Source organism: Thermobia domestica, chromosome 3 (genome assembly GCF_964235325.1).
Source record: "Thermobia domestica chromosome 3, izTheDome1.hap1.1, whole genome shotgun sequence".
In the NCBI taxonomy this organism is placed as follows: Eukaryota; Metazoa; Arthropoda; class Insecta; order Zygentoma; family Lepismatidae; genus Thermobia; species Thermobia domestica.
The window spans coordinates 75,125,496-75,269,674 of NC_137456.1; the positions used below are offsets into that span (position 1 = coordinate 75,125,496).

At 34.8% G+C, this 144,179-nt stretch overlaps 1 protein-coding gene across 1 annotated transcript; it reads right to left on the reverse strand.

Moving 5' to 3' along the window:
* Positions 1 to 9,091: 9,091 nt before the first annotated feature.
* On the reverse strand, positions 9,092 to 107,809 carry LOC145681458 (uncharacterized). The gene is made up of 2 exons (XM_081753099.1): positions 107,402 to 107,809; positions 9,092 to 11,638 (listed from the first exon to the last, which is right to left on the reverse strand). The coding sequence occupies exon 2, from the start codon at positions 11,538 to 11,540 to the stop codon at positions 10,428 to 10,430; it is 1,113 nt and encodes a 370-aa protein (XP_081609225.1). The 5' UTR covers positions 11,541 to 11,638; positions 107,402 to 107,809; the 3' UTR covers positions 9,092 to 10,427.
* Between the last annotated feature and the right edge of the window lie 36,370 nt (positions 107,810 to 144,179).

Consider the following 144,179-nt stretch of genomic DNA (forward strand, 5'->3'; position numbering starts at 1 on the left):
TGAAAGCAGTAATGCCAATTAAATGATCACTGAAGTTATAATTCGTGCGGATAACGCAATAGAATGCGATGTTGCTTGAGTGCAACACTGCGCAATAAAGAGTTAAATAATTCTAAAATTTCCCTAATTATTAACTTCGGCGGTACTCCAAATTGATTAGATATTAAGACAACAATTATTAGTGAATAAACATTTATTAGATTCATTATTATTTTGTTTTACTAATTCATGGTGTTTAACAAAACTTACAAATATTGACTTTTGGGGAATTTGTTTTCTTATTAAAGATCATAATTGACTAACTTTCAGGGAAATGAAATAAAAACAAAACTTTCCCGGTGTCGTGAATAATTGTTCTCTAGCAATCAGCCAGGTGAATTCTAGAACGTCCAACGTTTCGAGAACCGACGACATTGTTCTCGAAATGTTGGACGACGTAGAATTCACCTGACTGATTGTTAGAGAACAATTATATTTCAGGAAAATATTTGAAATAACTGTCAATTTGACAAACAAAGTTTTCAGTATAATGATAGTAATAGATTTCTCAGCAGAAATATTTTGTTCTTTCGCATTTGTATGAAAATGAAAAGCACAATGTACCAATTTTTCTTTAAATGCTAATTTAAATTTATATTTGACTACATTATAATCTTTGCTATAAATACGCTGTACAGAAGTGCAGTAGTTAAAAAAAAAAAAAAAAAAACTATGTCTTATCTATTTTGTACTGATATTTGTTAAAAACATTGAGATTTCTTCGGTATTTACGTGTTTGTGAAATAAAATAATGTAATATTTTATTGATCTGATGGATCAAAGTTCGTACTTTCGGAAACAAAAAAATGCTTATGGTGCAATTTGTGGAAAGCAATGTTAAGCACCAGCGTTAAATGACTGATCTTATTTATTTATTTATTTATTTATTATCACTCAGCTCAAAACTATTTCCAAGAAGAAACTTCTCTTCGAAACTTTAATTCATTCAATGCACAACCTACAACATTTTTTTTTTGCCACTTTCTATTTTTCATACATTGGAAAATATTTACAAACAAAAACAACTATTCAAAAAAAAAAAAAAAAAAAAAAAAGAGGGAAGGGAATACTTCGTCGGAATACCTGACCTATTTAGTATTTGAATTTCTTATCATAAACTATTACCAAAGAGAATATTGGATCAATTTTCTATCATAGAAATATTTAGAAGTACTTACGAGAATTAGACGTTTCTTTAGTTGGTGTTTGATGTATAAGAACAATAAAATTAATTGAAGCCGTGACTTCCATAACCGTACAAGCCCAGTTGAAGTGATATTGAGAAACTTAATAAAAACTGAACATTTGTTGAAAATGTAATCTTGGAAATCAGACATTTTTCATACTTACGTTTTGCTGAATAACAAATGTCACTAAGTATGGAAAAAAGTCTGATTTTCAAGTTCACATTTCCAACAAATATTCAGTTTTTATTGAGTTTCTCAATATCTCTTCAGCTGGATTTGTGCGGTTAAGGGGGCAGACTGCTAAATATTTTTCAAAAGCTAACAATTTTTCTTTTGCCAGTTTTTCGTAAATAAAAAGAGATAATGAAATGTAACTTACCTCAATAATAGATAATGTTATTCTACACCTGAAAATATCAATCGGAAGAATTTTCAGTGTTGCCACCCATAGAAATTACAGTGTGACCAGAATTTGAATTACCCAAAAATCCTGGCTAAGGCAACGACTAGAAAAATGAACTCAACGGTGATTGATGACTTATCATGCTGTCTGTGTTCCTTGTTAACTACGTTTTAAATAATATTTGTATTTATTCTATAATAATTTACATAGGTTTTTACAAAATAAATGCAAATACTATTTAAAAGTAGTTAACAAGGAACACAGACAGCATGATAAGTCATCAATTTTCGTTGAGTTCATTTTTCTAGACGTTGCCTTAATTTAGATTTTTGGGTATTCAAATTCTTGTCACACTGTAATTTCTATGGATGGCAACACTGAAAATTCTTCCGATTTTTATTTTCGGGTGTAGAATAACATTATCTATTATTGAGGTAAGTTAAATTTCATTATCTCTTTTCATTTACGAAAAACTGGCAAAAAAAGTTAGCTTTTGAAAAATATTTAGTAGTCTCTCCCTTAAGGAAGTCATGGCTTTAATTACTTTCAAGAACTTCCAGCCTGAAAATACCAGGCGGAAGCAAGTAAAAGGAAAATTAAAGTATTTGTATAGTGGATTATTAAGAACTTTGCAGTATTACTTTTTGTTTGTTGGTTTCTTGTGAACCATTTTAAGTAATTATGTTTAAAATACAAAAGCGTATAAATTCAATTCATATAGTTTAATAATAGATCTTATAAAATTGAACCTTTCTCATTGCTTAATATTAAATAAATTCTGACATGGGCTAGACTTAGATAAATTCATTTTTAGAAACCCAATTGTGTGTTCGAAACCTAGTCTTTCTTAACTGGTTTCTTCACAATTTTGTCTTTATGGAGCAAAAATTTCAAGAGAATCCTTCTAAATATAGGTGATGTTTTGTATTAAGTTTACATTTCCATTAATACCAATACTATTGAATATACATTTTCAAGAAAACATTAACTTGCTTCATAAATATCTAATATATTGTAACAAGAATATTAACAGGGTCTTCTTTATGTGAGAGTCGTTGTAGTAGAATTGTAAATTCGATAATAATTTTCTCAAACAAATAATTTAAACTGTGGAAAATAATAGATATCAATAGACCTTTTTAAAACCAATATTACAATCTAGTGACATTTATCACAAAACACTCCTTGCTATATTATTATCATCATCATAATCCAAAATAATATATAATTTCTTATTAAATTTAGTCTGTTGCAAATTTGTTCAAATAATGAAATTTGGATAATACAAGTTAAATGATGTTTCGGAAGGAAAATGTATCTTCAACTCACGCATATCATAAAAATATATGTCTAGATACTCTATAAATATTTTAGATTATATTTACCTATTTCAATGAATTATTCTCATAGCTATTCTCTTTTTTCCCTTATTGCCTGAAATACAACTTCTTATTTCCACACTCACTTACTGCCAAAAAGACTGAATTTAGCTTTAAATTATAGATCCGAAATGCATACTATAAAATTTTCTTCCTTACTATCCAGACATTAAAAAAAAAATAGATTTTCGTGTATGTTCTTTAAATATTTTAAATAACAAACTCTATCATTCTTGTTATGTTCTTATTTTCATTATTACGATTCAATATTGTAAATAGCTTCTACATCATTATAAATCAATCAGTAGACTCGTTTTTCCTTCATTTTTAAGATCTATTATTCTGGGTAAGTATTTATTCATAAGTACAGCTTCAGTTATAGTACATGTACAATTGTGATTAACTTTCAATTGATGTGATACATTTGCGTTTATATTCTTAACGAAATTGTATTAGTCGGAAGTGTCGAGTACTAATTCTGGATTTCCATTTAATCTCCAAACTTTATTACGACAACGATAATAAAACATTTCTCACCGAAAATGAAACGTAACAAAGGAACTCCATGGAAGTATTCCGACCTCTCGAATATATATTTAAATATATACAAAGCATCATATTACACATAAGTTTGCTCTACAGTATTGACAAGGATATGTACTGTATTATGGCATATGTATATACCATGCGATAACAACGAACATTAAAAAGTATGAAAAGTCAACATCCCAAAGTGAATATATATATATGTATATGATATTGATATTGTAAACGTATATAAGGGATGCTGATTAAATATTTCTTACTCCATCAAGTAATATATATATATAGATGTACCAAAACCAGAAAGTCATAAGAAATAGCCCGTATATATACAATATATATAGACATCATTATAATATCTTAATATTTCACATACATACATACATATATATCCTATTTACAAGAATTTAAGTGCAGACATGCATAAATAACATGTGATTATATAATATATGAGAAGAGATTAAACATGTAAAACTTGGAAAAAATGCTGTAACAATAGTGCATATTTATAGAATAAAATTGGACTATATACAATGTTTATGATGCAGAAGGCCTTTAAAAATATGTTTTGTGCTCTGAGATTGACTTGAGTTGACCATACATACTATATACATCCATATATATATATACACACACACACACAAATTTCATACATAAATAATATTTTCATTTATATGAGACACACACACACACACACAAAGAAAAAAGTAGTAAAACAGTCATGTTTTTATGAATTTACAACTACTTTATACATGTTTATTCACAGTTAGAGAAACAAAGTTTTTTTTTTTATTAAGAAATAATTTTACTTCATTTTCATTTATTAAAATGTTATTGTATTAGGTTAGGCTTTAGTCACAAATATATAGAATAAACCAGCAATCTTTTCTTCTCTACTGTAGTTTGTGTTGAACCTATTCAGGATTGAATTAGGAAACAGCAAATAGGAGTTCATTGAAATGTACGAGGGTAAGTCAAAAATTATCCGCAATGTAGCTATAACTTTTCTTACATTGTTCGTAATGACCTCTGTCTTCGTTTGTTTTATTGTTATGCTGTTGTGATCATGCTATGAAAGCTTGATTCTAATTCCTCCATTTGTCTTCCTTTTGTTGCAAACAGATCATGACCGCTCCATTAGAAGTTTGTACCAAAGAGGAACAACGAGCAGTGATTCGGTTTTTGTAGTCGGCAGGTGTATCAGGAATCATGACTAATTTCCAGACGATGTACCACTTCACTAATAGTCACTCGTCTGTCTAACAGAACTATGTCACGTGCACACTCAATGTTGTTATCATTTGTGGCCGTAGATGGTCGTCCGGCTCCACCCTCGTGCGTAACACTTTTGAATGTTTTAATCCATTCGTAGACACTACTTTGTGGCAAGATACTGTTCCCGTATTGTGCCGAAAGTCTTGATTAGATTGCGGCCACTAATACACCTTCCGACCACAAAAATCGGATCACTGCTCGTTGTTTCTCTTTGGTGGAAACTTTTAATGGAGCGGCTATGATCTATCTGCAACAAAAGGAAGACAAATGGAAGAATTTGGATCAAGCTCTCATAGCATGACCACAACAGCATAATAATAAAATAAACGAGGGACGAACAATGTAAGAAAAGTTGTAGCTACATTGTGGATAATTTTTGATTTATCCTCGTCAATTCGTCAAACTGTTTCATTTTAAGTATCTTTACGTATGAAACTTCAAACATAATCGAATAGGTTAAACAATATTAATATGCTTATTTAATACTAGTGTTGTATTATTGTCATTACTTGGTTCAAAACCAATACAATTCTGTGTTGTAAATACTTGCATAATACATTCTTTAGATGCCACTGCATTTTGTGGGTAAGATATAAACTTCCTGCTTCATTTATAGTGTCTTCATTTGCTAGTCTATTCTTTATATTCTTTACTTTCTTATATTGCATATTACCTTAGTTATATTATGTTACTAGTAATAAGATAAATAAGACAATATGAAATAGTAATAAAACATTTTGTTACTTGCTTTTCGAAAGTTATTTACTACAAAGTGTATGTTGTATCTATATTACCAGCAAAGCAATCCAGACAATGAAGAAATGATTCATTGAAGGGAAAAATATTTTGAGTGAGAAATCCAGATGACTCTACATAATGATTTACGCGTACTACATCGTACTGCATTAAATTCAGCCTATAACGATGAAATTGAAATGGTAACAACTGTAATAATATTTAAGATGTATTTTTGTATAACAAAGAGATGCTTCCTTTTGATTTATCTTTGCAACTATAATGAAGTTCTAAGTTCAGTATAAAAAACCTTATTTCCACTGATTCTATGAGCCTCCAAGAATAATAAATATAGAATGATTTAAATTAGAAGTTACGATTCAAGCTATTACTTTAAGTATTGAGTTATACATCTTAGAAATTCGATTTCCTTTTAAAGGCAGGATTATATAAGATATTTTTCGAGAAATCAAAGTTCAGTTCAAATGGCTACTAAACAGGGTTAGAGCCTGTCTATTTCAAATGTGCCCCTCCTGGCGCTACTATCGATGTGTATTTTCCCGTACCTCCCTCGAAAGAGGTGGAACAAGGTGCTGCGGCCGAGATCTTTCAATTGTTGGATGCTGAAGGGTTGCCACAATGAATTATTTCACGGACTTCGCTGTGCTCTGTCTTGTTAGCCACTTTAAGTAGCCTACGATCTTCACTCGTCAAGACCAAACGACTGAATGACAAAGTGGCAACACAGCGGAGGTCATTCACTTCTTTTCCCTACGCAAAAGGAGGGTTTCATCCGTCAGAGATTGGCGGGGGTGGGGCTGAAGTATAGTTCGCATAGTTTCCGAGGGCACAGGTGAAATAGACAAGCTCTAACAAAGAACGTGTTCCAATAAACGTGTTCATTTTAAAGGAACGGAGAAACGAAATGCATTTTTATTTTTTGTTTAAATAATTGTGAAACAAAACATGAACTACGTACATTTTCTAATGAAACATATACGAAAATATTTCGTTCCGTTTACAATTACTCTTTGATTTCAAAAGTGCGACGCTGCAAAGGAGCGAAATTAGAACGTTCAAAGCACGAGGAATCAAAATGTGTTATGTTTTCAAGGGAATGAACTATGAACGGAGCGATTTCTTTGAAAATTGAACTTTTTAACACTATGGTAGTATGGAGCTTAGATAAATTTATGGTGAACACTACATTTCATAGCAATTAACTTTAGATGTATTAGTTAGTTTGTTTTTTACCTGACGAAAGTGAATTTCTGAGAGGTGTATATATTTGTTTATTTGACTTGTTCAGAAATCCTTGAGTGGAATTTCTTCAACGTTATCTGCAATATAATGTTTAGAGGATGGTGAAGGAGTGTAAGTGAATTAAGTCATACAAGATGTGTGGTAGAAAAGTATACTGTATATCAGCGCAGAAATACAAAATTAATGGAATACAATAAACCACCTTATGCTGTAATTTTCCTTTGGAACTCATTCTTGCTTCGATGGTAGGAAATTTTAATTATACATTATGTACACATGTAGCATTTTGAAATGCTAAATGGAAAGAAAATGTAATGAATGATAATGACACACAATGAATATATAAAACAGCAAACAATATTTAGGTAATTGCATTGCATCTAAAATTTGTTTAAAAGTTTAAGCATTGGCCAAGTTTGATTAAAGCGTTGTTGAAGTGCAAAATTAAGTAAAATCTAAATTGTTCAATAATTTGCTGGAAAATAAGTAGAACAATAGAATGTTGAAGGACAATATACATCCTCTGAAAAAAATCATAGTTGATTTTGAAGTTGATTTAATACTTTTAGTACTTCCAAATGGCGAGTTATTTAGCATCCATCTTTTCTAAATGAAATTGATTTGAGGAATAAAAACATTTTGTCTTTCTAAAATAGACGAGGAAGTAACACCAATGAGAGCCTATATGCTGACTACATAGCACCTAACTGAAAATGTCTTGTTGTACTCCTTGATAAACTGTAACCCCGGGAAGTTTAGCTTAATTGTAACAAGTAAAAATTTTCGTAAAGTTTCATTCTATCTTGCACAATACCATATCTACGGAAATTGTTAGAATAGAGAACAATAACCTAGGAAGAAGGGGATATAAATTTGATCTTTCATTGTACGCTAAATTTGTGCTTTCAACTGTTAACTGAAGCGTATGGTACAGAGTTGACAGACTATATTTATGAATATAGATACTTTTTCTATGTATCTAATTTTACGTGCTTCTCAATAATGTTTGTTTTTTTATCAAAAGCTACCATCTCATGTCTAAATACCTTATTCTACGCTAAAGTTCGGCTTCTTAATTTTAATATCTACAAAGGATGGACTTGAAAGTATAAAAACTACAACCACGTAAACAGAAGTATTTATTCATGAACGTGGTCTGCCAACTTTTCCTCACCACGCTTCAGCTGACAGGTGAATGTATGGATTTTCATACAGTGGAAATACTCAAATCTATATTTTCTTAATTCTAAACTAGAGTTAACTTTTCAATTCGCATGTTTTAACCTCAAACGATTCGTTTCGATAATCGATTTTAGAAGATTTCTATCTGTCTATTTGGCTTCTTTCATATTTTTGGAAACTGAAAAGGTAAGTAAATTACTTTAAAAAAATATTTCCGTGCATACTAAAATTCGTTCTGTAATTTGAGGACGTTCAGTTAATCTTTTTTCTAATTATTTATAGATCTTGATGACTGTTTCGCTACTATTATCACTGGCTTCATCAAAGATTTCCAACCAGTCATAAATCAATAAATATATATATATAAAAGAGAAACATGATATAAATCCCAAATTTAGTTTTAGTTATTAGAAGCAAAATGTTATCTATTTTGTTAAAAAAAAAGCATTAAACCTCCATTGATTTCAAATATGTACATAATTTTCTTTTTGAAAATCCTGTGCAATGTTGCAAATTACCTTCCTAGATATTAATTAGAACAACATATTTGCATATAACTTCTTCAATACTTTTTCATTGTTGATGTAAATATCAACAATTATGTATGCAATATCAAGTAGTACGCATACTATATTTAACAAGAGGTGTATTACATTAAATGCTAATCATAAATAATACAAATAAACATACAGGGCTAGTCATTCCTTTTCAAAAAACTATATCTTCAAAAGTATTACATGTACAAACACGAGAGATTTATGAAAATAACCAGAAACTTATGAAGTTTTCTGCTTTGTTTACATGGCAGTTTTTTCCGTGCTCACTTCTGAAAGCGCGTTACACTGCAATAACAGACAAACATCTCGTGTATTCTAACACACAAAAACTTTTTTCTTGCTTTACCTCCATTTTGAACAGGTACTAAATTTGTGCTGCCAGCTGGTGCCATCTGGGATTCACAATACAAACTTGGTGAGTTTATGGTTATCTTCAGATATATATATATATATCTTTAATGTCCTACATGTAATACTTTTGAAGCTATAGCCTTTCGAAATAAATGAATCACTTATCCTAGCCCTGTATAATCCTATTTTACATTATTTTGATCGTTGAAGTGTATTGTACAATATATTAATTACGAACTAGCGAAATCTATATCCTTTAAATGGGTACCAATACATAAACAAATAAATAAAATAGATATGTAGATTTACTATAATAAAATGATTCACAATACAGACTTACTAACAATGATGGTTCACATGTAAATGATACTATACTTCTTTACTTTAATAATACCAAGTAATTAAATATTGAGCTTACTTTTTCTTATTTATATTTTTCATTCCACGTACAGAAACGCCTCTGATTGATTGGTAGGCAATATTAGGCCATTTTGGAAAGTACATAGAATAAGTTTCTGTTTTCCTTTGTATGTGTAGTTTACTTTTTATCTTCTTGAAAACAATTGCATTTCTTTCATAGCGACGGAGTTAGGTATCACAAACTGACAGTAAAAAAGGGGAAGAAAAAGATAATGATTCATTTATCTGGTTGTTAAACTTGGAAGAGAAACATTTCTTCTTCTTTTTTTAATGCAAAAGTAGGGATTTGCTAAATTAGGCCTAACAAACATTTTTGAACTCTCTCACCTTTTTTTAAAGCTTCTATTAATGAAAAGAATGATTAGCACTCAGACATCTAGTTATACACATTATATCGATTTAAGAAATTCGTTTTATATATACTTGGTTCCTTCATATATATATATGGTCTCTTAAACTATGCAACAACTATCTTTGCAGTACATAAAATTCACCAACTTTTTTTAAAATATAGAGTTTATTTTAAATAGCAAAATTCTTGACAAAACTAAAGATAAAAAGGAAAAAACGAACAAATATTAGTCTTTCAAGTTATGCACCAACATTGAGCTTTTTAATTAAATATAGAATATTTTTCTCTTAACAATATAAATGCAGTAACAAGCTGTTATCGATATTGAAGCTTCTGTCTTTGACACCTATAAAAATTGATTTAGTAGTCCGTAATACTTTTACGTTACTTAAAATCTTTATGCGCTTATAGGCAAGGAAAACTTAAAATCAAAATTGTTCATTACATGAATAGAATGGTATGAAAGGCAGTTTTGTATTCAAATATTGGAGAAAGTAATTGTGGAAGAGTGCAAATACAGTCTTTTCTGTAAATAACAGAAAAATCACTTTTTAAAGAAAAAATCACTGTTTGAAGGAAGTGCTTCCCTATGGCAAGGAAGAATATATTTAATTTAACGACGAAAGAGGTGCGAGCAGTGATCCCTGTGGTATCCCACACACCTGACTTTTTAATGCAGTCCTCAACAAATTACATATAAACACAGAAGATATACTTAAACAAACACAGATAAAAGTTATTTTAACTTGTCGCTTTCTCATAAGATGGTGGTGGAGTTTCTGTACTCTCTTGTCTGGGCAGTATTATGTGAAGAGACGGTTGAGGAAGAAGGACTGCAATGTGGTATGGTGGAGGGTCACTTGCATGGTCTGAGACAGGAGAAAGTGGCGCGGCCCAAGCTTCTGTAGGGCTAGAGAGATACAATGTGTGTTGAGAAGACTGTGAACGTGGAATTCCTCCTGGCTGCATGACTTCTTGAATATTTGGCTGACTTTGTGACACTCGAACCTGACGGTAATCATTATTACGTTGCTCATTCGATTCATTGTTTCTTGCAGAACCTGAATCGTTATTTTCGTCATCACAAGATGTCCTTGCTATAAGATAGTCCGGAGTTTTTCGCCTACAAAGTGATACACAGCATCCCAGTGTGAAGAAACTAAGGACTATTACGGCTAATATTGAGTAACCATATCCAAGTTCAGGTCCTCCTGCAACACCTGTTTGCTGATCATATAAAATTTTGAGTCCTATCACAAACATGGCTGCAAGCGCGAAACCTGCCCACATATTACACTTGAGTCGCCCAAGAGGTACACGAGGCGGAGCTTCTGTCCCGTTGTTAAACAACATAGTCCTCGACGCACAAGCAGTGCCATTAATTGCACTTTCATTTGTGGATAAATCCAAGAAAGTATTGGCATTTCCATTACTAAGTTCAACATGAGCACCACCACGCGCCGAATGCACTACAGAACCATTAAATGACGGCCCGGATAAGAACGCACTGTTATTACAGGTCGAGACATTAGGATCTGCGTTAATAGGGCTTGGATCCCTTGAATTTTGTTGATTTCTAATATTAAGATTTGTGTTAAGTGTATTGAGCTGAGTCTCTGCTTCTCTATGTCGATCTCTGGCTTGTCTTCGTAAAAACTCTGCCGAATGGTCACGCCGCCTTCTGGAATTTCGCCGACAGCTCTGCTCTCGAATTGATTCGATAGGCTGAAAGCGATGAACGGGAGTCACCATCGAGCCGGCGAGGTACTTTCGTCGCCGGGCAAGGGATGGGGGAACTCTGGGCCTACCACTAAAAGCACAGTTCTGACTACGTTTGTCTATCCAGAAATGCATAGCACTAAGCTTCTTCGACTCAGCGGTCTATTTAAACCGCTGTTCACACTAGTTGTAAATGCACTGAATCTTCTATGATGTATTTCTCAAATGCAAACCTGGAAGTAAACGAAACAAAACAAAGTTACTTAAGATTTAGATATATCTGTAACATGCATGAATCTACAATGCTGTCAAATAAAAAATAATAATTAATAGAATATGCATAATATAGTATTGATAATATTTATATATAGAAAGAACAACAAAGTTTTCAAAATAAACCACCAGCACTTTATTCCTTGTTTCGCCATTAGGAGGCTGTAGTAGCAAAATGGCTCTGATCCTATGTATTAGAATCAAGGATGTCATAAAATGGAGGATTTGCCTATACAACAAAATCGTGAAGCCAAAATCGTCACAGTTTCGCCACGTCCACTCCACCCACTTAGATCGCACTATTTTGAGCCAACCTTCATAGTGAAACGAGAGTAGCCAATCAGACGTGCCGATGCGTGGTTATTTATTTTTTTTATATTTTTTTTGGCTTCATTGAGTTAATAGGATGAAGATACATAGGCAGTTCCTCTATTTTATAACATCCTTGGTTAGAGTACTCAAACTTTGTGTCTTATCACATTGAACCAATTATTTCAAGCAGAATTCCGGAAGTACCAACACATGCACAATCACATGAGAGAATCTCGAATATTTCTGTTCAATAATTCTTGTTCAGAGAGTTTCTACAGTGTTGTCAAGAAATTCTGAATTGTGTTAGACCATATCAGAAGACGAGTGTACTTCCAATTGTACACAACTGACTGATGCCTAGCTTAATGAACATAGATGGTCAAATCTCGTATTAATAACAGAGATTTAATCCTATGTAGTGTTTTCTTGTAAGGTTTTGTGAAGCATACTGCATTTTTAGGGCCGGATTAACCCATCTGAAGATCCAGGGCTAGAAAAAAAACATGTTTCCTCTGCTGATTTGGCCTAACACATTTCTGTGAAAGTACAGAAGGAACGTTAAGGGAATATGTTTCATAGTTTTGGTCATATCTTATGATGATTGTATCTTGTGTCATCCTACAGGCCTATCTCGTTACTCTCAAACATATCCAACGTCTGCGACAAAATTATCAAAGACAGAATTTTTAAATACACCTCTCCCTATATTAGCACAGCCCAACATGGTTTCGTGTCAAATAGCTCTTGCCTCACTAACCTTAGTAACCTGCTTTATTACGCTATAAATAGTATTTCCAACAATACACAACTTGACACCATCTATGTCGATTTATCTAATGCCTTCGATTCCATTAACCATTCTTATCTAATTTACAAAATCTCCAATAGATTCGGTGTTCATGGGTCGCTCTTATCTTTGTTGAATAGCTACTTGCAAGGTCGAACCCAGAGAGTTGTCTTGGCGGGATCGATTTCTAACCCTCTACCTGTAACTTTCGGAGTAGCACAAGGAAGTGTACTTGGACCACTCCTATTCATATTGTACGTGGATGACCTGACTAGTTGCTTCAACTCAAATTTCCAGCAGAATCCTATTATTTGCAGATGACTGCAAAATCTTCAGAGAAGTGAACAGCATAGAAGATTCTAACAACATAGATAATTTTTCCTCCTGGTGTAACATATGGCTCCTAAAAGTTAATCCCGATAAGAGTAAATTCATGACAATCTCCCTAAAGAAAAATATCGTACACACTTCATACAATATAAATGGTTTGCCCATTACGAGAGTAAATGGTCATAAGGATCTCGAAGTTACTTTTGACACAAAACTAACTTTCGCAGAATATATAAAAAACTATCACTAAGCACTCGATGCTTCTTCTAGGACTTCTGTACAGATTAACAGGAATACGGAACATATCTTCATTAAGAACTTTCTACAAGACAATAATCTCTCTTAAATTGGAATATTATTCACCTATCTGGACAATGGCAGCTCCTGCAAACCTATCCCGGCTAAACTCAGTTCTAAACTTCTTCCTTGCAATAGTACGCCTTAGAGTACCTCGCACACGTATGATGACAAAATATGAACTGTTACAAACACTAAATATTCAACTACTTGACACTCGTCATAAAATCAGTGACCTCAAATATATATATATATATATATATATATATATATATATATATATATATATATATATATATATATATATATATATATATATATATATATATAAACTTACACATGGTCAAATCAGGTCCGAAATGCTACTCTCAGAATTGTATTTCCGAATTCCCTTCACGCAACACGTATCTTTTTCATACAGTACGACCTATACTTTCAATAGTTCAACGTTCTCTGTTCTACAGGTTTTCTAAAATGTACAACCAAATGTTACATACATCTATAGATTTATTAATTCTGAGGCTGTATATACCGTAACTCTGTACTACGACGCCATTTTCGTGGATAAACTTTAGTCAGCTATTGTCAATCTTTTTGTTATCACTTACATATTGTTATTTTGTTGTTTTCCTATTATTATTATTATTATTATTATTATTATTATTATTATTATTATTATTATTATTATTATTATTATTATTATTATTATTATTATTATTATTATTATTATATTATTATGTTTTATCTATTAGATTTGTTAGATATTCCAGTATAAACTGACATTCAGCTGTATTTGGAATTGTGTTCGTAAATAAATCTTGTATAATTCTTTTTAGGCAGCCAGTTGAGATCTTGATCAGAGTGGAGGCCCCCATCCACCTAGAGGCCCCGCGCTACAGCCCCTCCTTAATCCCGCCCTGTGCTCTATACTCAGTTAATCATTAGTAAGGCAACCCAAAAGCATTAAAAGCATAACAGCAATTTACACATATGGTTGGTACCTTCAACATGGTTCTGGTTGTCTAAGGGTCCAGAAGCAACTAAGTTTAAAAGCATATTAAAGCATAATTTTAGAAAATAAAGCATAATTTAAAATATATAGCACATTTTTTTTTTTTTTGGAAAATTCTGTTTAACTGGAAGTTTAACATACTGCATTAATATTTTTTAAAACCAATATTTACAATGCAAAATCATTGAGAACATAACAATGCGACAATGAAAAGCTTACTTTTATTTCTGTAAATTTTTCGTTGTAATCCTTTCAAGTGGAGAAAAGAAAAAAGGAAAAGAAGAAAAAACTCTTCGTCATCAATGAATAAACAATAGTTTTCTTCTAAGTGTAACTGGGGAGTTCTGTGAGAAAAAGTTGAAGTAACGTTTAAAGATTTTATATTAAATTTGAAAGTAACTGGTTTTTATAAAATATTAATAAATAAATCAAGATATTTAGAATATTTAACGTATAGTACATTAAAAATAATAAAGCATAATTAAACAAAATATGAAGCATAATGTAGGTTGCTCTAATCATTAGTCTCGAAGAATTTTGTAGTCATATTATTAAAACTGCAACACTACTCGACGTGTTTTTGAGTCGGATTTCAGAAGAATAATCTACTGTGTAAAACCGAGTTTCGACCTTCTCAATATTTACACATCAATTATTTGTACAGTGAGATCTGTCTATGTTGGCCAATCGGTTCCAGTTTCTATAGATACCTTTTGAAAAATAGCGAATCACTTATTAATAACAACTTTATTCATGGTGGTTCATTCTAAACGTATTTGTTTTATTCTTTCTGACACATATGCATTCTAATTTTGTAGTTAACTACCTTTTGTTAACGAGCTACAAGTGTTTCCCTCGGAGCAAAAGATGTTTTCAGAAAATCGTAAGGAAATTCATATCTCAAAACCTCCGCTACCTCTCGACAAGCCACCACGTGCCAATAGTTGACAATTGAAATGGTTAGCTTTAACTTGAAATTTTCCGGAATTACTATATCTCCCCACTGACGAAAGAAGCCGATATAGAGGGTTAACAAATACGTACAACCATTTCTTGAATTTGTGTACGTGCTTTTTCTTATTCACATCTTCCTTCATCACCCCTTTATCAGGGTAGTGTTCTGGCCATTGACATCCAAGTACAAGTCTTGGGAATCCATGATTGATAACATGAATTTTTATACCAAAATTTGCGATATCGCAAATTTATCGCAAATTTTCGAATAAAATTTCATGTTATCAATTATGTGCAAATTCTCATTGCTTATCATTAATTAACCTAAAAGACATCTGTTGCAGTAATTTTACGGCAACAGTGTTGCCAGGGGCCGCGTTTCTGTCAAAAACACACATTCTACGGAATTGCATTAAATAGCCTTTTTATATGGCAACACTGCATCAACCTTGTCACAGTTTTGCACCAATAGATAAATGTTGGTGCATACTGTACATATATACAGGAATTCACCCACAGGAGATCAGTTTTCTGCAACTGAATATTGATTTTTTTCATTTTGCACATTTTTTATTTTACACTTACACTAATTTCTTTCGTTACTACACAAAAATGTTACAAGTTCCAGCATTGATCATGACCTCGAAAGTATATAAATAGAATATGCTTACATTTGTTTCAAGTCTCAGATCTTTATCATTCTTAGATCAAAAGATAAACGCAATCAAACTTTAGGACACACTGTATTAGTAAATATGAAATTCACTGGGAAATATGTAAACAAAGAATCGATGTTTTAATTGTCATCATTAAATACAGTTAACGCTTTCTTTTTTAAATGACGACTTAAATACAGCACAAATTTAAAACAAAGAAAGAAATCAAATATTTGATTCATGCTATGAGACGTTACAAAAGGTGTTCCTCAAAATCTATCATAGGGCTACTTTCATTTCAATTTCTTACTAGCCTTCCGCTATTTGTTGATTTTGCTTCCAGACGCTCCCTACGTTTGCTCGGTCGACGCGAGATCTTTTTTTTGTACCAGTTCTTTTTCTTTTCTTTTTTTTAAAAAAAGAGATTTTTTTTTTCATTTTTACTTTGCGCACAACAGTAAGGGAGATATGGATGTTTTAAATTTTAAAACGGCCGTCATTTTAAAACAAGATGGCATATCAAAACAATAAACGAAACAAGAGTCATAGAGATCCTTACGAGGACTAAGAAACATTTTCGTTTTCTTTCAAGCTTCAATATTAAGGAAGTTACGGATATTTTATATTTTGAAACGACCGCCATTTTGAGTCAAAATGGCGGGTGTAGCTGACATCATATGACATGTGTCATCTTGCGATCAAAATTTCGAACGCTGTATTGGTGTATGTACTAAATTCGTTATATATATATATATATATATATATATATATATATATATATATATATATATATATATATACAGGGAGTGGCCCATTTTAATCTTTCCACGAAAATATCTCAAAAACGGTTAAACATAAATGAACCAAACAAAAACTAAAATAGGAAATACAATGGAGCAAATCGAGTGGTAGTGTTGCGGAGCGCTCCAGAGCCGCCCTTCATGGAGGCCCGGAGCCCAACTTTAAAATTTTTAAATAGAAACATGGATCGAGTGATACCTCGTTCGAAGGATATTTAAAATCTAAAAAGCGTTAAAGCAAAAGATTTTTCATATCGGACACCGTATTCAAAATGACCGCCAAGATATGTTGCCAGTTTCACATAAAAATCCAGTATCACTAATATGAAAACGGTTGAACATAAATGAACCAAACAAAATTTAAAACAGGAAATACCATGGGACAAATTGAATGGTGTTGTCGCGATACCCTCCAGGGCCGCCCTTTAAGGGGGCCCAGGGCCCAACTTTAAAATTTTAAATAGAAACATGGATCAAGTGATACCTCGTTCGATAGATCTTTAAAATCTAAAAACGTTAAAGCAAAAGATTTTTCATATCGGACACCGTATTCAAAATGGCCTCCAAGACATGGTACCTATATCAGATAAAACGTTCAGTACCATTAATATGAAAACGGTTAAAGATAAATGAACAGAACGAAACTTCGAATAGGAAATCACAGAGGAACAAGTAGGAAAGTTACAAAGAATTGAAAATTGAATTTTTTTGAAAGGATTTTGTTTCGAAAAAATGTTTAGATAAACATCACCTCGAATTATGTACATTATTTTCAATAGACATTCAGATTATAATACAGTTTATAGCATTTTGAAATCTTAAACCATTTGGTAGACATGAAAAAAAAAATGGTAAGATTTGTTATATTGCTGAAAATAGTGTAATTAAGGGAACTTTTTAAAACGATCTTTGATTTACTTTGCTTCTGAAACATTACAATAATATTTTTGATATATGTAATTAATTACAATAAGTTCTTGAAATTACATAATTTTAAACAGTGTGCAAGCTTTTTAATATCTTTTTGCCGTATCTCCAGAACAGTTTGAGATATGAAATTGCTGTAGACTTTGTTGTGATCTTCAGATCTATTGAAAACAATCTATGCAATTGGATGAGGTACTTACCTAAACAATTCATTGAAGTAATGGCTTTTGAAAAATCATATTTTTAATTCTTTGTAACTTTGTTCATATTTATTCAAAATCTATTATATCATGATCATAGTGTTGGATGTGCATTTCCCCGTCTATCTCATTTCCGGTTATTACTGCTGTAAAGGCCACCAAAATCTGCATGTTTGTGATGCCGTTGGTCCTTAGTTTGCAATACTGAATAATAAGTGTAACATTGTAGGTTTTCGTTTAACATGTAGATTTCAAATATGTAATAACATGACATAGTACTACAGGGTGTCCAATTATCTTAGGTTAGATGCAACCGGGAGTATAATGCAACCGGGAGTTTGGGGTAGTAGAACCTGAAGTGATACACGAATAATGGTTATACCAAAATGAAGCCTTGTTCATGCATATATTTTTAAACTAGGAAGCAACGATTGAAGTACACTAGGAACCACACAGTGTTCCAAACACGAAAATGCTTAAAGTTTGCTTTGTTCTTCAGAAATAATGCAATACAATAGCATTAGCGTGTAATACAACAGTATTAGCGTGTAATACAATAGCATTAGGGTGTAATACAATAGCATTAGCGTGTAATACAATAGCATTAGCGTGTAATACAATAGTATTAGCGCGTAATACAATAGCATTATCGTGTAATAAATAGCATTAGCGTGTAATACAATAGCATTAGCGTGTAATACAATAGCATTAGCGTGTGTATATATGTGTGTGTGTTCCAAGTAGCATAATTTGCACCCGTTGTTGGCTGGGTGTATTTGTGAGTATTTTTTGTAAAAAAAAGGAAAAGAACAAGAAAGAAAGAAAAAGAAAGGAAAGAAAAGTAATAAAACACAAAAGAATAAAACAAATGTGGTTGATGACTAAATTAATCTTATCAAATAATTTCTGTCAGGAATTGGACACTCAGCAAACTAGGAAAAATTTGATAAGGAAAGAAGAAAATAAAAAAAAAATGAAATCTTTAAGTTTTACGTACCATGCTTATGCGGGCTAGGCTAAAGGAGTCGGTGATGGCGAGAAATGAATGAAATGGTGGAATGAAGAAAGTAGAAGGAAACGGGAGAACCCCGAGAAAACCTATGCACACGGTGTTTGTCCACCACAAAGTTTACTTAGAGCGAGCTGGATCGAACCAGGGACCCCCATATACCAGAGGTGAACGCTCTACCATTGAGCTACTGTGGTCCCAAAAAAAGGGAATTTTTATGCAAGTTGAGGGAAATTTTCATCAGGAAACCTAAGAACACTGGTAGAGGTAAGATTCAGTCCCCTTTCCGCAATACTAGTGTATTTCGTTTATACTCTTCTGTAACTGTAAACAACACAAAATTCGAACATGCTTTGTTTGGTATTTTTCAACGAACTTGAAAACTCCGTCACTTAATTCTCTGTGTTTGTCTGTCTGTTTGTCCATCTGTCTTTTATTAGCGATTTTTTCAATCTTGAGCCCTCCATTCGATACAGCATCAAAAACTATCTGCGAAAGAATTGGAATTTTTCGCGTCACTCTTACTGTTCCCGAGATATTGGCCAAAAAGTGGCCGATTTTCGGAGATTTAAGAAGCCATGTCTCTGGAACCATAAGTCATAGGGAGATCATATTGGTTTTGATCAACACTTAAGAGGATGGTAAATATTTTGGTACCAAAGAATAACCGGTGGCCACTGGTTTGGCCAGTGGCCACCAATTAAGGTTAGTGTAAAGGGACAAGTTTTGTCGATAGATGGCAGTACAATCCTCGTATCTCTTCCATGTATTTTTTACCTTTCACGAAAATTTACAATTTCTTTTACAAATTTCAACGTAGAGACTTCAAATTTTTAGAGAAGGAACTTCATAACCTATTAACGGGAACAATCCGTGCCGATTTTTGATTTAGAATTTTCTTCATTGTTGAAACAGTTCCATTGTTAAAGGTTTGGATATCCATTTTAACAATCAAGCCATTCCAACAATGAAGAAAATTCTAAATCAAAAATCGGCACGGATTGTTCCCTTTAATAGGTTATGAAGTTCCTTCTCTAAAAATTTGAAGTCTCTACGTTGAAATTTGTAAAAGAAATTGTAAGTTTTCGTGATAGGTAAAAAATACATGGAAGAGATACGAAGATTGTACTGCCATCTATCGACAAAACTTGTCCCTTTAAACCAACCTTAATATCGGTATCAACTGTTTACAATTATCTTAGGTATTGATCAACACCAATATAATATCTCTATGACTTACCATTCTCGTGATATTGACCAAAAATGGCCGATTTCTAGATATGTAAGGAGTCATATCTCGGGAACCATAAGTTATAGAGAGTTGATGTTGATCAATACCTAAGAAGACGGTGAACATTTTGGTACCAAATAGTAACCGGTAGCCACTGGACAACTGGGTACTGGCCAACTGGCTACCCCTCCCCAGATATTGGCCAAAATGTTCGAATTTCGGGAGATTTAAGTAGCCATGTCTCGGGACCCGTAAGTCATAGAGAGATGATATTTTGCGAATTTTTGCAAGAAACAGAAGGTGCGGTCAAAAAGATTTACTTTTACATGTAGGAACAATCACAGTTATCTTTCCCGCTCAATGTCTCCATTCTTTCTAAGTTCGTTCTGGCAATGCTCTTGGAGCATTCTCAACTCTTTTTTACTAAAATATATTCTGCTTCATCGTAATTTGAGATTATCAGGTTCCAAAACCTCTATTTTTTTTAACACCTGAAGGTAAACATGTAGTTTTCACATAGATACACTTTCTTGCTATTACGGAGGTTAATGTATAATTTAGTGACAAAATAATTTTAAAAAATAAATAATAATACCCAACATTTCTACTGAAAATAAACGAAAGAGACTGCTTAATTTAGTAGAAAGAGATCAAATGTAATGTCTTGAGATATTTTTCTTCTCTAACTTCTAGCTGTAGAAGAGACTATTAGTATCTTCTTTGCACAGTATCTAGATATTCATTGAGTTCTGCTGCAAAACGTTTTTTTTTTAACCCTCTTGTGAAATTCTTTACCTTGTGGTGGAATAATAATAATAAAATGTAATTGCTTTCTTCCTCAGCGACTTGAGACGTTTTTCACTTCTTTTGGTTCGAGAAGAGGGGGGGGGGGGAGGAAGCACTTGAGATGGAGAAACAAGATAGATCTCGGTGTAGATATTCTAACTTTGTTGTCAAGGCAACAACCCAATTGTTCTTAAATCAACACACACACAGAAAAACTGACGTCACTGATCTAATTTCGTATCACAAAATCTGTCAAAGGAAAGATGTTGTCAGTGGAAATGTCTCTTTGTGTAGGTACAAGGCTCCAGATAATGGCAAAAGGAAAAGGCTGTTCAGCGGTAGGCCACTTAGTTGGTTGGTCTTCTGGGGATTCAATCAGTCAGGGCGACTTCCCACTTGGCGACTAATAGAACGTAGTTGAAAAAAGGCAAGCTCTTTTTTTTTTTTTTTTTTTTTTTTTTTGGTTGGAGTGTTAAAGTAGATATATTTGGAAGAAGTATACGTGTGAGAATATTTAATGAGCTATATGATGCAAAAGTTTTGATAAGAGACCAGAAAGGACGAAACTCAAGGAAGACCCCACATCAAATAAAACTTTGAAGCACTTCCATGCATCATGCAATAGAAATTCCTGTTGCGAAAAGTCATGTTTTCCTTTTATTTTGACTCAAATTACTTCCTTGTTGTTGGCCAGAGCTGAGTCAACTCATGTGGCACAATGCGCAACTCTAGATGCAGAGATGGCGTGGGTAAATTAAAACTTGACCCATGACCCACTGACACACATGATCCATGACCTATGACATCATGATTCACAACCTACTGGACCCATCACACATGACCCACTCTGATCCACGACCAGCATGACTCACCCACTACCCAGCAAAACCTATCGTCATTAACTCTGAGCCATGATCCACGTCATCCTCTCCCCCGAATAAAGAATTTATACTTGCAATAAAACAAGGTTGTGAAATTATCACTAATCGGAGTTTGAATTTATACGATCAATCGCTCAAGCACCATTCTGTTACAATACCGGTGGATCTGACCTTTAGGATATGAAGTGGTAAAGTATTTGTCATGGGTCATATTACAATGAATTTCAACTTAATTATCATACATAATCATTTCCTTGTTGAATTACATATACAGTATTTTTCAGTGGAAAATAGGATGAAATTTGGAAGTCTCAAATCAAGTAGGCCAACGTAATCGCAAGGAGAAAACTGTAGAATTCGATTGTGTCTCGGAAACGAAGTAATAAGTCCTATTGCTATTATTACAATTACAAATATCGATATCCAAAAGTGCCTGAAGTTCTTTTTTTTATTATTTAGATATACTCATCTCAGGTAAGTAAATTGAAACAAATGAAAAAGGAAGAGAAATGAAGGTCTTGAGGGTAAAATGTAGACAAATTCACAAGTGTTCAGAAGATGCCATCTCTAATGCAGCAGAGTGGGTCGGTGGGTCGTAGTAGGTCACGTCTTGTTGACTCACTATCCACTGACCCACTCACCAAATCTTGACTCACTGACCCACTTAATCTCGGTCTAGATGGTGTTCCCGGATTCGTGAAGGTAATGCTCTACATTGTACTGGGACATGTTGAGTTGGGTTGACTATCGTCGTGTGCTGGTGGATGGATTTTCCTCAGGGCGTGTCGTATGACTTCAACCTGTTGTCCAGGGACGACCGGAACTTGGGCTGATCTTCAACACTTTTACAACTTGCAGCGTTCAGAAATACTGAATCTGTGATGAAAAAGAAACCACCTGGTCTTTCCCGTTCAGTTCGAACTCCGGAAAACGTAGACAGACTGAAAAGGGCATTTCTTGCTATACATATACCACATTGACTTGATCCCTAGTCTTCCGTTACAAGCGCTGCTATCGGCTGAAGGAACTCCATCACATTCTCTCGCTTAGCAACAGCTCAACCCTTATTGGCTCAACACGAGGGTGTGAGTTTTAGTTCACATTTTTGCCACGGCTCAAGACATTTTGGCAGAACAATAGTCCTAAACGATCCGCTAGGCGACAGGCTGCATCGCTGGGTATGTCACGTCCTTCACTTCATCACATCTTACATGATCTTAAATTTCACTTGTAGAAAATAACGATTGTCCAACAGCTAAGTGAAACAGATTTTGTGGTATAATGGACGCTATTCTTACAGAAGATGCGGATGTCCCAGTATTCATGAGTAATGAAGCCGATTTTCATCTAGATGGTTATGTTAATGTACAGAACTGCTCTACGCTCCAACGCTCAATAGTGACTGAAACTGCATTGTCTTAGCTGTCTGCCAACGGTCGCTCGAAATCAATACCCCATACTCGTCGCCGAGTACTAGCGGTTTAAAAAGCATGCGTTTCCTCTGCTTCACCCTGTATTAGCTTTCATAATGTTAATAATTATATTAGTTCTTATAATGCCGTTGATTGTGTTACGTTTTGTATTATCTATGTAGCCCAGTAAATAAAGGACCAAAAAGGGTGTCGAGCTGAAATAATTTAGAAAAAGCTGAAAATTTCAGGATTTGTTTTTCATGTGATCTTAAATGAAATATCAAAAGTCCCCTAAAATCCCGTGTGCGCTTCATCCTCAAAATGGCGGCCAAAGATGGCGACCGTCCGGAATGCGCATGTCTGCCGATTTTAGCTTGTAACTCTGAGACTATTTAAGATATTCCAATTCTGTAAAAACACTTTTGTTCTAGAAGCTCTAATCTATAACTTTTCTTAATACTTCTTTCTCGTAAAGTTTGACACAAAGCCACCATTTTCCATTAAAGTATAAAGTGATACATTTTGAAAGTCCTGTTCTTGGATTGGTTGTAGAAAATCTCCAAAACCGTTAGGAATTCGCAAACAATGCTCGGAATAGTTTAGATTGAACATTTAATTAGCTTTGTTTTAAAAAAAGAATCACCTAAATCCGAATACAATTAGTCGAGAAATTCGATGTTTTAAATTAAATGTAGTTGGATAAAAATTAATCGCTATTAATCCAGCACCTAAAGTTTCGAAATTCATAGTTGTGCTGGATTTATGGCATTCATGCCTTGGATTCCAAACTGAAATTTCAAAACTGTCATAAAACCTATGTGAATTTCATACCAAAATGGCGATCAAAGAGGACACTTGTCCGATATTCCCCCCAAAAAATGGATTATTATATTTTAATTCTGTAAAAAAACACTTTTATTATGAAAAATAAAAGCCCTATTCTGTAAATTTTGTTGAGAGTAATATAATTTTAAGTACATTGAAAACAGTGGCGGATAGTTGTTATGCAACCGGTGGTGCACACGGAATAACTAAGTTTGATTGTATATTCATAAGGATACCAAATGGTCAATTTGCATTGAGTCTACTTGTAGACACACAACCCAACTTACAGTTATGTAGTGTGCCTCACTGATTACATACCAACGAGCCACCATTGTTGAAAATTAAGTATCCGTTTTTACATCTTATTTGAACTCCCTTGTAAAGTAGATTCTTCATTGTAAATAGTCAAAAAGGGAGTAAAAAAGTTTTAAAAGTATGTATTACACCTACCTTCTTTAATACATGAAAATTTCATGGTCTTCAGAGTCTTCAGGAATTAACATATTTGAACAAATATTTTCCCGACAATTGAAAGAGAGTTTGGAACAAGTCAGTCCTGCCTTTCTAGATTCACATTTGCTGTCACAGTCTTTCTGTGTTCTTATCTTACATGGGCAAGATACAAGGTTCAGCAGATTGTTAGGAGCAGCTTTCAATTTTATTGCACTGGAAGCAATTTACCTTCTATTAATTGCCACTAGAAACAGTTTACCTTCTATTAATTGCCCCCCCCATTTTGTTGGGTTCAAATAATTCCCCAATCATTGGTGTACTTGAAGGTAAACACATACACTGTGTTGAGAGGCAGCAGCACTTGTAAGAGGGAAATTTGCCAAATTGAATTTTGAGGAAAGTTTTCTAGTCATTATCCTGTTGTAGGCTTATATCGAAGTTCGTCTAAAGAAATTTGATTGTGTTCTCCATACAACCACGTAACCAATTTTTCTCCTATTTTAATGACTGTTTGGGGATCTAAATTGGATTGATGGAAGACTGTGACCGCTTTAGATAGTTCTTGCTACTTCTGAAGAATTTTGATGGCAGCCTTTGTTGAAAAAAGATGATGATGTGTTACACCCTGTGATAGCATGAAGACACCCTGTGAAAGATGTCCTTCAGTGACTCTAGTTTCCTTTGGATGTTGCCAATGTGGAAGCATTTCTATTCAATTTTGTTTGTTTTCGGCCTCACAAAGTACACTGTAGTGTCTGGAATTGTTCGAGCAATTAAGATGGCCGTCAGAGTCAGTTCCTACTACTACAGCAACAAAAGTGTTTTATTTACTTAGATTAATAGCTGTGCTGACAATCAGAGCATCTGCATCTCTTTCAACTTCGTACACTGTAATGCTTGAAGAGTTAAAGTGGGTTTTGAAGAAATCAATCAAACGTCTTTTATTTTCAGAGTTCAGTAAAAAGGGTGCTTGCTCAAGTTTTTTGATGTCTTGATCATCTGTCTCCTGACCGAAAGGTCTAGTTTCTACATGCTGTTCAGACACTGACGACCATTTTTCACAGAAACTTTCTAAGGTTTCACCCACTTCCATTGTAATTGGAAAAGATAAGACCGAGCCAGCCAATATCCCGCCCATAGCTCAATCCTCCGGAAGCTTTCATTGCCCTTATCAAACTCTGTTCAATTACCATATCTGTTGCACTTCCACTCCAAAAGCAATCCTTCCTTCGCACATCAAAGTATCTTTCAAGTTCTGCTGGTTTCAGTGTAATTCCCAATTCTTCCATCTGTTGCAGATAAAACTGTGTAGATTTCGCATAGTTCAAATGTCCTGCTGCGTAAAAGTTTGGAATCATGCATTTCACCGTATAAATATGAAAGTCCCAGTCTCCAGGACGCTCCGCTCGAATATAAAGTATTATTAATCTTACTTGTTCCAAACTTTGAAGCCACAGTTCAGCTTTGACTCGGCTAGATAGATCATAAGTATTTTAATGCCTGGATTATCCTTTAAGTCGTTTACGGTTTTTGTACCTATGGTCAACTCAGATACTGAAACATATATTACTCTCTTCAAGGTTCCTAACTAAACTGCAAATCTGTTGATGGTGCTACATAAGTCAAAAAGTGCTTAGTGATCTCAGTGCTCTTGCATATGTAGTTCCATTTAACATGTGTACCACAGTATTTTGCGCATACAACAAACCCCAAAGTTCTTCAATTAAAGTACCAGATAATATGTCCAACGACACCTAAGTATGACATTAGAAGGTGAAATCCCCCCTATCTGACAACTAATTTAGCTAAATCACTATCTTGTTGAGCAGATGTTTTATTTCCATTGCCTTCCAATGCAGAAGCTGTTCAAAAGTAACGATACAAGAATCCCATCCCGCCTTCTTGCTTTCGTCACAAGTAAATAGAAAGGAAGTGTAAATTGTACAGAAATTTTATGATTTCCAGTTGAGAAAAGGAACTGCAGTTATGCTGCTCATTTCAAACTGCCAGGGTCATAGTGATAGTGAGCATGAAACCATTCCACCCTGGCTTAGGTGAATCTTTTATGAGATGCATGAGAAGTCAAACTTCATCTGTGAAAATTAGCATATCGGAGATTTTGTACTATCATATTTTCTGCCGGTATCAAACTCTATTTCAATATTTAAAAATTCATTGTTTGTTGGTTTGTTATAAAATTTAATATTCTTTCTAGTAAGAGCGGATACCATAACTGCTGAAGGCAGTGCAGCACGTTCTATACGTAAATCTTGTCTATTTATTTTAGGTGTGCATATTTTAATCCCACCCATACTGTGGAAAGTACCGTGACCATCTAATGTTCTCGCTGCATTATCAAGAACAAACTGAATCAAATTTTGAGAATGATCGGTTTGGATTGGAATAATAGAACACATTCTAGAATATTCATATCTTCTTACTTCAGCGCTGATATTCCAAAACTACCGTATGCAAGTATATCTATCTATATATTGACGAAATCCATAGTATCGCAAACAGTAAACTCCAATTGCTAGATGGATTGGTGATATAAACGTACGAGGCCGACACATTGAAATAATTGAATGGCAGATCATGATATGCATCCGAGATAACATATTTGAATCACCTTTCTTACTTCTAGTTATATTTTCAACAAAAAAATTAATAATTGTGGATCCTCGGGAGTAACTTTTCCCAATGAAGGAATTGTTTCTTTCTAGGTAGACGCGATACGAATGAATTGTTGATGCTTCTATTTTTAGACATGATCTGCTTTTCTTTTCTTGTTTGCTTCATTCTTTGAGATAAGAAGGCAGGGGTTTGCTGTTTACTTTCATACCACTATGAACCACATTAGCTTAAAATTTATGTATGTTTAGAATATAATAATATATAGACTACCAGCTGTTACGCCAATGATGTTAAGGGTGAGTCTACTGAATATATATATATATATATATATATATATATATATATATATATATATATATATATATAATTTCTGCTACTAAAAAGAAAAAAAAAAGAGATTTAAAGGAACACAATATGGACAATTGGGTGACAACAAAGCAGCTCTGTCCACCTATATTTTTCAAAAAAGTCGAATTTCTCATCTAATTATATTCCGATTTGGATGATTCTTTTTTTAAAACAAAGCTAATTAAATGTTCAATCTAAACTATTCCGAGCATTGTTTGCGAGTTCCTAACGGTTTTGGAGATTTTCTACAACCAGTCCAAGACCAGGACTTTCAAAATGTATCACTTTATACTTTAATGGAAAATGGTGGCTTTGTGTCAAACTTTACGAGAAAGAAGTATTACGAAAAGTTATAGATTAAAGCTTCTAGAACAAAAGTGTTTTTACAGAATTGGAATATCTTAAATAGTCTCAGAGTTACAGGCTAAAATCGGGAGACATGCGCATTCCGGACGGCCGCCATCTTTGGCCGCCATTTTGAGGATGAAGCGCACACGGGATTTTAGGGGACTTTTGATATTTCATTTAAGATCACATGAAAAACAAATCCTGAAATTTTCAGCTTTTTCTAAATTATTTCAGCTCGCGGTCCTTTATTTACTGGGCTAATTATTATATTAGCAAAAAGTAATAACGTTACATTAAATGTCACCCTATTTTTAGAAACTGAATCAGATAGTATCTGTAAAATAATATTAAAGAAACGAATAGTTTTTTCCCCGGACCTTTTGTATAGTTAAGAAACTTGAGTGCCCAACGATCACGTCATAAACTGCACATGTAAATTTCTAGTCTATAAGAAAAGGGTTGGAAAGAGTTATTGTTTCATTCAATAAGATTTTGTACTGTACATACTATCCGACTATCAATCTAAGTTTTTAATACAGTATTCTTTATTGTCTTTAAGTTATTCGATAAAATTTAAAGAAATTAAGGGAAGCCTAGTATATACCCTTAACTTTCACTGAAAGATCATTATGTCAATTTTTCGTACTATCCATTACCTAAGTATATATTAACTTCAATTAAAAGATCATTACTGTATGTTAACTTTCATTTTATCAATTATTTTTAAGTTTCAAATCAAGCATTACATTACCTTTAATAATATGGATCATTATTAACACTTTCATAATATTCATATTATCTTAACTTTCGTAATAAAATCATTGTACCAACTTTGATAATATTCATAATATAACTTTCATAATAAGGTTTTTCTTATGTTAAAACACTAATGATATTAAATTTCACATCTAACATTACATTAGAATTATTCACATTGATCATTATATTCATTTCCATAATATAAGTCATAACATTACAACAAAATTTATTATATCGATCACTAATATATATTTTTTAAAATTAATTAATTTCCATAAAATAGACTGCATTATATTGTCTTTATTATTTCACTTTCATAATACAGATCATCATGCTAATTTTTGTATCATCTTGTACAACAGTAATCATTATATTAAATCTAGGGGACTTCGTTGTCTAGGGGGCTAGAGCTCTGGACTCACGTCTGCATGGTTCCAGGTTCGATCCCCGGGCGGTCCATATAGCGTCGTGAGGCAAACTGTGGAGTCATGTCAACAAAGATATGACTTCTTCCACTAGATCCAGAAAGCCCTTGGCACGTACTCGTTGCTAAACTGGATGTAGTTCTGCCGGTCGCTAACAGATGGAGTTGGAACAGGCTCAGGCCCTCGAAAGACCTGTAACGCAAGTGTTTTTTAAAATAATTATTTTATTAAATTCCATTAAACCAATAATTGTTGTAATTTTCATAGAGGTCAATCAATATGTTAAATGATACATAGATCAATATGTTAAATTTCATAATACACTTCCATTAACCCATAATATCCTATGCATTTATTTTCATAATATAGAGTATTATTAGTTGTGAATGTCACGATTTTTTCTTAGCATTGATTTCCAGTAAATTATCTTTTTACAGCACATATTTACTGAATTCTAATCTCTCTGTAACTAGTAGTCATCATCTGAATCATTTCGTATATTCAGCAAATAAAAAGGTTTGGATGTCTCTTTCGTAGGAGTATATTTATGGACAAGGAAAATAAAAGAGACCCTCAGGGCGCTTTTTAGGCTATTCTATTTCTTGTATAGACTATGTTCTATAGTATTTGTCTTGATTTTATCTAGATAATGACTGACACATGGCTAGGTACCCTAAAACAGTAATCATCCCGATCAAGATATGAACTTGGTCATCATCACTAAATGCAAATTCTTATATTTAATTCACTCTATAATTTCTACAAATTAATGTCATGAATATATGTCAGGATAACTGTCTACTTCAACAAACAATATCAAGTTACCGAAGGCAGTATTATGTTTATGTTATTACTTAAGATTAACTTAAGACTTTCCTTATGAGATCAACAACTTGGAAGAAAGCGTCGGCACACAATATTAATATTTTCGTCCAAAACTCACCAAACTCTTAAATAAAGACCTCAATGGTTATTAAGGATCTTGGTTTACCAAAACTCCTTTATATTTAATATATTTTTCGTGTTTGTCCGTGTGTCGATCTGTCTGGGAGACAAAACCCATGTCTGTCCATCAGGGGCGGATCCAGGACGGGCTCCTGGGGGGTGGGGTGGTGGGTTCTAATACTGCTACTTAGAACTACTTTTAAGAGCTCCAAACTCTGGGATGAGTTTTATTTATATATAAAATAAAAAACTTTTCCCTTTTAGGGGGGCGATTTCTCCGACGCCCCCTGGATCCGCCACTGCTGTCCATATGTATGGAAGATAAAGAATATTAAGAGTTATTTGATGGATCACCATCAATTTTGGCCAGGATATAGAGGTTCAAAACTTAGGAGTTGAGTTCGTTTGTGGAGCCGGTATTCAAATCGGAAGTGGTAGAAATTAACCATTTCCGGTTTTAACATTGATCACTATAGAGCAAAAACGGTAATAGGTAGCGAGAAGTAGTTCCCTGCAATCGATTAAGTGCCCCCAAGAATACGGCCTACATTTCAACATTTCATCTCCATCCTTGACACTATAACAAAACTGAAAGTTATAGAAATCTACTACCACTTCCGGTTCCAATATTAATTGAGACAATATCACTCCAACCAAACCAAACTCTTTCACGTGGTTTACGCGCAACACTGCTACTTGCTTTAAAATTTTAACTAAACAATGAATTTGTCTCTGTATATATGTTTCCATTATACCGGTATACACGAGAAGTGACATTACATTATGAAGAAAAGATTCTTCAATTCAGAAAGCACAACACTGTGATCAAAAACTTGCTCTGCAGTAGATATCGGTAACTGTTATTGTAAATAATAAATAAATAAATAAATAAATGAAACATTAACTTTTCCCCTTGTATATGTGTATGCTATGTTATGCAAATGTCTGACAGAGACAGGAACGAAAACTAGAATTTAACTAACGTCTACATTAGGATATCCCTTATTTTTCGATTTCCGAGTTTATTTGAGACACATCCTCTAAAATGGTACCGCATTAAACCGAAGTAATTTATGAGAAATATGAGCTTAATTAAATAATATTAAATGGTGTCCGAAGTCACTTTAAGTTTTTAGTGTATTTACAACATACAATGAGGCAAGAGTGTCTTGTAAGTTTGAAATGACAACTCTTCATTTAACGAACAGATATTATGAAGGTAGAACCTTTCTATTTTAAGTATGCCTCTGGTGGCGCTGCTGTCGTGTGGGATTTACCGTATCTCCCTCGAAAGAGGAGGAGGGACAAATTCAAGGATATTATAAAATAAAGGATCTGCCTATACAACAAAATCGTAAAGCTATACGTCATACTTTCATCACTCTCACTCCGCCCAATAAGATCGCAGTGTTTTGAGCCAACATTAATGGCGGAAACGAGAGTAGCCAATCAGACGTGCCGATGCTCGGTTGTGTCTTGGCTTATTGAGTTAGTAGGATGAAGACACATAATGGTCAGATTCTCTATTTTATAATATCCTTGAACAAGTTGCTGTAACCGAGATTTTTCAATTGTTGGATGCGGACAGGATTGTCCAATCGAATTATTTCACGGGTTTCGCTATGTACTTAAAAGGACAAAATCGACTCACCAACCTCAGGATCATATCCATAGAGCGTAAGTTAGCTTCAAAGCTAAATTTTGAGGACACCATAAAAACTTTTACAGCCAAAAGAGCCCGCAAAGCTAAATTTTAGTTCTAACTTTTTGTGTTTTCATTTAACTTACATCGTTTTAATAGATTTGTAAAATGTCCGAGTATAATACTTGAGACAACAGCTTGATTGTTTATCATAATTAAATATTATATTCTAAAACAACAAACCGTTGATTCATTCTACACACACATCCCGATATAATTCCAAAAACCATTGTAATTTGCAGTTATTATGATAATATTATAAGAATATGTGAAGCATGCTACTCTCAGATTATTTAGCAATTAAATACTAGTTAGCTTAGGACAATTGCAAGGACTGTGTAATGACAATATCAGGTGTAATCGGGGAGCATTTTGGTTTGGTTGGTCAGGGAGGGGAGGGCGGTAAGGGGAGTTCTTATCCCAGGCAGAAACTAACCTAGTTTCATCGCTGACGGTGTGTCATCAGTCCTTTACCCGTTACAAATACACGCCGTTACCCTAATCTCATATCATATACTGTAAATGCACTGAAAGTTGAGGTCGTTTGAGGCAACATTTATTATTATTTAATTGAGTTCTTTTTTCTCATGGGTTACTTTGGTATGAAACAATTTTAGAAATTTTAGGGGGTGAGACTTAAAAGAAAAAAAACTTGGAAGTAGAAAAATAAGGACTATCCTAATGTTTGTGTGTTTGTGTGTAAAGTTTGCAAGTGAGGGGAGCACACTTTCAAACAAACTGGAAGAAAATGAACAAATAATAAAATAACAGATACGTAAAGACAGCAAGAGAAAATAAACTGGAAGAGTTATAACAACCAAAAACAGTATAGAAAAGAGATAAAGAAACAGATCTGCAGTTGACACACTGTGATAAATTATTGTGTTACAGAAACTGGAAGAAAATTACAAAAGAAAAATGATTTTTATGTTGCTTTTTTTCCTTTCAGTTGAACAGCTTCTCATAAATTTCACTCTGTATATTCTGTGAGGATCGGAAAAGATTAGTATCTACATTTGTTTTCCATCTGTTACGTTTCTATGAATATATTATTCGGAAACACAAATACGAGATATATCAAACATGTTTGTTCCACTTTTCAAATAAAGTAACGGAATATATATATATATATATATATATATATATATATATATATATATATATATATGCATGCACAATAATTTTTCCAGGAGAATTTGAGTTACGAGCATTCACACATTTTGTGTTGTAGAGTACATTATGTGCAAAGGACAATGAGGAATTATTTTATACTTGTCCGCTTGGTTCTCGAGTGCGATTATATTTTAAAAAAGAGGGCATGCATAGAAACACAGACCAAAGAGAAGTAACAGTAAAGAAAAAGAAAAGGAAAAGTATGAAAACTAAGATGTTGTAAAAAGAAATAAGGAAGAACTACGGATTGTTTTATTCTCCTTGCTAGTTTGCTTGGAAGAAGTGAAAAAATATGACGCTGGCGAAGTAGTCGCGACTTCCTGTTCCAAGCCAACTGAAGCAAAATGTTTGTTCGCACACGTTGTTGAACAATGCGCATTTTAAAATAGCTCGCGTCGAGGAGAAAGAATGTGTATTTTCATTTCAGTTGGCCGGTTGCTCCTTTTTTGTTTCATTTTTTTAAACTCTTCAGTTGTACTCCAAACATTCTAAGGAACGCTACTGCTATATGGAACATATTAAGTACGTACTCAGCCAAGAATGGCGGGAGCAAGTTTATTTGTTTCATTTCCTTTTCTGCTAATGGGAGCCTGAAAGTAAAGAAAATAACAGCAAAGTGCTCGTAATGCTTGAGGCATACATTTCACAATTTTTTGTGAAATGTAAACTTCTAAGAAAGTGTAATCTTATATTCACGCAATGCCCAGCACTCTAATAAAATTATCAAGTGCAATTTAAATCATGCTGGCTTAGTAGAACAAAACAACTATTCTTTGGAGCATAAGTTTATCTACTAATAAAGTACTAGCACGTCAGATGACAAAGAAATATACTGAGAATTCCCTTTCATTTCACTTTATTGTTTCAGATTTCATTAATTTATATTTTAAACCATCAGTATTTGCATTTGTTATTGAATATCTCTAATCTAAGCATAACTTAACCTCTTCGGACGCCGAGTGTCATATACGAGACACAAAATTAGAATTATTTGTCCTGATAGAGCGACAACATGGCACATACGACAAGCGTATTTTGCTTCTCTTTCCTGTTGCCAGAGTAGGCGCTGCATTTGATACAGGTGTGACAATTGAAGAATGCTTTCCCTTGGCCCTAGGTAGTGTTTTTGGAAGGAAGAAAATATCGCAAAGCCCGAAAAATGACATGATTACGCTAAGTATTCTACTTCTCTTTCTTTAACGCGTTATTTTCTGTAATGCCCGTTGATTTACTTTGTTAAAGCTTTGGGGATAAATATGCAGTTGATTATTTTGTTCTTCTGTTGTTTGGGAGAAAATACAGACCTTTTGTTTTATCATATGTCGTATGCGACACTATGAAACCAACTGTTACAAAAGATGATTATTCATAATTTAGAGATATTTCACGTTTTCAGCCTCTTCGCTTGGATTTTATGAATATGTGACCGTGTTTTAGGTATTGGAAATTGTTGTATTGCATAGATGTACTAAGTATGTAATACACATAGGCGTACGTAGAGGGGAGGCAAAGGGGACAGACCACTACCAGAACATACTTTCTAACTTTTTATTGGTTGAGTTCCAATGTGTCCTATATGACACATATGATTCTCACTACTCTGCGAAAAATATTATAATTTCTCTTACTCTTTGCATGTATGGAACGAATGCATTACGTAAATATAAATTTACAAGACAAAACTATTTTGTTCTACTAGTGACATTGAAAAGGTTAAGATCTTCCGAATTTAAGTCAGTGATGCCAACCTGAAACCTTACAAAATCCCATTTCGAAAGACACAAATTCCCATTTTGCTCTCAAATTTCCCAAGCGCTATACTAATAATAAATTGTTTTCAAAATTTATGAAATATGAAAATTGAAACTCGTCTATGTCACTTATTTCTTTTCAATATTTGAGGGAATTATTCGTAAATTTTGTTTTTCTAAATTTCTAATGAATGTTTTCATTAATTAAAAGAAACTATTGAAATTTTTGATAAAAGCAAGTACATTTTGTTAGAACTTACGTTAGTATTTCTATCACATTTCTGTGCCTCTATCACTTCTCAATGTAATGAAAGTAGATAAACTTCATTCTCCAGTAATTTTGTATAGGACCTTTTAGAAATTGACTGTTTGTAGTTTGAAAATTTACTTTTCTCTGTTCATGATATTTTTAAAACTTAACAATACAATTTACGTTTCTTGTTACTTGTTTTTTTTGAGATGCACAAGTTCCTGCGTAAATCACTTTCACACTAACATACATTTTCCAATGAGAAAATGTGACAATTGGCACTTATTTAACCTTTATTCAATTGTCTCACTTTTCGTTTATAGAGAATTTTGTTGACGTCGATGAAACAAATATATGAAAAATCCCATATATGCTGCCAATTTTGACGAAAATTCCCTTTATCCTAATTCGAAAGATTAATGTAAAAAATCCCACAAAATGGGATTTTCCCCAAAGGTTGACATTACTGATTTAAGTAGCAATTATGGTTTTTCCAGAGCAATGGCGAATCCAGAAGGTAAAAACTAGGAGGGGAGGTAGCTAGAACCCAGACTATGATATATATATATATATATATATATATATATCATGAGCTTGCAATTTTTCATGGGTCCTGCAGAAGTTTCCAACTTAATTCTCTCTCGATGGATATTATGACTAGGTTGAACTTTGACATTGTGGACCTTAAGTGTTATTTTACACATTGCATAACAAAAAAGCTGTAATTCAAACTGTATCTAATGTTTCAAAAATTTTCCAATAAAGAATAAAAAGCAACGCTAAATATAAACTTTAAAAAATATATAAACAATAGTTTCAATTATAATTTTTGTCACTCAAGAAACTGGGGAGGTCTAGGTTCCCCCAGCCCCGGGTTAGATCCGCCACTGCCCCAGAGGATGTTGAAACTGAAGAGACAAGTTTGTACAAAATGCAATGAAATAAAATGAACTCTTCAGCTTACATTTCGTCGTTATGGAACATCAAGTTTATGAGGAACCGGACTGACCTACTATTAATCCGAACCTACGACCAGGACTTCAATTAGGTGAATTTGGCAGTGCAAGATCATATTTCAATATCAATTCTCACTGTAGAGGTTTTTCCCCACCTCATTATCTCGCCTCAACCAAACTGAATTACAGGTCCACACCAACAACTTTGAAACGCCTCACTGCCATTCTTTTAAGATTTAATAAGGTATGTACAATGAACTTTTAGAATGTGAAATCTATTGAGATTCTCGGAAGTTGGTTGCCTATTAAAAACGCGGAGAAAGATAGCCTTGGACCACCATTGAACTCGTCATTATGAACTCTTACCTTCTTACTCTGGCATGGAACCACAGGCAGCACTGATAACAGTCTGTTCAAATAGCTGTACAGCCACACATACGGGAAACACATTAGAAGAATGAAACTCGTCTACTCCCTAATGTTGATCAATCAGTACTCTTCAAACTGAAACATAAAAAAATAGATTGACAATAGGGAGTAAATGATCACTACCACACAGAGATCTGGCCGCACTCAGCATGTCAAGGAAACCACAATGGAATCATTACACAGGCACAGGTTAATATATGTACCGAGGCCTGTAGAAAAGTGAGAAAGCGTAATGTCACTAAGAATGACTATCTCTCTCTCTTCAAGGAATTTTCGTTACACAACAGTCGTGATCGTGGATTTGCATGTAGCCTCACAAGCAATGGTACAGATTCAGATCAACAACCAACACCTATGGGTCGAGTTGATTATAAATCTGAAGTGGGTTGGCTGGTGAAAAGTTTTCAGAGCGACGAATACCTAACGAACAAATGGTAAGCAAGAGAAGGAAACAACTCGCACAACAAATAATTCCAATCGGAAAACTGTTGAGAATGAGGAGCACCGAATACACTAACGGCTATGCTGCCAGAAGCTCGATATCACGGGGCTTATTACACTCGTAGCGGGGTAGAACGCAGAAGATGATCGGTTTATACCCGTTCGATTTGGCGATTGCTGTCATCTGGTAATTTACCCAGAACTATGAAACCTGTGTCATCAGTGTAGTCAGCTTGCAGCTATTGGAGTAACGTGTTTGTTGGTATGAAAAGCATAATCAATAATTACCGTTCAATGTAAATTTTAAAGGGTGTTTCTAAACAAAATTTTCACACCTGTCTTACTAGGCACTAGTGAAGTGAAATATATCATATACTGTAATTTATGAAATATATTTTATTAATTAACTACATATTGTTATCAAACTAATACGAACACTTGAAAAGAGTGCAACTTACTAGATTATTATGACGTTCGCCCTCACAATAGCTTTCATGCGACATGCAATGAAGTCATACATGTCCTGAATGATAGCAAGTGGAAGATTACACCATTCCGTGTGGAGTGCGTAACTTAATACGGTGAAAGAGGATAGAAGTGGGAATCTAGGCTGGATCCTATGACTCTAAAATAATCACAGGTGTTCAATTACGTTCCGGTCCGTGAATTGGGATAGCCAGGAGAAGTGTTCAACTTCATCCCAATGATCCTAAAACCATAGTTTAAGTCTTTCCAGTCTTAGAAAAAAGTAGTTGTAAACAAACCCACCTGACTACCAGTGGGTTGTGACCAGTGATTGGCTGTTGGTCACACCACACTAATATCCTACCGCAATGTAATCCCTACTAAAATAATAATTTCAAACAAAGATATCTGAACTTATTCTGCATTTTGTGATAGTAAACGTAATACGTATATATTTAACAACAGACGTAGCTTTATTTCAACCTCACCCATACTAAGACATATACTGCGTATGCGTTCGCATGCCGACCTCCACTCATTTGAAATTGTAGAATGCAGAGTTTCATGGTGACGATGATTTACAATCCATCTTTGTCTCGTGTTATAAAACACAAAAGAAGACAACCGCTTAAAAGTGCCGCGAAAATCGCTTATATAACGCCGTTGTTGCGAAGGGTATATCGTGGATCTTTTGCACGTACAATCGAATACTAAAACAGTGTCCGCAAGATGGTTTAACCATTAAAGGGACCAAAGTTAAACATATCGTAGCCACACAAACACAAGTGGAACTAATGCAGAAACATTTGATAACAAAACGAACCCATTGGAGGTTATAAGCGAAAGTGATACTTGAGTAGAGCTATCAAGTTCCTAGACTAAAAAGACTGCACTGCCCCAGCTAAATCGAGACATCTGGGAACTCTATCCCTAAGAGAATTCGTGTAATTCGTCATCTACCATCCTATAATCGCCTGGTATCGGGTCACTGTTCGGGTACCATTTACTTATATAACTGCTTTCCGGGGTCTGTCTTCCGTGGTCCAGCCAATGAGTATGTTCCGGATACCTGGACATATCTGGGTAAGGAGCTGAAGAACATCTCCTAAAAGGATTACAAAATTATCTTTAAATTGCCTGCTGGTCTCAATAATGAAATGGGTATTAGGCGCCGAGAGGTTCGGATGTCTTGTCTCGAAAACCTCTCGGACGATCAGACGGTCATTCAGACCACAACGCACACAGACGTCACTTATACGTACAACAAAAACACACTGAATTAAACGACACTATGCTTATTTATTAAAATACTATTTAAAGAAAAAATAACGGGTCAGAAAAATAATCACAACACTCAGCACTGCATATGTATAATTATTTCCTTTAATAAAATCACACTTTACTTTCTCACTATACTTTAGCCCTTTGTCACTTTAGATATTAGGATTGAAGATTAAAATAATGATTCTACTAGATATACTTTTCTCAAACCACTAATGCACTTGGGGGATTAGCACTGAGGAAGAGGCGCCGGGATAATCCCACGAAGTAATATAGTTGCTGTTCCAAACAATTCTCAAATGTTGACGTTAATCTTCAGTAAAAATTGGAAGACGATCACCAAAACGGAATAATAATGTTGGAGGGCGCGTTTATAACTTATACACACAAGGTATGTGAAGCTAGGACTTACTGATTGGGGCTAGCCACGATTAAGTCATTGACTGGTGACTAATAACGTATACCCCTTAGCACAACATTATACTTGATGCTCGACGTGACGTGCATGGTTGCTGCCTCGAAACATGGAGTAATACTCCTCGAACTTAGAGATTCGAGATACGAATCGCATTGATCGAAGAATCAATGTTGGCAGTTCATTCTCAAAAGCACTCAGGTTAAATCACCTGTATGGAAATGTAAATAGAATATAAAAAAGAGTTGACGTTAATTTTAGTCCACTGGCCACGACACACAAGACATTGCAATAACTTGACTGTGGAAACATTTAAATAACGGGCTACTAAAGCGATGTGGCTGGCGTCTCCTTGGTCGTTCCTGCACCTAGTGTGCTACGAATCGCAGTATTTCCATAAGTGATTGGAGAATACACTTAATTCAGTTGCAAATGGCTATAGAACATAGATTTTGCATATTAATATGTCAGGGACAAACACTGAGAAGCTTCATCGCTCACTGAAATGTTCTTACCACAAAGCAACGTTATATATATATATATATATATATATATATATATATATATATATATATATATATATATATATATATATATATACATATATATATATATATATATATATATATATATATATATATATATATGTGTGTGTGTGTGTGTGAAAAACGATGAAAGACTTCTTTGTCTTGTTGCGTGGGGAGGAAGCAATTCCCACCGAAGTAAGAACTTATCTTCGTCGCAGAAAAAGTATAAATCGAAAAAAATAATTACTGTCTTTACGAAACACACAGAACGTCCACAAAAATTTTTCTATAATCTGGTGACGGTTATAGATTGGTGTCCGACGAAAGGACCGACTTGTCGAGTGCATACGTAGACAGGTTGAGAACTCCTGGCCGTTTTATGAGATTGGAATAAGGTTGGGTTTCTCACCAAAAATTTAAAATCAGTTATTTGGGAACACTGTGATATGGTGTGAGAGTTACGTGTATAAACTTTCAATGGTTTTCACCTGAAAAAGGGCTATTTAAAATAGTTAAATAACTAGTTGTTCACTCACTGCAACATGATGAGGTTCCTGCATGAGCAATATCGAGTCCAAGTGTTTCATAAAGTAATAAGATCCTCTTGAATGACTGGTATAGTGGGGTTTCCTTATCTCCTGTCTCTTCAGATCTTGAAATCCATGGTATGTTCCTGTGATGAACGTCCCACGTTGTCTTCCGACGATGAGTTGATGAGGAGAGAAAGGAGTGTTTTTTTAATACACTGGTGTGAGAAATAAGGTATGGGTTAAACACCTTATAAGGTATGATAACTTCTTTTTTAACTGAAAATGCGCTGAAAGCGTTCATAGGGCTTTTAATTGTTACTTATTTTTCTTTTTTTGAAAATACTTTTCGTAAAATGTTTTGAAGTGTTCCGTTTCGATCACTTTATATTGTATAATATGAGGTAAATATATTTACACTCAATAGCTATTCATGAAAATATCGACCGAAAGAATTATCAAACATCTCAATAAAAGTTAGTAAATTTCTCCTTTAGAATATACTTATATATGTACCTAAAACATTAAAATGTGAATAAGTAGGCAAATAGCAAAAATCTAAAATGTATTAAAATATTAAAATTATTGTCAGTTTCAATATTACTGTAATATATTTAAAAATATGAAAATCATTGAAGAAGTGAAATGAATGAAAACATAAACACAAGATAAACTGATAATATACAAACAAAATAAGGTTTTCACATGTATGTCCATTTTCTAATAGTGCTTTGTGTTGTTTAAAGAATAGGAACCAAAAATCCTTTTTTCAAGAATAAAAAAAACTTAAGTGTCAAAACTGACGTTCATAGTGGTTCCAATAAACAAGTGTAAATCTGCATATTAAGAAAAAAGATTGTGATTTCGCTGACATGTATGAAGAAAATTCAGTACGCCATAAGATCAAAAAGACATCTGCTCGCCATCGAGAGTTTAGTACGATAATGCTCAATATAACAAACGATTTCATTCTGAAACAAAGTTATTATTAGCTTAGGCCTAGAATAGTAGTTGTTATTCACTTCCATAAACGTAAATATTGCAGGGTTACCAGGACGTGTGGGTATTATCTGCAAAAGAAAATCTCATTAATAAGATGTTGAAAAATATACAGTGTGGATGTAAGTTTTTCGAAGGTCTGAATCAAGAAGTTGATTCACTAGTCCAAACATTCCTGAAAATAAACGATCATTACGCCATGAATTGACTAAAACCATAGGTAGAAAAATGCGTATTACTACACGTACTTACACATAAAATATGCGATCGTTTTCTACAACGAAAAACTAGAAACGTGAAAAGGTCTGCGGCCATAGGTAGTTACAAAAATGTTGCTATACATAACTGAAATATCACCACTTTAATATTCAGTAAAATACATGTATGTTCCTTGGAACATACCGTATCGACTTCGGTCTTCCACCCAAAAAAAGATGTGTAAATACACAACATACAAATGCTCTCGTAGCATCGTAAAAGTATGTCTCTGCAAGATAAAATATATGAGACCTATTAAAATAAAAAAACAGGATACAAACAAAAATATAGTCAACGACATTACAATTTTCTGGTCGGTGTAAAACATCAAAACTAAATTCCCTACAAAACAGTTATGTCATTCCAAGAAAGTTAAACTTTCTTAGGCATCTTCGCTACAAAATATTCAAAACGGTCTTATTAACACATTAAAATTCAATATCATCGAGCATATGAAATAATTGACAGAAAGTAATTTTCATAAAACGTTATGGCTTCATGCTGTTGGAAAGAAAGAAAATAAGTTTATTTTTCGGGATCTATATCGAATTCAAATAGTTTCTAGGACATACTGTAACAAATACAATTTTCTCAAAATTAGTATGAATAGCATTACAACATATTACCATACAAATATACATAATATAATTACGTTTCATAAACACTAAAATATTTACCAGGATATTACTAGACAATAAAATATATGAACTATTTAACACAAAATATACATACTTAGTCACGAATTACTGTGAAAGAAAAACTATATTTTGCGATTGATGGCAAAAATACAGTTAGATATCGAATATCCAATGGATTAGTCAAGCCCATTTTGCAATAGAGCTGTAATTCCAGAAAATATTACCTCCCTGTAAAAATATATTTGTCCCCATGAAATATCCTACCCGGAGAAGTTTCCCTACGGTCGCCAAGATGTCTGTAGGAGACTAAAAGAACGTTAATCATTACAAGAAAATATAGAAGGTGAACATATTTCCATACACATATTAATATGGGAGAAAGACGGCCGTTCATCATCATGATGTCTGTTAATATAACTCCTTCTAAAATAAAAAGATTACTACTTTAGTTCGGCGAATATGCTATACACTTGACATTTCTACATATACTACTAACCAACAAGGAAATGCCTGTTATCACTCGTATAAGGCTTGGCCTACTTTCCTTTCTAAGCTTTTCTCTTCGAACGAAATATATCATGTAACATCCTGGAAAATCATGTTGGATATTAGGTCAAAATAAGGAATTGACGTAAATGAGATTTAACAAAATTATAATAAACACTACAAAATGAAAACCACAATCTAAGATTACACTAAAAAGAAATTTGAGATTGACTATAGTTTTAAAATTTCATATTCTACGCATGAGATTACATACTGAATTTTAATTACAAATATACAAATGTATGTATAATTAACAACTAAAAATTTTCTTATCCTGGGCATCTCGATACATTTTTTAAAGATTCTAAAAAGAAAATGAAAAATAATTGTAATTCACATATAGTAACATATTTAAGAATTTAGAAAGTTGAAAGGAATTCTAAAAGGAATTTAAAAATTTAAAACAATAAAAGATTCTATTATAAGACCCAAAATATCTTCCCACCAGCTGGGGATGCAGAGCTACGCCACTAGCTCAAATTGCTTTTGGATAAATGCAATTTCACTACGCATATAAGATGCGGGTTAATATTTACTAAAAGTCTGAAATTTAAACATCTGAAATAAAAAAAACAATGACTGAAGTAAAAGTACATGTAAGTTATTAATAGGGTTTGCAACATTAATACTCAACTGTGTGAGGCGCGACACTGAGTAAAGCAAATGGAAGAAGGAAAGATCCGTTATGCGCAAACATTAACACAGGTGTTCGAAAATCCAGCGACTGTCTTATAAAAAAAGTGATAGCTATTTTTCGCTGAACGTAGTAGTCTGAAGGCAAAAGGAAAGGAAAATGGATACATGTTTATCACCTAACAGTTGAAAGAAAGATTAAAAGAAATGCGTATTTTTTTAAACGCCGAAAATAAAGTGAACTTCACTTAACATCTATCTTAATTTTTTATCTCTGCATAACTTCTTCGCAGTCGTAGTCCAACGGTAAGGTTGGGTGCAATCAATGGAACACATGTAGGTTCCCAATATGGTGAATTGAAGTAATAATGTAACCAAGGATCTCCTAAATAGAGATAACAAACGGGTGGTTTATAAGTTGTTGACCAGTAAAAGATTTGAATTATTCTTATCACACTTGTTTTCGGGTTTAGACAAACGGATTTCTCCACTAGGGCAAAAGGAAATTGGTTCTTGAGTTTCGTTAATGGGTGACAAATTAAGGTCATGCAAAAGATCTTCTGGTAGTTGGCGACGTGCCAAGGCAATCCAAATTTCACGGGTTTCTGGTGTAGGTTCCCATAATTTAGTCCTGTCTGCCGAATGAAGTCCTAAACATTCACCTGTAGAGGGGTCAACAAGTTCAACAACACGGCCATTGATAACTTGAACACATAAAAGGGGTCCTTGGTACAAATCAAAAATAATTGAGATTTCACCTTTTAACATACTACTATGTTACACTGTTTTAAAAAATTAAACTTCCTTTTTTTATACGTCGTCGTTGTTGCTGGTTGTTCCACGTTTTCCTGTTTTGAGAAGCTGAAAAAGAGGTTGAATTTTTTCTGAGAATTGAGGAATAAAATTTTGTGACCAATTAAAGAGACCAATTACAGATTGTAAAGATTTAATATTGATGGGCGTGGGTAAGTTACGAACCGCTTCTATGGTTTTTGGATCTTTTTGATGCCTTCGGGAGTAATAAAGAAACCTAAAAAGATATTGAATTAGTACAAAACAAGCATTTTTCAATGTTAAGAGTAAGGTTGTGTTTTCTAAACTTTTCAATGATTTGTCTCAGCAATGCAAGGTGTTCTTCGAAGGTATCCGTAAAGCAAGCCAAATCGTCGATATATCGTAAGATCTTAGCATGTAACTCTGGTTCCAATACTTTTTGAAGCATACTGTAATACACTGCTACCATTCTTGTAGCCAAAACATGTGACTCGATATTGGTAATGCTGACTTTCGAAATTGAATGCTGAATATTCCTGAGATTTAGGGGTAAGCAAAGGGGTGTATACTTCTATAACCTGGTGACGGTTATAATCCCAAGAGAATCCACCAGATCAAGTGACATGGCTCAGAGATTAATCTGAGGCAGTTCACTCTCAGCCACGTCGCACATTAGAATATTTGCCCTCAAAACGCGGACAAAAGTACCAAACACGAAGTGTCCCAAAAAGCAGAGTAATATACGGGTTTGGTCAGCTAAAGGTGCATGACGCCATGTAGTGGCAACAGGAGTCACATTGTGCCCGAACCTGATTTGCAGTAGCAGTTCAGTTACCTGTTTCGTGTGCTGCCGTGGTTGTTCACGCCGCGGTCAGTCAACACCGGAACTTGGAATGAGGCTTTGTGTGTTTGAAGTGGAGTTGGAAGACAAGCGTGGTGGCTGTGAAAGCGGAAGATATATAGCTGAATATAAACAATGTAATGCCATTGGTGACTACAATAGAAGGAGGTTGATGACTGCCGTGAGGCCTGTATAAAATAATGTGCAAAGAAGATGTCAAATCTGAAAAATACAGGTGTTGTTTTTGATGTTCCTGGCCTTATCGGGTAGAAGTGTGTGTGTGAGCAGTATCTGTAGATGTTCTTGAGACGGTTCCCAAAGAAATATTTTCTGCATGTTTCCTCTTGCTCGTATGACAGGTTTGAAGTTCGTGCACATGCACACCGTCAGAAGCCCTTTCACTTCTAGTAGGGCTGATCTCATGCGGAAACAATACGAATTGATTCATGCGGTTAATAAGGCTAATTTACCCTTGATATTCACGTGTATAAGAAGCCAAAAAGGCATGTTACCCTTTGACGATGCTATTACTGTCACAGAATCATGTGCGGAAATCAAGCTACTAAACGTTCTGGATTACACTGCTTCAAGATTGTTTCAGTACTTGGAGGACGTATTGAGTGGTCTCACAGATGAAGAACGCTTGAAGTTAGAGCTTATCTCCAAATGGGGCTGTGATTGATCACAACAGTGTCAATTTAAACAGAAGTTTCAAAACCACGCATATTCGGATGCAAACATTTTCAAAGCTCATTTGTTCCTGTCAAACTGTTATGCACGAATGGAGACCAAACAAAAACCACATGGCAAAACCCAGTGCCATCACCACCCAGGCTCTGTAGGCCAATATGTGTACGTTTTGTGTGAGACAAAGGACATCACAAATGCAGAAATTGAGTACATTGAACATCAGGTGATCAGTTAAACAAGAATACAATGTCTGCAAAGAGAGGTGGAGTACAAATCAAACATACTTTGGTTCTGGCTATTGTTAATGCAAAGTGTGTAATGGTGCAACGAACATACTGTTTACTATGCGGTGTTACACATGTGGACAAAAAGCAAAAGACTTCAACAAATTGCAGACGTCACCAACTGTGAATCCTGGGTCTCTCAGGTTTGGCCTGTCAATCCTACATACAAGGACCAGAGTTTTGAAGTAACTGCTGCATTTGTCCTACAAGATACCGATCAAAAAGTGGCACATGAGTAATGCAAAAGACAAGGCAATTGTGATTCTTGACCCCAACCCAATGACCCCAACACTGCATCTCGAATCACAGGTGTGCACCTCACTCTGGTGAAACGGTTCAAGGTCATTTTGGAGACACTTGCGAGTGGACACAAAATCGACGCAGACAAATTCGCGGCATACGCAGAAGAAACTGCATGCATTTACTTCCAGCTGTATGGGTGGTGCCCAATGTCGCCTATAGTCCACAAGATATTGATGAATTAGGCCAAAGTTATCCGCCAAGCTCTCTTACCAATCGGGTAATTGTCGAAGGAGACAGCAGAAACCAGAAACAAACAGTTCTTCAAGAGCACCAGGATTTTTCACGGAAGTTGTTGCTCGAGCAATGTCTGCGAGACGTGCTGAGCAGCTATTCCTTACTTCTGACCACTTCTTAAGCTGCTGTAGAATCAAGACGACAGCGAAGAAGAAGCCTTACTCGAGCAAAACTTTGCAACTACTGCTCCCAGAGACACTGACCACTGGTGTGTTTGCAGGAGACGAAGACGAGAGCAACGAGGACGATCAATCGGAAATGGACAACATGGACATAGCTAGTGATGTCAACAAAGGTAAAATTGTTCTCATTTTCTATCTATTTTTTGCATTATTTGCGTAACATATCTCACGCAAACAATTATCATTGTGTTGTATTGGTTTACCAGTTCATCAAACATTACAGATAATTTTGTCCGCATTTTCAAGCAATTTACTCCACTGCAGTGTTGGGCAAAATAGGTAAGCAAACCTATTAAAAATGCAAAATACTAAATAGTATCACAAAATGTACTTAAAATACAAAATAGGTTTCAAAAGTTTATTTAAAATATAAAATACAAAATAGTATTTCAAATGCATTTGCAAAATACAAAATAGGTATCATTAATTTTATGCATAGTTTGCAAAATACTTGAATTAACTATGGTTCATATAATAGTTTAGACATCAAACACACCCTTTTTCTTTGCACTAACCAACATTAAACACTTCCCTTAGTCATATATCAAATGCGAAGGAAATACTTATTCGCTTTTCGAACATTTTCCACTCATACCCATTCTGTAGGATCTCATAATGAGGCCCCAAATGAGAAAAGTCGCTCAACAGTTGCTGAACTTGGCACACATGTATTGAACTTTTTAAGAACTAGCGGGTACTTCTCCAGTACACACAGTAAAATATCGAAATCCTCAAGGTACTGTAACTGACTAACATTAGTGGACACATAGATATTCTCCTCGTGATCGCTGGTGTCCGATTCGAACAGATAATATTGTTCATCATTAAGATCATCTGCTTTCTCATTTGATGGTAGAGTCTTGTCAGTTGAATGTTCATGGTGAATCTCTTCCATAAATGTATGTTTCACAAATGATATGTTTTCCTTGGGAACACATGTAATTAAAAAAGAGAAAACGGGTAAGTGACAGAAGCAAGGATAGCATCATTTACTGATGAATCCAAGGTTAAATATTCATGGATTTCTTTTTGTCCATGTCCTTTAACAATATACCTTCACTAGCAGATTACAGTATTTTAATGAACGGAGTACCAGTTTTTTTCCAGAACTTGCTTCATTCGAATAAGTTCTGGGATGAGCTCGCCATAAAAGTTTCAGAAGATTGGAATCGATTAAACCCTTGTGCGAGGGGGCTCCATACAATTCAAGTATTCGTCGAGAAATTCCAACTCATTATCTTTTAAAAGTGGGAATTTCCAGTGCAAGGCATGCATCATTTAACTCTTAAGAGATCCGGGGTTTTTGGGCTATTTTTTAGACTTTCAGTCAAGCAGCTACTGCATCGTCACTATTTATCCTAGGATCATGGTTCATACCTCATTCTCTTCAGAATGGAGCTGGCTTTCAAATGATACCACTTGCATGCCGTATACCAGGAGCGGGAAAAATGATGTCAAAGGGAAAATTTCGGAGGGAAATTTTTTTCTCGCACTTTGGGCCCCCCTGGAGCGACCTTGTGTGAACGTAGCCATCTAAAAAAAATCTGATAAATAGTACTTGCTATACTGAATGTGTGTGCCAAATTTCAAGTTTCTATCTTGAATACCAAGGGCGAGAGAAATTTTATCAGGAATTCCCACCATGCCCCAAATTACCGTAAAACACCATGATCTCAGGTAAAAAATTTCCTGAGACATCCCTAATTACCCTAGGGTCATGTTTCACCCATCATTCTCTTCAGAATAGAACTGCCTTTAAGGCGGTACCATTCACTTGTCTCCATCATGTACCTAAGGCGGGAAAATGAGGGAAAACGGGATTTTTGGGTAAAAATATCCCTTTTTTCAACTTTTTGACCCTCTGGATCCCCCCTGTTTTAACGCAGAAATCTGAAAAAAAATCTGGTAAATACTACTCGGTGGATTTCATGTTTGTGCAAAATTTCAATCTTCTACGTGCAAAAATAAGAAAGCCAAAAATACTTTACATAACCCCCCAAAAGTATTACACGAAAATATAAATTTTAGACTTATGACGTCATCACCTCCTATGTCTCGACACAGGAAGGTGTGAAACCATTCGTAATGTCTTCTGCAATGCCTCTGGACTTGAAAAAAAAAAAACGGACGAAGAAGCTCAAATAGGAGAGTTATAACGCAATGTACCATGAAACACCCCGTATGGTACAAATTGTACCATGGGATCCCCAAAGAGTTAACTTACTTTTTACGTTTTGAAGCTTCATTAAACTATTAAAATAATAATTCCCCCTTGCACGACAAGGTATTGTGGGAGACACATCAACAATATCTTTGAAAAATTCGTATGATTTCGGGGATTTCGACTGCAAGTTCTGCAACAGCAGGCAATCTACTATGGTGCCGCGATGTAATGTTTATAAATGTTAGTTTCTAGTATACTGTGTGCATGTTCGCAAACTGCCTAATTTTTATTGCGAAGATCAGACCTATTTTGTATTTTGCATATTATGCAAAATACAAAATACCATTTTGTATTTCAAATGTAAAATACAAAATAGTTTTCGAAAAGGTATTTAAAATATAAAATACAAAATGGTATTTTGTATCTTAAATAGGTTTCTGGAATACATTCATTTGAAATAGGTTCCAGCACTCCTCCACTGTGCGCCGTTCGACACAGTCTCGGTAAATACATAAGGGTCAGTTTTATAATTTTATCTCATATCATATTGATCAAGGTGAGATAAACCGTACGAGTAATTTTGGAGGGGTCTAAATTGAAGATGATGACCATTTTGGATGAAGCCGCATTGGATAAAGCTCGTAGTGGTAAAATTCGGGCAATTACGCACCGAGAGACCTATTGCAAGAGTCTACCAAGTTTTACCTGTATTCCCAAGAAAGTTTCCGGCAGGGAATCATGGTTGTCACCGACTACAGTTACGAGTAAAATTTGAAGGTACTGTACGTACGGTAGGCAAAAACGGGAAGGTGAAAGTTGTTTTCTTCCAGGAATTCATCATGATCCAATCTAACCCTCGTGTGTATGGAACCAACCATATCCAGATGTGAATCCCTATGGACAAAGCCCCCAGCCACACTACGAGATCATTCCTCTTATTTTATCATGGCATAGAACACGAAACAGGAGTCTATGCTATTTTTGTGAAAAGCTTTGATACCAGCCCAATGGATTTCTTTGTATTTGGACTATTGAAATGCTATCTAAAACAAACTTCAATTATTCCTGAAAAAGATACAAGAATTAATGAGATGGAATTCTTATGTCTCTGTTCCAACAGAACATAATCGGTGGTGTCACCACGGTTTTCCATAAGGTAAGTAGACTTTGAAAATCATTCGGATATATGATCCTATCAACATTCTGTAGAAGACTGTGTAGGGTGGCCGGCGACCAGTTGTTTTAATTCGTCAAGATGATTGGTGAAATCTTTTATTATCCATTGAAGAAGAAGTGCGTATTGCGAAGGATCAACGTTTAAGCCGGCTTGTTGTGTCAATCACCGTCCATTGATTATCCATCACACCGGCTTTCACGTAACAGGTTGGGTGTAATTTTAGGTTACGAACGGAGAGAGATTTCGGTTCCCTCTGAGACAAGACGGTTGCCAAGAACACGTATACGAGCCTTATTTCATCTCAGCAATATATGATGCCTCTGTGCCCTGGTCTACACATCAAGTGGGATGGTTAGCTTCACGGTTTCAGATTCCGCAGACGCTGTTTGGGTGGAAATACGATACGCTCACTTTAATACTATGTTTCGCATCAGAAACGGGGGTCTTTTCAAAATCATGAGTCTTGGGATTAGTTTTTCTTGATGGAAGATTGGATAGTCCCTGAAGATGCGAAACGATTACTCTATTCAATTAACACAATATCCTAATATAAGACTTGATTACTCTATGCAGTAACGATTTCAGGGGGTGGCCGGGGGACAATTCCCCCCGGAGCATATTTCAGATCGTGCTCAATGTGAGTTACTAGCACTGGCGCAAATCCTAAAGGGATGAGGGGGACATGCCCCTTCCAATTTTGGAACTTGGGGGGACTGTCTCCCCCAATAATACGCTTTGAAATGTATTTTTTGGGGAGAAATGTGATGATTTGTGTCCGATTGCCACAAAAGAAAGTGAGATGAAATTGATGTCCCCCCAAGAATGTCTCAAATCTGCCCGCCTCCCAATGTTGAAGACAACTCTGCCCTTCTGAACCTCTACAGCATTGTTTCTCAACTTCATAAATGTTTTGAACATCGCTTACAAAAAAAAAAAAAAAAAAAAGTACCGTTCCCCCCAATGTTGAAGACAGATTTGCGCCGCTAGTTAGTAGCATCTACTATTTTCGCCCAGTGTATTGAATGCCCTCCTGGTTGGCACAAATAGCATCTGTCGCATTACACGACGTAGTGATGTGCACAAAATGTTGACACTTTAAGCAACAAAGCGGACTAGGAATGTAAGAAGGAACCTTGAGGTGATAATAACAAGCCTTCACAAATTCCGGGAGCGAAGTAGATTGAAACTAAATATTAGTGGCTCTGTTGGATGCAATTCGCCTGACTTCTTACTTCCGCTAGCAGTGTTTTCATTTTATCTGGAGAAACCAAGTGTGAAATTACTCCGCAACTAACAATCAGTACATGATGAGTAGAGCAACCCACATTATGCTTTATTTTTTCCAAATTATGCTTTATTGTTAATTCCAGTGTGCGAATTGAAAAATTTTCCCAGGGGGAGATGAATTTCACCCATATGCGCACCGTCCTTCCACACACACACACACACACACACACACACACACACACATGTATATATATACATATACATATATATATATATATATATATATATATATATATATATATATATATATATATATATATATATATATATATATATATATATATATATATATATATATATATATATTTACTAGCAAGTACAAAACAGTTGAGATGTGAGATGTGTCATAAATTTTCAATATTTAGGTTAGCTACACAAAGTAAGAATTGTTCCATTTTTCTATCTTCATGTTCATTTAAAAATACTCCAGAGGGGGAAAAATTATCCCTGCCAGGGATAAAATTTTTCTTCTCCAGGGGGGAAAGATTTTTGTCAGGGGGGGAAATCCCTGGCATCCCCCCCCGCCAATTCGCACCCTGGTTAATTCCAATCATTATTTTACATTAATAGTGTATGCACTATAAAGAGATACGCTTTACTGGAGTCAGTTTCTTTTTATCACTTGTGTGTGCACCTTAGAGGTGCATATACACAGAAAGAGAAAGTAAAAGATGCCACCATAAAAATACTGAAAGTGCTCAAGTTCAAGAGGTACACATAACAATATAGTGTGAAGTTCTTATGCGCTTTTTGCACATTTCGAATCATCATTCATAACTGCGCAGTTATACTTAGAGGAAAACTATTGTTTATTCATTATTGGCGGGAAGATTTCTCCTTTTCTTTTTTCCCCCTCCATTTCAAAGGATTACACCGAAAGTATACAGAAATAAAAACAAGCTTTTCATTGTTGCATTGTTATGTTCTCAAAGATTTTGCATTGTAAATACTGGTTTTAAAAATATTAATACAGTTTGTGAAACTTGCAGTTAAACAGAATTTTCCAAGAATTGTCCTATATATTTTAAATTATGCTTTATTTTCTATATGCTCTATTATGCTTTTAAAATTGGCTTCTTCTGGACCCTTAGACTACCATAATCATGTTCAAGGTACCAACCATATGTGTAAAATGCAATTATGCTTTTTATGGTTTTGGGTTGCCCTAATGATGAGGTCCTCTTGTGTAGTGAAGTGTCCAATGCTAACCAGCGTTGCCAACAACCTCTGAGGAAAATACGCTAAATGATCTTTAGAAATATTTTTTTACGCAAAAAATGGCTAGATTTTGAACTAACGGCAGGTATGCAAATAAGCAACACAATTTTACTCGCCTAAGAAAAAAGCTACTAGCCCACATCCCACAATAGAAATCATTTACTTACCTTCGGTATAATATCAAATACTCGCCCGCACCGGTGAACCACTCGCCCCGGGCGAGTGGGTGAGTGCTTATTTGTATCCGTGTGTTAACCTATAACCCATGTTGTAGACATGGTGGGAAGACTGGTTGTAGATTTTAAACCCTCTTTTGTGTGTGTGTAGGATTATAAGTGAGTTAGAATAAAATTTGAAATGTTGAATTTTATCCAGTGAAGACTAACAAGCAACATACATGACTTTAAATTACAATAACATCCATCAACAACTCATTCGATTTGAGAAAGTCAACAGCCATATTATCAGTTCAATTGAAATAAATCATCGATGACGTCGCAGCTAGCCGAGGCGTTGGAACTGGATGCGCCATCGTTGGATTGTGGGTTGGTTGTGTTTATATAGACTGCCATCGTTCCAATTTTCAGTAATATTTCTTTCGGCAGTTCTTACAAACGTTTCTTATTTCTTCGTACACCCATATGAATCATCATGATTAAATTGAGAGTTTTCAAACTAATTAGATATCCTCTTTGTTTCTTTTAATAAATAAAAACAATCTATGTGGCTTGAGGAGCCAAACAGTTTACTAAATTTGTATTAGAAAACTTTCATTCTTGCAATGAAATGCGGGGCCGTTACGGAAGCGACATTAAAATTCTGTGTAGATAACTATTTTTAAGTAGTTGTAAATCTGTGGCTGAGGAGAGAGAAGAAGAATGAAAAACAAGTGTTTGTTGCGTAATAAAACACCCTCTCTCTAAAGAAATCAATTAATACAATAATGTATAATGACAATTAGGCTAATTTTGAAAAATTACGCTTTATTTTCAAAGAAAAAATATTTTTAGAATTAATTTAACTGGTAATAAAAAATCCAAAAATGTCAAAACAGTTCCATAAAATAAGCTATATTTAAGGCTATAAGCATTTCGTATATTTGTATGGCTAAATGCCTCTCCAAATAGGTTAGATTTAGCCAAAAATAGGCTAAATTGTCATCAGTGATGGTAACATAAACAATCTCTCTGTTTCCTTTCCTATTTAGTGCGCCATCTATTAAGTTTCCCCATGTCTTTTACTTGTTCGTAAATTTAATTAGTTATACTTCATTAATTACTAAATGAAAGAAGCTCGTAATTCGAGTCGGATGGTTTGTGTGGTTATGTTTTTCACAGGATCCTTTTCTTTAAATACAAATTCACTGTGAATAAGGTTTTCCTTCATTTTGGTATGCCTCACCGTGTTGAAGACAGTTTATAACTATCAGTGTTCGAAGTGGAGAAAAAGCAGAGGCGGTATGTTTTATTACGATTTCGACTCGACATACCAGCTATCTAAATGTTGAAATACAGTGAGGGTATGTTGCCTAAAAGATTGCATTTCTATTTACATAATGACTGAAAACCATAGGACAGCTTCTCTGCAGAGAAAGGGGGAAGAACATGCAGAGATTTGATCCCCCGCCAACAACTTTCTGTTAAAAGTTTTTTTAAAAAATCCCACATTTTGTATTATGGAGAATTATACACGTAAATGCTCAAAAACCGAATGAGGATATTAACAATTTCCTGCGATAAACCCCACACCCCTCACTCGACTGTGGAGTATTCCAAACCCTAGGAAGGTCCGCCCCTACAGCAGACAACTCCTAAATCAGTCCATGCTCGAAACTCGGCATTTATAGGCATTAAGGCAAGAAAACACACAAATACGTACATAAGAAAGACACAAATCAATATTAACTAATTAACTCTATGGCCTATGAAACCCGGAGGTTCAGTGCCGCGTTCACAAAAGCTCTCCACTGACCTCTATCCTTAGCTAATTGCATCCAGTTTCTACTTCGTATTCCTATCTCTGCGAGATCCATCTTAATATTGTCCTCCCATCTGCGCCTAGGTCTTCCTAATGGTCGTTTTCCTATGGGTCTACCAGTCAAGACTTTGAAAGCGTTTCTACTTTCTTCCATTCTAGCTACATGACCTGCCCACCTAAGCCTCCTAGACTTGACGACCCTAACAATGTTGGGTAAACCGTATAAACTATGTAGTTCCTCATTATGAAGCTTCCGCCATTCCCCATTCTCGTTCCTCTTGGGTCCGAATATTCTTCTCAGGATCCTGTTTTCAAATACTTTCAGTCTATGTTCTTCCCTCAGAGTAAGCGACCATGTTTCACAACCATACAGAACAACAGGCATGATTATCGTTTTATATATTTTAAGCTTCAAATTCCTCGACAGAATTCGCGACGACAAGAGATTTTGAACCGAATAGTAACACGAATTCCCTGCTTTTAGTCGACATTTAATTTCTTCGTGAATATGATTTTCGTCTGTTAATATTGATCCTAAATATTTGAAAGTATCCACCTTATCAAAAGCATTATTTAATATTTTAACGCCTCCACAATTTGCCGTATTACGGTCCCGACGCACTACCATGTATTTAGTTTTCTCTGCATTTACTTCTAAACCCATGTCCCTGCAAGCGTTTAATAAGATCTCTGCATTTATTTCTACTGTTCTCCTATCATCCCCTATTAAATTTACATCATCAGCATATGCCATAACCTGGTGAATACCGTTCAACTCTAGGCCCTGGTTGCTATCTTTGATTTTCCTTATGGCGTATTCCAGCACAAAGTTAAATAATAATGGCGACAACGCATCTCCTTGTTTCAGGCCATTTTCGACGTGGAAGCTCGTGGACAAAAATTTTCCTACCCGGACTTTACTTTGGGATTCACTTAAACATATCTTAATTAATCTAATTAGCTTTCTCGGTATTCCAAGTTCTGTAAGAACGTTGTATAATGTTTCTCTCCTAACCGAGTCGTAAGCCTTTCTAAAATCAATAAATAATTGATGTACCGGGGTATTGTATTCCCACTTCTTTTCGAGTATTTGGCGAATGGTAAATATTTGGTCGATAGTTGATCGATTTCGTCTAAATCTGCACTGATAATCTCCAATCATTTCATCTGCGTATGGGGTCAATCTTGCTAACAGAATATTTGAAAGGATTTTATAGGATGTGGACAGAAGAGAAATGCCTCGATAATTATTACAGTCAGTTTTATCGCCTTTCTTGTGAATTGGAACAATGATTGATTCTTTCCACTCTTGTGGCAATTCTTCCTTGTTCCAGATAAGGAGAATGAGTTTGTGTATCTTGTTCCAGACACAAATCAATATGGCACATTTAAATATAAACTAGATGAACTTCTTTGAAAACACTTCATTTTAAGAAACAAAAGGTAGGAAAAAGAAATAAATTTCTTTGTTGTTAACTTAGAAATTATTTGTACGTGAGAAATAAAATCGCACTCGCAAAGCTATTCATCAATTACTGTCTATAAAAATGGATTTATTAAAAGTATATACATTCCAGTGACGGTATGTCTTGATTATTGAAAAACCAGAGGCGGTGTGCCTTCATCACTGAAAAACCAGAGGCGGTATGCATACCACCGCATACCGTCTCACTTCGACCACTGATAACTACTGTATACCTCCAATTATTTGAAGGATTCACAAAAGATTCAGAGCAAAAACAATGTTTTATTCACTCATTCAGTTGACACTATGAAGTTTTAAGATTAGTGTCGCAGCACTTTGGCTAAGTCGACTATCACTATTATTGTCCCAAAATTGAGAAATCGTATTAAATTATATTGCACTATAATCACGGCACAAGTCGCAACCAAAATGGCTCGGGCATAAGCCCGAATTCGCCTGCACTAAATAATAGATTGCTACAAAGTAAATAAATTGAAGATAATAAATACATTGACGCCATACTATAAAATTAAATACAAAAAAAAATGAAGCTAAAATATCATTTGCAAAAGAGATAATAATTGTACGAAATGAGAGATAGAAACAGCAAACGAATCCAGAGCCATCTTGTCTCGAACCCCCGAAAACATATAATGGTTAAGCACTGAAGATTTCGCCACGGATTGTGGTAGGATGTACGAACATACGTAGTTCTTATTTTCGCGTGACGTCGTCACCAGGTTTTCGCAATCCTCATATCAACAGTATTTATTAAGTAGTTACGAAACAGCTGAAAGAACGTTCACAGCCGCTTAACTAAAGCATTGAGTATTTATCTCCTCCATAGACTAATCCTACTGCAATTTAATAGAAGTTTGTAGCTTAGGCATCGATAATATTTTCAATGGAGTGCTCACGCTTTGGTACCTAAATTACAACATACAGGACGCTTCGGTACTTATATCACAATGTCCTACATCTCTATTCTAATTTTTAAACTGAAAGTTTCTTAAAACGAAAGAGTAACAGTGTCACGTGTAAATCATGTGAGTAAGTTCGGTATGTATGACGTAGGCTAATATTTTCTCAATACTGAAACCGGAAGTCGTAGATTTTTATTACTTCCGGTTTTAGTAGAGATATCAGAGTGGATACAATATATTCTTGGGACACTTAATTTAGTGCAGAAAACAGCTTTTCGCTATCATCGTTTTTTAATCTATAGTGATCAATATTAAACCCGGAAGTGGTTGTTCACTGTCACTTCCGGTTCGAATAAACGTTTAAGAGAGATGGCTACTATTCTTAGAACGGTAAATCGATTCCAAAGAAGGTGTTTTTTTTGCTATTTCCTATGGTTTTTGCTCTATAGAGATCAATATTGAAACCGGAAGTTGTATTGGATTTGCATCACTTACGATTTTAGTAGAAAGTTAAGAATGAAGTAGAAATGTTCTCTCGGGACGCTTATAGTAATCGCGACGTGTCATGAAGCTTGACCTAGCTTACCAACTTTACCACCAAACAGAACGAAATGGGCAGTGGTGGCTCAGTGGTAGAGCGTTCACCTTTGGTGCATCTGGTCCCTGGTTCGATCCCAGCTCCCGTCAAGTGAACTTTGTGGTGGACAAGCACCGTGTAAGTGGGTTTCCTCGAGGTTCTTCCGTTTCCTCCCTCTTTCTTCATTTCACCATTTTCATTCATTTCTCATCGTCGCCGTCTCCTTTAGCCTAGCCGGCATAAGCATGAGACGTAAAACTCAAAGATTTCATTCCATTTCATTTCCAATAGAACGAAAAGGTGAGTCCCGGTCGTCAACCTCCACCCATGAAGTTTTGCGGTCTCGTCTCTTGCGCTATACCGAGAACATCTCCTGAGGGTACAGTGTTGTAGGATTGCCGCTAAGTTTCGTTTTGTTGTTGTTTTTATATTTTGATATTATTGTTACCGTTTAATTCAAATAAATGTAAATGTTCGTGTTATAAAGTTCTTAAGTGGTGCTTTTTTTTTGGGGGGGGGGCAGCGATGGCTCAGTGTAGAGCGTTCACCTCTGGTGCTTGGGATCCCTGGTTCGATCTCAACTCGCGCCAAGTGAACCTTGTGGTGGACAAACATCGTGGTTGTGGGTTTCCTCGGGGTTTTCCCGTTTCCTCCTTCTTTCTTCATTCCACCATTTTTACTCATTTCTCATCATCACCGTCTCCTTTAGCCTAACCGGCGTAATCGTGGGACGTAAAACTCAAAAGATTTCATTTTTTGTCGCTTGTTTGCTATGTTTTCTAGTTTGGCAACGTTTTTCGTGCACTTCCATTGTTTCACTTTTCCCTAAGTGTGTGTTCGGAAGGCAGCTTTACGAATCGTCCCGAATTCTTCCAATGCATCACAAGTGAGGAAAAAGTTGTTGTGTGATTGGTGTAGAGCTCAGGTTTGACGAGTTCAGGTCAGTATAGTCAATTGCAAGAAACGTTTCTCGCTTTTTATTACCACCTGTTCTTGTTGCTCTATAGCGAATAACGTTAAAACCAGGAATGGTTGGTTTCTACCACTTCCGGTTAAATATGATTTCCATCAATGACCTCTGACCCTTTAAATTCTGGCCAAAATTGATAAGTGATCCATCAAGTAGCTCTTAAGATTTCGTTGTCTCCCAGACGGACGTAAATACGGACAAACTGGGTAAATATGGACAATAAAGAAGGTTTGGGAAACAAAACTCTTTAGTTAAATGTGAGCTGCCCGAAGCGGCGATATCTAAGGGAATTTGTGCCATCAGACGTCAATGTATACTAAGTGTATATGCTATACAGGTAAAAGTAGTTTTTACTTGGTAAAACCAGAAACTCATACTAATCCAGTTACTAGAAGTATGATGGCTAACAATATTAGAGCGCTTTGTACGAAGAATCCGTGGATTGATTCGTAGCCCATGAAACTTTGTAATGATAACATTCATATCGATTAATTATATTAGGATTCTGCCATCTCGTCGCAGTCTCTTTAGTTAATCAATTATTTTTTCTTTGTTTATGAGGGATCACGCTAGTGGACCTTAGAAGATTGTAATATTATTAGAATCACGCTAATGGACTCGTATACGATTGTAAATGTTATTAGGATCACGCTAATGGACCCGTATACGATTGTAAATGTTATTTGGATCACGCTAGTGGACCTTATAAGATTTTAATGTTATTAGAATCACGCTAATGGACCCGTATACGATTGTAAATGTTATTAGGATCACGCTAGTGGACCTTATAAGATTGTAATGTTATTAGAATCACGCTAATGGACCCGTATACGATTGTAATGTTATTAGAATCACGCTAGTGGACCTTATAAGATTGTAATGTTATTGGAATCACGCTAGTGGGCCTTAGAAGATTATAAATTTGTTGGAATCATGCTAGTGGGTGTTATAAGATTGTAACGTTATTAGGATCACATTAGTGAACCTTATAAGATTATGTTATTAGGATCACATTAGTGAGCCTTATAAAATTATAATGCTATTAGGATCACATTAGTAAGCCTTATAAGATTGTAATGCTATTAGAATCACACTAGTAAGCCTTATAAGATTGTAATATTATTAGAATCACGGTAATGGACCCGCATATGATTGTAAATGTTATTAGGATCACGCTAGTAAGCCTAATAAGATTGTAATGTTATTAGAATCACGCTAATGGACCCGTATACGATTGTAAATGTTATTAGGATCACGCTAGTGGGATTAATGTTAGTTTACCGGTCTGTCCGTTATTCCACAACAAAGCAAATTTCTTAGATAACTAGAGAGATTATCTCGATGGAGTTCGTCAACGGAGTCAATCCGTTACGGGTAACAGTGACTATAACGATGGTTATCCGTATCCCATACATAGAAATAAGCGCGCTTCGCGTGATCCTCTTCACTATCTTTACCAGAGTTTATTTGCACTTATTGTTCGTCTTCCTTAGCCTAAAGGAGATACATAAAACATTAAATGATTATTTAATTTCATTTCTCACTCGCCCTGTAAAAATTGCAACATGCTTAAAAGAACTTCATTCTCTTACTAAGTTTTATCTATAGTTTTCCACAGTATCTTTCTTTCTTTCTTTTTTTTTTTAAAAAAAGAAAATTAAATATAACATTACTGAACGACGTAAAATTGTTTATGACATTTTAGAGTCTTTCAAAACTGGAATATCAAGTAACATTACTAATGAACAAAAAAGCTATTTAAATATGAAAAAAAAGCGGGCAGAAAAAGTGAACCAAACCTCTTGCATATTGAATGATGATTCTATTTGATTAAACATCTGACAGCCAGAGATGATTGATATGTTTGTTATGAATAAAATCAATGAACTAGGAATCCAATTTTAAATACGATCATATAACAACAACCTTCATTAGTCTGCATTAAACTGTTGGCTAAAATATGTATATACAAGCAGCTTGTTTAAGAATACATTAACCAAAATTTAATTATTTTGTTTTCACTACGCGGAAGAACTAAAAAAACAAAATAGCAGGAAAAATATAAAGAGGAACTAATGTGATAATAACTGCTTGAATCGTCACACCAACAGGACAGAAGTAAAAAAGAATAGAGGAACCACAAAACCAGTATCGACCGGTTTTTTTTTTCTGGCTGTATGATAATAACCAGTCTTAAACGTAATTCATCTTCCAGTTACGTTGACATATCGAAGCTGTTTGAGTGTATGCGCATTTTGCTCCGTTGCGTCGTCGTGGCCGAGATGAGAGAGCCCAGAAGGTAGAATGAAAAAGATGGGACATATAAAATAACCACCGGATACAAACGAACTGATGTCTTGTTTTGTCTGTGGGTTGAGAGACATGAAGTGAACAGTGAACACCGTGACAGTTGACATAACATTTCCATCTGCCCGGAGAATAAAAGGAAAAATAAACGAAACGTAATGTGTGAGCACTCAGTCGTTACTGTTTTGGAGAAGATAGATACATCACATACTGTATATATGCATTTGCTGCACAAAAGAAAAGAAAAAAAACTATATTTTTATAACGAGTCGTGTTATTTCATTGCATGAAAAATATATTCAAACCATTTAACATAAATGACTTCATATCTCATCAAGTATTAAGAGACCCTTCAGGTTTCTAGGATCATCATCATCATCATAGGTATTCTGCCATTATTAGTGTGACCATAATTTCAAGGGTGAAAATCGAGATCCTTCTTCCCACACACAAAAATGCAGGTTTATAAACAAGTACGCTCATTTGAAGTAGCTCACTTAAAGTGCTCTCGTTTTTCGTGAGTTTTATCATGAGCTAAGTTGTTTTCAAACATTGTGAGCGTCAGCAGTGACGTAAATGGGTGGAGGGCAAACGGTACTTGTGCCTGCGCGCCGGATTAGGGGTTGCAAAACTGGGGAAATATTTATTTTCTCTATAAGGCAAGGAAAGAAGTTTCAGCAAACTAAAGTTTATAAAATAAATCTCAGAAATTTAATAGGACAACAATGACTCACCAAGCTTAGGATCATGTTTATAGAGCATAAGCTATCTTTTGATGTCATTGTAAAAACCTTTGCACCCAAAAGAGCCTGCAAATTTAAATTTTAGTTCCAGCTCTTTGTGTTTTCTCATAACTTACAACGATTTAAGAGATTTGCAAAATGTCCGAGTATAAAACTCGATACAACAGTTTGACTGTCATAATTAAATAATCTATTTTAAAGCAACAGACTGTTGATTCATTCTACACATATCAACATCTCGACATAATACCAAAAAAACATTGTGATTTGCAGTTATTATGATAAGAATATAAGAATGTCAAGCATGCTACTATCAGATTTGGCAATCAAATCCTAACTAGTAGTGTGTTTTATCTTGTGCTTAAAATTAAATTATGTACTGCAATTTTGAAATCAAGCTTTACCACAGAAGAGAAATGGAATAGGAGTATTACTGTGTGATGTCAATATTAGGTGTAGTCGGGGAGCATTCTAGGGGAGGGGCGCTACGGGGAGTTCTTGTCTCGGGCGACTACTAGCCTATAGTTGCGTCCCTGAGCGTGAGTTCAGTTTAACTCGAAATATAAGTGAGTTTGACCGTAAAACTATGCTTAATTTGACGCTCAACCCCGGATATAGTTACTTTTACAAAATAATGTATCTGTCCAATTTGTACGTTTGCTGTTGTCCGATCTCTGAGAAGAGACTTCAAATATTAATTTGTCATTAAAGAAATGATGCAGAATAGGAAGGTTAGCGCTAGAAATAACTCGAGGTGACTAGAAATGCATCTATTTCAAGTGATATTGGTTTAGTTGGTGTATCATATATATATTAGGGTGGTCCTTAATTTTTGATTTCTGAATTTCTTTGGACGAACCCCCTAAAGTGGTTCCATATGGGACCAAATTAAGCCAGAAAAAAATTAGCTCTATTGAATAATATTAAATGGTGCCTTAAGAGACCTAAATTTTGAAGCCGATTACAATGCATAGCATATGGAAAAAAATTGGAATAAACTTTTGTAATTTAGAAACAGCTTAAGCGAATGCGAAGACATCTTGGATAATGGAACTAGAGGAAGAAGCACACCTAATATTGTATAGTATTGTCATAGCGGCCATCTTAAAGTCCGCCATCTTGGATCTTCAAATGGGAGTCAAAATCTTCAAATGGGGAAAGGGTCATGTAACATCTCGTTTTGAGGTAGAGTGTCACCAGAAGCACAAATCTGGCACTATTTTAAAGATAGCTTTAGTCGTCTAAGAATTATTACCTGTGAAAAGATTTCTCTTTTTGACAGGTAATAATTCTTACACGACTAAAAGTAAAGACGTGAGCTTGGCGCGAAAAGAACTAAAAGGATATGCACGGTTTCAAAAGAAAGAGAAACGCAAAAGAAAAATGCACTTCTGAAAATGATTTGTTGGAATTTTATATGCCAATAGACATGGAGGTAAGCATTTCAAGAAATGAAGAGGAAAACCCAGTTGAGTATGTTAGAGAAAATGTAAATATGGATGCGTGTGTGCGTCCAGACCCTGCAAGAGATGTAAAAGGGAAAAAACTAATTTTATTAGTCCTACTCTAAGACAGGTTGCTGCTCTTGATCTATACAAGGTCACTGATAGAGCAACAATACATATTCTAACAGCAACGGCAGAAGCATTAGGCCATAATGTAGAGGAACTAGTAATAAATAGGTCTTCCATTCACCGATGCTGAGAGAAAATCCGTAGCGGAGTTGTACAGGACCACAAAAACAATGTCGGAGTGCATCAAGTGCGTTAGTTGTGCAATGGGACGGAAACCTACTGCCGAATTTGACTGGTAGAAAAACTCAACAGGTTATCAATAATTATTACAGGAGATGGTCATGAGATTCTAATTGGTATTCTCCGTTTGTCATTATCAAGAGAAGAACATATTGCTTCTAGTACAGTTCATTAGCTTGAAGAATGGAATTTGGTAAAGTTCGTGCACTCAGTTTGTTGTAACACTACTTCCTGCAATATGTGTCATGTCAACGATGCCTGCATTGTGCTAAAGCAGAAGCTCCAAAACAATCTTCTATACCTTCCATTTATGAATTGGTTTTAAAATGTGTATTTGACAAGTGTTGTGTTTCGTTTGCATCTGGACTGGATATTCCCCTATTTAAGAGTTTTCAGAACGAGTGGTCTAAAATAGATTGTACCAACTTTATTCCAGGAAATTATGATGATGTAAGGAACAATATTTCCAATGTAAGAAATGAAGTGTTAAATTTTGCTATCAAACTTGTAGAAGCAGGACACTGCATAGAAGATTACAGAGAATTTTTAGAACTGACTATCATATTCTTGGGTGGTATACCTTCTCGAGGCGTTTTCTTTCGTTTACCGGGATTAATTCACCATGCAAGGTGGATGGGAAAAGCTATCTACTATTTAAAAATACTTCTCTTTCGCCAACAATTTCGTTTAACGAAGCAAGTAGAAACAGGTCTTCGGAGAGTATGCACTTTTCTGATACGACTATATGTGCAAGCTTGATTTAAATGCATTCCATTCACCATTACAAGACCTGCAATTTCTGAAAGGTTTGTACAGTTATAAACAAATAGATATTAAATTATCTGAAGTGGCTCTTTCTAAATTTTCTCGGCATCTCTGGTACTTGACGGAGGTATACGTAGCATTGGCTTTTTTTGATGATGAAGTTAGCATAATGAAAAAAAAATGGTTGAAAGAATTAAAAACGGAAACCGTGAAGCAGCAAAGAGGCTTGACGCTTGATACCATAAAAATTATTGTGAAAAGAGAAATCAGTCATTTTGTGACAAAAACAAATTTTTCTCGAGAGATTTAAAATACTTAAAAGGGTTCCTTGAGTGCGATCCGATTTCATAGTCAAATAAAAATGACTATCTTCAAGGAAAGACAATAGTTAAATTCATCCACGTAACAAACGATGCAACAGAAAGGTGAGTGAAACTAATAGAATATTACAGCAACGTTCTTACGAAAAATGAGGAACATAAACGGTTTCTTTTGCAGATAGTGAAGACCCATAGACAATCTTTTCCTAGATGTGACAAAAGTGAACTGTGTAGGAAATAAGATTGGAAACTTATTGAAAACTTACCATAAAGCTACTACATAAATAAGGGATATTTCAATTTCTTCCAAGTTATAATTTTTCTTTTAACTCATAATGGTCTATGAATCATCTTGATGGGAAACCTTACTTGTAGTTTATGGGGAAACAAAGATTTAACTTTCTCTAGCAGTTTGTTTCCAATTTATGTAAAACACTTCCAAAATTCTTACAAATCTGTGGTTCATAACTACAATAAAATAACATTACATCGAAGCATTTCGTTTTCCACACGTAATGACTCTTATACGATAAATGGTAGCGTGAAAATAATGCCAGACTTGTGCTTCTGGGAAAAGGCTACCTCAAAACGATATGTCACATGATCCTCTTCCTATTTGAAAAGTTTAACCTGAATTCAAGATGGCGGACTTCAAGATGCTCGCCATGACAATGCTATACAAGATTAGGTTGGTCTCTTCCTCTAGTTTCATTATCCAGGGTATCTTTCCATTCCATTAAACCGTTTCTAAATTAGAACATATAGGCTGCCAAAAACGTGAAAAAGTGAACTTTCAAGGCCCATAGCTCCAAAACTATGGGACCTACCGTAGTCGGGTCAAGACTTCACTTAGGAACTACTATGTGTTCTATCCAAATATCCATGTTTCAGAATCCTGCGGTACCTCCGCAACAATTTTTATAGACGTAGTTGGTGAGTACTTCCAATTAAATGCCCATAGCCAAATTCCCTCCATAAAAATTGTTGCGTAAGTACCTTAGGATTCTAAAACATGTATTTTTGGGTAGGCCACATATTAGTTTCTAGATGAAGTCTTGACCCGATTGCGATAGGTCTAATAGCTTTGGAGCTATGGACCTTTAAATTTGATTTTTTTCATGTTTTCGGCAGCCTGTAACTCCGAAAGGAAACATTTCTGCACCCAGGTTGGACGTGGGACGTAAAACTCTAAAAAAATCATTTAATTTCGTTTCCTCCCTCAATCTCTTTCCACCAATTCTTCCATTATTATTCAGTTCCTTAGTCGTCCATATCCCTTAGCCTAAAGGGTATATTCATGGGACGTTAAACTTAAACGTTTCATTTCATTTTGTAAACTTTTGACCTCTTTTGGGTTAAATTACATTTTTTTTTATTTTTGCAAGAATTATACATTAATCAGGTTTACGTTTTTCTACTTTTGAGGGACGACAGGAGAGAAAAATGTACGGCGGTTGTGGAACAATCAATTCTAGATTTTAACGGATTTTCACGTTTTATGGCTTCTGTACGTTGCTTTTAGAATGTCCACCTGTCCGTTCGTTCGTTCCCACATATGTATGTACATTTGGCTAGAGGCCATGTTGTTCAAATCAGCACCAAATTTGAAACGTAAGTTTTATATGAGATTTCTCAGGAGGGTCTTAACGTATTTTCTTCCTACCTACAAAAATAATGGTAATTTGCTCAAACGTGTAAATAAAACAAATTGCTATTTTCTCAGAAGTAGCTCTATCAATTTTGTTTATATTTCATACATGAACATTTCATGAACAATCCTATACTGTGGTATAAGCCTTTTTTCTGAAAAGAAAAAGTCCAGAAGTACTCTTCGAGATGAGTTACTTTTGGACGATTTTCTCAAAAATGACTGAAGGAGATATTATTCACACTTCATAAATAAATATTTAATATAAACGTAAATTAATAATCTGACAAGATGACAGTTAATTTGCTCTGAAAGAAATCCATAAAGGGGTAGTCTAATTTTGTGATGAGTTTTTCTAGACAATTCTCTTGAAAACGAGTAAGGCATTTGTTTTTCATATTTTATAAATAAATATTTCGTTAAGAGCCTGTCAATATGGCGTAATTCGTTTATCTTTTTAAAATCCACAAGACATGCCTTATTTTTGGGGCTAAGTTTTTTCCAAGACGATTTTCTCAATAGGCAATTTCGTTCATATTTCAAAATTTTTTTACAATGTTATTGGAGTTGAACGAAAATGAAATGTCCAAAGACGAGACACATATCAATCAATATACCTATTGATTTTTTATTGAACCAAACTAAATAATATGGATGAGATTAAACCTCATGTGTAGTTTCCGAGAAAATGGAGGAAAAGCTAATTAATTTGTAAACCTAAAAATTAGTGTTGTATGAAAACTGTTCCACTTATTGAAGTGAAACTGATATTAAATCATACTCTTATTAAGCTATGTACGGTGATACTAGGAAGGTAAGAGCACATTAATGATTAATGAGATACAGCCTAAAATTATCCTAAAATCTGAAATTTTAATTTCTGTTGAACTAAAATATTGTTAAAATATCAAGTAAATACAGTTGATAGATTACATCAAAGAAACAAGGTAACATGCTTGAAAATAAATTCTAATGTGTAGTTTTCGTGAAAAGAGAAGTAATTTTTGTGGCCCTAAAAAGCGTATTCGTTTCCAATAATAATTAAGAACTGTTACTTTACCAAAACAATTTGTTATATAGGCCTATTTGTGTATTGTATATGTAACAAAACACAGTGTTTAGCTATCAGATTGTTGTTGTTTTCTAACGACGTCACACATACTCTTTACAGACTTACTACTTACGATACATGTTTCACTAATAACCTGACAATATGGCATAATTCATTTTTCTATGAAAAATTCACAAAGAATAATTTACTCTTTGGAGTGAGACTTTCTCGGATGATTTTCTCAGAACGATTCAGGCGATTTTCTTCACATTACACAAATAAATGTTTATTTAATAATCCTATAAAGATGCATAAATCGCTTGTCATGAAAATATTCACAAAGGGTAGTTTGCTCTTGGGGATGATTTATTCTAATACAATTTCCTCAAATACGACTCGTGAAATAATGTTGATAGTTTATAAACAAATATTTCATTAATAACCCTAATAAATAGTATAAGTAATATCTCGAAAAAAGTCGAGCATAGATAGTTTACTTTTGTGGTGAATTTTCTTCGCACGAAGCTTTCTGAAACATCTTATAATTTGGCCATGTTTCATAAATACATGTCTCACAACGGAACATCTTATATTGATCGTAGCATGCCCAATCAAATAATATGCAATCGACAGAAGAATGAAGAAAACTGAAAAATCGAAAGTTTTACGGGCCGACACCCAGAAACACAGGAGATACAGAGGAAAGAAGGATCTAGACTCATGTGAAGATAGCAATGCAAAAGATACACTGGCACAGAAAGAACTTTAAAATGATTAAAGTAATCAAAGTGACATTTACACAACAGTATAGTTACCAAACATTCTACCCACAAACATGCTCAAGAACATCATATGTAATGCATTGTTGCCAATTGAGCACAAAATAAAATTTTCTTAAATGGCATGGAATACAAACTATAAGAACTAGAAAATCTATTTATGAGTAGAATTATACCTGTGAAGTGGTGATATACAGTGTTGCCAACATTTGAAGATAGACCTATATGAAATCCTATATGAATACCGGATGTAGAAGAGTACATACAGTACATGATTCGAACTAGTTAAAACCAAAATATGAGACCTCAAGCAAGAATGTAGTCACTGAAGTATAAAATTAACGGACAAAGCACAATGTCGAAGCATTTTTGCCAAGGTATAGTACCAAAACACAACACATAAGCAACACAGCAAGATTCGTATAGGAATTCATATATTTCTATATATTCGTATAGAAATACTCACTTGACATTTTGTTATGCCTCCTATGCCACCGCAGACATTCTTCCCACAAGAACAGACAAAAGAATGCCACTTAGTTTCTAGTTCAAAATCTGTTTTGTGGTAGAAAATGTTCGAACATTTTTTTCTATTCTTCTATTAGCTGCCACTTCCATCCGAAAAGTAAATAATGAGCGTGCAGAGACATGATCCTTTTTACTACTTATTCTTAATTCAATAGTCAGTTTCATGTTTTCCAATAAAAAAGAAATAATAAATTAAAACAATGTGTTCTTTGATTCTAGTTAGTTAAGTATTAGTTCAGAAACAAATGGTTGAGAGTAGCATAAACATTCGCTTTCCGCGCAAGTTTTTGAAAATTAACACCTTCGTTCACAGTTTAATATCAATGTTCAAATTTCTACTATGATTTTTTCGTATGTAGATATATATTCTAACACACACACACACACATCACACAGCAGTGATACACACACAGCCGTAATACACAGCATTTTGTAATACACAGCCGTGATAACAGCAGTAATATATATACACACACATATCACATACACAGCCATTTTGCTAGGAACTTTACTTCTCATCAGTGGTACCCAGGGGAGTACCTTAGGGTACAGGTTGCACCTATGAAATTTTGGGGAATAACGTATTTTTTAAACTATTGAAAATTGGAAATCCAAATATCATTATACATAAAGATGCTTTGGAGAACGGCAAAAGGTACGAAATTGAATAAAATTTAGTCTACAAGCAAGTTATCTTGATTTTGTCGCAACCAACTCACGTCTCCTCTTTTCTACGTTTTCTTTTAGGGAAATAGTAAACTCTCAAGTTTGCGCCCAAACACTTGAGGGGGTGGGGATGTGTATTTCTGCTTCTCGTAATCTCTTTTAGCATACAGGACATAATCAGAGAAGATTAAATTAAATAGATTCTTGATTTCATTTTTGTTTCATTAAGGAATGCTAATGAACTCAGAAGATTTAATAAGAAATGCTGGTAAAAGAACGCAAAACATTCATGCACCAAGAGGAGTTTTCTAAATTTCAGTTGGAGGGATTGTACCTCAGCTGATTGAATCGTATTCTTTTCTCACGTTATGGACAAATATATAATCACCTATATTTATACAACAAAAATTAACTGAAAACCTATGACAAAATTGAGCAAAATGAAACAACTTGTCTGAATACCTTTTAAAAAGTGTACCTTCTCTGGATAGAAAGTGATCAAATCTAATTTCCCTCCAGTCAGTGCTCAATTGGTTTTGCTTTACGGAACTTTTTCCATTCTCCTAAAATTGTATTTCGTGTTTAAGTATAATTGTTTTTAATATGTCTTAATAAAACAGTACTTAAAAGCAAATATTCTTCTTGTGATTGATTATCTTTTTCAGTAGTCAGGTTGATGGAAATCACAGCGTTTTGTACCTCAGTTTTAACATTAGTATCAGGCGTGGCTAGGCTAACTTTAACAGCTGGGATACTAAGGTATGGAAATCATCGTGAAGGTACCACACTACTTTCTCTGCTTTTTCTCAAAATAGAGAAAATCTACCTATAGCTTAACTTGTAATTCGAACTGCGCCAACTCCTACAGGCAAGTGAACTCGAGTCTTCCGAGTGGAAAGCGCATGTATTGACGAAGAAACATTTTTAAAAGAGACTTTTTAGTAAAAAAAATGTAAGAAGCAGATCTTTGGGGATTGTTAGGGTGGATTGTGGTTTAGCCTTCCTTTCAGCACCGAGGTTGTACGAGTCGTGGATTTACAATTTTACGTAGACATTCGAACCACACGAACTCATACCGGTAATCGAAACTTGAGTCTCGCGCGCCAAACCATATAACAACGAGGGAGCTTATTTTTAGGGTTGAACGATAACAGTCTTGACACCATGATGACTGCTTATTTCTGCGGAGATGAACTTTCGGACTATTTAAACCACAATGTTATGGGCCAACATGGTGGAAAGAATAGTATAAACGCCTCATATAAGCAAAGTGCTGCACCATATTTTTAGAAGCACGGGGTAAGAGAAAAATCATGCAGTGTAAACTGCGGACAGGCCTCTTAAGCTCCTGAAGGGAGATGAGCGTTGAACTGGTAACTTTGAGGAATCGATTTACGGACAAGCGTATTAAAAAAGAACGAAGAAAAAGCTTCCTCTCTGTGTGGTCGTATGTTTAATAAAAGTGACAATAAAAGAACCAAATATGACACATATGATTAATGGAATCGAAAGAGTAACAATGAGAAAAGGAAGGGGAAGGAATTTTAATGTGGGATAAATCCATAATCTACTGTGCAATATATATATATTTTAATTTTTCTGCAATAACCTTGAGAATGGGATGAAATAAAGCAGTACATACCACGGATACCAAAGTGACGCAATAACATCTATCATATACTCCATAAATTGATAGCTATATATGACAGCAATAACGTATAAGGATACAAGATGTGTGGATGTGGGTGTCTGTTTCGATTTTTAATTATGCTTTCCACCTAAATTCGTATATCTCTTGTTTGAAACTTTATCGGTGTTATGGATATATATATATTCTAAAACTAAAGATGACAGTACGTTCTGGTTCACATTTTCATAATGCATGTCTATATTACTGTTACAAAATTACTAGCTAAAGTGCCGGCTCTTAGTACGACAGAACATTACGCAACGCAGAATGCAGCGGAGCAGTTTGAGTTCTCTTAACTTGAGAAACTTTTTGAACCTTTAAAAATTGTAAATAACCTAAGGCTCTTCCTTATTGCAATCTAAAAGTAATCGAAGTAGAGGTATGACAGGCCAAACCAGGACCCTAAAGGACAAACAAACGAATGAATATTCTGCTTTATACAAAGGGTGTTCACAAATTTTGTACAGATGGGTATAATATTGTTATTAATTGCAATATGGCGATGAAATTTTAGGTCGATGTACTTTAATCCTTTTGGCTTCAAAATGGTAATAATTGCCTTTTCTTATTGATCACAGGTAAACCACACTGAACACTCAAGTAGATATCAGGATCCGACAACGGCCAGGAATGGAATTCCTGTTCAAAACTGGCCATAAATCAGCCACATTAATTCATAGGAATTTGCTTCGGGTTTATGGGGATCACACATTCGACCGCGCCAGCATCCAATATTGGTTGCAGCGGCATAAAAATAACCTAGACTTTCCAGATCAGGCAACAAGATTATGCGCTCCTTTCTCAGGGATCAGTATGGTGTAATTTTAATAGAATTCTTGGAATATGGCTCTATTAACAAGGAGCGTTATTGTTTGTCATTGGATAAGGTACGACGTGCTTCAGACTAAAAGACCGGAGCTGCAAGGTAAGGTAATCAAACTCCATTATGACAATACCAAGCCTCACAAAGCCATGATGGCATAGCAGAAAATCATGAAAGTGAGATTAGAAGTTGTCCGTTAACCTCCCTATAGTTCGGACTTGGCTCCTTCGGATTTCCTCCTTTTGGTCATCTGAAGCCCTACCTTTGAGGAAAAACATTCGACAGTGACAAGGCTCACATTTCTTGTGTGAAACAATTCTGTAACAGCCAGCCACCAGAATTTTATCAAAGTGCATTTTAAGACCGATTGGTAGGTTAATTTTGGTTTCCTTACTTTCACTCTTTATAAGATATTCAGTTTCATCGTCATCACTATCTTTCTTTCATTTTGTCGACTTTCAATTTTTTCTCTTCTCTGGCTCCGTGCCCTATGATTCATAGCAGTGTAAATTTTAGTGATCTCCATCTCTTTCCAATGCAAAGGTAGGACAAGAGGGTATTTTCAAACCGATTATAGGGAACGAAAGTCTGCATAAGGAAAGTAATGACAACGGTGTTAGACTCGTGAACTTTGCAACATCCAAAAACCTTATCGTGAAGAATGCAAAATTCCCACATCGTGACGTTCATAAATACACTTGGACTTCACCAGATGGAAAAACACATAATCAAATTGATCACATCTTAGTAGACACAAGAAGACAATCTAGCATAATTGATGTTCGGTCCTTCAGAGGGACTGATTGTGACACTGATCATTACCTGGTAGCAGAGATAATAAGAGAGAGATTATTATTGAATAAAGGAAATATCCAATGTCTGAAAACGGATTTATTTAAATAAATTAGAAGGGAGCCAGGTAAGAGAGGAATACCAGATTGAAGTTTCGAATAGATTCTCGGCTTTAGAAGATTCGGAATACACTAGTGCTGAGGATACTTGGATTGAAATTAGAGATAGCATCAAAATTTCACAAAAGAAAAATTGGGACACGCGGAAATACGAGGGTCACTACGAAAGTTTTGAGTTACGCATTGTTGTGGCACATTATTTGAATTCCAACAATTGCGTTCGGTAGTGGTATCCAGAGCGAAGAAGCGAAGCAAGTTTCAACTCGCCTCGCTTATCGGCATGGCCGTATCGCCTTCACTTGTTTGTTGATGTGAGCAATATTTGGCTGTCAAGAATGGAGCTCGAAAGGGAACATTTTCGGGCAATGATCGTTTACGATTTCAAAAGTTGTTTGAACGAGACACAAAGCCTTGACAGTTTGCAGGGGGCATTTAGGGACCTTGCTCCTTCCCATGCTACAATTTTTCGGTGGTTTGGTGAATTCAGAAGAGGCCGGACATTGCTCAAAGATGAAGAGGGAGCTGGACGTCCGACAACAGCTGTGTCAGATGAAAACATTGCCGCTGTGGAACAAATGATTCGAGAAAATCCTCGAACAACTTTCAGGAACATTGAATCTACAGTGAACATTGGATCGCCAGCAGTAACAAAAATTCTTCATGATCATCTTCGGCTCAGGAAGGTTTCATCTCGTTGGGTGCCTCACACTTTGACTGAACAGCAGAAGCGCATGCGTGTGGAATGGTATGAAGAAATGCTTGCAAGATTTGATGGAGGCAATTGTCGACGCGTCTCTGACATTGTTACTGGTGATGAGACTTGGATCTATCGATTTGACCCTGAAAATAAACGCCAGTCAACAGTTTGGATCTTTCGAGACGAAAATCCACCCACGAAAGTGAAGCGACCGTGAAGTGTGGGGAAGAAGATAGTCGCAACTTTCTTCTTCAAATCTGGCCATGTTGCAACTGTTTCACTTGAAGAACAAAGGTCTGTTACTGCTCAGTGGTACATTAATACAGACCCTGTCCATAAGACCCGTAGGAATTTTGAGGTGGACTAAGTTTCTCTTCAGATCCAAGTAAGACACGTCTCAGTGATGGAAAAAATCTTGGGTGATCATCTGGCAACCCGGGCATAAGTTGGCAAATTGGAAATTCAATATGGCGGCCATGCGAAAATGCCATATTTACCTTAAACACGAATATCTCATCATTAAATGAAGCTAGAAACTTCATTCTTGCACCGAATTCAAGATAATGAACACTGTAATCAAGAAACATTCGTTACGTCGAAACATAGTGCCGCCATTTTTAAATATAGCGGCAGGTTTTTCGAAATTTCGATTTTTTTCGTACAATATTATCATTTATTCGAAGATAACTACGAAACTATAAGAGATACCATAAACATACCTAAAATAAACGGGATAAAGCATAATGAGAGCTTTCCAACGGTACCAATATCTTTTCTCTATCTTTAAATTTGACGGAGTTATTGAAATTTTAGTAGCTCAAGGTGTTTGGCTTCAGATTAAGTTAAGAAAGGTTAAGCGCTAAAGCAAAACTATCCATGATTTTTCTGCACAAGTTTTAATGCTGATAAATTACTCTAAGATCTTACAGTGAGATTTCTAGGTAAAAGTGCAAATGGTTAATAATAATAATAATAATAATAATAATAATAATAATAATAATAATAATAATAATAATAATAATAATAATAAATCGTGGTTGTTAAAATAATAATTCAACAATTTCAGTAGAAAAAAGCAATATAATTAAAAGTGATATAAAGTTAGTACACTAATACAAATAATAATAAAAGCACCATATTTATAATATAACAAAGCTTTATGAAATTACTTGGTTTTGGTTTTCTTATAATCCTGTGATGAAATATTTTGATCGGTCTCGTTGATGGCAACTAATTAAATGTTATTAATATGTTCGTTGCATATTTTGTCTACATGGATTGAGTTACAGTTCGTAACGTTACCTATTATTACAAATCATTTTGCACTTTCAGAAGGTCGTAAAACTAACAATTTTTTTTAGGCATTTGCATCGTCTTGTAGAATAGCTCTTGCAAGTACATGTTCGAATAACATCTTCTGGTAGCTCATTAATGCTAGTATCCGGTGTGAGCGATGAATCATATGCATTGTATGTCCATCCAAAATCCGTTGGATCTAATGGTTCTTCTGCGCCTAACACGGTAAAATACGAATATACCATGTAAAAGGATCTTTTCAGGTGACCCTGTAATGACGAACTGGTGCAAGGTAATTCCTGTAAGCTATGAAGACTACTTTGATTCATAATTTCAAATCGGAGAGTGTCAAATGTCTTAGATCTTGAGCCTGATTTTACAACCCTGACCAAATATTCTTCAAGCTCCAAGCACTCAGCACTTGGAGGAAGACTTCGTCCAAATTTGCACATATACTTTTGCGGTTCTGCCTTAAGAATATATACCAAGAAACAAAAAGTCAATTAATGGAGGATAGTCGACTACTTTTTCAGAACATTCTAAATAATGGCTATGGCCTAACGCTTTCTGAGATTCGTGATTATGTTAACAAGCAGGCTGGAGAGAATGTAATTACTAACAAAGAGGTCAAACTATACATGAAAAATATATTTGGTGATTCTATTCAATTTTGCCAACCACTACAAAGAAACCAGTCCCAACTTGTTTATTCATCAAACCTCACTATTGGTGAAATAGCTGACAAACTACGTTCTGTTTCTTCTGTCGGAGAGGCTGGAAAGCTAATTAGAAAATCACTTTTGGAAACAGACTTCAACCTAGACAATGAATTTGGAGATGCGAATCAACTAGAAAAGTCATGGAAGACAACACCTATTCCCCAACCGCTAATTGACTTTTTATCTCATGTATTCAACGTGGATAAATTGACACTGTTTTCTCACATCAATGATAACAGTCAAGCATTTATGAGCTCAGACGAAGAAGAAGCAGAATGCAGTGAAATTGAAGACAACAACGATAGAAGAGAAACTCCTATAACAAATCGAGTTAAAGTCCTTTTCCAGATAATGTTTTATAATGTTCATAAGGGAAAAAGGAAAACCCCTTTGCATTTAATGACTGGCCATTCAATTCATGAAAAATGTAAGAGCAAACAGCTGATAACATTATTCAATAAAGCTGGGATATCAGTCAGCTATAATGAAGTTATGGAATCTCGTCATAATCTTGCACAATACACTATGATGGCATGCTCACAGAACCTTGCACTTCCAAGTCATTTTGTCAGTAGTAACTTTACTGTAGGTGCTATGGACAACTTTGACCACGAAGAGGCAAGCCTTTTCGGTCTACAGGGCACGCATGATACTGCTATGGTATTATTCCAGAAAACTCCAAGTGTAAATCCTAGTAAGCCACCACTATCTGAAGTAGCTCTTAGCAAACTCAGAAAACGAACTGGTGTCCTTTTACCATGTCAACAAATTAGAGATTAGCAGAAACCATCAACACCGCTAAACATTCCACAGGATCTTAAAATCATTGAAGATGCTTACACTTTGCCGTGTGATGAGATCAAGAAAGAAGAGGTAGTGATAAGTATGTTGCAAGCTGTTGGAGGATTGACAAACAAACAAACAAACAAAAAAAAAACATTGACATGGTCTGGAATTCATGCTGTTATTTCAGAAGTTGATGTTCCACTACAACAAGTTGGTTTTCTCCCTATTTTGCCTTATCCAGTAACATCTTATGATACTGTATATTCATGTATGAAAAACTTTCAAAGCTTGCTTTCAGTTCTCGATCAACCAGCTCTGCCAATTTCATGTGATGAAGGCGTTTTTCATATTGCAGCAGAAATTCAGTTAGTTTCAAATGAATTTCCAAACCTAGTGCTGCTCTTGGGATCTTTCCATATGACCAAAATTTTACTTTCTTGTATTGGTAAGTACATAAATGGGAGTTGATTAGAAAATGTTCTCATCGAAAATCACGTGTTTGGTGTTAAAGTTGCTGAAAGTGTCCTTCAAGGGAGTAATTATGTAAGGTCACTCAAAGGAATGTTAATGTTAGCAGAAGTTGTGGAGAGATTAAAGTGGAAAGCATTTTTGCATACTTCTGACGATGATTATCAGTTACCTACAAGAGTTGCAGAAGTTCTTACTGCTATGAGTCACTCAACAACAGAAGATGCGCAAGCAAAGTTTAAAGAGCTGATTGCAGCATCACAGGAAGTTTTGGAAGCCTTAAAATGTTTTCACTGAAGAGCAGATGAGGATGTCTGAGCAGTGTCAATTCCTTGAGGGGTTCTTACATCTAATAAGTCTTTTAAAGAACCTCATAAGAGCTGACAGAGAAGGTAATTGGAGTCTCTATCTTCAAACACTAAAAGATATCCTTCCAGTTTTTCAGGTATTTGACAGAATAAACTATTTGAGATGGGGTTCACTATTCTTTGAGCAAATGCTGAATCTTGAAACACGCCATCCTGAAATATATAACAAGTTCAAACAAGGACATTTTTTGTACGAAGGACAAGTGGAAAATTTAATGCTGTAGGTATTGACATGGCTCTCGAACAGACAATAAATCGTTCTGAAAAATCAGCTAGAGGGATTATTGGCCAAACAAAAAGGAAGGAATATATTGCAGAATGGGAGCTTGCTTACCATCAAGTACTGCTCATACGAAAAACATTTCAGTCTGTTCTTAATGTTATACCGTGTGATTATGAGTTAAAAATGCATCATGAATTAACGGGAAGGCTCAGAAATAAAATGGAAGAAAGCATCCAAAACATGTTCCAGTACATTGAGAGCAGAAAAATCCATATATTGTGAATGGCGAAGTGAAGTTTCACAACCTTCTAACCAATGAGTGTGTCCCGGAATCGAGTGCTAAGAAACTTTTACAACTTTTGATGACTGCAGAAGAAGCTTTTGCCACATTCCGACAGGAAAGGTTTATATCTCGCTCGAAATCACTGATGGCACCCATTCACAGACAAAATCTTCCCACATTTCGAAATATAACACAACCTAGCATGCAGATGAAAAAGAAAACTGAGAAGCGTTATTAAGGATCAATTACTGGTTCAAAGAAAAGTAGAAATTGCCAAGGAGAGAGGATTGTCGATGGCAGAAATTCTTAGTTATGATATTTCACCTTCACCCTTACTAGATGAGAACGGCGCCACTACGAAACCCTCAAAGTCTCAGCTTATGAATATTTTGATAATATATACGACGGCCATAAATTTCCAGAAAAATGATCCTCTCGAAACCTGTGTTGTAGTTGATGTAATGAACCAGATTCGAAGACTGAAAGTTGAAGGAAATGTCACATTTAAAGACTTGTTCACATCACTTGACACCATTGTAAATAATGCCTGCAAATTTAGCCGTGTCGACTATGTGTTTGATAGCTATCTTCCAACATCAATCAAAAGTGCTGAGAGGGAAAGATCTTCCGTACAGCCACTACCATTGACATCAATAAGCACTACCACAACACTTCCTGTACAGATGGACAGATTTTGGGCATCATCTGAGAACAAAGTTTTGATTCATTCTGCTCTGGCTGAATTTTTGAAGACAGTTACAATAAATCGAGATTGGGAAACTATTCTCAGTGGCGTCTTGCTTGACGGTGGTCCTACTCCAGCTGTATCAATCAAAGATAAGAGATTCACGGAAATATCAGAAACTCTCAAAGTAGCTGTTGAGGAGGCTGACATACGCATTATCCCTCACGTTTTACATGCGGTTAAGCATGGGATGCAACGCGTTGTAGTGCTCTCAAATGACACAGATTTGTTTGTTTTACTGATTCATTTTTACAAGATCCTACATGAAAATGGACTTTCAGAATTATGGATGCGAAAATCGAGATTCGATATTATACCAATTCACACACTTGTTAACGAAATAGGTGCAGCAACAGATGTCCTTCTTGCAGCACACTTTCTTACAGGGTCTGATGTTACCAGTAAGATAGATAACAAAATATCCGCTCTTAAGGTAGAACCGGAAAAGTATCTGTGCAAATTTGGACGAAGTCTTCCTCCAAGTGCTAAGTGCTTGGAACTTGATGAAGAATATTTGGTCAGGGTTGTAAAATCAGGCTCAAGATCTAAGACATTTGACACTCTCCGATTTGAAATTATGAATCAAAGTAGTCTTCATAGCTTACAGGAATTACCTTGCACCAGTTCGTCATTACAGGGTCACCTGAAAAGATCCTTTTACATGGTATATTCGTATTTTACCGTGTTAGGCGCAGAAGAACCATTAGATCCAACGGATTTTGGATGGACATACAATGCATATGATTCATCGCTCACACCGGATACTAGCATTAATGAGCTACCAGAAGATGTTATTCGAACATGTACTTGCAAGAGCTATTCTACAAGACGATGCAAATGCCTAAAAAAAATTGTTAGTTTTACGACCTTCTGAAAGTGCAAAATGATTTGTAATAATCGGTAACGTTACGAACTGTAACTCAATCCATGTAGACAAAATATGCAACGAACATATTAATAACATTTAATTAGTTGCCATCAACGAGACCGATCAAAATATTTCATCACAGGATTATAAGGAAACCAAAACCAAGTAATTTCATAAAGCTTTGTTATATTATAAATATGGTGCTTTTATTATTATTTGTATTAGTGTACTAACTTTATATCACTTTTAATTATATTGCTTTTTTCTACTGAAATTGTTGAATTATTATTTTAACAACCACGATTTATTATTATTATTATTATTATTATTATTATTATTATTATTATTATTATTATTATTATTATTATTATTATTATTATTATTAACCATTTGCACTTTTACCTAGAAATCTCACTGTAAGATCTTAGAGTAATTTATCAGCATTAAAACTTGTGCAGAAAAATCATGGATAGTTTTGCTTTAGCGCTTAACCTTTCTTAACTTAATCTGAAGCCAAACACCTTGAGCTACTAAAATTTCAATAACTCCGTCAAATTTAAAGATAGAGAAAAGATATTGGTACCGTTGGAAAGCTCTCATTATGCTTTATCCCGTTTATTTTAGGTATGTTTATGGTATCTCTTATAGTTTCGTAGTTATCTTCGAATAAATGATAATATTGTACGAAAAAAATCGAAATTTCGAAAAACCTGCCGCTATATTTAAAAATGGCGGCACTATGTTTCGACGTAACGAATGTTTCTTGATTACAGTGTTCATTATCTTGAATTCGGTGCAAGAATGAAGTTTCTAGCTTCATTTAATGATGAGATATTCGTGTTTTAGGTAAATATGGCATTTTCGCATGGCCGCCATATTGAATTTCCAATTTGAGAACTTATGCCCGAGTTGCCAGATGATCACCCAAGATTTTTTCCATCACTGAGACGTGTCTTACTTGGATCTGAAGAGAAACTTAGTCCACCTCAAAATTCCTACGGGTCTTATGGACAGGGACTGGACTACATCACTGTTTGCCTAACAAAAGTGTTTCAGAAGCTTCGGGAACGGCGTCCAAGAATTGGATTGCGTGGGATCCTGCTTCATCATGACAACGCGTTCGCACACACGGCCAACATGACGATTCAGTTTTTAGAATCTACGGAGGTCAAACTTATGACTCATCCACTGTATAGCCCTGACCTTGCCCCGTGTGATTTTTTCTGTTCCCCAGGATCAAAGATCGCGTGCGTGGGAAGAGATTTTGCAGCCCTGAAGAAGCTATAGTGGCTTATGACTATGAACTTTCAACACTTGAAGAAAAAGACTGTCAACACTGCTTCCAAACGTGGTTTTCGAGGATGCAAAAGTGTGTACAGTGTAAAGGTGAATACTTTGAGAAAATGTAAGTGTTAAATTGATTTTAAGTATATAAGTTATTTCACATCTCAAAACGTTCGTAGGGACCCTCGTAAGCAGGCACAAACCATGGTTCGACCAGGTATGTATTAAACTAGCAGAGAAGAGAAAATAGGCAAAATTACGTTGGTTCCAACATCCGAATGAAATAACTACACAAAATTTCGTAGACATCAGGCGGGAAACTTTCGAAACTTTTAGAAGAAACGAGAGTTTTTAAAAGCTAAAATTATGGAACTTGAAGATAATAGTAAAAATAAAAACATTCGGGACATGTATGAGGGGATCAACGAATTTAAGGAAGGCTATCAACCTCGCGCTTATATATTAAAGAAAGCTGACGGAACAGTTCTTACAGAGACAGATAGCATCTTAAATGGATGGAAAGATTTCTTTGACGATTTGCTTAACACGCAGCCAAAAACTAATTTGCGTGGAGAAAAGGAGATACACACCGCAGAACCGTATATTCCAGAACCCAACCGAATAGAAGTAGAAATCGCTATAAAGAAATTAAAGAAACACAAATCTCCGGGTGTAGACGAAATTCCGGCTGAGTTAATTTTAGCTGGAGGCGAAAAATTGTGGAACAAGATACACAAACTCATTCTCCTTATATGGAACAAGGAAGAATTGCCACAAGAGTGGAAAGAATCAATCATTGTTCCAATTCACAAGAAAGGCGACAAAACTGACTGTAATAATTATCGAGACATTTCTCTTCTGTCAACATCCTATAAAATCCTTTAAAACATTCTATTAGCAAGATTGACCCCATACGCAGTTAAAATTATTGGAAATTGTCAGTGCAGATTTAGACAAAATCGATCAACTATCCACCAAATATTTATCGTTCGCCAAATACTCGAAAAGAAGTGGGAATACAATATCCCGGTACATCAACTATTTATTGATTTTAGAAAGGCTTACGACTTGGATAGGAGAGAAACATTGTACAACTTTCTTACATTTGGAATACCGAAAAAGCTAATTAGATTAATTAAAATATGTTTAAATGAATCACAAAGTAAAGTCCAGGTAGGAAAAGTTTTGTTCACAAGCTTTCACGTCGAGAATGGTCTGAAACAAGGAGATGCGTTGTCGCCATTATTATTCAACTTTGTCCTAAAATACGCTATAAGGAAAATCAAAGATAGCAACCAGGGCCTAGAGTTGAACGGTGTTCACCAGGTTATGGAATATGCTGATGATTTCAATTTAATAGGGTATGATAGAAGAACAATAGAAAGAAATGCAGAGGTCTTATTAAACGCTTGCAGGGACACGAGTTTAGAAGTAAATGCAAAGAAAACTAAATGCATGGAAGTGCATCGGGACCATAATGTGGCGAATTGTGGATTCGTTAAAATATTAAATAATACTTTTGATAAAGTGGATACTTTCAAATATCTAGAATCAATATTAACAGATGAAAATCATATTCACGGAGAAATTAAATGTCAACTAAATGTCAAATCAAACCTTGTTTTGGTAATTTTATACCCTAAAAGGGAACGAAACAAGCCATCATAACCTCCAAGCTAAAAATCCCAGTTCAGTGACGTCATACAAGCACATTAGCCCGAACCAAATACCTCTAATTCATTCATACCAGTAGAGAGCGCTGTGGCTCAGTGGTAGAGCGTTCACCTCTGCTGTATGGGGTCCCTGGTTCAAACTCCGCAAAAGTAGTTTTGTGGTGGGCAACATTATGTTCCATTTTTCTCCCATACTTTCATTCATTTCTCATCGTCACCGTCTCCTTTAGCCTAACCGACATAAGCGTGGGACGTAAAACTAAAGATTTCATTTGCACCAGTGTTAGTCCATCTCATCAAAGATATAACAATCTCCAAATTTTATGCCATAAAAGGGAACGAAAAATAAAAAGCATTCGTAAACCTGTACTATTTCATAACGTAATGAATCATCAAAACCATATTTTTAGTAATTTTAAAGAATCATCATAACATCTGATCCAAAACTCCCAATTCAATGACGTCATAGCAGGGCCAAGGTATCTCTGACTCATTCGCACCAGCGTGCATGGCCTCTGAATAAGCACAAGCAAAATTTCAATAGGTGACGCAATCCCGGGCCAAAGCATCCCTGATTCATTCACTATGGTCCATGGTGGCCCCAAATTGGATTATTAAGAATTCGATCAGGTGGGGCAAGTACTACTGCTAGAATGCCACACTTTACTAATATTACACTCATTAAACTTATATAACTGCTCAGTGTCACCACCAAAGTAAAGCCCGTTCAGAAAAAAAATCTTTACGTCTAAAATGTGAGCCCAGGTGAACCCAAGAAGATTCATTTCCTGCTTCTTCTTTTCCTGTTTCGTCTTCGTAAAGTAATAATGTTAACATTAGCAGTAATCATCAACGTCAATTGCACTCAATCCAACTGTGCTCGAGAATGCCGCCTGTTTGTCGCGGCTGATAGCCGCCCTGTGTGACGACAAAACAAATCTCTTGCAGCAGCGCGTATCTTTGTGCTTACTTGGTGTATAAATATATTCAAAGCACGAGTCATTATTGCGGGACTAATATTGCCTATTATTCAATTTAGTAAAGTGCAACCGTTGGTTCTTTTATAAGGAGAAACTGTTTGTGCTAAGTCAAAGTTCTGTGCAAAAGTTTTCATTTTTTGACTGTATTTATATACTTTTGAGGCTAGTTGCAGCTTCTACAAGGGTATATTTTGTTTTTTTCTAAAATTATAGGCTAACTTAGAGATTTTGGCGTATACATGCAAGAATATGGTAGTACATGATACTTATTTTCAACTATACGATCTAAGATTACTTATCCACAAGGGAGCCCATGTTGTGGTTTGCAAGAGGGGGGCAAATATAAGCGACGTTTCAAATATAGTTTCAAATTTTGCTGTAATTAATGTAAAAAATCTATTGGGTTTTCAATATTCCCAAGTACAATTTCCTCTTAGGGGGGGGGGACAAGCGACCCACCTTGCTCCCCTGATGGGCGCCTTGCTTATTCATACTTTGAATGAACATCCAATAGACGGGTTTTCAAAGCTCTTGGACCCACATAGCTTCGAAAAAGTGGAATATTTTGATCTAACAGATGCTTGGGATTTGTAAAATTAAGGCTAAGAATCGGCAGTTCGATTAACGCAAACTTTTTCAATAAATTTTTATCAATGGAAACAATACAGTACATTTTGATTTCCTTAAATGATCAAACGTATATTTTATAAAACAAATCTAACAAACAGGAGTTTGAATAGCTACTGTGCATTTTATTTGAAAAATTCTGAAAATTAAGTAGTGTGCTCAGACTTTTGACAATAGCTACATGTCTTATCTTTGACAATGTTTTAGTTATTATTAAAACTGCTGTATTAAACATTCGAGAATTAGTATTAATTTTACTCTATGCCTCATTAATTATATTGTCTTGCTGAAGTCATGACAAACAGCTTAATAAAGGTATATGTACAACAAATAACATGGTTTTAGTACAAGATCAATTTTTAGTTTTTTTTTCTTCTCAGATCAGCAGTCTTTTGATTGGTTTGATGCAGTTTCCCATTCTTCCCTATTTCGAACCAGACTTTCCATTTACACATACTTTTTGTTCCCTACATCTTGTATTTTTTTTGTCCGTAACTTTCAATAGTGGCCATCCTCTAGGTAATTTTTTTCCTTTCTGCCATTCCTTTCATACCTAATAAAGTGATCCTTCTATGTCTCATGATGTGTCCAATCATTCTATCTCTTTTCTTTTCCGACGAGGCACGGTGGCTCAGTGGTAGAGAGCTTACCTCTTGTGCTTGAGGTCCGTGGTTCAATACCCGGGCCAAGTAAGATTGTGATAGACAACACTGTGTCCATGTGTTTTCTCGGGGTACTTCCGTTTCTGTCCACATTCTGATTTCAGCAATTCTTCCATCATACTTCACTTGCTTTAATCATCCATCTCCCTTAGGCTAAATGGCATAAGGGCATAATCGTGGGACGTTAAAGGTTTCTTCTGTTCCCTTAGGCTAAAGGACGTAATCGTGGGACGTTAAACTCAAAGATTTTTCTTCTGTTCGAAATATTCTTCAATATATGCCTAATTTCTCCCAACAATTCCAACTCTTTCATTTGATACAATTTTTAGGTATACAAAAGAATTCTTCCATTTTATCAAAAACTACGCATGATGTTTTATATTCACGGATATCATGTTGTTCAGGTGAATAGGATCTATCTATTGGTATATTTTGGGTCATTTTTTTGGGTATTTTTGTTAACAGCTAGCAATATTGTAGAATTAGCTGTATTAGTATTCGTATTTGATAATATTGCACGGTAAAACTCATTTCACCTTTTAATTTTTATTAGGTAGACAAATTTAAAAATCTAATTTATTTCATTTCGTTAAGTGCAGTGTTTTGTGGACCAATAAACTTTTAGTTGTCGTTTAATTTAAAGGGCACAATGGAGAGAGAAGGGAAGACCTCGACTCGTAAAATGGGTCTTCTGTTTATTGATCTCTCCTTGCGGCAGAGACCATACGGTAGAGTTTTTTTTTGGAACACTGACCTACCTGTATCCTTTTATCAGTGGTTGATCCGGGGCCTCTGTGTGTGATGCGTATCTTAACTACCAAGATGAAGTCTATATAGCCATAGGTATTGTGCAGCACGGAATTTTTAAGTCCTGAGATATTTATAATTTCTTCTAGGAATATTAGAATATTCTTTAAAACATTTAAATATATTCTTCACATATGCCGTAAAACGTTCCAGAAATATTCCAGTGTCTACATCTCTTAAGACCAAAAGAATATTTGACCTTCTTTTGTGGCTACATGGTTATCACACTCGCCTTCTGCACGAGACACCCGGGTTCATGGCGGAAGTACAGCATATTAATATGGTGAAAACTCACGCTGATGAAATTTCAAGTTAAAAGGAAGCAAAAGTAGATACAGTTTAAAAAGGAGGAAAGAAAAAAAGGAAAGAAAAGATGGAATGTGGGAATCAAAAGTGAAAGACAGAATTAGAAAAAACACGAGAGAAATAAAGGCAATTTGTATATAAATTAATCTTGATTATTTGCCATTTGTTACACTATAATTTCCTGCACCGTCATGTGTGATTTTTCTATATGATTGTAATTAGAGAAAAAATGGATTGAATTCGGAAATGAAATGAAACGAAAATTCTAGTGTTTACGTTCCATAGTTATGTCGTGTATGCTAAAGGGAAGAAATGATTAAGAAAGTGAATGAATATGAGATAAGCGGTAGAATGAATGTACGAAAAGAAAGGAGAAAACACCGGAAAGACTCACGAACATAATGTTGCCCAAATAAATTCACATCGCCTGGGATGGAATCAGGGACCCTCACACCAGGAGATGAAGACCCTACGACTTTTATAATTCAGGATATTGGTTCCCGGGGTAATCTTATTCTTTTTCTTACTTTTTAACCATTATGACAGGGATAAGAATATTGAAACTTTGAGGACAGTTAACATCCTGATCATAGTTAAAAATCTGCTCTACAAAGAGACTACCCGCAATACACTACGTCTCACCACTATCAATCTAACGCCTCAGAATGCTCGGGTACATTCTGGCTATCACTGGCTCACCATGCCACTCAAGGTTGTTCGAAAATACTCGTAATAACAATAATACATATATTTTTTTTTTCAGTCTTACATCTCAAAACGAATAAAGTGTTTCTACTGATTATCCGTCTAGTTAATGTCAGTCCCCGTGTGATTAGTATACACGTCTTCGGCATAAAAACCCGGGTTCAATTTCTAGTGACAGCTGCATTGCCCACAAGATGAAACAAGACAGAGGTTTTTGTGACGGAATAGAACTATTTCAGCAGAAACGATCGTATACTCTCCGAGACGGAGCACCACTTTCACAACACATTTCCGATATGAGACGTCCTCATTTCATTTTCCAGTTTAACGTCTCAAGTTTATGCCTTTTAGGCTAAAGGTGATTATGATTAAGGCAAGTAAATGATGATGGAAAAATTGTTGGAATGAGAAAGTGGGAGCAAACGGGAATGCTCCGAGAAACCCCACGGACACGATGTTGCCAGTACAAACTTACTTCCCCGGGGATTGAACCAAGGACCCCATGCACCAGAGGTATGCGCTCTACCACTGAATCACCGTGTCTCCCGTCCTCAATTCTGTATTGTAGGCAACTCTAGGAGCTCATATTGTTTTAAGACCTCACATTAAACTTCAGGTCCATATCTCACATACATCGATACTGAATGAGACATGAAAATACGGAACATGAATATTTTAGTCAATTTTACTCTAGCGTCATCTGTACCACAGTTCTATCCAATACTTGACATTATCGACACAGTCCCTGTTTCTCTGAGTGATCTGTGCTGTATAATCATAAAGCAACTGTTCCTTTTTGTTGTTAATTACTTTTCAATTGGGATAAACCAGGGGCGTCATTTATGGAGGGCAGATTTGTATATACATTATAATGAATAGTATGATAATATACTAATAGAAAACGTGAAAATCTATGGAGATTGGAAAATTTTGCCCTCCCCAACCAAAGCTGAAACGATGCTATTGGGATAAACATACTGAAGATGGTTTGCATATTGTAAAGTTGCCCAGTAGAAGTGACACTATTTTAAACAATTTGTTAAAATAAAACTTTCATTTAAAAATCATTAAACAATACTGACAAAGTCTCAATTATGCACTGCCTAACAAATCTTGTCTCCAATTTTAGACGCTTCTGGCTGTTGTTTGTGTCGTCCATTATTATTGACATATGTAATACAATAATCTACATCAGGCGCGCATACAGAAAGTTTTGTTGGGAGGTGTCCAAACTTTGGAGGCAGGAGTCCAATACTGCAAACCATTATGTCTATGTAGTATTTAAGGGTATTATTCTACACCCGAAAAGACGATAAGTAATTTAGAAATACTTGAACCTATATTTTCAGTAAAAATGATACAAGTAGATTGTTTTTATAAGAGAAAGAGTACAGATGAAGTGTAAGATCAAAAGTTTTAAACTACATCCAATCATTTTCCTGCTAAAGAAGTATATTTGTTTATTGACAAAGTGTAAAAATGTATGTTGAGTTAGGAAGTTTTTTTTGAAGGAGGGTCCGAACCAGGTGAATCTCCTGTGGTGTACATCAGGATATCTCAATCTGGAAGTCGAAGAGAGGAATTCATGGGCTGTCGCTAACAGACGTGAAAAACATAAATGTAATTACGATGTAGTAGCGGAAAAACATGTTTTTTTTTTTTAAAAATATTTTTTCATTTGTTATGTTGATAGAAATATTTTAATGTCCATACTTTATTGTCAAATGTTTTGAAATATATTAAACACAATTTTAAACTATTAAGCCTAGTTTAAAGGGACAAGTTTTGCCAACAGATGTCACTACAGTCTTCGTATCTCTCTCATGTATTTTTTTTTACCTTTCACGAAAATTTACAATTTCTCTTTCAAATTTCAACGTAGGGATTTCAAATTTTTAGAGAAGAAACTTCATAACCTATCGAAGGCAAGAATCTGTGCCAAATTTTTATTTAGAATTTTTTCATCGTTGAAATGGTTTGTTTGTTGAAAGGAATATCCAAGGGTCTTTAACAGTATAACTGTTTCAATAATGAAGAAAATTCTAAATAACAAATCGGCACGGATTGTTGCCTTCGATATTGAAATTTGTAAGAGAAATTGTAAATTTTCATGAAAGGTAAAAAAATACATGAGAGAGATACGAAGACTGTAGTGACATCTATTGGCAAACCTTGTCCCTTTACACTAACCTTAAAGAATCGTTTAAAGAAAAAACAATGTATAATAAAAGAAGTATGAAATTGGTGAAAGAAACTACATATTGAAAGACAAGGAAAATACAAATACAACAAAAGATGACAATTAAAATACAATTTAAAATGAAGGCTAGAGTTGCTCATGGGACGAGAAGAACACAAATCGAAACGAGATTAGAAATTTCTTGAATCTCATGGGCAACACTAGTTCACCCAAGTCGTAAATCTCAAACATTGTTTTAGCGATACATAATGCATAGTGTGAAAACTATACATTGATAAAACGATTCTACGAACATAATGACGAGACATTTATCGACATTAAAAGATATGCAAGTGTTTACACTATATACTTCACCAATAAATATCACATTCTTCGTGGACCTTTTGTAACGAGAAAGGATTCTGATAACTTTTAGATGAAATTAAGAAATAAGACATAAATTTAGAAATAGAAGTGAGAAACATTTCGAGACGAGACGTGAGAAGGTTTCTGTGAATCGAAATGAAACTTTTAAAAATTTACGGGACGATACAAGAAAACCTTTTCGTTCCGTTTCTTGAGTAACACTAATGAAGGCTGCACACATACAAATGTCAGCAATGAGCAGCAATAACCAAAAATCTTATAACAAAACAGAAATTAGTCATGAGGATTTCTTGCAAGAATATATGATACAAGATTGTTCATGGTATGAAATGAGTTGAGAAAACCTGCTTTACCCGAAGATTTGATGTCATGGATGAACTGTAATCTTAACCGGTCAAAGGTAAATCCAGGTAAGGGGATGAAAGGTTGTTTACCCTCCCACAGCAGCAAAAGCACTAGTGCTGCAAAGCCCGTTGAGAGAGAGAGAGAGATCCGAGAATCTTTCACTGGCCCTCTACCCACAGCCTCCCCCAAAAATTTGTCTTGGATCCGCAACTGAGACTGGCGATCAGTAAACGTGCCTTTAATGGGCATGAATACCGCTCAGAGCGTCAGTATCACGTATTGTCCACTCATAATTCATTTTTCTTTTGTCTTCTTTAGACTAAAACTCAAAACTGTCCTAAGTAAAATTCAAAAATAAATTAATTTTGAAGCAGATAATTGATGAATCTTATTCTTATGGTATAACCTTGCTCAAATCATTGCTGCTTCCTTTAAAAAAATGGTTCGTTTCAGCTTAACATCCCTTTCGGCGTCGAGGCTACATAAGACATAGCTTCAGAAGGAATCTGTACTACTGTAAGGTTCTCCCATCAGAAATTGATCCCGGACCCCGTGCACAGAATTGGCGGGCGTAAGCCTTTAGACTAGAAGGGGCCTTTTCGAGAATGGTGTATAAGTAATTTTCTCTCCGTAAAACAGACGATTTCTCAGTCAATCAGAGATGTCTACGAGACGAGATAGGATTTTCGTTACGAGATACGAGACGAGACATAGTTCTGTTAATTGAAACGGACATATTTTGATATACCTTTTCGAGACGAGACAGGATTTTCGTTATGAGATACGAGAGTATATAAAGCTTTACTAATTGAAACGGACATATTTTCGAGACACTTTTTCGAGATGAGACAGGATTTTCGTTATGAGGTATGAGATGAGAAATAGCGGTACCAATTTAAACTAACATACTTTCGAAACGAGACAAGATTTTCGCCACGAGACGAGACATAGCTCTACTAATTGAAACAGACATACTTTCGAGACATCTTTTCGAAACGAGACATCTTCAAGACCTATCTCGTAGGTAACCCTTCTGTCTTATCTTACATTAACTTTGAATCCTGAATGACACTTTTCTGAAGTTTTTCACCTGATTCTCCAAATGAATGTTGAAGCGCTTTTAATGTCTTTAAATCTACGACTTGGTCAATTATCTTCGAAAGTTCCTTTTTAGGTATATATCTGTGACTGGGTTATCTTAAAGAATTATTAAAATAATTAAAATATTTAATTTTGATATGACTTTTTCCTCCTATTCGGTATATTGTTAAAAGATATAAACAATTTGTCTGAAAACTACGAAAGCAATTTCTCTGTTTTTGATGAAATACATTTAGAAAAATTCGTTATGCGGAGAGCGGTACATTGTAAAAAATATACGGAACCCAAAGATCTATTAGGAAAATCTGTATGGAGCAAACTTTACCCATAACCTACATACGTACTTGCCATTTTCTCGCTTAGATGTTAAGTCATGTCGCTGCAGGATGTCTAATATCTAACAGTCTTCCGTTTATTACATACGTATACGTATGTTACGTACGTCGTCAGTTATATGATTATATATATACACCTCCATCTGTATGTGAGATCCTAACCGTCCAGATACAGTTCTTTCTGTCATACGTACAGGAAATATAGATGGAATAATTATACAGAAAATATCACAAAACATACGTTTTCAGTTATACGATTGCTGAAGAATGTTACATAGAGTCTTACCTTAAGTCCAAAAATTACAGGATTTATGCATGTAACTTACGTTTTACGTACATAACATACGTTTTTCACTCTATGTGAAAGTCAGTAATCACTAATGACCACTTCAGAGGCATGAAAGAATTAAAAGAATCTGCTTTTGAATCTGGAAAAAAAGATTAAAAGACTAAACTGGGTATTCTACTTTATTCCTTTATTTACATTAAATATATGCATTTTGTACGTCAAGACCTCACGAAATGAAACGTAACAATAGTTGACATTGAATTTTTTCTTTTCTTCTACGACGAGACATTCTTCCTTAAAAGCATACTTTCTGCGCATAAAGAAAAATAGTAGAAAGGCTTAGTTCCGAAATTTCATTTATAGGTTATTTAAATGTCACGGAAAGTCGCATGATCTTTCCTTTTCAAACTTTTTTTGGGAGGACCATTGACCGAAATATTATTCCTGTTTGGCTGCACGTACAAGTTACGCAAACAAAACTTTTACTCAAGAAAGAAGGAAAAATAAAGAGAAAAAATTAAGAAAAGGTCAAACCATGACATTGAACATCGTTTCTCAACCTTAAGGTCCCGACCTACTGCTGAGTCATAAGAAATTATTTGGCGAAATTCTCATACTGTACTATATTTACCTTCTTTACATTCCACGAAAGGCTATGGAAGGCCGTTTAAATTAGGAATTGTGTAGTTAATACACCAGCGTCCATTGTTATAATTTTTGGCTTTGGCTAAACAGTAGTTACTTACATCTTCAACTCAACCTCTTTCTCAGTTGTATAAAGATTCAGATCTCACTTTAAGTAGCTAAGATCTTAGATAGAGAGCTCCCAGATTTTCAGGCTAAAACCCAAGACTCTAAATGAAAATCTTCCAATAAAGTTATAGTTAAGCACTTGCCCTTTACTGAAATATCAAAAATAATTAAATAACACGTCAACACTTACCAAAAGTAACTGTCAGAGTAGATTATTGTTACTGGCTGATTTTATCGATGACTAATAAAAGCGGTTTTACGTTTTACTGAAATATCAGAATACTTCAACAATTACCAAAAGTGAGTGATGGAGTAGGTTATTGCTATTGGCTGATTATTATGGATGACTAATAAAAGCGACTTTGCATTTTTACTGAAATATCAGAATTAATTAAATAATACACCAACAATTACCAAAAGTGAGTGACAGAATAGATTATTGTTATTGGATGATTATCGATGACTGATGAAAATGTTTAGTGTTTTTATAAAAATCGAACGAATGATATTAATTGGACTTTGAAAATATTTTTTGGAGGAGAGCAGAAGATGTAAATTAAGGACTGTCTTGAGTAAACCGAGACATCTGCGAGCTCTCACATTAGGGCTATCGTTTGAGTCGTTTCCTGTGAGACGATATCTGACAAGGGCTCTCCATAAATCCTGTCCTGAGACTTTTCAACTAGAAAGTTTTAAAGTAAAGTTAAGAATTTCCTGTTCCGAGTTTCATGATCTTCTGTGAATGCAACCGTTTGTAAGTATGTGCTAGTAGGACGTCACTGCTTTTCGTGAAGAAATGCAATGGCTGAGTTAAAAGGTTTGTAGAAAAGAACAAGAATAAGGAAAGATGCGAGTTACAACAAGGAAAAAAAAGCAGGAAAGGGAAGAAGGAAGTTTCTTGACTTTATTCACGACAAACACCTACAGAGAGTTCAATAAACGATTGCCTACATATCGTGAGATTATCGGGAGCCAATAGGTTTCCAATACTACAATGATATTCCACATACTTGACAGATAACGACATAATTAATCGATTGTTTTCTTGAAATCTCAAGAAAATTTGAAATCCCATAAGAATTGACTCTGAAAGTTTGGAAAATTTAAAGTAAACAATATTTGTGTACTACAAGTAAATAAAGAGTAAATTTTCCAGTAGAATAACAAGTAGCAATCTCACAGGGTACACACAACCAAAAATTGAAGTTAGAACTTCTTAACTGCTCAACAATGCATTATCCGCCCATCCTCTCTATTCCATACTCAAAAACTTGCCAATCAATTTCTGAGTCATTTAAATACGTAGATGTATGCCTTACATATATGCAACCCACATAACTCTGTCGGTAGGAAGGTTGCCTGACAGTCAGGGATTTATAAAACCTTCGATAGGAGCACATGGAAAACCGATTTTGATTGTTCATATCTTGGGATCAAATAGATGATGGATCAACTTCCCATCAATCGAACTTGATTTCTTACTCTTTGACCCCTCTATATCCTGGTCAAAATTCATGGTGGCATATATATTATTGAAGGTATTTTTTAAAAACCAAACTCTCTAAGAACTATCAGTTATTATTGGGAAGGAACGGTGCTGCTCTTTTCTTGCTTAGATATTACACCATGTCGCTAGAGGATGTCTGACATCTAACAGTCTTCCATATATTACATACGTATACAGGGTGTTTCAAAACAACACCGACACGTTTGGGAGGTGACTCCTGACACCAAGATAAGACAAAAAGTATAGACCAACCTGGGTGCACAAATGCTTCCCTTCGGAGTTATAGGCTGCCCAAAACATGAAAAAATGATCTTTATAGGTCTATATCTCCAAAATTATGGGACCTACCATAGTCGGGTCAAGACTTCACTTAAGAACTAGTATATGCCATATTCAAATATCCAAGTTTCAGAATTCTGCGGTACTTCCGCAACAATGTTTATAAAGGTAGTTGATGAGTACTTCAAATTATTTGCCTTTAGCCAAACTCCCTCTATAAAAGTTGTTGCGTGAGTACCTTAGGATTCTGAAACACGTATTTTTGGATAGCACACACACTAGTTTCTAACTGAAGTCCTGATCCGACTACGGTAGGTCCCATAGTTTTGGAGCTCTGGACCTTTAAAGTTAATCTTTTCATGTTTTCGGCAGCTTATAACTTCGAAAGAAAGCATTTATGTCCCCAGGTTTGACTATACTTTTTTTTTTGTTTTATTTGGTGTCGGGATTCACCTTCCAAACTTTGTCGGTGTTGTTTTGAAACACCCTACATATATGTCACATACTTCAGTTATATGTTATATAAGTCTCTCTGTATATGAGACCCAGACCGCCTGTATACAATTCTTTCTTTCGTATGGAAAGTACTTTATTCGGAACACTTATATAGAAAGTGGGTATAAAATATCGTTGTCGGTTATATGTTCGCTGTAAAATGTTACGTAGATTGAACATTAAGACCAAAAACTACAGGATTTAAACATGTAACCTACGTTTTTACGTACCGCACATACATTTTTTCTCAGTGCATCCTGAACGAAATTGATGATAATCTGTTAAGTAGTTCTTTGAAGGTTCTGGTAGACAGACGGGGGTAAATATATACAGGAGTTTTGGTTAACAAAAATTCCTAAAAAATTGTTGGTTTCTTGGTTAAATTTTCCTTGAAAATATTGCTGGTATTTCAACAGCCAATAAGGAAAATTCCAAAATAATAGATGCTAAGAAAGCAACGGGAACATTGTTTTGTACGATACTTTCAGCTTTGAGTGGATTTCCAAGAGTAGTGCTCTTCTATTTACGGAAGACATAAATAAACTATCGAAAATTCCTATCGTGACATCAGCTTTGAGTGCAGCTTGTGCATGTTTCCGTGCAAGCTTTTTTTTATTAAATTTATTTTGCATAACTGAATGGATATCGATGACTTAAAAACCAAGATGATGTGGTTTTTGAACAAGACGAGAGTGTATCAACATCAATGCTATTTATGAAAACTGACGCATTGCTTCGTATTGGTGCAGTCTTTAGGGAAGGGAATCTTTTTGATTTTTTTTAAAAATGTAATCGTTTCTCTCTTCGTACAATGCAATTCATTATCCATAAATGATGTTTGCTAAACTTTTATCGTAAATATCAACTGAGTTGATAATTTTTAATCATGGTTTGACTGTGCAAGGAAATAATTCATTATAAGGTCATGAGTCAAAGATGTTTAGTTTTCTGTTATTAGTTCACGTACACTGAAAAAAATGTATGTAGTGTACGTAAAACATAGGTTACATGTGTATTGGACTTAACGTACAGCAAACGTATAATTGAAAAAAAAGTATATTTTATACGTACTTTCTGTTTAGGTGTTCCGAATAAACGTACTTTCCGTAAGAACGAAAGAACTCTATATAGTCGGTCGAGATCTGACATGCAGATAGACGTATGTAACATAGAGTTGACGTATGTATCATACGTATACTTATGTAGTATAGGGAAGAGTGTTAGATGTCAGACGTCCTGCAATGGCATGATGTAACATCTAAGGACAGTGCGTATGTAATATATGGATAACGTATGCTTCGTACTGATTTTTGTAATAAACACGAGGATTCCGTATATTTGAACAATATACCGCCGTCCAGATAACGGTTTTTTCTCAGTGTAACATGTCATATTTCTCCACTGCAAATACAAGACATGCGTTGTACTACTACTACTACTACTACTACTACTACTACTACTACTACTACTACTACTACTACTACTACTACTACTACTACTACTACTACTAATAATAATAATAATATTAATAATAATAATAATAAACTGAAAAGCAGGATTCTAAACATACATCCAATACGTAAGTTATCTTCGCATTTAAAAATATATTAACTTTTTTTAAAAAACAAAACAATTATTTGATCAATTTGATTAATGGATAATACATAAACTTCATAACGCATAAGCTACAGCTCATTCACTCCTCGAAAAGAGCTGTTTTAGGAGATACGGCACATTACTTTTAGAAATGTTATAGTTCTTAAATGAAGTTAGCTACGTGAGGAATACTCTCTTTCGCATGGCGTAAAAATTAGAATTACCGGTTTTAGTAAGCAAATACAAGTAAAACGTGCGTTCTGTAGAATCATCATAAAGAAAAGGAATATAGATTGTAAAATAGTGAACTTTTAATTGCTATGTGTTCGGAACCTTTGGCAGAGTAAACTGAAACTTAGAAGGTTTATTGCATGGTTTTCTTTAATTTAAAAATGGTTTATCCGTGTCCTTCGATCTTGTGACGCATTTCCTGACGTCATACAATGAGGAAATTCTGATCAGTGACGTAACTCGGGTGACAATATACTGTTCCATCATTACTGTTATATATATTTGTACGTATATTTTACAGTCGGATCCCGTGTATAATTTTAAAGATCGATATAAACTTTCACGTATGCAACCAGTCTTACTCTTGAGCAAAGTAGGTTTATCTAGTACACAGGGATTAACATTCAAAGTTTGAAGATCATTTTTTAGATTTTCATAATTTTTCGAAACATACAGTATTTAAAAAAAAATAAAGTAAAATATTATTTTGAAAAAACATGCTTTAAAAATAGTAAGAAGTAAAATGAAACAAGTCGCACTAAAAGGTGAATAAAAATAAAATATAAATGCTTCCTTTTAAAAAAATAATAAATGAAATGAAACAAATCTTACAAACCATACTTAGAAATGGCTGTGTGATTGAAAATTATTTATTTATGACTAAACGGAAAAGCTTATGGAGCGCTGTTATATGTAGTCACTTGATTTACAATTGAAATTAAGAATTTATAAATTGATTGTATATGAGAACGCTCCCCGTGTTCCCCATGCCTTTTTTTTTAGTCATGTGTACACAGTAAAAAATGGTTGTGTTAATTCAACTCAATTTTAACACAGGGCAATGGTTCCAGCGTGACTACCACTATGCGGTGTTAGTTCAACACATACCCCGCGGTCGGCGGGAGCTCACGTGGTTCGGATTCCACGTTAATCAGTAGGTCCACGTCTCATATAGCCTCGTTGCTGAATGGGACGCTAAACTCAAATCAACTCAACTCAACATACCCCGCGGTGTTCGCGTTTAACACAGGGGTTGTGTTACGTCTTTAACACACAACCGGTGTTGAGCCATGCTGTAAGCGTTAATGAACCACAAAATTACTCCCTCAAAATATGTTAAATCGTCTATATGCGTAATGCTTTTACATTATGCTGTCTTAAAAAACACTTTAAACAAGTAAAAAAATACTGCAATGGTGGAGGAAGGGCACGAACCACCAACCTTGCGATTACTTGCCGCATGCTCTTCCGACTTGGCCACGCAATCGATGAAGAAAACATTGCTTGTAGAGGAATAAATTATTGAGGTCTTTTGAATTGGGCTAATCAGAGTGTTCTTTGAGCCGGTATATTCGACAATAACCGTTCGGGATAAGATAAAATCTGCTCGCCATGTAATTTTATAACAAAATGATGACTGTATTTACTTCATTTTATAGTTCTTCTATATTCACTTTCAAATGATCGGCGACAGTTGCCATCTAATAAAGTTGATGTGTTTGTTGCTTCTAGTACATAATCGCTTAGAAAAAGAAGCAATAAATGCATCAAATGTGGGAGATGAAGTTTTGTGTATACCTGAATTTGTTTAAGTATTTCTTTCTATTGTGTTTGTCTGTAGCTTCAATTTATAAGCCTTTATAATTAGATGCCTAACATATTTGGCAATCACGCAGAAAACAACACCGAAGATTCTACACTTGTGTTAATTTAACACACAGGTTGTGTGTCATTTCAACTACCGGCATTTGACACACAACTCCAAATGGAGAGTGAGTTATTCTAACCACTTGTTTGTGTTATATTTTAACACAATCGTGTTAACACATAGGCATGTCATTGAAATAACACAACGAGTTTTTACAGTGTACGAGAAATAGACTTTTTTAAAAAATAATCTTGTTGAAAACACAAATCTCTTTTAATTTTTGTTATTTTTTTTAAAAATGAAAGTATATTTGGTTTTAAAAGTTACTTTATTATGATGTTTAGGAGGAATTTAAAAACATTCAATGAATTTGAAACAAGACAGCTCTTCTTTTGATTCCAAAGACATAGCTTTCAAACCTCCAGTCTCAAAGGAGCAACGTTTAATATCTCGGATCTTTCTGGTTCATAAATTATGAATCTGTCATTGATTTCCATGAATTCAATCAAGACAAGCAAAACAAGTAAAATACTGCCTTCTGAGTTGAAGGTCACGATTTATGAACTAGCCAACCTATTGGTAGTTAGAGTTTTTTTGGTTCCATCTTGCACGGATTCAACAAGGCAGAAGGAAGTCTGGAGGTTTGAAAGCCTCTTCTAAAACACTTCTTGTCTCTTGGTAAATGCAAAAGAATTGTTTTTGTCCACCGATAACCAGTTCTTTAGCCAGTGGCGTAGCACACTTTTGCGGGGCCCCCCGCAAAGTATAGAGAAGGGGCCCTAGTTGTAAAGCCGATAGAAGTAAGATTGAAGTTCTACTTCTTTAAATCTTTATTCATAGCAAGACTTCGGGGCCCCCTATACCTCGGGGCCCCCCCGCACTGCGGGGGTTGCGGGGGCAGCTGCTATGCCACTGTCTTTAGCAATATGACCGCCTTTACTTTCATGATATTTATTCCTTCTCTCGTTCATGTGATTCTTTTTCCATCTTTGCGAGTTATTTATTTCATACCTTTCTCCATGTTTTGTTGTGTAGTCTGGAAACACCAAGCCATCATTTAGTTAAATCTGTACTTCTCCGATCCATATGTTAAAACAAATGTAACACATTCACTAAAAACTAAAACATTTGTAGCCACAACATGATTCCATAATAATATTAATATTAATATTAATATTAATAATAATAATAATAATATTAATAATAATAATAATAATAATAATAAAGTTGGAATGCATTCCAACATACATTAATACGTCTATTCTTTTTTCTTTTTTTAGATTACTACCTAAGGATATTTTCTGAATGAGGTAGCTGTAGGTATTTATTGACTTCTTGGAATTCTGTATTTTTAACTGTTACCCATGACCTCTTTGTGAAATTGTAGAACATCACCTTCATCTTTTCCATATTTATTTTCAACCCGAGCTCCTTGCTTTCAAATTAACCTCTTCTATCATATGTCACAGTTTTGTGCTTTTGTTTGCAAAGAGAAAACGATACCATCCATCCGTGAAACGAAGATGGATCAAATGTTCCCTGTTTACATGTTTCATTGTTAAAGGTACGCCCACGTCTATAGCGGGAAGAGTGCTTAGGTTAGAATAAAGCTCCTATCATAATATGCGTAAATAACAAGTCGTAAATAAAGAGGGAAAAGAAATAAAAATGTTTTAAAATTAATGTTCCACAGTTTTGCTCTTTAGGGTAAAGGAGACGGATGATTACTGAAAATGTGTTATTATGAAATTATTAACGGAATTTAATGTGGAAAGAAACTGGAAAACCTTAGAATACTACCCACTTGATGTACACGAAAAAGAAAAGTAGTACATTTAAGCCTACTATTTACATAGGTAGATGTCTAAACTATGTCAAACATAGTTTATTATTAGTAATCCCCTAGAATGACTCTACGCGTTAACAGAAGCCGAGAGGATAAACAATAAGGATGTTTATATGGATTCAGCGCTCCAACAATATATTCCATTTGTTTATGTTCGCTCGACATTAAAACCAGTGCCGTACAGAAGGCGAGTTTCCGAGTTTGGATCCCTCCTATTTTGAGCAAGATATTATGCTAAGTTAAACATTTACGATATTACGATATGCATACAAACATCTGAAATGATATGAGCTTGGGAGTTTGAACCCCCCCCTTTGACGTAATTTTGCGTATTGTACTGATAAAATCAACCATTTCCAACCTCAACATTGGATCCCCATAATTTGCAAGTCTATCCTAATATTGCAATTTGTAATGTCACTCATGGCTTTTGATTCAATGATTACTGTACGTAGAAAGTGAGGACTGTTATGCCAAAACACAATGTATTTGTATTTTCCGTACATTTATCTTCTAGTCACACCGTCTCGCGTGTGCTCTATCCGTAAAGACAATTTTGAGCATAAGAACAGTTAAAATTCCTTTAAAAGTTACATCCAATTGAAAAATTATTCATCTGAACGAAGTAGGAACAAGTGCATGCAGTCCTGTTCATTTTAGTTCAGTAATTTTGATTATTAAACTACTCGTATTTCGTATTTACAATTGGTGTATATATTTTTTGAGCCGAACTAGTCAGCACATGAAATACGAAACTTTCCTCCACAAAATGAAGTAAAGGATCTTTGGTATGGTGTACTGTGCATGTCTAACTAAGTAACTCTATAGCCTATAGAACCCGGAGGCTCAATGCCGTGTTCACAAAAGCTCTCCATTGACTTCTGTCCTTAGCCAACTAGATCCAGTATTTATATTGTATTCCTATTTCTTCGAGATCCATCTTAATACTGCCATCCTATATGCGCCCATAAGTCTTCCTAACGGTTGTTTTCCGCTTGGATTTCCAGCTTAAACTTTGAAAGCGCTTCTACGTTCTACCATTCTGCCACATAATCTGCTCATCTGAGCCTCCTAGACTAAATCACTTTAACAATGTTTAGTAAACCTTACAAATTATACAGTTCCTTGGTATGAAGCTTCCGCCATTTTCCATTGCCGTTCCTTTTGAGTCCGAGTATTCGTCTCAAGATATTATTCTCAAATACTTCCAGCCTGCGTTCTTCCCTTAGAGTAAGTTACCATGTTTTGCAAGCGTACAGCCAAACAGACATGATTATCGTTTTATATGTCTAACTTCACATTCCTCGATAGAATTCGTGAAGTCAAAAGATTTTGAATCAAATAATAAAAAGAAATTCCCTGCTTCTAGTCGACATTTAACTTCTTCGTGGGTATGGTTTTAATCTGTTAATATTGATCCCAGATATTTAAATTATTTACTTTGTCGATAGTATTATTTGGTATTTTCACGTATCCATAATGTGCAGTATTACGATCCCGGCAAACTTCCATGTATTTTTATTCTCTGAATTTATTTTTAATTTCATGTCCTTGTTAGCGTTTATTAACACCTCTGCATTTATTTCCATTGTTATCCTATATCATCATCATACATCTTACCCTGGTGACCACTATTCAGCTCTAGGCCCTGGTTGCTATCTTTGATTTTCCTTATAGAGAACAAAGTTGAATAGTAATATCTACAACACATCTCCTTATTTCAGGCCATTCTGACGTGAAAGCTCATGGACAAGAATTTTCCTGCTCTGACTTTACTTTGGGTTTCTTTTAAACACATTTTAATTAATCTAACTAGCTTTCTCGATATACCAAGTTCTGTAAGAATGTCTTACAATCTTTTCCTCCTAACCGTGGTGTAGGCGTTTCTAAGGTTAACAAATAAGACCGAGGTATTGTATTCCTATTTCTTCTCTAGTATTTGTGGAATGGTAAATATCTGATCGATTTCACCTAAATCCGCACTGACAATCTCCAATAATTTCATCCGCGTATGGGGTCAATCGTCCTAATAGAATGTTTGAAAGGATTTTATAAGATGTTAACAGAAGAGAGATACCTCGATAATTATTACAATCAGTTTTATCTTCTTCGTGAATTGGAACAACGATTGATTCTTTTTACTCTTTTGGCATTTTTTCAAGATAAGGAGAACGAGTTTGAGTACCTTGTTTCACAATTCTTTTCCTCCAGCTAAAATTTACTCACGTCAGCAGGAATTTCAAAACGTGGAGATTTGTATTTGTTTAATTTCTTTATAGTGATTTTTGCTTCTGTTCGGATAGGCTTTGGAATATATATGTTTCTGCTGTTTGCATTTCCTCTTCTCCATAACATTAGCTTTTAGATGCGTGCTCCTTTCTTAAATTCGTTGATAACCTTTTAGATATTCTGAATGTTTTTATTTTTTCAATTATCTTTAAGTTCATTAATTTTAGATTTCAAAAAATCGCGTTTCTTTATTCTAAAAGTTTTGAACATTTCGCGCTTCACCTGATGTCAACAAAATTTTGTATCGTTATAAGGTTCCGATTTTCTAGTCAACGCACTGAATATGTCTTATTATTCTAAATCCGATTGTTATTAGCAGAAGTGACCTTTCTGAACAATATGCAACCTGTAACACAGTAGTGTAGTTTTGGATGTCTAACTTGAGGGAATGTTCAGATATTATTTACTTTCTGAATCTCCAAAATTTGTGACCCCCAATTTTCGTCGTTTTTGATTATTTTTGCGTAATGTCCACGTTTCTACCCCATACAGAACAATGTTCCACCCGAAGCATTTTATAAGTATTTTTCTCAACTCTATTCAAGGTCTCTCAAAATAGTATTTTCTTCCTCCTAAAGCTTCTTTCTCCATTCGTATCCTTGCTCGTATTTCACATCCGCACTACATATAATCACTAATAATATCACCCAGGTATCCAAAACTAGAGACATATTCTATTTTCTCCCCTCCTACTTCTATATTTGACACCGTCCGCGTTGTTCCAATCATCATGGCTTTTGCCTTTGTTAACATTTATTTTCATTCCATATTCTTCACAGTCCTTTATCAAGTTTTTTCTTTTTCTTTCTTTCTTTTTTTTTTACATCTTATTGATTCTCTTTTCAGATTCCGCTACAAGTACCATATCATCTGCAACCTGTATACATCCTACAGAACATAAATCAATCTATTCTACCTGGATAAAATTCAATTATTATTATCAACGAATGACACACATTATAGCGCCATAAGAGTTCGATTTTCCCGATTGTCTCAAAAACTACTCATGAGAATTTGTTCCTGACGATCTGATTTTGCTTAGTATGTTGTAGTGTGTTGTTTGATATATGTTTTAACTTTGGACAATCATATAGTTAAATAACAAATAAAGTTCAAGAGTTAAACGTAATTTTTAACTTTATCTCATCAACCATACTGTACAGTGTCACCTCGCTAGTGTCTTAAAATAAAGATTGATGGGGGTACATTTTAACATCAGTTTCATCTCAATAAGTAGCGTGTTGATTGTACAGCATCAATTTTGAGGTTTACAAAAAAAGTTTCGCCAAGTTTTACTTTGGTTCTTTCATTTATTTTATTCAATTCAGTGATTTGAATCTTTTTGGTACCGGTTTTGGGAACGTATGTATTCTTCTAGATGTGTTACTGATATCGAGTCAGGTGATGACTTACTGTTCATGCTTAGGTTAGGTTAGGTTAAGTTAGGTTAGATGAGGAACTGGTTTCTAGTGATATTCAATAAATTGTTCCGAGGAACTAGTTCCTTACGAGTCGATTGATTGAACGGTTTATTGAATGAAATGACCAAAGTATTTAAAAACTCACCAAAAGTTTTTCTCGATTTTTTCCGGAAACTGCACATGAAGAGTTACACTCACTTACGTCATTTTGTAGAACTCGATGATATGATGACTCTTCTTTGGACAATGTTTTTCCCATTCGACTGAAATATTGTACAATTTATTACCTTTTCATTAAGACGACCGTTCTTTGTGATTATCCTTAGCTATTGACTACCAATTGAGATATCTAGTGAGAGAGGGAGCTATGCCACCTCAACAAGAAATGGAAGTAAATTGAGTTTTCTAAACCATCGCGCTGCGTCATAATTTGTATAATAAAGGGTCAAATTTTGATTTCTCAATTCGTTGTAAGGTAAATTAGGCAAAAGGAAAAATATGAATTTCAATGTAAATAGCATTTATTATGAAGTGTATGGTATAATGTTTGTAATATATTCATGTGAAAAAATTGAAGTACATCAAAGAGTTTTAACATGACTTAAATACTTTTGCCTGAGTGAAAATCATGTTCATGTTCACATATGAATTCAGAAAGACAACATATATTCTGTAATATCTTCACTGTTCATTGTTTCTGTAGATGTTAGTTTTTGGTAAAGGCCGTAAAAAACTGGACGAGTAGGTCCTTTAAAAAACTTCAGGGCTAATATGAGTCGTCCATGTGAATAGAGTAGTGGTATTTCTTCAAGAAATGTAGTTACGTAAGGATAATCAATCACGAGATCTCTTCTGGTTTTGGAGCGACGAAAAGGCATCTTTTTGAAGGGTTTCATCTCAGAATAGTTGAAGAAGAATATGCCTGGTAGTATATTATTAAATTTCACAACAGTTATGTTCGTGGTAAAAGCTAGTACCGGATATTACAACACCACTCCGTACTATTTTACTATTCAACTGTTGGTACCTCCTCTACTGCTATACCGGACATCATCGGTAAGTGGCATAGCTCCTTCTCCTCCTCAAAATTCTGCTGAGGAGGTATTCATGAACTCACAATATCTGCTGCAGATAACGCGGATGCTATGTCACATGATCGATAAAATATGACAGTAGAAGACCAGAAGTGGCAAAAACTAAAATATTTTCAAGATTTATGGCATAGCTCCCTTTTTCATTAGATCCCTCAATTGAAATCCAATTTCGGACAGGTTACTTTATCCAGCTTCTCTTTTTTTACTGTTATATTAAGATTCCCAAAATCAAGATTATTTTGGTCCTCTATCCAATCATAACAAAATACTAATTTGTATCGAGAACAAATCTTCTAAAAATGTCTCAATTATCCAAAATACAAACTGTTTATTCAAAAACCACAGTATCTCTATCTAGCAGCTTATTTTCCAAAACTCTTACATAAAACTAAACACGTTCATCCATTAATCTAAGCATCTTTCATAAAATTAAATACTTTCAAACTAACTTTCCCAACACTGACCTTACATAGTTTGTCGGACTGCAATTCTAAAACAACTTTTGGTACATCACGAAGTCTCAGGTTTGATTGGTCAAGAGATCCCACTTTCAACAATAAATCTCGTTCTATGTGGTCTTGCAGCCGACAGAAGAAGTAAATACAAATTAAACAACTGTAACTTAAAATGTAATATTACATAATAAATTCTTTATAGCTTTTAAAGGTTTTAAAGTTACTTAACCGATGATCTTCACAAATTATTGGAATATCGTAATTATCAAAATAAGATCCCTACAACAACGTCAATAACGTACAACGGTTTTCTTTTCTATTAATGATGAAAGAGACGATTGAAACTTCTAAGTTCAAGGTTTCTAGACAACATCCAGAAGAGAAAACACTCATTTTCCTCTGGGTGTTCAAAAATCAATATAAAAACAGTGTTTGTTTCTGAACCGGAATAATTATGAAAACTATTGCGATATCTTTACTGATTCTCTAGACGTCTGTCCATTTGTAGAAACAGTATCATCTTCTCTTATGCCGGTTTGGTATGATCATCTTCTCCAGCATCCATTTATATCTACTTGGATGTCCATGGACACTATTCAGTACAAATAGCTCCCAAAAAGCAGATTAATTGGAATTGCATAGGATAGTATTGGGACAGATTACATACAATGATAATACAGTGCATGAAGGCCTTTAAAGAAGACCTTCTGTTTGAATCTGTTTACATTATTATAAAGCCTCAGTTACACTATAACCTTTGAAATGGAGTTTGTTTGATTGTTCTTTGATAATTCTATAATATACGTTAACGAAAAAGAAATGACCAAAATAAGAAACATAGAAATTGATACACATCATTGAAATGAAGACCTTGATATGCCGGTAATTCAAACCCCCTGCTTCAATTTTATCTGATTTTTCAATACTGAGCTCCGGCATCCAATTACACTTCGGGAGTTTACGGGCAATATCATCATTGCCAGTACGTTAGTTCAGACCGTTCACTGGAACGAATCAGGCACTTTTCGGACATTTCGATCATTAGAGATCACATTTTACAATATTGTTTGGTATGGGTTCCATATTCAACAGTACATTAATATGTGTTTATATATGCAGACTTTGTATTACATATTCTCGCGTTTTTACGCATGTCACAAATGACATCCATATATACATACATATTCCGATTTCTTGTATGTTTCTCTCTTGAAATCAGAATTCATAGTTCCTACGTATATTTTACAAAACTGTGGTACCCATAGAATGGGATAGCATATAGAACTATTATTTTTTTTTATTTGTAAAGCTAACACCTGATACTACACGATTACCACGCGATCTATTAAGTTGAAGTTCATATTGAAGTATATCCTAATGAAGGTTTTTTCTACTAAAACAGTAGCAGTACGACAGTACTCATCACAGTTAATGATATATATAGCCTGAAAGTATGATTAACTCTAAAATTTCAATTTTTTTGTTTAACTATCATCATTATCATTATGAACATATTCTGTCATTATTGGCAGGTTACTTGCTGCAACTGAAAAGTTTCCATGTTTCACGATCTTCCGCTAACCTCTTCGTCATCACGTACAATTTTTCTGCTTTGATATCGACCATCAATTGTAGTCTCCTTCGACCTCTCCCTCTCCTTCCTGCCACCATACCCTCTAGCACGTCCCTCATGAAACAAATTACTTCTTACCCAATGTTTCAATCAGTTTGTCTTCCCCTTCATAATAATGTCTAAAATTATTCTTTCCTGCACCATCATTTCTAACACTCCCCTCATTCGTTTTCCGCTTGACCTAGCTAATTCTCTCCATTCTTCTCCACACCTATATTTCAAAAGCTTCCAATCATTTTTCATCATCTTTGCAAAATGTCTATGTTTAACTATAACAATATGTAAAGATGATGTATATATAAAATATCGTATCGAGATGAACAAAATTATATGCTTAAGAATATTCTCATGCGTAGGTTTTGAGGAAATCGCGAAAGAAATGAATGTTTGTGGCCTTTAAAAGATGTTGTTCTCTGCAAATTTGATACTGTTGATAATGTTTATTCTGGTGGAATAGATTATTTTATTTATTTATTTACAGATGGTATATGAAAAATACATTTTAAACGATAAATTGTTGTTTGGTTTCCCTTAACAGTGACACATGTTCTACTTATAACAATTGGAAAAATGCACGAGATAGTCTATCGTTTTACATTTTTGAGTTATGCCTATATTGAAGGAATAAGTACACCCTTGCTTTAATATATAAAAACTTCTCATTTCCCATTTCTTTTTCTTCCTATTTTTGAGAAGTAAGACTTTTAATACTTATTAAACACCAGTAAGTAAACTAAATTGCTAAACCTGAAGAAACGAAAAAGCAATCTGAATGTCTGCGCACGAATAACGCAGCAGACAGTCTTCATTGAGGTTAACGCATTATCTTCGTAACGTCAAGTGCATGTTAGGGTGGTACTATTAATATTATAAAGAGTTCATTTGATTTGAGTTGAGTCTAGCGTCCTATTCAGCAGCGAGGTCATATGAGACGTGAATCTACAGCTCAACATGGGATCCGAACCATATGAACTCCCTTCAGGAATCGAACCGGAATCTTCCACGCCAAAGGCGCGTACGCTAACCGCTTAGCCACGAGGGAGCTTACAATATTATAAAGAAATTTCATTGGTTGACTTTCTTTTCATCTCTTATTGTAACATCAAACAGCGTTTCATTTTAAAACTGAAACATTATTAAAGTACTGTAAATACATAAATAAACCAATTGATATAGAGTTGTTTCAGTCTTTGTCATGTTAAAACATGAATATCGAAGTGACAGAATTGTTTCCAATCTTTGTCATATCAACACATGAATTTTGAAGTGACATAGAGTAGTTTTCAATCTTTGTCTTATTAACACATGAATTTTGAAGTGATATAGAATTGTTTTCATTCTTTGTCATATTAATACACGAATGTTGGAATCACAAAAGAGCAAGAAAAAACCGGAAGGTATACTAATTACTTTACTTACAAGTATTTTGCAACTTTCCAAATGTTGGATGATATTGATCAGTGCAATATTCGAAGATATTCTAAAAATTCCTCACATAAATCTTTAAAACATCAACTGAACACTTGTTGAATCCCTGCCAATGGCGTACACACAAAAAAAAAGGTTTCTGATTTTAATCCCCCTCCTTCAACAATATATTATAAAAGAAATAAACACGGAAACGACATAGATTTGGGAGTTTGAATCATCCCTCATAGATGAAATTCTGAGTACGTCACTGATTCCCAGTGCATTGTATACTGATTGAGCTGACTGTGAACGGTATTTCTGATTTTCACTGAAATTGAACCAAGTACTGGAAAATACATGGAAGTTGCTAAACATTAGAGGCTACTTATGTTCATAACTTCATAATAATTTGAAGAGAGCTTAAATGATACCTCTTGAACCAATTCAACACATAATAATAATAATAATAATAATAATAATAATAATAATAATAATAATAATAATAATAATAATAATAATAATAATAATAATAATAATAATAATAATCGAAAGATGCTTACCGAAATAATTCTCTGCATTTTCCAATCGCATTTTCGTTGGCACAAACAAATCACATGTATGGGCCATAATCCCATGAATTCACTCTTGTTTTTTGTAAATACAACTCCACTACGTATCACAAGTGATAAGGTCATTTTCTATATGGCACCGCTTGTCCAACAACGATAACACAAAAATAATTTTAATTTTTTTGGTTTCTGACAAACAATAACAACAAACATTGTCACATGAACTGGAACAAAAACAACTTTTACCTATTTCATTTCTCACAATACCCATTGTAATATAATTTTCACTGTCAAAGCTAGCACTGCTGTCTCTTTCTTTCGTAAAAAAAATAGTGGGGTTTTAGGGGAGGGATTTAATACCAAGTCACTCACTGTACGTGTTCATTAGCTAACACACTTTGTCCGAGTGTATAAATAATGGTAAACTCATTGTGTGCCGCTTGGGGTCTCCACTGTTCCCTCGATTTTGCTTCCCTTGCTCGCAACTCAAACAAGCGCAACCCTCACCGGTCGGTATTGATTTTCTGCAGATCTTTTAGAGACGAAATGAAACACAAGGTTATGGAACACATTAATTCTCTCTCTTTTTTTAATATTTGTTTTCACGATGTGTCAATTACGCAGCAGGACCTCTGAAACAGATCACTGAGAAATGGATGAATATTTTGAAATTAGGCCAGATTAAACAAAGGCTTTCTTTGTGTTTGTGTACATAATAAAAAGATATGTATCCTAGGTCGATTCGTGGGCGGAAATGAATTTTCACACATGGTTTCTTAGGATTGGTCACACATGTTGCAGGACAATGATTATAAACGTTACCATGTGGCAACTATCTGTGGTGCACATTTAAAGAAAATAAATCACCTTAAACATATATATACTATCGTCACGTTTTTAAAAATAAAATTCGGGGTTATTTCTTGTACCATATATATTTAAAAATACATATTTTTTAAACCCAATTTGTATAATTTGCAATATATTATGTAAATAAGTATTAATTGAACGATTCGGGGAAGACAATGGTAAGCGCTACTTCTAGTGAAAATGAGTTATTATGTGACATGAATTGGAATCAGACCTCAGAACAGTATGTAGGTATTTCATTTCGAAATTATACCTGCAAATGGCAAGCGAAGCTTTTTTGGTATGTGTCATTGCATGGGATTGTTGGTTTTTTTTCCGTTCTACTTGAAAATTTCACTATTGGCTTTCTCCAAACCGCTTAATTATGGATTGTCGTGATTCCTACCCGGTCTTGTTTACCTAGCGCCTCCTTCATGAAACCAGCATATTTCACGCCCTCCTCTTTCCCGCTGGGGTCCATCTAACTCCTTTACGATTTCAAACGCAGCATTGAATTTTTAAATTGTTAATAATAATAATAATAATAATAATAATAATAATAATAATAATAATAATAATAATAATAATAATAATAATAATAATAATAATAATAATAATAGTTCTCAACAACATATTTATTTCCAGCAAAATTTCAGCATGCGATTATTATTATTATTATTATTAAGTATTCTGCCTGTTGGCTATTCCCTGGACTAACGAGTTTTTTTTGGGAGCGGCGGGGAGAGCTTGGAAATGTTTCTTCGAAATTTCTCGATCTTCAGCTTATTTTAATTCGCAATATTTTCTTCTATTTTTCAAACCATCGATTAGTTGTGTTCTTCTTCTTCCTATTCATAGTTTTCATTCCACCTTTGCTTCTATGGCGATATGAAGAAGACAATTTCTTCACAAGATGTGTCCAATCCAATTGGCCTTCTTACGAAAGATGCTAGTTTAAACCGTCCTCTTCTCTCCTATTCTTTTTAAAACATCTTATTTTGTTACTCTCTCTGTACATTTTATCTTCTCCATCTTCCTCCAACAATATATTTCGAATTCTTTAAAATATTTCTTCTCTAACTTGTAATGTCCAAATCTCTGAACCATACATTCCAATACTCCATGTAACACTTGGTTACATCTTTCTTAGTAAAATATTAAGGCTGCTAGTTAAGAGTGATCTTTTCTTGTTGAATGCTTCTTTGGCTATGGAATTTTTGAGCAAATCTCTTTGGTGCGGTAAGCGTCTCTCATCAAAATACTTCCCAGATACTTGAAAGGATTGACCCCTTCAAGTTCTCTTTGTTCTATTCTGACCAGTAAGGGTTTGTTTCCACGAGATACTCTTATGACTTTCGATTTTTCGATGTTCTTTTCCATTCCATATAAGTTTCCCAGTGTTAACAAACTTATGAATCATCTCCTTTAGTCCTTCTTCACTTCTATCTGTAATAAAATAACCATATCATTTGCATATCTGATCTTGTTAATGATATTCCCTCCAATATCGAAATCTCCAGTTGCCATTATTGCTTCTTTCATTAAATATTCACTGTAAATGTTGAATTATTGGGGTGGGATACTGCATCCTTCCATATCTTTATAGTGTAGTATTATTTTTTATCAGTTTTGTTATTAGTGAAACCCCTGTTCTAACTGTAAAGTTATTTTGTGTTTGTACTATATTTAATTTAACATTTCTTTAGTTACAACATTCGTAATATTTGTAATTACAAATAAAGCTATTTCTGTCAGTAATTTGCGTCACCTTGTTTGGTTTTCACGCCCCCAGGTTAGGAATCACTGATCTATTGGAACATATTTATTATTACTGGGACCTCACAGAGTAAAGAACTGATGTTTTTTAGTCTACAAAATCCGGAGAGGCGAAATTTAATACGGTTCTATATCACCCACAAGGTCGTACGTACAAGGCTACGTATATAGGTTTGTTGCTTAGCCATGATCAATGTGTGTAGCTGCAAAAATATTTGGGTTGGCGTATAATTCCTGGCGTTTTTATAAGTAAAAATAATTTTGTGTTTTGCAATGCGTTTTATGATATTCAATATACAATTATGTGCTTCACAAAATAGTATGTTTAGTTTGCTCTATGCTGATATACGTTTGGTTGTTTTTAGGTCATTGAAAAGGAGTGTCAAGTGACAGAAAATAGCATTTTCGTCACCTTCTGCTTTTTTTTTAAACATTTAATCGAAGTGCCAAAGCCACAGAAGCTGATTGAGAGATTTAGTGGAAAGCGGAGAAAAGATGCCTCTTCGGACAGCTCGAAATTGGTTTAACCGTTTCAAAGACGGCAATTTCGCCCTCAAAGACAGGTATCGCACCGGACGCTCCGTTCAGTGCGATAAAGAGCGATTGAAACAGTTTATTCACGACGATCCACGACGAGGGAATTGACACACACAATGGAATGCTCCCATACTAACATGGAGCGTCACCTTCACTCGATGGGAGAGGTTCAAAAGTTGAGCACAAGGGTTCCACATGCTTTAAACCACAACAACAAAAATCAACGAGTCACACTCTCCGTTAGTTTGTTTGCCAGTCATCGGTCAACTCATGGGCAGAAGGAGCGATCCCTCTATCGAATTCCTACCGTCGAAAAATGTTGCCAGTACGTCAATATGAAGCAGAGCAAAGAATGGCTTAGTCCCGTCAAACGGGCGACACCTCGAGCAAACAAGATCTTCACCCGCGCAAAATGTTATGCTTATGGTGGGAGTGGGAAGGCATGGTCCACTACGAATTGCTTAATCGGAACCTAAACATAAGAAAAAGGTTTACAGAACTTATGGGCCAAACCAATAGACAGAAATAGTTTGTATCCTCCACCTCACGTGCAGGATACAGAAAATCTTGGTTATGAACTTCGATAAACATTATCTGGTTATGGACGGTCATTACATAGTTACATTCTTGTTTATTGAGATCTCTCGTGGTTATGGGAATAGCGTACGGGCTTTTGGCGTGGGAGACCTGGGTTGGAATCCCGGTGGGAGCTAATGTGTTTTGGATCCTACGTTAAACTGTAGGTTTACGTCTCTTACGACCTTTCTGCTAAAAAGGACTGCACATTCAAATCTAATCCCATTTTTGTGTAATTACGATCTAGACTTTCTTTTTGGCTGGAAATAAACGTCCGGGAATAAGAATTGAGTACTTAGCACTATTTAGAAACTCTATTCAGAATGTACGTACAAAGATAAGCAGTTGGCTCCAACGCAGTGTAACCTTCCCTTAGTACATGTAATTTTCCTGCACGTTGTCCCGGGTTCAATTCCGGGTAGAAGAGCACTACATTTAATTTCACATGATTCACTTTCATTATTCATCTACCTCCTTTAGCTTAAAGGGTATATCCGAGAAGTAAAATTAAAAAAAATCGAATACAGTACTCAAAATCTATACCACAATACAGAATAATTAAAGAAGTGTTCCAGCCTTTTTTTGTTGTCTATCTTGTTAGAAGAGATCAAAAGCGAGAGAAAGAAAAAATGATGGAAATTGCAAATCTTATAATAAGATGCCCATATCTCGAAATCTCTTAACATTAGAAACATGTAAGATTGCGTTTTTGGAAATTCCTTCACAATAGTGATTTCTGAATAACTTTTTTGGGAAGGGTGTTGAGATATGTGTGTTTTGTTCTCAGATATTCAAGCAATGATTCAAGTGAATATATCCAGATCCTAGGGTGCTCAAGTAAACCCCCTCCATCCCACGATCGGCGTCCATGTGTTCTTTCCTAAGATGCCCATACGAAACGTATATAAACAAAGAAACGTAGCCAGCAAACCAAAATTCAAAAACAGAAAAATGTAGTTATTGCTAAAATGCGAAGTGGATTTTGGCTAACCTAACTGCTTGAGTTAGAAACCTGAAATTTAAACAGGGCATAAGATTTGTGATGTAAAGTCTCATTAAGAAATAATTTTTGGAAATTCGATTGGAAGAGGGAAAGACAGGTGGCGATTATTATCTTAACTTTTTATGCAGTGGCCTTTCTTACGCGTGGTCGGGGGACCTAGGCCCACCTTAGTGTTTCAGTGACAAAAATAATCTAAACTATTATTTATATAGTTTTGGAAGTGTATAGTAAACTCATGAGTCATGATATACCTTACCTATCATAGTCTGGGGTCTTCCTCCCAGCTTCTTCTACATCCGCTACTGTGGAATCTCTGAGTTTTGGAAACATGAAATTTGATATATGGATTTCTCATTTAAAATAATTAGACACATCTTTTATGTTTTTTGATATATGACCTAGATGGGTGGAGAAGGGTACGAAAAGGAAAAAAAGAGTAGAAATTATAATTCTGTGGCACAGTGCATGAAACCCACAAAATTTTGAACATGGAGCTAATGCTACGACTGCAGTGCTATCATCCGTCCAATTGTTAATGTTGCATATGCAGTAATATAAGAGCAATAGAAAAGGTAGCAAACTCTAGAAATCTTTAATAAAGAAATTTTCATGTATTTAGACTTGATTTTCTGTGATTTTTTTTTTTTTTTTTGGTGTGGGTTATGGGTTTCATGCACTGTGCCACAGAATTATTATAATGCGATGTCCTTATTTCGGAAACGTTTAAAATTAGAGACATGATATTCGGTACTTTTACTTTTCATTTAAAATAAGTACACATGGTGTTTGATATTTGCCACAGAAGGGATGAAAAACAGGCCCGAAATTCTGGGCTACGGTTTTTATAATTGAATGGTTATATCTAAGTTCGTTAAGGTTAGAGACATAAAATTTGGTATTTAGACTTGTCATTCAAAATAATTAATGACGTGTTTAAGCGGTTTTCATATTTTCCTTAGAAACGAGGAGAGAGGGGGGCAAGAATAAAACAATCAGGGTTGCAATTGCTAAAATGAGATTTCCATATCTCGAAATCATTTAAGGTTAGAAGAATGAAAACTGGTCTTTGGGGTTTTACTTTAAATTAATTAAAGACGTAAAACAGAGTTTCTTGATGTTTTCCTTAGAAGGGAAGAAAGAAATGCAAAGAAAAAAGGATGAGGATTGTAATTGTTAAAATAACATGGACACATCTTGAGTTGAGTTGATTTTGAATTTAACGTTCCTTTTCAGCAGCGAGGCTATATGTGACGTGGACCTACTGATTAACGTGGAATCCGAACCACATGAGCTCCCGCCGGGAATCGAACCAGGGCCTCCCACGCCATGGACACATCTTGAAAACATCTTAAGTGTAGTGACGTGTTTATTAAGAACGTGTTTCAGTGTTTTTTTAAATATTTTCCTAAGAAGGGAAGAAAGAGGCGGGAAGAAAAGAGGGTGAGGGTTGCAATAGTTATTATAAGATGACCATATTTCGAAATTCCTTAAGATTAGAAATATGTTAAGAATATGAGAAGTGTGAGGTCGTAGACCAAGCAAATGTGAGGTTCTGGAGGCGAAGTCCCCAGCCAACTGAAGGCTAGTAAATATATGTAAAGATAAAGAGAAAAAATGGAGAGGCCCGGATTGAGTACCTCCTGTAGTAAAAGCAATTGCTGCTCTCTGCTTTATTTGTGATACGCGATCTAAGCCTTCGTGTCATACTCTCATGCTTACCTGACCAGAGTTCCCTGCCTCTTAATTCAGACATCTTAGTTCTCTCAATGTTGGAGCAACACTGGCAAATTTCTACGGCCGACTTAGTATTGAATATACAGTTTACATCATTGTATACAATATTTATACTTATTTGACTGTTTCAACTAAGATTGAGTTCTTACACTGAAGCTGGTAATGTAATGATGTGATGGGTATAAGAATGTTATTTTCTGGGTTGATCAAAAAGGAGGATTTTTATTGTATAAAAATGCATATGTTACGGGCTCCCCAAATTCTTTCATTAGACACTAACGCCCCACAGTTCCATATTTTTGCCAATGGTGAGTATGCACATTTCTTGCTATATACAATATACAGAAAGCAAAGTTATCCTTATCACCTTGAAACAAACCCTATTCTTGTATTGATAATGTGAAAAAGATTGATGAAAGAAGAAATGCAGTTATTATTATTATTAACATTTTATTGCGAAACATATGGTTCTGCTTCTGCCAGCTAAGTTTTTCTCCTGGATACTACGCTATGCACGTAAAAAGGTGCCAAAAATTGATTTTCAAGGAAGGACTTCCAAAGGTTACGGCAATCTACTTAACAATTCAGACACTTTCAACATGAACTAGTTCTTAATTTCCTTTTGAAGAAAATATGTTTTTGCCTTGGTATGGGACTCTAGCCTTGGTATTCGATTTCTGTTTACAGCACATAGCACATGTGGTACGGGCATGGGCGGCGATTAGGGGGGGCAAGAGGGGGCAGTTGCCCCCCACTTTTTTGAAGTGACGACCTAATTTATATTGTTTCATTTGGAAATGTAAACAGGATGTCCACACAATTTGGAGAAAAGATCTCTGACTGTTCCCTGACTTTCCATGACGAAAGTTCCAGATTTCCCTGACCCCTGAATAACTTAAAAATATAGAAAAAAAAAGAAACTCCAGCCTCCACACTCCTCCACAGTTGGCCTTGTTTTCTTCCGCTTCTGTTTCTTTCTTTTTTCAATTTTCTTTCCAAAGAACTGTAAATTTACAAACGTATGTATTAGGCCGATATTGATTAGGCCTACATATTACACAAAATGTAAAGTTATAAACGAGAGTGTCTAGTATACAGAGTACTTAAGATATGAAAAAATACACATTATAATACCAATTACACAGCATTATAATATTGCCTATAGTAATAAACAGTTCATACATGATTTTACTGATTATTAAAAAAAAAAACATTAATTTTGCTGGTGCAGTTGTTAAATGCAACCCATTTAGAAATTTGTTTCCATCCTTTCTCGCATAGTTTTCTTCTCATTGATCTGAATATCTTTCTTGTTGTCTAAGCAGTTTAATTTTCTTTTCTTCTTCCTCCAGCTCCTTTAGTTGATGCTGAATCTTCCGTTTCTCTCTCCTCTTCTCGTCTCCAGCATTTATTTCTATTTTCTTTTCCAAATGCTCTTGATATTGTCTCATTGAACTCACTGAATTTATCATACCTCTTGTAATTATTAATCCTGATGATCCACCTATTCTCATCACAGAATCATATAATGTTCCGTTGAGTCACCAGAGATTCTTCTTGTAATTTGTCAACAATGAGAATTGTATTTATTGTGAAACCACTTTCAAAAAATGCGTTTCCGTGAAAGGAGATAAAACACAATTTCATAACTGATCATAAGTCAACGAAGTTCTTCCCATTTCCTAAGTAAAAAACTCATCAAGTCCAATACCATCTCTGTCATTGGCTATGAATTCAATCGAGTGTTCATTAAATTCTTCAGTCTGAGCTTTCTGAACTGGTGATACTATTTCTTCGCGTGCTCAATCACTTGTCCAGATATCCTCTTGGCACCATGCAATTCTTCTAGAACAGCGTCTACCCTTTTGAAAAAATATGCCAGGATGCAGTTAGATGTGTTTCTCGCAGAAAATTAGTTTCAAAAGATTATGTATGTATTACTGTTTCATAGAAAAAAATGGTGCCATATGATATTTACCGTTGCGTGAGTACGTATTCGTTATTTGTCTTCCCTGGAGTTAAGAAAGCTACAGGAATTGCGTTTTAATTGCAGTTCAAAGCAATTAATATTGGAATTGCATATTTCTTTAAATGTTATAGCATATGCTTGCAGTACGTACTGTATTTCATTTTCTAAGAGAGAAAAAAACATTAATTAAAATGGCATTTGTGGAATTAAAAGTATAAGTTGTTCATTAATTCCCAGTTTCAATATAACTTCTGCAAAACAAGCGTCATTATTCATTACTATGATTAATATTATCCTTTCTATTTATTTGTTTTGCAAATTTATTAAATAATCTGATCACACACTTTTCCAGACAGAATTTTAAGATGTTCATGAGCAAGAACTCAAATCTCTTCTTACACTTTCGTTGTTTAAAAGTATAAATGACTAGTACCTACCTGTATCGCACTTATGAATTTACTTAATAAAATAGAAATACGATATACGGTATTTTAAGTGAAAACGATAGTATCCTATTAGTTATACAACCTTTCATCAAACACTGTTAGAAGCAACCAGGAAATGTAATATTGATATACAATTGTTCAGATCATGCCTTGCCCCCCCCACTTTTAACGTCCAACCGCCGCCACTGGGTACGGGTATTCTTTTTAAATTCTGGACTTACTTAAAATCCAGCCTCAGTTCTGTAAATGGACGTTAAAATTTAATCAATTAAGCAATTTAATAACCAGCTGCCTCTTTGGATTTTTTAATACGAAATACTGTAATATTGCGGGTGGTAACTGGTGCGTATCTCTCTCTATGTATTAGTTCATTTCAGAAATAATTCCTTTTGGCACCACCACTTTCAATTTTTTCCCTAATTAATGTAGTATGAATGTTAATAAATTAATGAATTCTACATTTAACAGTCAAGGACTTTCACGAGTTTTATTTCTCCGTCCAGAGATGGAGTTAGCATCGCAGTCGGTCTTGCCTCCGCTCGCAAAAACGTGTATGAAAATGTTTGTTGTTTAATTTGATGTTGCCATCTCAATAATGAAAAAGTGTTAAATACAGTCAAATCAGTGACAAATAATGAACATAATTGTTTTATATATACACAATTCTTTTGTATATTTATACGTGTATGTTTGTGTGTATTGGTAAAATAAGTCATAGTCTTCGTCTAATAATAAGAAAACAGTCTATAACATGTCATGAAATCTCAAACACCCTCCAATCGCCCCTTTTTGTTCCAAGCCTCGTTTAGAAAGGAAAACGCCTGTGGGGGCGTTAAGCCATTGTTAAGAACCAGTGACCGAAATAATGAAAATATTTTCAAAATTCTCATCATTATTCGGACCCCCTTGAAGTCTCAGAAAAAGGGAAGAAAAAGTATTGAAAGTTTGTGATAAATGGGAATTTCTTGTTTTATCTTCATTCTTGTACATTTTCAGAATACGAAATACCAGTAAATTAAATACATTTAATAAATACCTGCAGAGAAAAGGAAGAAATGAAATGATTACTTGTTCTGTATTGCTTGGTACATAATGTGTTTCTATGAAGTATCTGATACGTTTTATTATTATTATTTCTCTGTGCACGAAAACGCGTACCAATGAGCGCAATATCGCGCTAATACACTTACGTTATTTTTATTTTTGTAAGTAACCCTTTAACTTCTTCCTTCTGTTCCCAATATTTATATATTTTCAACCCATCAAGTCTTTTCTTCTGTTACGAAATAAAATACTAAAGTATTTAAAAACAGATTTTGTTCGATTTAGAGATCGAAATTGTACAGTAATTTGGCTGTCCGCATATGTACATCCAAACCCGATTACCGTACGGAAAAGTGCGATAATTTTAAATCTTGAGCTCTTATTCCTCAATATAGTTTTAAAAACTATTACTGTTTGTAATAAAACAGTAATACTACTTTTTAAAGAAGGAAAACGTTCCGTTTAGCTGATTTTGAGAAAACAAGAAAACACTACTCAGCCGAGTAACGAAGTTTAAAATGTCGGGGGAAACCTGAGGTAAGGGTCGCTCGCCACCCCCAATGGCACAAGCACCAGTGCTGCAAAAGTTCAAGTCTGTACATAATAACACTAAAGTAACCCTAAGTAGCAGTGTTACAACTCACCGCTGGCCTATCCCTCAGGAATCTGTCCTGAATCCGTCCCTGGTCGAGACTTACACTGTCGTCTCGAGTCGAAAATATGTCATATGGAAAGAAAAGGCATGAAAAATGTCATCTTACAGCCTTTTGCGTCGATTTCCTTATAACTTGGGGGAGGCCCATCCTAGTGTGCTAATTCACGAGGGGATGCCAGGGATTTCTCCTCTGAGAAATCTTTATCCCCCTGCAAGAGAAAATTTTCATCCCAGACAGGGATAACTTTTTCCCTCTCTTACGTGTGTGATGGCTGGGTGCGTATATAAGTGAAATTCATCTGCCCTGGGAAAAATATTCAATTCGCACACTGACCCGTCCAGTTATCCAAATTATATAACGTAGTGAAGAATATTTTTTTTTTTTGCGAAATAAAGTAATGTTTATTTTGCGAAATAAAGTATTGAGGAATCTACTTACATAGTCGTCAACAGGCCCGCAACTACGGCGAGGGTTAGGGGGCCTAGTTCCTTCCTAAATTTTTTTAGCCCCTCAAACCACAATGCATTCGTATGATATTGATACAGAGACCTAGAATTGTTACGATTGCCCCCCTAGCATATTTATGTCTCCCAAACTTCAGTGGCTGGTTGCGGGCCTGGTCAACAAGGTTTTCATAGGTATTACGTAATTTAAACAAATTTGTATAATGCAAAATAAATTTACTACTAAATCATGCTCAATTTTAAAATAAGCCAACATCATTTAGTTACAAGAACATAAAATGTTGCATTAGCCGTTACCCAGCTTTATCAAACTTGGTTCCCTTCTGTTCGAACTCACAATGAAAGTTTGCACAAGATATTTCACACGAATTTGATCTTATACGGGTGTACTTATGCACATGATACCTAGGTAGAATCCCACAGCGTTCAGGCGCCTTGCGAAATTCATTTATTAGAAAAAAACTAAAATTAGGAAATGCTAGTGTGAACATTACATGGATCTATATTTTCTTCCTTCTGCACTTCCAGGAAAAGGGAGATGCAGATATTACACATGAGTAAACGGTAATTTATAAAATATTGTATTGTCACCAGACATATGTGAGTGAAAAATTTTAAAAAAGTTATAGATCTAGATAGTATAGAAGTGGCCATGTGGACAGGCAACAAAGAACGAAAGTGATTTTTTAAAAAAACAGGGCCTAGGAATTTTATCCACATACCATTTCACTTGATCATATTTCCCTCAAAAATTATTCATGTAATTATCTTTCAATTATTTCTGAAAGGGTTTTGACCTCGCTTTCAAAGGGCAAATTTGTCCTAGATTGATTCCAATATTTTTCTATAATCTTTCCCAAAGATCACAAACTGACATCTGTACTATGTTATTTTGCGGAAATGGTAAGCTGACAAATGACAACTACCCTTTCCAGGAATTCGCAGAATGAAAAGAAAGAAAAAAAAAGAAAAAGAAAGAGGGAGAGAGATGAGAAAAGGTTTGGGTTGTACCGCTGTTTATTAGTCACCTGATTGGAACAACTTCAGCGAGGCAGAGAACTAAACTTGCCGCTCGACTCGGGCGGAAAGGAAAAACTAAGATTTATTCATCACTTTCAGTATAGTAGCGAATGAACGTTAGGCTACAATTTGGTTTTCCCCAAATCATTAATCCCTTCATAAACATTGAAGATCTTTTTCCTGTTTTCGTCAAAATACTACGAATTTTCTCACACTAGTGACACTTGTAGTACATTATTTATTTTAACCACATGAATACATTTTATTTACAGATACTTTATCAAAATGATATAGTAGATTTTGTCACTCGCCATAGGTTAACATATACAATACATCTAATTTTAAACGCACACGCACAATATGATGCTGTCTGATTGGTTTGTGTGCATGTGTCTGGATAAATATAGAACAACAACAACAACAACAACAAAAAAAAAAAAGACTATATTTACGGATTCAAGTTTCCCTTCAATGTTAGTGAACATAGTCTTGCTCATGCATGGAATATCTAAAATGCTGAGGAATTCTTCTAGGTGAGAGTAACCACTTCCAATAGATACTGGGCCCAAACTGGTGACGTATTAACAGTTGACACTTTCGTTTTTGAGTCCGATTTCTCAGTAGAATGGCTAACTTCCCGGTTGCATGCTCGACATTTGAAGTACAAATAACTAACAAGTCCTAGTCGCCGTTCTTTTATAAAGTCCAATTTACCGCCAATGCATATTCTTCTATGGTTATCTTGAAGTGTTAATGCCCATTGAAGAAAATGTTCCAAGTTAACAATTCGATAGCCGCTTGGGACGCCATTTCGTGTCACATTTCCACGCTCAGTCTCAAATATGAAAGTTTCAGAATCAAAGAAGAAACAAGTGAGTATCGTTCCACAGTGTGAAACTACGGTAGACTTCCAAACTATACAAATTACATAGTAAAACTGGAAATAGTAGAGACCGGAAGTAGTTGATTTCTACCACTTCCGGTTTAAATAGAAGATTGTTGAAGGAGATTGTACCTATTCTTGCAACGATGAATCGATTCTCAGAAACCTCTTGTCGATACCTCTTGTCGATAGCGGTAAAAATCGACCACTTCTGGTTTAAGTAGGAGGTTGTTGAAGGAGATGGAATCTGTTCATGGGATGCTGAATCGATTCCCGAAAACCACTTGTTGATAGATTTTACCGCTTTAATTGTATGACAATAAACTGAAACCGGAAGCAATAGTGAATATGTACCACTTTGGTTCTAGTAGAAATGCAGAAGTGGAAGTGGTTTGCTTCCTTGAGACCCTGAATCAATTTCCGAAAACCGTTTGTCGATAGCTGTTACAGTACCGTTTTATGAGTTATGAGTTAAAACCGCAAATTGCCGATTTCTACCACTTCTGGTAAGTAGGAGGTTTCTGAAGGAGATGAATCTATTCTTAGAATGCTGGAACGACCGCTTGTCGATAGCTCTTACCGTTTTTGCTGTGATACCTGTTGACAGACAGACAGATAGATAGACGGACGGACACAGCCGTTCTAAAGAACTTCAATTTCTTATGCATAGCATAGAGGCATCATTGTGATACAATGATAGCTACGTGATATATATAGAGACGTGCAGATGAACGGGGGTCTATGGGTTCATACACACCCCTACTAGAAAATTCTGAGCAAATGAAAAAAATACTCCTATAGAAAAATAAATAGCAAATTCCACATTTCAGAAGTTGGAAAAGTCGGATCTCACTGAGAAATGAATTTTTTCTTCTATCATACCACTTTTGTGATGCAATTATCATCAGAGCTGGTAATTGCGCGTCATTTTTTTTTTTTTTTTTTTTTTTTTTTTTTTTTTTTTTGCGAATCACGTTTTCGGACGTTCAAAATTCTCAGCAATTACATTTTTTTAAATTTCTACCAGGAACGTAGCCAGAGTTCTGATTTGGGTGGGGGCATACAGGGGCAGATCCAGGACCGACTTCTGGGGGGGGGGCGGTGGGTTGTCATTCTGCTACTTTTAAGGGCTTCAAACTTTTTGTTGGGTTTTATTTATATATATAAAATAAGAAAGTTTCCTCTTCTGGAGGGGGGGTGATCGCCCCGATCGCCCCCTCTGGATCCGCCCCTGGGGGCATATATACTAAACTAGTAGTATAAATAGCATATTTGGAAGGCAAGTCAAGATTTGGACCCCGTGCTCCCCCTAGCTACATCCTTGGTTTCTACACAACATTTTTTTCGCTAGAAAGTACCGAAGTAAATTAAATAGCTGCATAAATTGCTTGCTATAGTACAATATGTAAATAAATTTTAGAAAAAAATCATTCAAGTCATAGCCTACGATGCGGGGGCTTGCGAATATGATTCCCGATGTGAACACTTGGTCGACGTTGAAAAAAAAATGGTGGATCAAAACTATAAACCAGATGAGAGGGTAGAGACGCATGCTAACATGGAGAATACACTCATTTGTAGCTACAATATATGAAATGCACTACTTTTCGTAGTGACTCTGGCGTTTTTACCATGCCTTGAAAGAAAGAAAGCGACCCGCGGCTGAGTCAATACTTAGAAACAATTTTGGCGGAACAAGAATGGGGGAAACCAGTCCGGCAGGAGGGGGAGTAGAAATGACATGCCAATTCCAATGTGAAAACCCTCTGTGCAGCACAAATGAAAAAAAAAGGTCTTATCAGATTCCCTCGTTTGCTTGCTTGCTTCTCAATTCTTGGAATTCTAACCCGAAGCTAGTCAGTCACGTGATGTGCAAAGCAGATAAATTCTTGGTTCATCTGCTTGACCAGGATGTACTCATTACTGATAGATGAGACTTATTATTATTATTATTATTATTATTATTATTATTATTATTATTATTATTCAAACTAATGAAATAAGGGACGGGACAACTTCACACTTACAGGTCCTATTTTGAGATTTTTCTCCTCAAATCGTTAGTTTAGGTTAGTTGCTAAAATTATTATTTTCGAAAGAATTCTTTTATACTAGAAATAAATTAGAGAGAGGAGGGATAGTGTGAAGTTGTCCACCCATGAACAATATCCATATAGTTATACTGCATTATATAACTAGTTGCTCGTCAGTTTACGCAGTTCTGAAGCTGCCTATCTCAGTTTTGCAAAAGTAAATATTTTATTTGACAAATATGTTTGAGGACCAAGTGGCATGTAATTATAATCGTACATCTTCTCTTTAATCAACATCATATTCGTATACATCGCTCTTTGTCATGATATGTATTATCATCATAATTAATTCCACATAATCTCTAGTCCATTAACATTAAATTATTATTATATTGTGCTAAAGATCGAACAAAATGACACGCACAAATTTTATACGTACCATGGAATATTTCAGAACGAAAATGATTCTCACATGTGAATATTATTATATTATTTAATCGTCAACATTATTTATATCTTGCTTACTGTCCGATCCTAATTGACAAATATTATACCTACGTAAACCAAGATTTCGAAGATAGACCTCCCTGGTATGGCTTACGGTTCACGGGTATCCTTGCGAGCCACTGTTCTTAGCACTCTAATTTATTGAAATAACTTATAGTACACTGGTACGCTTATTTGGTTCGCAGTGAGAGAGTATTAAATGTAGTACAATATTCCGTCCCAGTCTAAATAGTGAGTCAATATATTACAGATTGTATATAGAAACTGGTAGGTACTGAGAACAGATGCTAAACAACGAAAACAAAACATAATTAAAAACCAGAGACAAAAATAATGTAAATATACATTAAATAATAAGTAAAACGAATATAAAGAGTTATCTACTAACACACTCCAGTAACACGAAGCTTATATATATATATATATATATATATATATATATATATATATATATATATATATATATATATATATATATATATATATATATATATAATCTTAGCTTTCATCCTGCTGTCTTGAATCTTCAGCGGTTCCTTGTTTTTGATAACATGGAGAAGAATCATCAACAGAAACAACAATTTCAGTTTTGCGACGTTTACCGGCGGCTCGAGCAGATTTTGAGCGCTTATTTCGTTTTCTGGTTTTTGATAAAGGTCGTTTACGAGCCATTATGTATTTGCAGTATATCAGCTCACGCCTGATTGGTAACACCTTCAACTCGTTAGCTACACTGCGAAATAGGTGATAGTAGGACCTTGTAGTTGTAGAACATCCCGTCGAAAATGCGAGTGGCGCTAGCGTACAGGTATTCCTTTTAAAATGTTAACACTTTGCGCATTTATTCTCGAAATACATAAAGTACGTTGGTAGTACATGATGAAGTATAATATCGAGAGGAAGAAGACATTTCAGTGTTTAGAACGATATATAAATGTTGAAGATCGGTGGCCTCTTTCGACAAATATAAGTAATCAAAAAACGGATTTGCGCTGTGGTGTGCAGTTTAGTTGCATTTTTTCATTCCAATATCTAGTTCTTAAGGTAATTAAAAACAAATCAAGCTTCAAGAGAAATTTAATACCATTTCATTCTAATCAATAATAATCAGGGAATAACATATTCAAGTTTCGGAACGAAATTTTTATTAATTATTGCACCAAAAGTGAAGGCTTTACTAGTTAGCCACAGTGTCTGCTATAGCTTCTCAGTGAATCGGTGACTCAGTGGTAAACTGCCAATTGTACTTTTTAGGAATTTTCGTAGTAGCGGAGCGAAATTCAAAATTTTCGTTGGGTAAGGGACGGAAGATAGTAAAATGTTAAATCAATTGGTTTAAACTTAGTGTGTATAATGTCTAGCAAACACATATTATTTTCTATAATCAACGTTTAGTACGGAAATATAGAAACAAACAGAAAAACCCTACTTTTGAAGCTAGAAGCGAAGTGCAGGGCTAGAAGTAGTAGCCCCCCCCGTTGGCGCGAATGACTCACCGTGACATCATAGGTCAAAGGTCAATGCCCTTTGCCCGGGGTCAATGACCTAGGGGTACATAGGACCACCCCCTCTAAATTTTGGCAGCGGTACCATGGCCCACCCTAGAATTTGGCAGGGGTACATTGGACCACCCCCATAAATTTTGGAAATTGCGAAATCTAAAAATTGGGCATGGTAGCCTAGGACCATAGTATGTACCTCTATCAGTATTGGGGGTCTATGTCGTTCCCTTTCATGGGTAAAAAATTGCCAAAAAGTCAAATTTCGGAGGTTTTTTGACTTAATTTATCGCCTTTGATGAGGTATTATTACCTTATATGGTTATATGGGCGTATACAGGGGTTAATTACCTTTCATAAGACATGGGTATATTAATACTCCCCTTGAAAATTTTGGGTGGGGTACCTTGGTCCACTCCTTAAATTTTGGAAATTGCCCAATTTAAACATTGGGTATAATAGTATAGGACCCTAGTATGTATGATGATAAATTTGGGTGGTCCACCTCGTTCCCTTTTAGGGGTACAAAATTGCCAAAATATAAACGTAAGCAATACGTTGTATCACGTGTTTGGCTTTAGGCCCAATTTATCCCCATTGGATGAGGTCCTATTACTTTATATGGTTATATGGTCATGTATAGAGGTCCATTCCCTATTATAAGACATAGGTACATTGGTGCACCCCTTTAAATTTTTGGGAGGGGTACCTTGGCCCACCCCTATAATTTTGGAAATTGCCCATTTTAAACATTTGGTATTATAGTATAGGACCCTAATATGTGTTATGATAAATTTGGATGGTCCACATCGTTCCCTTTTAGGGGTACAAAATTGCCAAAATATAAACGTAAGCAATACGTTGTACCACGTGTTTGGTTTCCGACCTAATTTATCTCCTTGGATGAGGTTCTATTACTTTATATGGGCATATGGTCATTACCTACCACAAGACATGGGTTATATTAGTGCGCCCCTTTAAACTTTTGGGAGGGGTACATTGACCCACCCCTTCAATTTTGGAAATTTACCAATTTAAGCATTCGGTATCATAGTATAGCACCCTAATATGTACCATGATAAATTTGGGTGGTTCACCTCGTTCCCTTTCATGGGTAAAAAATTGCCAAATCATAAACAAACATTATGTTGTACCACGTGTTTGGTTTTTGGACCAATTTATCCCTTTGATGAGATTCTATTACCTTATATGGTTATATGGTCATGTATAGGGGTCAATTTCCTATTATAAGATAGCGGTACATTGATGCACCCCGGGAGGGGTACATGGTCAATCCCTTAAATTTTGGAAATATTCCAATTTAAACATGTACATGACCTCAACATGTATCATGATAAATTTGGGTGGTCCACCTTGTTTCATTTCATGGGTAAAAAATTGCCAAAATATAAACATAAGCAATATGTTGTACCACGTGTTTGGTTTTTGGCCCAATTTATCCCCTTTGATGAGGTTCTATTACCTTATATAGTTATATATGTCAATTTCCTATCATAAGACATGGGTACATTGATACACCTCTTTAAAAATCTGGGAGGGGTACCTTGACTTATACACTCAATTTTAGATTTTTTTTAAATATAAGCATTTGGTATCATATTACAGGACTTCAATATGTACCACTATAAATTTGGATGGTCCACATCGTTCCCTTTCACTGGTAAAGAACTACCAAAAAATCAAATTTCGGAGGTTATTGACCCATTTTATTTCATTTGATGAGGTCTTATTATCTTATATGATTATATGGGTATGTATAGGGGTCTATTTTATTTCTTAAGATATAGATACATTGGTGCACCCGTTGAAAAATTTGAAGTAGTACATTGGCCTCTACCTTAAATTTTGCAAATTGCCAAATTTAAACATTTAATACAGTACTATAGGACGCTAATATGTATTAGTATAAATTTGGGTGGTCCATTTTGTTCCCTTTTATGGATAAAAATATTAAAAATTCAAATTTTGGAGGTTATTGACCGATTTGATGCGGTTTTATTATATGAATATATGAATGTATTCAGGGGTCTATTTTATTTCTTAAGATATAGGTTCATCGATGCTTCCATCTTAAAATTTGGCAGAGGTACATTGGCTCACCCTTAAAGTTAGGAAATTGCCCAATTTGGTATAATAATATAGGTTCTTAATATATACCATTATAAATCTCGTTTCCTTTCATGGGTAAAGAACTACCAAAAATCAAATTTGGAGGTTATTGACCCCTTTGATAAGGATTTAGCACGTTATATGGGTATGTACAGAGGTTTATTACCTTTATATGTTTATGTTCTCTTTTAAATTTTGTTGGGGTACATACAACCATTCCTTAAATTTGGAAATTATCAAATAACAAGTTGGTGTCCCTCTTATGGCCAACTATTCAAATTTTAGAGGTTATTGACCTATTTTATCTTTTTTGATACGGCTTTATCATTGAATGAGTACAAGATTTATTACTTTTTCATAAGACATAGGTGTATTTATGTACCAATCTTAAATTTTGCGAGGGGTACACTTCTTATTGTCAAATTAATAATTGGTAGTTCTTCTTAGAATTGGGTGGTATCTCATTCTTTGGGTAAATCATTGTCAAATATTAGTATGATCACGTGATCCCGTTATTGACTTATGATGTGATTAGGAGTCCAGGACATTGGTACATTGAAACTTTGTAGGATAACTTGAGAATTGTCAAAATGAAATTACGTCATTGGTTTTGATTATTCCCGCCAAATTCAAAAGTAAGCAACATGATGTATCATGTGATAGAATAGTGTACAGGGATTCATTTCCTTTTCAAAATTCGTGGAAGTTATCAAATAACACGTTTCTAGACAACAGTTGGTTCTGCTAAGATAAACAATTGAGACCTAACTACAACATTAAGACTTAGGTATATCGAGAGAGGTGCGTAGGACCATTCTTTAAATTTGGAAATTGTGATAAACAAAATTCTAGTATGAGGCGCGAAATTTGAAACAATACTTTGAACTTTAGTTAAGCTCATAATCTAAGATCATTGGCGGTGGTTGAATTAACCTTGAATTTTCAGAAATCTGATAGGTAACCTTATTGAATCTTACGACTCATAGACGAAAGGCAATACATGCTACAACACTTTGAAATTTTGTCACAAGGTGATGTAATCTGATAACTGGCAAAGTTATTGTTGATGCAACTTGATTGCCTGATCACTATCTTTCATGCAATCTGATTGGCTGATGATTTTCAAATCTTTGCTGCATTCAGTTTTAAGTTTTCTTTAACATTTAAAAATCTTGGTTTTGTTCAACATTTTGTACTCACTGATAAATATGATCAAAACCGTTTATTTGTTAATCGAATAGTTAAAAACAGGCTGATGTTTGACGGCTAACCGTGAAACATGAAATTATTTGTTTGAAAATTTTTGGTTTGAAATTTTTTTCGTTTGAAACTGTTTGAAAATTTTTGTCTGAAATTTTGGTTTGAATTTTTTGTTTGAAATTTTTTTTGACAATTTTTTGTTTCAAAATTTTGTTTGAATTTTTTTGTTTGAAAATTTTTCGTTTGAAATTTTTGATTATAATTTTTTTCAAAATTTTTGTTTTAAATTTTTTCGTTTCAAAATTTTTGATTGAAAATTTTTGTTTCAATTTTTTTTCGTTTCAAAATTTTTTTTGAAATTTTTGTTTGAAATTTTTTGTCAAAAGTTTTTAATTAAAGTTTTTGTTTCAATTTTTTTAAAGTCTGTGCACTCATTAGTAAAGAACCGTTTCGTAACTGCTTAGAATTCTTAGAATTGCGTTCTTTCTTTAGTCTACATACATACTCACTGTCAGAAGCAGAGTACTGTTGGTAACAACGTTTGTATGTTTGCTTCTCCCGCAACCTCACTGCAACTTCCAACTTAGATAACTAGCCAAGGAGTAAGACTTGCAATACATAACTGTTTTCAGTCTTTCTTCCAGACATGATTCTGTGGGGCACTATCTCCGGAGGTCTGAGACTGTCCCTCCAAAGGAGACTAAACTAATATGTCTATAATATAATAATATAAATAGAATAGTACCGTTTGGAAAATAATATGTGCCCTTCCGAATACTAAGTATGCTCCCCCGGAACATTTTTATCTGAAAGAAACATTGACTGTTTGCGATATTACTACCGAAAGTATTATACAGTCAATGAAATGGAAAATGTGTTTGTTTTCAAACCAGTCAATGGCAAATTACTGGAAGCTTTTCAAGTTTTCAGCATGTTAAAAATATTTTTTGTTTGAGAAATCATACTAAGCAATGAATGCGATCACCGCCACAAGTGTAACTATATAGAGAAAGACGAATAACTTTTTAGTACATAAATTTGATAGATTTATGTGGGTGAAACACGACCATCTCGAAACAATAGCACAAGTGTGATCCAGGACTATTCTATTCGAAAACAGAGGTACAACAAAATATCTTAAGCAATTTTTGTTTTTAGTGTGAGAAAACTTTAACAATATTTCATAAAATATATTGGATTATGGATTAAGAACTTTGTCGGTGCGTATTAATTTTTAAATATATTTTTTAAGGTTACACCTATTCGCAATGTGCCTAAGAAAATCGAAACTGAAAATCTCATTTGCCTTTTTGTGCAAAAGCGTGTGTGATCACTGGTACGATTCACGATGGAAGGTAATGTTTTTGGATCTAGCTTTAAGTTGTGGTCATTAAGTAGGTGAAAATAAGTGCTAAATGAACCCACTCAACTAATTAGTCAAACTAAAACTACAACGTTATCAATGTATCGAAAATACGTTATTAATATTTGGTTGGTGCTACTGAAATGTCCAACTGACATGTATCAAAGCTAAAAACATGACAAGTTAGTTAAAAGTCTCAGGCTAAAGTGACACACATTGAACACTGTTTAACTACTCATTAGATTTTCTGACAAAAGAAGTCTGTAATCTACGATGGAAAGGAGTCTTTAACCTCATTTTACCCCGTCCAGATATTTGGGAAGTTCTTACCTGCTAAGAAGAAATCGAGATACCAGAAGAGGTGAGTGGTTGGATTACTGTTTATTATCCCTTTCAGCCGATAAATGAGATGAAGACGTACAGGTTAACATGTAATCCTAACCACATTAGATCCCGACGGGAACCGAACCCGGGTCTACCGTACCAGAAGAAGTGGAGGTAATCTATGAGATGAATACAGTAGATGAGGACAGATTTCATACTGCAAATCATATAGGGCGTGCTTTGAAGTGTTTATGTGGAGATGTATCGAAGGAAACATTAGAGCACCATGTCAGTTGAACACAACTGTTTTATGCTTGCGAACAGATCTGCAATGCATTTGACCGAGCTCAACATTGTAACAATCCGAAACGATAGTTTCACCGCTAAAGAGAAAGATATATTCTCTCACAAATCAGGATATCAGCAAGGAAACCTTCTGTGTATGAAGTGTTTTCGGAAACCACATTGGATATTGATCACGACTAAAAACTGTTTACGATTGTCACAGCAGATTAAGTTTTAAATAGAATTGAGAACTATACAGAAAACTTACAAGTTTCACCACACGCTCAGATACTCTCACATATCCAGACAACGGTGGTCCTTCAGTTGACCGGTGTCAACTCATGGTTGCCACATGAATCAAAATTTTTGGCATTGCCAGTTGAACAGATCCGACGAACAAGTCATATCATGAATGTCTAATTCGTCTACAATTGTATGAATATTTGTTTAAAGGTCTTTTTCATTCTTCCTGAGGGGTTCATCAGAACACTTGTTGGTCGATTATCCTGGAGGTGAGTTTTCTATGTTATTCCACCTACACGAAATTTTACAAATCAAGGGCGTATGTTGCATTCATTCATCATTCCTAGCTCAAATCCATTCTTGAGTTTTCTCGCTGTTAGACCTGAAAAATGTCCAAGTTTGAATTCGTAAAAGAAAATCCCTCAGAATTGGGCATTCTCAGTGGTGAATCTCTTTATAACCCTAGTCAACAATGCAGTGCCACCTGTCTAACTGGGCATCGCAACTTGTTTTCTGAGTGTGCATTGAGTTTGTGATACAATGCGCGTGACCTCACATCTTCCATGATTGAATTACATAGGATGTTTTCTCACTAGAAGTAAAATTGAACTTCGAATTGCGCCAGGCCAGTAGACAAGGATAATTTTAATTTGTAAAATTGTCGATCTTTTACATTTCGTGATTGTATTACATGAAGCACATTCGTATCATTCTGGTGAGTTTCAGTGGCGTAATATTATTTTGTTTCTAACAGCCTTCATATAAATGTATTTTCACAAGTATTGATAAAAGATCTATTGTATTAAGTATAATGTTGTTATGTATACCAGAATATTGTTTATGAAAGAAAACTCTATGAGCGACTGAGTTTGAACCTGATACTTTCGGTTTCACATATCAAAGCTTTACCATTGAACTAGTATCATTTACTTTTATTTTTATTTCTCGCTCAGGTACTCATTCACATAAGTAACTTTCTTTAGGGATATATATCACAGTATTAAAAAGCTCTCCTATTTTCGTATTCGAGATGATTATACATATTTTATATTTGTGGTTATACATGCAATCTTAAAAGCCTGTATCTTAAAAGCCATGCAATCTTAAGATTATAAAAGTTAATCAACATTGTAAAATAACATGTTGAATAAATAACCCTAATAGTCTATAATTACTTACATATTTACACTTACACATTTACACTTAGAATGATGTGTTTATTCCGTAGAAAATAAGAAAACTCGATTTAGGGGTCGTTCAAAAATTTAGTGGCCCCCTAAAACTAATTATTGGCCAAGATCGCAATCTTTTGATGTATTTTGATCATTCCAAAAAAATCTTGGTCAAGATCGCAATCTCTTGATCCATTTTCTTGATCATTCTTAAAATTCTTGTTTTATATATATTTCTAGATTGAAGTTAAAACATGACTAATTTCACTGTACTATCCCTTGATTTTCAGAAAGTTTTATATGAAGTTTTTTTGTGCACAAAGTGTAGTTCGTCAGTTCCTCATTTAGACGAGTTATTACGTTTACTGGTAATGTGTAAAAGTTGATCAACCCGAATTATTTCAGGTATTGTTTCGTCTTATATTCTGATTTTGATTAATCCGAAATATTTCATTGTGATATAAATCGTTTTAGAGAGCAACTCTTTGCATTGGATTAAAACCTGTACTAGATTACCCTGTAGTTTGTTGATTTTATGCCAATAGGGAGTGTTAGTCATGAAAGGACATGTCTATGATAGATTTAAAATATGAGATTAAAAACAATGACTTTTTGGAACATCATTTTCTATAAAAGTTGTCCATAAAGTGATTTACAATGTTTCATTTCCTAAAAAGTTATTTAGTCTTGCGTGTACAGAAATTGCTTCAGATAGCGCCTGAATGTTGACTAAATATCAAAATTGAGAGTATTAGCAACTTTCATTACATTGGTATGCAATTCAAAATGAGTGATTACCAGTAGTAATTATTTTAAAAAGAAAAGAAAAGTGACAACTCTGTATATTTTGTGATGATAATCATATTATATAATGCAGCAGTGTAATCATTTCTATGACTTATAAAACCCTTTACTTGGAGATTTTCTGGTACAGTTCATTACGTTGTGTCATATTTCGAAGTCCATTTGTATCAAAACTACAAGTATGAACAATCTAAGTGTGGTTTTCAAAATAATGAAAACATCTGATGAAAATACAACTTATCTTAATAATGCCACCTGAACAGTTCTCATTTGTTGTGGAATCGAGACATAGGTCTATAAGTCATAAATAGCTTCCAAAGAACTGTGTATCATTCGTCGTACTGGTGTAATCAATACAATTAGCTAGAATGGAAGAGGACTTGTCCACGTTTGTTCAATAATATTAAGGTCTGGAAAACAAGGGAGCCAAGGAAAGTTTATACCAATGTTCTTGAAACTAGTTTTAATAGCGGGACTGCCCCTCTGTCATATTGGAAAGTTACTTCATTGAACTTAAAACAACATTTAGACCATTGAATGTACGTTATTATTTAAAATGTTCACATAATCATTGACTATACCGGTAATGTATCTGGTCAGTGTAATCACACGACTTAGATAATAGCAGGAAATTACAGACCAGAGCATCACAGAGTAGGCTCTATGTTTCTCAATAGAATATTTTTTTTAGCATCTGTCACACATAAACTTGGCCTGTTGTAGGAAATAATGAGAGAGAAATTGTCGGATCATATTGTGCACCTCCAACTATCAGCGATCCAGTTTGCATATTCTTGGAATCATTTTCCTCACTCTAAAGCGTTGTTAGCTGTGGTTAGCAGTTTATAAACTAACCAGTCCACGGATGTTCAGGTTACTTAACTCTCCCCGGATTGCGATTGTCGGAATAGGCGTCTTTAAGTACTGATTGAGTTCCGTAGTCACTTTTGCCACAATAATTCTAAGGTTCTTGGTGACAATTCCATTCGGTGTTCACTGAAATTCAATCCCTGTCGCTCATGTTTTCCGTCTGTCTAGTTTTAATCTTTGGCGATGATTTCTGTAGGTCGTATTAATTTTGCAGGACACTGTTTCTGCCTCATACCCAACTCACCGGTTATGTTAGATACACTTGTCCTAACTAACGTGCCGTTTACATTTTGTTCTCTTTGAAAATAAAAGAAGCCTTCCATTTTGAATCATATCCATCTATCTCCTTCAACACATGTACTATTCCTGTTTCACCTAACGTAGTACTGTAAGAAATCATCTAATACAGTATTAATAACGACCATGGGCTACAAAACCATCCTCAGTGTTGTAAATTTCAGGTGTTACTGTTGCAAAGTATAATTGTTTCCATTATTTTGAATCATCTTCACATGGCTCTTATCGACTCCAAAATCATAATTAGAGAGGATTAATGAATTCGTAATTTTCGAAGGTTAACAACTATAAACTAAAGAAGAAATTTTGAAAACGTAATGCACATTCTTTGTTTTGATATTTTGCACAAACTGTCTATAGATAAGAAATATAATTGTTTCTACACTATAATATTGTTGATTTCGAGATGGTCCGTTGATAAAATTGAAAAAATATGTAGTCTGATCCTACAGTTACGAAATTCGTCAAATGAAGGTTTATTGCTAAAATATTAAATGGCTTCACGGCTTTAAATCTCTTCAATAGTGTTTTTTCTCTTTACTTCATTATCTTTTGGATCTGGAACTTCCTTTTAGGTGCAAACAACATGATCTGTAACTAGACTAATAAATTAGTACCATACAATCAATTCTTTACCAAACTTTTTGGTATGATTTTTGGGTGATCTGCAATACAGATGACAAGTTTATGAAACAATGTTACTTGTCGTGTTTTATCCAAGAATTTTATGTATTATTTTCACATTAATTTCACTTCTACCCATTATATAAATTAGAGCGCATACCCATTATATCAATTTCAAATCTAGATCCAAAAGTAGTAAGTAATAGAAAGAGAAACAATGTTATAAATAAAAAAATAAGTAATTAGGGAAATGTATATCAATAAATTCTGATAGTTTCATCAATTCGAAATGAATCTAATTCTTCGTTAAAAATAAACATGAAAACATTTTGAGTTAGTTGGTGCACAATGTTTATTACTTCTCGCTACTATTTCTAAATATGAATTTATAAGAGCTGGAACGGCATTAATGTATTTCGTAAGACTTACTATAATTAGAACCACTTAGCTAAAAGAAAACACAAACACACATAAGTTTTCCTTTCAGTAAATTCTATGAATGTATTCTAAGATTGAATTTGCACCTTGTTCCACAACAAACAAGATAACAGAAATTCCTAAGCCAATTAAAAGTACATAAAACGATCCACCAATATTATCCATTGTCAGGGGACGACAAAGTTCATTATTATTATTATTACTTAGTGGCTGAACTGTATTTACACCAACGATTTCTCTTTCCCATTGTAGAAGTATTCCTGAGTCTCGAAGTTGATTTAGCACACCATTGAATGCTTCTACATATGGCCAGTTCTTACAGAAAAATATTGCTGCAAAGGAACTCTGCAAGGAATCTTTCATCAACCTGAGTTTATTCAGGATGCTTTCATCTACATTATCTCCAAACGTTAGAGATCCTGCAGAACTCAATTCAACATGAATTGCCCCTTTACCTTGTAAAACCAGTGAATGCAGTTCCTCATTATCAACTACTAAACACTTTTTAGTTATTACTTGAATCAGTGGATCAACTGAGTCCAAATACACGAATTTGATGTATTCAGTCGTTGTAACCCAATGTAATTTGCTGTCCACAAATTGCTGTAGTGTATCAATAGGTTTTTCGTAGACAGGAATTGTGAGGTAGGACACGAGGTTACAATTATAAGCTGTTATAAATACAGTAGAAGTAATGAAGACCGCGACAATCAAATGTCGTATTACAAAATAATTTACACGTGATGCTCCCAATCCAATGGAAATACCTATGGAATAAAGTACCGAATAAGAACATTTTAAGTAGGGACTATTCGGCAGATCATTCCACAAACGAGATATAACATGAGCAAACAAATACAGAAGAAAGCAGGTAATGAGTACAAATCCCACGTAACTCATCCAGACTTCTAGGGAAAATGGGGAAAATATTGACCACAAATACTGTCTCTCTTTGGGTAATGGCACAAGCAACTTTGAAACAAAATGATAATAAGGATATGAAAGGTCGTAATATCTCAATAATATTGGCATCGGAATAGGTCCTGGAATTCCTATTTCATATTGTCTATTTCTTAATAGCGAAAAATATGTATTGTTGTTAGCATCCATGTGATAATAATCCTGAAATCATTTGACTTGCAATGTTGCATTGTAATGATTACAGAATTCCCTTACCAAACTATAGGCCACACCATTATACAGGAAATTTTTCATGAAACTATAAGGAGGGGAATGTGTCATTACCAATGGGAAAAGCCTACCCTGTAAATTGGTAGATCTACGCTTTAATATGTTTTTTAGGTTTGTATTAAATTCATTGTTTCTCCATGTATTAATATTCTCTACTTGTGTTGTACGTCCATTACGAATAGACACAAGAATGTATTCTGTTCCTAAGTCCCATGAGCTATTTCCTTCTTTTGAGCTTAGAAGAAATATGTAAGGAAAGAATCTAAGGAATGCGCAATTCACAAGTTTATTCAATGAATCACTTAGTAAATTAGTAAGGAAAATTATATTCATTATTTTTCTTTGAGTTGACAGTGAATAAGCATGATCAATAACGGCTAATGTAACACAAACACTGTCTGTTAAAATTACGAAACTTCCACAATTCAGATTCATTCCCTGTGAAACAATATCAATGTTCATCCAGTTAGTAAGCCTTTTTACCTTCACATATATTGATGGTGACAGTGATTTATGTTCGGTTGTGTAGAAACTTCCGTCCAGATGGGCCGTATCTTCAATAAAAATTTTACATGTGTTACTTTCAAGTCCAAAGTTTAATAGTGTAAATAATTTTTCGTTGAATCTGATATCTACAATGTTTTCAGCATTATGTAGAACAAATGTTTCTTGAATAACAAAAAATCCATAGAACACAAACTTCATCATCTTGAGCAGGTATCCTGAAAGTAAAATATATCTTAATATGAAAGTGATTTTAATATCCATATGCGAATTTGCTATGCACGATCAGTACTAGTAGCATTACGCTGCTAAAATGTACCGTCAGCGGCAAAGACATCTCTCCGAGACTACCTAGGTACTATAATTGTATTAGCTCGAGTCCAGTAATTTTGCTGCTATGACAAACGTCTTGACAGGTACAATCCAAGACACATCTAACATTTCAACCAACAGACTACATTTGATAAGCTTGTAGAACACTGCAACAGGTTTTTGCTGTGGGTTTGATGTACTGAAGAAATTTCTCCATTTTGAGATTAGTCTGTCTTGTTTTTAGCATGTTGTCCAACGAGTGCTATATATCATTGATATTATAATTTGCTGTTGTAACGTATATTCTCTTTGTAGAAGAAAAACTCAAGAATTGTATTAGTGAGCGGTTACGTGATTTAACTGCTGCCAATAAATGTTACCTTGACTAGTAGAAGAGGGAAATAGGCCTAGAGAAAGTTCTCTTGAATGGAAATAGAGGGCATCTCTTTTACTGTTATTACCTGACCAGCGAACGACTGCGGGTGGCCGGTTTTGGAACTAAAATGCAAGCAGCAATGTTTCTAACCGGATTACTTGTAATCAATCTATCACAGTTCTTTTTGTCCTGTTCGTAATAAACCACTTCACGCATATGCTCTAGTCAGGGACAGATCCAGGTGGCGATTGGGGCGATTGCCCCCGAGAATAGGATATTTTTTATTTTAAAAATAAAACCTAAGAATTTCACCTTTGTATTATAAATGTAAAATAAAACGTAAAATAGGGAGGCCTTACTTTTTTATGTTTTACATTGCAGAAGTCAAATAATAAATTGCAAGAAGTTACTTACATTGGCGTTCTTGCTCAAAAAATGTCCACCTTCGAAATCGCAGGTGGCCATTTCTGTTCTAGAAATTGCAGACAATAGCTACTTCTCCTTTTCTAAAGTGCAACTTTTAAAAACCGTTGGATACACTGCAGAGTGAAACTCTCCGCTCCCCTGCCTCACCGCGCTTGCCAATAAACTGATGTAAACACAACAGCAGCGCCATCCTCCCAAAACCGCACTGCTATCCTGGTCAGGTAATAGGTAAACAGCGTGGCTGGCTATCGAATCACGGGACGTGTCTCGTCATTCGGGAAAATGATACGCTACGTTAAGTCATAAAACTTATTGTGTAAAAATGTAAATTTGGTTTAATATCCTTCCAAAATGGAATAATTGATTAGGACATGTGTTTCGGCCAATAGAAATTGTTAAAGGTGGAAGAAGACGAATTATGGCAAGTGAATGATATCAATATAATTTTGAAGTGGTGTTAAATGTTAATGTTAATGGTGTGGTAAGTAATGGTTGAAAGGCTCAAATGCAGGAAGGCTGGAGTTCTTGTGATGTGTGGGGAATGTTGGTAGGTTGAAATTTAAAATCTAATTTGAGATGAGATGTTTGAGATTTTAAATTTATTTCGCCATTCCATCATTGTCCGCGGGAATAGAATTTCCTACGTAGGTTCAGATCCCAAGATTGTTGAGAGCCTTTTGACTCATTAAAATAATGGCTATAAATTAATTGGACATTTTGAGTACCTGTTATTTGAGTGGTTATAGAGAAGAATTGCATGTGTATATTAGAATAAATAGAACCTTGAAATATCAGAAGTCAATTACGTAATCATTTACCCGGTTTTGTATTGTACAAAAGATCTCCTAGAAAAAGTAAAACTAAAGATTGTCAAGTACCTTTGACTATTGGAAAGAGTGTTTAGGATTCTCATTTGGATACTGTTAAGAAATTGAAATCATATATTAATAATTTCCTGGTTTCTGTTGTTTCGTATATTTTACATCTGTTGTTGTTCATTTTTGGGGTTAAAAATAAATATTTGTTATTGTTAAAAATCGTTTTTTGTATATATTTCCTACATTATAAAGTAAGCTGAATTACTATTAGTATTGAAAAAAGAATTGCTGACTTTCTCTGCTGCTGAACAAGAATGCTTAGGCTTAAACGAACATGTGCTTGGGGTTGGTTTGGTGTTTGGTAGTAGAGTTTGGCTGACAGTGAGTCTGGTGAATGGGTCACTGTTTACGGGACAAGGAATATTTCACTGTTGCCCGTGGCCGAACTAACCACAAGAACATATAGTATGTGTAACATACAAAATAATTACCTTTTTCCTAATTCTTTCTTGTTTCAGTCGGGGCAATAAGAATGTATTATTTTCAAAATTAAATGTGTTGCGTTTGCAGAGAAAAATTGATGAAAATATATGACAAAAGAATAACTTGTACCAGTGTAAAATATTTTGTAGTAAAGCTTAGTTTAGATTGTTGTGCATTTCTTTAGAACTGTAGAAGAAAAATCCTTACCATTGTAGAAATAAGTACTGATCAGAATAATATATATTTTGATAATATGGATATGAGTAGCTCTAGTAGCGAAGAGGAGGTTCGTGGGTATGTCTTTTTTAAGAATCCCTGTTTTCCAAATTTTGAACCTAGGGCAGAGATTGATAATGTGGGTGGCAAAGGCCTCATGTTCCTTCTTCTTCGGTTCCTGGTACAGAACGACGTTTAGTATTAAATCATCATTCGCGGAATGAACCTCTGTGCTTTGATTTTAAGAAGCTTGCTACTGAAAGGGTGTACAAAGCTCTATTAGCGGTAACAAATCAGTTACCACTTGTTGATGGGACTAATACGTAAATGTCTTTTCAATGTTTATTGAAGTTGTTATGAGAAGTAACGAATTACCGGTAGATCTTATTTTGATCGCTAGTCTTTCAAGAACAAAAGGCGAGTTCAATGATATGTTGCAGTTCATAATTGGGACTGAATCCTTTTGGGAAGACGTTTGTCGTCAATAATTAATAAAATTCATTTCACCTCTTTCCAGAACACAATTTTTACGTCTTGACTTCTACAGGGCCATGCGAGAAAATCAGACACTATATGAGTTTGTGGAAGAGAAACTACCCATTATTCATGTATTGGATATGAATTTTGAAGAACGAGTTATTTGTAATCTCATTTGCATTATGGTGAGCCCCATGGTGCATAAATGCTGAGCCCTATGGTTTCAATTGTAGAGATGTTCCCATAACATTTGAACAACTTGAGGACCAGCGATTCAATTTGATAGTATGTTCAGGTATAACCACGACTATTATAAATTGCGTAATGCAGTTGGACCTTTCAATGAAAATGTTTCTAAAACCCCCCTTAGGGGAAAAGGTAATAGGCAAGCAGTTTGTAATGTTGTAACTCAACAAGAAGGAAAATGTGAATTAGCAAATTCTGTAGTTTTGGGAAATAGGAAGGTAAATAAAAATAAAAATAAAAAATTAAGAAAAATATAACGGTTTCGGAAACCAATTCTGAGTCATCTTCAGTAGATGTTGGGCAGTTTCAAAAGTCGTCTGGTGCTACTAAGAGAACTTCAGCATGAAGTTCTTCTGTTTCGCGGAAAAACATTTGAGAAAAAAAAGGAGTGTTTCGGGTACTGAGACAACACCTTTATCAGTGGCTGATGTTTCAAAAAAGGAAACTGACAATTCCTCTTGAGGAAACATTTCTGGTCGGAATATCTTGTTGATGCCAGCTTATATAAAAGGGAAAGTAGTAAATATGATTATTGATACAGATAGTGAATGTTGATTTGTGACCGATACTTTTTTTCCGGAATTTACAAAAAGAATGTACAATGAAAGAAATAGATGTTAGTTTGCAAGTGGTTGGACTTGGCGAACGACAGGTGACTGTGACATCATACATGCGTTTGTACTTTTGGATGGGATATCAACCATTTTCAGAAATATTTTATATAGTGCCATCTTCGAAATTTGAACTTTTGCTAGGAAATAGTTTCTATAGGAAATATCAATCAGTTATTGATGTGTCTAATGGTTTATACAAAATCCAGGCTCAAAAACTGATAATTCCTTTAAATAAGACTGGTATTTGACAACAGTTTACTCTTCGTCCTATGTTTTTATCATCTAGGGATAGCGTAGTTGATCCCACTCCAGTATGTTCAGGTGGGGATGGGGAGTGTGCACGATTCCCTAGAAACTCTAATGATCTTGTAAGAACTATGTCACAGTGGTCAGGCGATGATCATCTGTTGGAAGCAGAGTTTGAAACATATGTGGATAATTAACTTTTGCAGATTTTGGATTATAAAACTCCTGCTGCACAAAATCAAGGTAATTATAAAGTTTCTGAGAGACTTTTAATTAAAAATCCCTTTTGCGGGAATATGTGAATCAATTGGTTGCTTCTTATTCAGATGTTATTATAAATAAAGTTGGTTGTGTAAAAGATTATTATTAGTATATTGAGCTGATTAATAACGCTCCTGTAAAACTTCAGTCTTCTAGTATCCCAAATTATTAATAGAGAGGACTTGAAAATTTTATTCAGGAATTAATTAATGATGGGGTGGTAGAAGAAACTGATTAATCAACTTTCTCCACTCCGTGCTTTTTGGTTGAGAATAGAGATTATAGTAAACGCTCGTAGTGGCATACGGTGAAGTGAACCAAAAGATATTAACGCACAATTTTCTGTCTCCTAATTTAGAAAGTGTCATTTCTAGTATAGCTAATAACCATATATTTATATATATGGTTATTAGCTATACTAGAATTTATATATATATCAAAATTGATATCTGTGGCAGTTTTTCTTCAGTGCAGGTTTATGGAAGAGAGTAAAAAGACATTCACATTTGTTACAAAAAATAAAATGTATAACTTTCGGCGTCTCCCGATGGGTTTGTCGACTTCACCCCATATTTTGAGTCGTTTGATGTAAAAGATCGTTGATGGTCTAATTGGAGATAATTTAGAATTTTTTATGATGATGTATTAATTTTTACTCCCGATGTAGAGTCACATAAAAGTTAGTGGAAGAAGTTCTTAATAGCTTTAGAAATTTTGGTTTAACTGTTTCTCCTTCTAAAACATTATTTCAGAAGAAAAATATTTAGTTTCAATTTGAACATGGAACTATGAGTATAGATAAGGACAGTTTGAAAACAATCAAAATCTTACTTCAACCTAAAAATCGCAAAGGATTAAATAGAATTTGCATTTTTCATTTTTTCAAAATTTATCTATAATTTTGCTGAGCTCATCGTTCCATTGTAAAGATACGCTCTGAAAAGGTTTCTTTTCGGTGAACCGGAAGACATGATGATGGCTTTCAACGGTTGAAAACTGCTTTTTGTGAAAATGTAATTCTCAAGGTTCCGGATAGTTTTCGTGTCCATTGTGATTCATCTTTGAAAAATTTCAGTGCGATACTTTCACAATATACGAAAGATGGAGATTTAATGTCTGTTCATATATTTTCTAGGCAAATACCACAATCAGATTGGAGTAAAATCATTTATGAGTTAGTGGCAAAGGCTTTATCTCTAGCTTTAAAACGGTTTGAATATTATCTCCATAATTTCTTTGTTGTATATACGGATTCCAAAGCATTATCTTGGCTATTACAAAACCATAAGTGGCAGCGTAAACGGAACATTAATGGAAAAAATCTCAATTTAAATTCAGAATAGTTCATATTAGATCGAGCGTAAATGTGGCCGCCGATTTTTTGTAATGTATTAGAAATCATTTAGAATTTTATAATAATGATCCAAATACTACGGAAGTAATTACAGATAGAGGTAAAAAATGTAAATTTAAGTTTTCTAAACTTTTGGAAATTACACCTGTTAAATGAATCTTTGAAAAATATCAATTATTAATTATTAAATTAATTATCAATAACGTCAATTATTAATAAAATTCATTTTGCTTCTGTCCAGAATACAATTTTATGTCTTGACTTCCACAGGGTCATGCATATGCATATTGTATTGTAATACTTGTATCACTATTATATTATTTTACTACATTTTCAGTATGTGAGGACAAAGAAAAGCACTTATAATACACGAGTTAGAGAATGATAGAAATGACCTGAAAATATCAAATTTGAAAGTATTAAAGGAAATGTATTTGTTAACCTTTTGTTTTCATTAATGCATCTATTTTAATTCCTTGTCAATCTCGTTCTTCTTAAGTCTCTTTCCTTCTGCAGAAGAAAAGATCTTGTATATCACACAAAGTACGGATTGAAATTGAAATTGAAACTCGTTTGAAATTTCAGACCTGAGGGGGTTCTCTTGGTAGGAAGCCCAAGCGGTAACCACTAGCCTACACAAATCACTTAATCGGTGTTGCACGAGAACTGTTAGGTAGTTGGAAAACTTTCATGCAAGAGTAGTCCAGATACTAGGGCTTGTCAGGAAAGATGAATATTAGTTTAGTTACTCATCATTCCCTTCTTCAACTAAGAAACAGATTAAAGAGATCTTTCGTAGTGAACGAAATGTTATGAAGCGTCTCTCAAGCTGAGACTGCGGCTTTAATGTTGGTTCCATATCCTAGGAAGAATAAAAGATGGCATACTTCGTTTTGTAATTCGTAATTCAAGATTTCGACGGATTTAAATTGTATGAAGACGTCCAGGAATATTTGTTAGGTTTCGAGATATTTTAGAGTAAATTATGCTCAGCAAACGTATTACTTCTGTCACTAGTACTTAATTTGTCACTTTTAAATGACATCGTGGTATCGTAAAAACTATACCAAGTGTTTAGATTCCCGTCTTCGACCGAATTCAAGTCCCGTCATTTCAATTAATTCTTGTATCAAATTATATTATTTAGGTAATTGTTATTACAATTCTATTATAGCGTTATTATCATTACGATTAATTATTGTTATTAACTATCATTTCAAATTTCCATCAGTATACGGATTCTGTTTCACGTAAGTTTTTTGTCGTAAAATAAAATGTGACTTGTGCGAAAGTTACATTTATACGTTGTAGGAGCTGTAACCCCCAACTATTCGCCGCAAGCTCAATCACATCTGACTGATAAAACCTATTGTGAAGCAGGAGAGAAGGAAGTATGACTATAGTGGTTAGAATGGAATTCAAGATTTTTTGAATATCCGTTCTTCCGTCTCAATCTAACGTGCTCGCATACTTGTTAAACGAATCCACATTAAATTTTAAACTTACGGTTTTCTAGGAGAGTTTCTTGAATTTTCTTCCTACCAAAAGAATAAGCAAAGTTACGGAAGGTTGAAAATACAGATATTTATATTGCATATACCAATATTGCATTAGCAACTCTATAGTCTGGTATTAAATCACTTTTCTGGAGAAAGAAAATAAGAGTGGTACTTTACTAATGGTGGGGAGTACTTTTTGGACTATTTTCTCGAAACAGGCTCAGATGAGTCTCTGAATTTCACAGCCAAATCTGTAAGGCAGCATCTTTAAATGTATTTCCTATCGTTCCCATTATATTGCTAATTGTGTGAAATCCACCTAATGTAATGACAATAGGCATAAACTCGTCCTCGTTCTTCCAAATTATTTCCGCAGCTTTTGGTACAGAGTCTGGTCAAAATAACACGCTACCTCTTTCAATTTCAATACTTCAGTGATTATCATGGCTTGTTGAAGAATTTCATTAACAGTTGACATACTAGTCGATGGAGTAGTTATGAACTCAATCGTTGGTTTTTCGTATCTACCTGCATAGCCGAAATCCGTATTAAGTTTTTCTGCTGTGCTAGTTTAATGGATTCGTCGAAATCCAGTTCGACTGTTCTTTCACTAGAAGACTCATCCTATTTCCAGCATCATATAAGGATATTTCAAGTGGAGGAGGCGTTATATCGTGACGCTTTGTTTTCTCGAAAGGTGGTAATTTTCTTTGATGCTCTACAGTTGGTACACGGGATTGAAACGTTGACTCTGTGTGATGTTCCTGAACCTATTAGGGTCTCCTCAAGCCTATCAATGTTATCAAACGCCAAATTTGTTGAAATACAAGAAAGAATCTTTAAGGGTGTTTCAAAATTGAATTCGTCGTTGTTCATCAATTTCTGAAGATATAAGGTTGTTTCCATTTCTTCTAGTTGTGTATAAGAAATTCCATGTTCTAATCTATTTAGCACTTTTATCAATGCAACATTTCCTGTTAGTGTTTTCACTGCTCACGGT

Coding starts and splice junctions, on each gene's coding strand:
- LOC145681458 (XM_081753099.1), bottom strand. CDS start 11,540: ATGCATTTCTGGATAGACAAACGTAGTCAGAACTGTGCTTTTAGTGGT.